This window comes from Felis catus, chromosome A1 (assembly GCF_018350175.1).
Source record: "Felis catus isolate Fca126 chromosome A1, F.catus_Fca126_mat1.0, whole genome shotgun sequence".
NCBI classification, from domain to species: Eukaryota; Metazoa; Chordata; class Mammalia; order Carnivora; family Felidae; genus Felis; species Felis catus.
In genome coordinates, this window is record NC_058368.1 from 117,736,445 (window position 1) to 117,880,623 (window position 144,179).

The 144,179-nt window shown below is 41.9% G+C and overlaps 2 protein-coding genes and 1 long non-coding RNA gene across 4 annotated transcripts; all 3 read left to right on the forward strand.

Annotated features, from left to right (window-relative positions):
* The first annotated feature begins 40,253 nt into the window (after window positions 1-40,253).
* On the forward strand, window positions 40,254-40,802 carry LOC123379064 (putative uncharacterized protein encoded by MAPKAPK5-AS1). The gene is made up of 2 exons (XM_045033540.1): window positions 40,254-40,390; window positions 40,475-40,802. Exons 1-2 carry the CDS (start codon window positions 40,254-40,256, stop codon window positions 40,800-40,802), a joined length of 465 nt encoding a protein of 154 aa, XP_044889475.1.
* On the forward strand, window positions 40,645-97,520 carry NDFIP1 (Nedd4 family interacting protein 1). Of its 2 annotated transcripts, none has more exons than XM_023256242.2 (8): window positions 40,645-40,905; window positions 72,826-72,913; window positions 77,926-78,056; window positions 82,467-82,554; window positions 83,692-83,816; window positions 85,752-85,818; window positions 88,717-88,822; window positions 96,354-97,520. In XM_023256242.2, the coding sequence occupies exons 1-7, from the start codon at window positions 40,843-40,845 to the stop codon at window positions 88,818-88,820; spliced, it is 666 nt and encodes a 221-aa protein (XP_023112010.1). In that variant the 5' UTR covers window positions 40,645-40,842; the 3' UTR covers window positions 88,821-88,822; window positions 96,354-97,520. The 2 variants fall into 2 exon arrangements, with proteins under 2 accessions (XP_023112010.1, XP_044916340.1); XM_045060405.1 differs by lacking the exon at window positions 40,645-40,905 and adding an exon at window positions 63,054-63,140.
* Window positions 97,521-113,614: 16,094 nt separating this feature from the next.
* LOC123384721 lies at window positions 113,615-121,865 on the forward strand. Its single transcript, XR_006596197.1, has 3 exons — window positions 113,615-113,805; window positions 114,990-115,152; window positions 121,413-121,865. It is a non-coding gene; the product is annotated as an uncharacterized LOC123384721 (long non-coding RNA).
* The last annotated feature ends 22,314 nt before the right edge of the window (window positions 121,866-144,179 follow it).

The window sequence follows — 144,179 nt, forward strand, 5'->3', positions numbered from 1 at the left end:
TTTATGCAGAAGCAATGCTTTTCCAACGGGATTCCTAAGCCACAGTCAGGAAGCAGTGGTGCTAAAGAGAAAAAAAAAAAAAGGCAAGAAGCTGCCTGGTGACTACAGAGATAGGCTGGTTTGTGTGCTTTTGTGAGGCTCTTCTCAGCACCTCCCCGACAGACCTGGGGCGCTCTGAGGGAGCAGAGGTTCCCTGTTGCACTTGTGGGGGCTGTGGAATCTGGTAGCTGCCCTGCTCTAGGGTGGATGATCTAAGAAAGAGCAAGAAGAAAGCTTCATGTCGCTTATGACCTAGCCTCATGACTCACACACCAGCACTTACACCATCCATTATACTTTGTTATGTTTCTTTCTTTCTTTTTTTTTTAATGTTTATTTATTCTTGACAGAAGAGACAGAGACAGAGCATGAGTGGGTGAGGGTCAGAGAGAGAGAGAGACAGACACAGAATCCGAAGCAGGCTCCAGGCTCTGAGCTGTCAGCACAGAGCCCAGTGTGGGGTTCGAACTCACAAACCGTGAGATCATGATCCGAGCCAAAGTCGGACACTTAGCCGACTGAGCCACCCAGGCGCCCCTACTTTATTATGTTTCTAAGACCAGCTGACACTCAAGGGGAGGGGAGTTAAATTCCATCCTTTGAAGAGAAAAGTGGCATGGATTTATGCACATATTTTAAAACAACAGCAACCAAGCATGCATCCTCACAGTCTGCACCGCTAGAAAACATTACTGGAAGTGAAGAGAATTACTAGTTAGTAAGTGTTATTATGATAAGCGATCAGCCATTTGGAAAAAAACAACAAGAAAACAAAAACTTAGATCCCTATCTCACATTTTGCACCAAATTGAATCCCAGATAATTGAAATAGTTAAGTGTACAAAAGTACCGGAAGAGGGACACCTGGGCGGTTAAGTGCCTGACATCGGCTTAGGTCATGATCTCATGGTTCATGGGTTTGAGTTCCGTGTCGGGCTCTGTGCTGACAGCTCAGAGCCTGGAGTCTGCTTCAGATTCTGTGTCTCCCTCTCTCTCTCTAACCCCTCCTCTGCTCATGCTGTGTCTCTCTGTCTCTCCAAAATAAGTAAACATTAAAAACGAAACAAAACAAATCAAAAGTACTGGAAGAAAATTTGGATACATTTAAGTAGAATGCATATGGGAGTCTGTCTTGTTCAAATTATTGCAAACTCGGGCTTTTAAGGGAAGTTTCAATGGGTTTATAAGAAATGACTTTCTTCGGTTAAAAAAAAATGAAGTAGAGGGGCGCCTGGGTGGCGCAGTCGGTTAAGCGTCCGACTTCAGCCAGGTCACGATCTCGCGGTCCGGGAGTTCGAGCCCCGCGTCAGGCTCTGGGCTGATGGCTCGGAGCCTGGAGCCTGTTTCCGATTCTGTGTCTCCCTCTCTCTCTGCCCCTCCCCCATTCATGCTCTGTCTCTCTCTGTCCCAAAAATAAATAAACGTTGAAAAAAAAATTTAAAAAAAAATGAAGTAGAGAAGGATATTGAATTATGACATCAAAGCTTAGCCAGCACAAAAGAAATAATTAATTGATAAGATCACATATGACAATTAAACACTGCAGAAGATAAGAACAAGTAAAAGAGAAATGAAAGCTGGGCAGAAATATTTGACACTTACAAGATATACAAGAATGAAACTCTTCGCATAAAGAGCTCTTACACATTCATGTGAGGGGGGGAAAAAGATTCTAAAATGTGTCCAGAAGTATGTCTTTTCTCTGAATAGCATGTGTGCAAGGAGAAGCTTGTGTCCACGGCGTCCGCACTGCCCACAGAGCGTTACACAGGGGTGGGACTCATGTTGGGTGAGTCTGTTGATTGCAGCTCTTCATTTCAGTTCCCAAAATGCCTGCATATATTTCTTTTCCTCACCCTTCACTTCTCTCTCACTTAAAGAAATCTCATTCAGATACTTCCTGTGCAGTTTGTGACTCACAGCAAGATTATGGCCCAGGCAGTGCTGATTTCAGCAAGAAATCCTCCCCACAGCATAAATTGGGTCCCTGCGATGCCCAGAGTAAATTGCAACTAGGAAGTCTGTACGTACATTCAGCACGTCCTTCTTATGCCCTTACTATGAATCTGGAGTACCCCCCACCCCTGCTTTTTTTTATCTGAGTGTGCGCCTAAGGGAGGGTGCAGACAAGAAGCCTGGTCAAGAAGAAAGGGCATGGCCTGGACATCAGGGTTTGGGGCTAGCTCTCCTGCTTTTCATCTGTGTGACCAGACAGAGCCCTCCCAATCCTGGGCCTCAGTTGCTCCCAGTGTAAAATGAGTCGGGGGACTAGGTGGTCGCCAGAGTCTTCCAGCTCTAACATTCAAGGATTCAGCTCGTTTTCTTTTTTTTTTTTTTAACACGTGGGCTCTAATAGGTGTTTAACCTAACTTGAGAAGTTTTGGAAGTCCCTTGAGAGTCCTTTTCAGATTTGGGAATCCACTGAGAGTAAAATAGAAAGTGCTTTCAATTACTGAAGTTGTTCCTCCATTTTCTAAAAAAAGATTCCATTCCACTCATTTGGAAAAAGTAAAATTGCAACAGAGTGAAATGACTAAGGAGGCGGTAGTTAGTTTAGGTGGTGAGTCTCGGAGAAGGTCTCCTTCTTCTGATCCGGCCCCAGATGTGGGTGTGGGAGCCAGTGGGGGCCACACATTTTAGACTTCATTTTCCTGGACATGCTATTGATACAAGGATGGCATGACTTACATGATGGTGGGCGAGAAGGTCTCCGTCCCTAAGACTAAACTATCCCCACTGCTGCTAAACTGGGAGGATGTAGGTCTGAGCAGCGGGCAGCCGTCTTTCTCGTACATGGAAAGAACCTGATATGGAATGAGGCCAAGTGGAGGCGACAGAGATGAGAGGTGGAGAGAGTGTCATGGAAAGAAGACACCAAAGAAACAAGAAACAAGAGGGAGATTCAGGGGGGAGGGGCAAGAGAGAAAGTGAGGCAACTTCTTCCTGAAGCTGAAACCTTGGTTCCTAGAATTTCCCCTTAAGATTCTGTAGGCTACCTGATTATCTTCCCGGCTACGTGAGTAAATAAATCCTCTCTTTGCTTCAGATAATTTGAATTTGGAAGTGTCCTGAATAATGTACTAGTGTATCTCCATGAAGCTCTTTTTTTTCTTTTTACATAATATTTATTGTCAAGTTGGCTAACATACAGTGTATACAGTGTGCTCTTGGTTTTGGGGGTAGATTCCCATGTTTCATTGCTAACATACAACACCCAGTGCTCATCCCAACAAGTGGCCTCCTCAATGCCCATCACCCATTTTCCCCTCTTCCCTGCTCCCCCCATCAACCCTCAGTTTGTTTTCTGTGTTTAAGAGTTTCTTATGGTTTGCCTCCCTCCCTCTCTGTTTGTAACTATTTCCCCCCTTCCCCTCCCCCATGGTCTTCTGTTAAGTTTCTCAAGTTCCACATATGAGTGAAAACATATGATATGTGTCTTTCTCTGACTGACTTATTTCATTTAGCATAATACCCTCCAGTTCCATCCACGTTGCTGCAAACAGCAGGATTTCATTCTTTGTCATTGCCAAGTAGTATTCCATTATATATATAGACCACATCTTCTTTATCCATTCATCAGTTGATGGACATTTAGGCTCTTTCCAGGAAGCTCTCTTAAATTGTAAAGGTGTTATCCAGAGGGATGGCACATGAGACCAGTAATGTAAGTTAGGTTTTCAGATAAGCTATGACTACTACATAGAACAAAAATTTTGATAAAGAAGATAAAGCAAGAGTATTGCTAGAGGTTATTGCTAGAAAAGGGGGAATCCTCATACACTGTTGGGAGGATGTAAAATGGTGCAGCCACTATGGAAAACAGTTGGATACTTCCCCCCCAAAATTGAACTTCTGTTGTGGAATTAAGAAACAAAACAAACAAGCAAAGGGAAAAAGAGAGAGAGAACCAAGAAACAGACTCCAGAGAACAAACTGATAGCTACCAGAGGGGAGGTGAGAGGTGGGATGGGTGAAGTAGGTGATGGGGATTAAGGAAGGCACTTCTCCGGAGGAGCACCCGGTGATGTATGGAAGTGTTGAATCACTATATTGTACGCCTGAAACTAATATGACACTGTATGTTAACTATACTGGAATTAAAATAATTTTTGTTTTAAGTTAACATGTGGGGCATCTGGGTGGCTCAGTCAGTTAAGCGGCCAACTCTTGATTTCGGCTCAGGTCATGATCTCATAGTTTGTGAGTTTGATCCCCTCGTTGGTCTCTGCACTCACAGCCTGGAGCCTATTTTGATTCCTCCAGCTTCTTCTCTCTGTCCGCCCCCCCCCCCCCAAAATAAATACATGTTAAAAAAATTGAACACGTTGGGGTGCCTGGGCGGCTCAATAGGGTAAGCGTTTGACTATTGATTTTGACTCAGGTCATGATCTCATGGTTTGTGGGATCGGAGCTCTGTGCCAGGTTCTGCGCTGACAGCATAGAGCATGCTTGGGATTCTCTCTCTCTCTCTCTCTCTCTCATTCTCATTCTCTCCCCCCTCTCCCCCCCGCCACTGCTCCCCTCCCACTTGCTCTCTCCCTATCTCTCAAAATAAATAAATTTTCTTAAAAAGTTAAAAATTGGGGCGCCTGAGTGGCTCAGTCGGTTAAGGGTCTGACTTCAGCTCAAGTCATGATCTCACAGTTCGTGGGTTCGAGCCCCGTGTCGGGCTCTGTGCTGACAGTGAGAGCCTGGAGCCTGTGTCTCCCTCTCTCTCTGCCCCACCCCTGTTCACACTCTGTCTATGTCTCAAGAATAAATAAACATTGAAAAAAATTTTTTTAAAAAGTTAAAAATTGAACAGGTATTATCTTATGACCCAGCAATTCCACTCCTAGCTATATACCCAAAAGAATTGAACACATGTATTCACACAAAAACCTATACACGAATGTTCATGGTAGGATTATTCATAATAGCCCAAACTTCTTCCATTAATTGATGAATGGATAAACAAAGTATAGTATATCCATACAATAGAATATGACTCAGCAATAAAAGTGAATGGAGTTCTTTCTGATGTGTGAGACAACGTGAATGAAATTTGAAAATATGCTAAGTGAAAGGAGCCAGTCACAAAGACAGAAAGTAGATCAATGGTTGCCAGGGGGTGGGATATAGTGACTTGTACACTTTAAAAGGTGAATTTTTGGTATGTGAATTACATCTCAATTTAAAAAAAAAATGTTTATTTATTTTTGAGAGAGCACAAGTGGGGGAGGGGCAAAGAGAGGGGGACAGAACCACGAGATCATGACCTGAGCCAAAGTCAGACACTCAATGGACTGAGCCATCCAGGTGCCCCATCTCAATTTTTAAAGAAGGATTACTCTTCTCCTGGTCAGTCCCATCTTTATACTACCCAGAGTCCTTTTTCTGGTTTGACTCTAATTCTCTCCTAGCCATCCCTCTTCTAGTCCCCCATCCTGCCCCAAATCCTCCAGCGTGTTTAGAACCCTCGGAACATTTCCTGGTATGAATAGGAACTGGGGCCTCGCTTCTCTTTCAAAAGAGCTATACTCTTTTGCTTGCACGGTTATTTTGTTCAGTAAAGGACCTGTCTTATCGACTCAAAGGGGATAGGCAGCAGGGGACTGAAACTAATTCACAATTTTGTTTAAATTTACTTGTCAAAGGCAGAAATATTCAATTTCATGCATAGTCCCAATTCCCTGCCCTGGGAGCAGATTCCCAGGAAGCAATTATGTAGAACAAAATGTAATGGGTAATAGGGGGTGCCTGTGAATTATTCATAATCCCGTAATGATTTTAGCCCATTTTTTTAACATTACCTGATATTGGTGTTAGCTCTGGAAAGTTCCCAAAGTAAGCAGCACAGAGGCTTCCTTTAGTTATGCTTATATAACCATAAACCCTAGGACTTTCCCTAAACCATCTGAATAATGAAAATTAAAAGAGGACTTGGATCCCTTTTCCTCCCCAAGTCTATAAAGCAAAGGTAAATGCTGCCTTATAGACTTCATCTTACTCACCCATCAGTCCTCCTTACTATCTTCTCAGAGAGGTTGACATGGCATAATGCCCGGCCGAGTGCTTGGCTCCAAGAAAGCACACAATACTTACTTGGCTTGGATTATTGGAATAAATGAATGAATGGTGGAAAGAATGAGGTATCTGTAGTAAAGAGGACTTAGGCTAGGTAGTTTTGCTCTTTACCAGCTGTGTGATTTGGGCAAGTGCCTTGCTCTCGGTTTTGTTTTGTTTTGTTTAATCTGTAAGATGGAGAAAATGATACCTGCTTTGTGGGGTTATTACATAAGTGTTCAATAAGCAGTAGCTGTTATTTTAGTCTTTCTTTCTAGTAGCAGATTACCCCAAATCTGGTAACTGAGAGTCAGTCAAAGCTTTCTTAGGATCCAAAAGTTCCCAAACCTGATTAATCACTTTTTTAAATATAAATTTCCAGATTCTACCTCTGGAGATGCTGACTTACTAGGAATTGGATGGGGGCCAAAGGAGGGATATATATATATATATATATATATATATATATATATATATATATATATAAAATATATAATATAAAATCTAATACATATAATTATTTTATATATATTATGTTATACAATATATAATCTATAAAATCTATAATATATCTCTATATATTATCTATAATCTATATCTATATCCACATATATATTTTTTAATCTATATATATGTTAAATTAAGGTAAAATTTACCTATGAGGAAATGCACAGATCTTCAGAGTGTAATTGGGTGAATTTTGGCAAATGTGTAGGTACAGAGCATTTCCACAGCCCCAGAAAGTTAAATCAATCCCCATCCTGCCTAGATCGCCGCTGTTCTGATTTCTATCACCATAGATGAGTCATTCCTGTTCTTGAACGTCATATCCGTAGAATCATAATCATGCAGTATTCACTTTCTGTGTCTGTTTTTTTTCCACTTCTCATAAAGTTTTTGGGATTTATCCTTTTTTCTTGCTGAGTAGTATTCTACCCTATGGCTATACCTCAGTTTGTTTCTCTCTTTACCTACTGACGGGCCTTTTAGTGTTGTTTTCGGCTATTATGACTAAAGGTGCCACAAATATGTTTCATTTCTCATGGGTAAATACTAAGGAGTGGAGTTGCTGTATAATAGCATAGGGATAGTTGAATTTTATTTATAAAAGCCCTTCAAGTGATTCTGATGATCAGCCAGATTTGGGAATCCCTGAGGTAGTGGGGAAGGTCACCCCTGACGACTGATGATTTGTTCACTTTTTCTTTCATTGTGCAAGTATCCTTTTTCACCAGAGAAGTGTTATCTCTTCTCCCTCTCTCACCTGAGGAGCCCAGCCCTCTTCTCTCTTGCTTGCCAGTGCCTTACCAGAGAAGAGAGTTCCAGCCGAGGATCCCCGTGAGTCTCTTGCATTATGTCATCCAAATAGTTCCAGGAAGCAGTGCCGGTGAAGGGAACTGGAGGAGGCTGCCGGCCAACAAGACTTGCTCTGACCTTGGGATTGCGTGCTTAGGATCAAAGGCCAACCTTCCCGTCATTTGAGTTAGCCGTTTCCACTTGGCCACAGCAGTCCCACCACCTAGCACAGGGGCAGGCCTGGGCTACTTGGGGACTGTGGCCTTCAGTAGGCCCTGTGGAAATCCAAGGGGAGAGCAATGGGCGGGGCTCTATAGATTCCTCAGCCTCCAGAAACTAAAATCACAGTTGGGTCCTGTTACCTGTGATGGGAAAGAAAAAGTTGTCAAAACATGACCATTTTGTTCCAAGGGTCATGCTGGCTGTTGGCTTAGGAATGACAAATTTTTTCCTTTCTGAAATTCCTTTTCCTTTTGAGGATTATTAGCATTTCACAATAAGGGTAAAGAGCATTCTCAAAGTTATGCTCCAATTCAGTGTTTCTCAAAGGTGGTTTATGTGTATGGTACTCAGGAAGGTTTCAGGGATTATACAGATGAGTATAATTAAAAATAAGTATTTGTCTTAGCACATGGTAAAAAAAATTAAAATAGCACATTAAATATGTGATATCGTGGATATATTGCTTATCATGAAGCCAAGTTAAAAAGGTAATTCAACATATTAATGTTGAATTCAGTGTATAATAGTATAGGTGATACACGGGTGTAGCAAAAAGGACAAAGGTACAGAGGAGAGGCCAAGATTTAGAAAACTGCCTCTGTCGAGCCATGCATTTGATGGATGAGAAACCAAAGGCCCCAAGATGCAAGCGACTTGAGCAAAGTCACACCTTATCAGAACTAGGACCAGATCCCCAAACTTACCTGGTTTGTGGCCCAGTGCTCGTTCTATGAACTTAGTACTTCCCTTTTGTAAGAAGGGGAAAGGATCTCAGTGACTATGTAGCCTAGCCCCTATATTCAAAGTCAAATGCATTTGCAGAAACAGCCTGCAGTTTGATGAGACCACAAAGTCAGAAGGAGTCCACTAATAGGTCAGGCTCCAAGAAGTCTGAGATAATGAGAAGAACCTAGACTTATAAGGAATGAACATCAAGATATTTGTAACTCTCCTCGTGTGAAATCTTTGGGGGAGAATAGGACAGAAGCAGAATGGACAGTTGTTTTCCCTGTCTCTGGCTTCCATCCCTCCAGAACATTCAAACTGGTCTCTAAGACAAGGCTTGCTACATGAGTGCCCTACGTGGGCAGACTACCCCTGCGTAGGTTTTTTGAGGCCATAGAGAAAGAAAGCTCTGATTGTTCACAGAAATAGCTTCAGGCAGCGGGAAACATGTAAGGGCACGGCTTCCCAGATGACTGTCATCTTTGAATCTTCACAAATCCAGTAGGGAGATTCAGAGGCGGCAACTCTGTCAGAATTCTAGCATTTGCGGATCCCCACCCCAGTGAGAGTGAAAAAGGCAGGTACTGGGAATGCAAGCATGGAACTGCACTTTCTCAGCTGGAAAATATAGCTGACATTGGGTGAGAGGGTCTGTGTTACCCTTTCTTTTCTCTGAATGGGATCTTGTGTCCCTTGCTGAGGCATCACTAACCTCTACAGTCTGGGAGCCATTCATTCTTCCTCTGTGTCACCCTCAGGATGTTGAGCCAGTGTATGACCTGCTGAGCCCATCCCTCAAAAGATATCTGAGGGATAAGCATGCAACCCCATCTAACATGAGAGGAGACGTGGTAAGATATACCACATGTAAGTTTTCCTAACCTTACACAAGCTCAGCACTGAGGGGGATAGCACATTATCCTGAGGCCAAACTAGGCTCTGTGAATGAACCCCTCCACCTTGACCTCCTGCCCTTGCTCTGGCCATTGGGAATAGGATCCCTAAGAATTTGCTGGTAGATAAGCCAAGCAAATAATGACTGTTGAAAACCTCTCCTGACTTCTGTAGGCTCAGAATGAAGGCTCCTCCTCTTCTTCGTCTTCTTCTTCTTCTTCTTCTTCTTCTTCTTCTTCTTCTTCTTCATTAGAGAGAGAGTGTGTAAACAGGGGGCGGGACAGAGAGAGAAGAGAGAACCTCAAGCAGGCTCCATGTCTAGCACAGAGCCTGACTCAGGACTCGACCTCATGAACCCTGAGATCATGACCTGAGCCAACAAGAGTCAGACACTTAACCATCTGAGCCACCCAGGCACCTTAGAATGAAGGTTCTTTTATTTAGCAAAGCACCTTCATGTGTTTCTAGGAGACACCAGGGTCAGTTCAGGAATCTGACTTGAGTGGAGGTAGATAGCTGAATACCTCTGTGTTAGAAAGTAATAAGGAATTTCACGGTTCCTGCTGGGAGTTCCAAGAGAAAGGTCAAAGAGGAAGGGAAATCATGTGATTTCCTCATAGTAAGCACTAAGGATAGAAGGCACTGAGAATTGTTTCAATGTGTGGTGCATATGTTGGTCTTCTTCTGAGCTATGGAGTGTTTCCCATCTGTTACCCCCTAGGCCTTCAGTCAAACCTGCTGTACACAACAACCAGAGTTAGTGGTGACTTTGGGTCCTGCATGGGTTTGGTGGGACTACACATGAGGGTAACAAAGATAAGATGGGCAGAGAAGTCCCCGGAGCAGAGTGTGACCTTGAGTTGAGACTGAACCAGGTCATAGGGGCAAAGTTACCTCTCAGGAACAGAACTGAGACCATACAAATAAGAAACCAGGAGTGTGGGGAGGGGGTGGAGGGGCACACACTTTGATGGGTCTCCCTCTGTGAGGGTGGTCTGGACCCTGGTACTGTCTGCCTTTCCCAACTACAAAGAACTCAGGAGCCTCCTTGTTAGTACTCTGATCCCATCCCTGGCCTTGGTTAGTCAGGCTGGGAACTTCTGATCCAGGCCAACAAGTGGCCTGGAGTTACAGTCTTATGGTCTTGAAATGGGAGAATGCTTAAGTTCAGGCTGTCTTCCATGACTGCGGCTGGGAAAAGTAAAGCTCACAGGATCTGTCAGCAGCCATGCTGCCTGTCTTGTGGGAAAAGCCACTGCAAAGAGAAGGAAGGAAGCTGACTGCCGGAGAGAGGGAAAAGATGGTGATAGAGTCCTGATGACTTTGGGGCCTCAGACTCCCAGTTGCATCATTGCCTAAATAAAAATCCTTTTCCCTAAGTTTAGTCTCTGCCACTTGCATCCAGAAATGCCCCCTGGGCACCAAGCACCACTTCCTCCCCCCTGCTTCCTCAGGTGCGCCCCTCCCTCTGGAAGTGAGAAGCTTAGATGAGGACAGAGGAAAATGTCCATCCCGGGATCAGAGCTCCTCAGCCCCTTTCTATTTTCACTACATTTCCCACTCCCCAAGTCATGTTTGTTTACCTCTTTACTTTTATCACCCCTTTCCCCTAGGAAGACGTGAAGTTCCATGCTGAGTTGTTTAACATGGTATCCCCAGTGCCTGAAACATAGTAGGTGCTCGTGAGTCATTGAACAAAGAAATCTGGGCTTAAAATCAGGCCACCATAGACCTCCTACCAGGTCACAATTGCAGCAGAGCTTGGTGCTAGACACTGAGTCCCGGATGTTTGAAATTTGTGTGTCCAAGTTATCTGCCCATCAGGTGCACAAGTATGCTGGAGGCAAGGCTGGGCACACAATTGGTGCTTCATAAACCACAGATAAAGAGCCAGCAGCCGAGCATGACAAAGGGCTGCGGGGAGGAGAAGTTCAATGCAGATTACAAAGGTTTCATCAGGAGCAGGGAATTGAAAGGCAGCTGTAATTAGAAAGCGTAGGCATTCAAAACTGCCTGGAGGTCAGAAGGGCTGGACTGGCAGGCTGGGAGCCTGGGCAGGAAATGGACACGGAGGCACCGCAGTTCTGGACTGACATAATTGGACAGAGACCAGCAGCCAGTTGCCATGGTAGCAGCCAATCCACGGAGCGCTTCCGTGGCAAGGAGTCAAGGTTTCTAAAGAAGGGGCTGAAAAAGCTGCCTTTGTTCCCACTCTGAGCTACTTGCTGTCAGATCCCTGCGGGGGTGATGTGGCGTGGGGCCAGAGCCAACAACTGCTGGCCATGGTGGCCGGGAGGGGGCCACGTGAGGACTAACGGGGCTGGCTGGAGTTGGGGACGCAAAATGTGTCACTCCATGTTGCTGATTTTGCCTCCCGATGCAGAGCGGTGGCCAATGGCTTGGGTTTCAGAGTCTGAGAGTGCAGTGTGCAGATGGTGGCTTGGCCTCTCGGCCACTGTGTGACTCCAGGACAGATCAGGCCTCAGTTTCCTTGCATGTAAACAGGGACTATAATGCCTTTCTTTCAGGGTGGATGTAAGGATTGAGAGAGGTAGGCACGCCCCATACTCACTCAGAGAGTGGTCATTATTTTGACGAATGTTACAAACTGCTTCATGGCAGCTTGCTCAAAGGGCTGGTAGCTTCTGGGGATTAAAAAGCCAGTTTGCCTTCTTCAGGGGGACCGAAAAGACAGCCAACAGAGACTCGAAAACTCCAGGAGATGACCGTTCAGACTAACAAAGTTGTATTTAAAAAGAAAACATACTTGAGACTGTTTTGAGAGTTATGTGCCATCAGAGAATCCTTCTTCTTTGTTCTTCTGGCCAATTTGTGGGCCTGGACAGGATACAGAGATGAGGCCTTCCTTCCACAGCGGGAGAGAGAAAACAGAGGAGAGGACTGTGAAGGGAGAGCTTCCTCTGATGTTCCCATGAGGTAGGGCTGGAGGGGCCAAGGAGAGTGCTTTGCTTAGACCAGGTCAGGCCAGAGGCAGACAGAGCAAGGGCACAACTCTGGACTGAGCCCCCCTTTTCCTCGCCCTCACAGAAGTGCTGGGAGATGCACACATCCCTGTTGGACTCTGGTGCAGTCCTTTGTTGCTATGGCAACTCAGTGGGCTCTCTGGTGGGTGGAAGAAGGGCCGCGCTGCATGGAAATCAGCAGTGGAGGCAGCAACCCTGCCCTTTGGCTGTGCCAATCAAGGCACTGGTGAGTGGTGGGGAGACATTCCCTCTCCCGTCTCAGGAGGCCATGGGAGGCCCTGGGACTTCGGGACCTCACTCCTGGCTCCAACCTACGCCTGTCTCACTGTGAGGCTCCAGGCTCCAGTATGGAGAGATAGCTCCCACGGGACCCTCCTTTGGCGTGTGTCTTCCAATGACACATTCCTCTGGAGATTTCCTCTTCATTTTCTTTGTAAATGTAGTCGTTTGTCTGTTCACCCATTAGATACCGTGTGGTTACCGTGCACCCCACGGGGTGCAGGGCAGTGAACAAGACAACGTGCCTGCCTCCGCGGAGCCCCCTGTTTTGTGGGGAGCAGACAGTAAACACATCCACAAGAAGAGACCTGGAAGGTGATACACAGGGTGGTTTGAGCCAGAGAAATTGGAGGGGTGGGCTGATTAGAGTGGGTGGTCAGGGGAGGCCTCTCTGCCCTGCCGTTGGCAAGCTGAGTGGGTCCCACCACGGCAGCTGTGGCCGTGAGGTGTGCTCCAGGAAGGAGATGGTGCAAAGGCCCAGAGCGGGTGGCATGGTGGTTAGAGGAGGAGAAGGGGGGTGAGTTGTAAGGGCTCCAGAAGACGGAGCTGGAGAAGCAGTAGGAGGGGATTGGCCAGAGTCTTGCCAGCTTTGCCGTGGAGTTGGATTTCACTCTGAAGGCCACAGGAAGCACTGATGGGTTTTAATCAGGACAGGGAAATGGTCTGGTTTATGTTTTCGAATGCCTCTGCTAGCCTGGCGGACGATGGACTGCCGCAGTGGTGGGAGTGGGGGTGGGGGAGCCCACGGTGTCCTGGCTCAGAGTACTGGAGCTGTAGAATCTGCATGTAACCCCCGCTGGGTTTGGTGGGAGCATAAGGGTGGGGGTAAGGGAAGAGTGAACTCAAGGGTGACTCCCAGATGTCTGCCTTGAACCTCTGGGTGGAGGAGGGATGATGGCAGAGAGTGAAGGGGAGGGACTGCATTGAATCTCGGTTCTGTGGCCTGGATAAAGCACACTTAAGTTGCCCAAGACCTCTTTTCATGCTGGCCATGAACCTCCAAGAACTCATGCATTGCATAAGCAATAGTTGTAAGGAGTAAAGCTGAAAGGGAGCTTTTCTACAACCCACTAATGGAGAAGAAAACACTTCTTTTCAAAACCTCCTGCTGGTAAAAATAAAATCTTAAAAAAAAAAAAAAAAGCAGAGGGGGGTGGCTCCTGGCTGGCTCAGTCGGTAGAGTGTGCAACTTTTGATCTCAGGGTTATAAGTTTGAGCCCCACGTTGGCTGTAGAGATTACTTAAAAATAAAATATTAAAAAGAAAAAACAGCCACACAACACCTGCTGGATGTCATAGTTTGGTGGTAGAACTCACTTAGGCCAGTAACTACTCTTTCAAGAGGGAAACACCTTGATGGGTCATTTCCCAGTGTGAGAGGTGATAGCCTCATGGATATGATATGAGCTAATGTACCAGATGCTGTGCTGATGGCTTTAAATACATTCTAATATAGCTTCTGTTACATAATAAGCAACTGGAGCTGAGAGAGGCTATGTAACTTATGGAAGGTCACACTGGAAGCAAGTAGCAGAGTTACGGTTAACCATGCTGTAAAATTTCCATGCCAGGTAAGAATAAAGCAATAGGAATTGAGCAGCTATTCCTTGGCCAATGAAATTTAAAAGATGGCAGAGGGCCCTTGTGAGAGAGGAGATAACCTGGCAAGTTGTAGGGGCCTGAGAAGTTCAGCCAGTGGCTCCTCCCCAAGGTACAGTGGTCAAGGAGTTTTCCAGAAGAACGATGCCTGGTATTTGTTGTAATGTGTTTCCTGTTCACTATTGTGTTGTGACCCCTCTCCTTTACCAGCAAACCTTAGTGAAATTGTTGGTGTTGGGATGATAAAGAAGGAAGAGTTGCAATAATGAGCATGGGGGGAGAGGCAAGAATAGAGAAGCCCCTAGTGGATTCAAGAGTAGGACAGGGACAGAAAGTGACCAGGAAAACATAAGTGACCTTGGAATCTTCAGAAATCCTGGGAAGGGAGCTGCCTTCCCATATGCTGTGAAAGAAGCCAGTTGATGTGGATATTGAAAAATTAGTAACAACCTAAATGCTCATCAAAGGGAAGATCCTTACATCAACTACGATACATCCATACAATAGAATCGTAATGTGGTGGTTACAAAGGACAAAGTACACACTCCATACTCCGAAGTAGAAATAGGGCCAAGACAAAATGTTAAATGAGAAAAGCAACTTGTACGGTGTAAAGAATATGATTCCCACGTAGGAAAACACACCAAAACAATCTTCCCCACAGAGCAAAAGTCTTAAAACACCCAAGCTACGGTAGACCCTTCTGTGTAGACAGTGAACATGTGTTTGGGGAGTCAAAGGGGCTGGCTTTTTTACTTCAACTGAATTGTTCAAACGTTTTTTTCCACAGAAATATATTTGTGCATTTCCTGTGTATTAAAAATTATTTAAAATCTCTAAAAATAAGCCAGTGTCGGGGTGCCTGGGTGGCTCAGTCGGTTAAGCGGCTGACTTCGGCTCAGGTCATGATCTCACGGTCCATGGGTTCGAGGCCCGCATCGGGCTCTGTGCTGACAGCTCAGAACCTGGAGCCTGCTTCGGATTCTGTGTCTCCCTCTCTCTGACCCTCCCCTGTTCATGCTCTGTCTCTCCCTGTCTCAAAAATAAATAAAATGTTAAAAAAAAATTAAAAAAAAAAAAAAAAAGAAAAAAAATAAGCCAGTGTCCCTGAGTGATGTGCAGAGGAGGGCTGGTGCTGATTGTCTGACCCCAAGTACTGCCCTGCTGGTCCCGGACAGCAACTGCCTTTCTCTAGATGATGAGCTCCAGGGTCAGTGAATATGAGTAAATATGGGCCCAACTCCCCAGCCCCAAGTCAGACAGTTTTGTTTTAGTGGGAACAAAATCCCTCAGGCCCAAGAAGAATCCCAAGGACACAGCCCAGTCACTGTTCATGACAGTCACATGTAATGAAACTGGGTCTCAGGATAAATGGTTGAGTGAAAAAGCAAGGTAGGGGGAAAAAAGCAAGGCAAAGGACACTGGGAATATAATTCTACTATTTGAATGAAAATAAAAACTGTGAATATGCAGGCTAATGTATGCATGGACTATTATGCTTCTGAAGAGGGCTTCTGAAGAGGGCAACAGGGCAGCTGAAAGACAGGGATGAGAAGGAGGCTTTATTACAGGCATGTTTGTACCTTTGGAATTTTGAAATATTATGTATTGCCTAATTTATAGTAAGTGCTTTTTTTCTGAAAGTCTGTATCTTTTGACCCCCTTCACCCATTTTGCCCAGCTTCCCACCTCCCACCTCTAGCAACCATCATTCTGTTTTGTCTATGAACTTACTGTTTTGTTTTGTCTAGATTCCATACATAAGTAAGAGCATATGGTATTTGTCTTTCTTTGACTAATTTATTTCCCTTAGCCTAATGCCCTCAAGCTCCATCCATGCTGTTGCAAATGGCAAGATCTCATTCTTTCTTATGGCTGAATACTATTCCATTGTGTGTACATATACAAACACATACGCACCCATTCTCTTTCTCTATCCATTCATCCATCCATAGATATAGGTTGTTTCCATGTCTTGGCTATTGCAAATAATACTACAATGAAGAGGAGTCAGTGTTTTCATTTTCTTTTGATAAATACCCAGAACTGGAATTGCTGGATCATATAGTGGTTATTTTTCATTTTTTGAGGAACTCCCATACTGTTTTCTGTAGTGGCTGCACCAATTTTCATTTCTACCAACAGTGCCAAAGGTTCACTTTTTCTCACCTCCTTGCCAACACACTTTCTTTTTCTCATCTTTTTGATAGTAGCCATTCTGACAGGTGTGAGGTGATATCCCATTGTGGTTTTGATTTGTATTTCCCTGCTGATGAGTGATGTTGAGCACCTCTCTTCATGGACCTGTTGGCCATCTGCATGTATTGTTTGGAAAATGTCTCTTCAGATCCTCTGCGCATTTCTTAATTCAACTGCTTTTTTGCAGCCCTCTTGACTTAGGACCTAGGGGCCAGCCAGTGCTAGGAAAATACTGACACACAGGCTACTGTGTTAGGTATTGACTCCGTTTCTCCTAATGCACCTCAGAATGCCCATTCAGTGATCCAGAAATCATCTTGATGCTGTGATAGAGCACCTCTGCAGATATATGCCCTTTCCTTTCCTTTCAGGGCTTTTAAGATAATAAGACGCTAATTTATTTTTATTTTACACTGTAGTTGGTTCATACCACAGAATTGACGTTTCCAAAACATAGCTGAGAAAGCATCCTGTTTTTGCTTGCCCAGGAGACATATTATATACCCAGCTGCTCCAGTTCCTTTGTGGAATGAGTCAGGACCTAAATAAATATACTTTGCTGTGTATCCTAGGGAGCCTATAGTACTTTCGTGTCCCAGTTTAAATATCGTAAACCACCCTCCTTTTTGAGAGTGCATGTGCACACTGCAACACATGCACACACACACGCTTTGTCATAATGAAATGGTCTTTCCATGAGGAACTAAGGACAATGGGAAGCTGCTGGAGGGTTTTAGACAGAGGCATGACCGGATCTGCATTATTCAAAGATGGCTTCCTGCGGTGTGGGAAGTTGAAGGGAACATGGTGAGGCCAGAGCCCAAGAGGGGAGAAGAGGTGGGGAGGGAGGCTGCCACAGTAGTCCAGGCTACAAGTGATGAGGTGGTGGGGTGAGCTTGGGGAGATGAGAAAAGCGCTGTATAATTTGTAAAGTGGCTTACATGGGGGACCCACTGTGACCACCCTACGTCAGCCCTTTGTGGCCTGAGGAGAGGGGTGCCGGGGTGGCTAAGTCAGTGAAGCGTCTGACTTTGGCTCAAGTCATGATCTCAAGGTCCATGAGTTTGAGCCCCCCCTGGGGCTTCTGTGCTGACAGTACTGAGCCTGCTTGGCATTCTCTCTATGCCTCGCTCTCTGCCCCTCCCCTACTTGTGCATGCACGCATGCGCACTCTCTCTCAAAATAAATAAGTAAACTTAAAAAAAAGAAAAGAAATAGCTGAGGAGAGAGGAGGAGGGGTCATGCTCAGGTTGTTACCTCTCCTGCAAGTCTCAGGAAGTGAGAAGGAAACTTGAGCCCCCGGGGGCCCTGAGCTGCTCAGGGATACAGACCTCTAAAGTGTCACTGACAACAGGGCTGGTGGAAAAGATATGTAGGGGAGGGCAGAGCGAGGCAGAATTTCAGACAGAGAGGCAGGACCATCTTCTTTTTCTCATGTTTATTTCAACTCAACCCAGCTCTTTTCCTCAGAGGTCTCTGGTATTCAGCCCATGGCAAGCTCTGGTAGAGCTGCCGAGTCACAGACGGTGACACCACGGTCCTGTAAGAGGGAGGAGGCCTGGCTTCTGGTTCTTGACTTCATTAGTAACCTTCTTTTGTCAGCCTCGGGTTTATCAGTTAACTTTGTTGGGCCTCAGTTTTTGCATCTGTAAAATAGGATGATCTTCCTTCTGGTGGAATTGAATATGAGCCAAAAAGATTAAATGCTGTTCGTCTTGTAACCCAGAAAGCAACAGTCTCATAAAGTGGTGGTTTTTCAGGCTGTGCTCCTGGTGCCACTGTGAATGAGGAGGGGGAGGTTGGGACTCTAGACATCCGACTTTCCTGTTCAATGAGGACTGCTCTCCTCTTCAAACTATTGGAATTTGAGTAAGATTTCATTTGAACAAAGGGTTCTGCTGCTAAAACAGTTTAAAAACCACTATGACACAGCATTCCTCCCTAAGCAAATCAGATGTCTGACCTTAACCCAGGGACGGCAAATAAATCACCCACCACATCTGAAGTCTGTGCCTGCAGCAGACATCAGTAATCAATCACAGGTCCTTTCCTGCTGACCCTTAATGAAGCCTCAGAATTACTTGCCACACAATACTTCTAGCTGCCAGTTCCATAGTGAACATGTGAGATGAAACCCATTTTCAGGGCGCCTGGGTGGCTCAGTCAGTTCCACGTCTGACTCTTGGTTTCCGCTCAGGTCACGATGTCAACAGTTCATGAATTCGAGCCCAGCATCGGGCTCTGTGCTAGCATTGTGGAGCCTGCTTGGGCTTTTCTGTCTCCTTCTCTCTCTACTCCTCCCCTGCTTGCTCTCTATCTCTCTCTCAAAATAAATAAATAAACTGAAGAGAAAGAAAGAAAGAAAGAAAGAAAGAAAGAAAGAAAGAAAGAAAGAAACCCATTTTCCACCCTTAACTTTTCATTGTAGGTTGACCCTGAGCATTCAGTTGAGTTGAAGACAACAACTGCTCTAAACTTGATTTGGATAAAAAAGTTTGAAAGCAAGGTTGAAGTGTTTGCTTTTGTGTCAGTCCCTTTGGGCTGCTGTAGCAAGATATACTAGGTGGCTTAAGTAACAGATATTTATTCCTCAGGGTTCTGGAAGTTGCAAGTACAAGATCAAGGTGCAGGCATGGTAGGGTTCCGGTGAGAGCCCTCTTCCTGGTTTATAGATGACACCTTCTTGCTGTATCCTCACCAGGAAGAGAGAGAGAGAGAGATCGTCTCTCTCCTGTGACTCTTTTTGTAAGGGCACTAATCCTATCAGGAGGGCTCCACTTATATGACCTGATTTCTCAAAGACCCCACTTCCAGGACCACTGGGGAGTAGAGCTTCAACATATGAATTCTGGGGAGACCCAACCATTCAATCCATAGCAGCTTTCAGAGATTTGTTTCACCATCACATATTTAAGAAAATGTTACTTTTTAAATGCTGTTTATTTTTGAGAGACAGAACAGGAGAGGGGGAGGGACAGAGAGAGAGGGAGACACAGTATCTGAAACAGGCTCCAGGCTCTGAGCTGTCAGCACAGAGCCCCACGCGGGGCTCGAACCCACGACCTGTGGGATCATGACCTGAGCTGAAGTTGGACATTTAACCAACTGAGCTCCCCCCTCCCCAGCCCCACAGATGTTATTTTAAAAAGAAAAATTGTTTATTTATTTATTTTGGAAGAGAGAGAGAGAGAGGGAATGCACACAGGAACACGTGCCTGCAAGCAGGGGAGGGGCAGAGAGAGAGAGGGAGAGAGAGAATCCCAACGTGAAGAGCCCTACTCTGGATTCGGTCCCATGAACCATGAGATCATGACAGGAGGTGAAATCAAGAGTCAGACACAACCGACTGAGCCACCCAGGCGCCTCAAGAAAATAAGATGTTACTTTTGATCATTTACAGACAATCCTTTATCCTAGTGTGTCCCACCCTCCTCTCATTTTGCCTGTGCTTATCATACTCATCCTTTAAATCCTAATTCAGATGCCTCCTAGTTACCTTCTCCATGAAGATGAATTTTCTTCTCTGAAATTTCCCAGTGTTCTACTCGCTTTGCTCATGGCATTTAATGCCCTGTAGTGTTGGGTTGTGTTTTCTTTGTTTTTGTTGTTGTTGTTGTTGTTGTTGTTGTAAATGTCTTGTGTTTCCATTTAGACAGTGAGCTCCCTTGAAATCATGATTGCCATCTCATTAGATATTTGTATTGTTTCGGGATAGCCCAGTAGTTAGTATTTGCCAAGAGAATGAATCAACATAAGGAAATCTGAGTACTAGCCCAAAAGGCTATTTCACTTTGTTAAAACTACCAGTTGAAGCACACTTAAGTTCTATTGGGAATTGAAAACATTTGCTAAAATGTACGTTCTAGGAAGACAGGTGACCTTTGGTTTGTTCATGTTTCATTCATGTCTAGAACAATGTCTGGCATACAGGTGGCCCTCAATTTATTTTCGTTGAATGAATAAAAGCATGAACAAATTAGGGTTTGAGAAAATACAGTAGCCTGACAGTGACTTCTCATGTGTTTATCTCACAGGAGGTAAGGCATTAACTGATTGACAAGGTCTAGCCAGTTTGGAAACCAGCTGGACAAATGCCTGGTTATTTCTATGGAAACGTGCACATTTCACATACTTTTCCGAACAGGTAAGTATTGACAAGAGAGTGTTATGTAATTGAGATGTGACCTTCACCTCCAACTGGGAACTTATTTATTCTTGCCTTGTGGAAATCTGGATAGATATAGTCCTTTAAAGGATGAAAATACTCTGCATATTTTAAATTTTATAGTTGTTATCAAAATAGCTCCTGAAAATTCTGTGATTTTTCCTGTGTTTGGCAAATGTAGATTTCTGTCTTCCAGGGCCATTCTGCCAAGAGACCTGCTGTCAAATTTTCAATTTCTCTTTGCTTTGAGAAATTTTTTGATAATTTTCTTTACTTTGATAGTTTGCTTTATACTGCTGATTGTGCAAGAACTCGTTGATTGAGAAATCCACATTTGGAGTGATATGGTGTCACTCCCAATCTCCAGGCAAAATATTGACATCAGAAAGGTGGCTTTTTATTTATTATTATTTTTTTAATGTTTATTTTATTTTTGAGGGAAGGAATGTGCACGCATGGGGAAGGGAGGGGGGCGGACAGAGGATCCAAAGCAGGCTCCTTGCTGACAGCAGACAGGCTGATGGGGGGCTCAAATTCATAAACCATGAGATCTTGACCTGGGCCGAAGTTACATGCCTAACTGACTGAGCCATGCAGGTGCCCCAGAAAGGTAGCTTTTTAAAACCTCATCTTTGTAATCCACTGTTTGGCACGTAGTAGGTGCTTGGCTAAACATTGAATCTGTGCATTTAGTCCTTCGATAAATATTTATCCAATGCCTGCCCTCCACTTGAGGTTACCAAAATTAATTCAGGTTTTAAGAACATTACTAGTGTTGTCTTTCAGAGTCAATTTGTCTAATTAACATGGGCATGCTGTTATTTTCTTGACTGGCCTAGGACTGCCAAAGGGTTCAATTAAAGCAGTAAAACTGAAGAGAACTTGATCTTCCTTTAACATTTTTTTATCATCAACAGGGGCTCAGTTCTATATTAAAAAGGCTTGGGTAGGGATTTTATTGGGCCCTTTGCCTACTCTAACTAGTATATAACCATTAACTGGTTAATCCAAATAGGCCCTCAGGGAGGCCTGGCAGAGCCATTATCTTTATATTACTGAAAGCCAGGTGGCTTGTTCAAGGCTGCTGTTCGAGGTCAGAGCTTGTGGCAGAGTAGAGTCCAATCCTTCTTTGCCAGGATTGGTCACTTGCTTCCTCCTCAGGCATTTGCACATCTGTCTTTATTTTTCCCATGAAAGAGGAGCTCCATTGTGCCACCTTTTAGCCTTGCCCACCGGTGACCTCATTCCACTATCCTCTCTTTTGGTGAAAAGTCTGGCCCCTGGAAGTGAGACTTGGATGGCCTTCTATTTCAGAAATCACCCTTAATTGTTCTGCAGGCCTTAGTAACTAAAGCTTTGGCGTCAAGCAACTTGAGTTCAAATCTTGGTTTCATTGCTTAGCAACCCTGTGACTTCAGGCAAGTCACTTAATATTTCTGAAACCTCAGTTTCCTCCTCTAGAAGTTGGGGCCGTTGATGATAGTACTAACCCATGGCACTGCTGCAAAATTAAATGGCATAATGTCTGTAAGGGCTTAGCACCCCTGCCTGGCACGTAAGAAATGCTTCATGTATAGTAGCTATCAGTTTACGAGGCAGCCATCACAAACTGCCTCTGGGCAGAAAAGTTAGAGACTTCTAAACTCATCACATCTTGTCTTTTCATCCAAACCCTTCTGAAAAATCAATAGACAGAATAGAAACTAGCCTCTCCAAGTGAGGTGGAGCAGATCTAACCTGTATATACATCTGTGTTGGCTAGAACTTGGGGGAATAATACATGTAATGAAAAAGAAATATGTCCTTGCACTGCTTACTTACCTGGATGCAGCGAACTGAAAACAGATACACTTTGGAGAGGTGCATTTATTACCTTTGGGAGGCTGAGCTGAAGTGCAACCAAGCAACTAGGATTTTGACATTTATCTGTTTTCCCGGTGCTTTATGGACTCTGTATAAAACCAGTCTAATGACCTTCCTACCAAGGCTGAACAATTTGCTGATGGAGCTGTAGGTTTCTGTGGGCCTTTTGTGTGTGTGTGGCTTTAATTTCATTTCTGGAATAAAGGAAGTGCAAAGACATTAACTCTGGATCCATCAAAGAAAGAACTCTGTAATTGCATTTTGGCAGCAAATGTGCTTGAGCTATGTGCACTTTGAAAGCCAGCGATGATTAATCCTGCATATTTAGCTGAGTCCAAGAGCAGACACACTGTAATGATAACTGCATCAACCAAGAGAATGTTGTTTGATCATTACAGACTTGGGTCTGCTGTGATGTACGTGAGTAGCTGCATCAACCTGATCTCAGCCAAGAAATCTAGATCTGCGTGTCCACCATGATAGCCTCTAGCCACATGTGGCTATTGAGCGCTTGAAATATGGCTGGGCCGAGTTGAGATGTGCTGTAAATGTAAAACACACGCTGGAGTTCAAAGATTGAGTATGTGAAAGAGAATGTAAAATATTTATATATTGCATATGTTAAAGTAATCATATTTTGGATATGTTGAGTTAAATAAAATATATTAAAATCAATCTCATCTGTTTCTTTGTATTTGTGTAATGCATCTACTAGAAAATGTCAAATGATGTATGCGGCTCACATTTGTGTGTGGTGTTATATTTCTGTTGGACAGTCCTGCTCTGCAGTCAGAGTCTGCATCTCAGGGTTGAGTGGTCCCTTTGTTGCCATCATGCTGGTTTTTTTGACCTGAGGATGTACACCTGACTCAAGTCTGTCAATCAGACTGCTTCCCTGGGAAGCTGGACTGGGAACTGGTGGTTGGAGGCGTGGCAGGTAACGTGGGTGGCCATGGTTTTCTGCTCCATGGGTCAGAAAGGTACATGGAGTTGATCTGCAAAGAGAAAAACAAGAATAAAGCACCTGTGTAGGTTTACAAAGCGATAAAATAGGGGGAGTCCTGCTTGTGTCTGAGACTTTGGTTGCAACATATATATTTGACCCAGCTGGGTTCTCATCCTTGGGTCCAGTGAGCTATCCTGGATCCTTATCTTAAAGGCCAGCTTTTTCACTCCATCTGCTTCAAATCGGTCTCTGAGTACCAAAAGAGACTGAATAATTTGTATGTTAAGTCTACTTTTCTCTATCACCTCAGGTCCAGCCTGAAATAGATTTTCTCTGAAGTTCATGTAGCTTAAGCTCCAGAGCCACTCACTTTGCTTGCAAAGCTCCCTTCCAAAGCCCCATTTCATATTTGTACTTTAATGTTCTTTTCCTTAAAGAGGGTCTCCCAAGCTGTGTAAGTTTCAGGCAGTGTAAAATGTGGATTTACTCTCTGTATGGAATACCCTATGTATTCCTCTCTCTGCTTGCAAATGCAAACCTTTGGTGATTTCAGGAAGACTATTCCCTCATCATAACAAACTCACCTATCTTAGAGCCTTGGACAGGCCTCCCTTTGGCTGCAGTGTCCTTCTCCAGACCTTTGCATAGTTGCATAGTTGGCCCCTTCTTATGGATCAGGTCCTACCTTCATTATCACCTCCTCCAAGAGCCTTTCCCTGTGTACCCCCCAGAAGGGGCTCTGTGTCTCTATCACTGCGACATCTTTTATTTTCATGACAATTCCTTATGTATTCATTTATTTGTTTATTGTTCATTTCATTATTTATTTATCAAATACTTATAAAGCCCTTCTTGTCTGCTGAGCATGATTCTAAGAACTTTCCAAATGACAGAATAAAGTTCCCAACTCTCTATTACAGTGTGACGTATTTTTCAATTCCTAATTCCCTCTTACGAGGAAGGAAAACTGGAACTCATCAGCAAATATGTATTTAACTTATGCCTTTGCTCTAGGCACTAAGCTAAGTGCTCAAGAAACATCTTATTTGAATCCTCACAGTAAGCATATAATTAGTATATTCACTTGGGATTGCATTTGGCTGCATGTAACAGAATCCTGACAACAGTGGGTTAACACAGTAAAGATTTATTTTTCTCATGAAACAGGGGGTTGGGGGATGTGGTCTAGGAGTTGTATAGCCTCTCCCTGAAGTCATCAAAGACCTGACTTCTTTTGCTCTCTTGTTCTGTCATTCTTAGTGGGTGGCTCTTACAGTTGTAAAAATGGCTACTGACCCTTTAAGTGTCATTGTCTTGCTTTAGGCGGGAACAGGGGGAAGAGTTAAGGGCAAAGAATATATGAAAGTTGAACACATCCTTTCTGATCAGGAATACCGTGCACATTGCTGCCTTGCATAAAATTAAAGATCTATTGGTAAAGAGAGAGGGAAGAATAGATATTGTGTAAGGAGTTAGCTCTGTTGGCTATGACCACGTTCCATTGTTATATCCAGGGCCCTCAAGAATGACAAAGTCTGCAAGTACTTCAGGAATTCCTTGTTTTCAGGGCAGCTGGAAACACTGAAAGGTCTGAAGGTTGTGTAGGATTTGGGTGATTGGATGAGAGAAAAGCATTTTATTTCACAGATGGAGGAATCGCAACTATAAGTGGTGAAGGGTTTTGACAAGGGGAAAAAAAGATACAAAACTGCAATTTAAACCAGAACTGTCTGATTCCAAAGACCATGTTCTTAAAGATTGAGCTTTGTGGGTCTTAAAGATAGTTAAATGATGATTTTCTGGGATTGAAGGACCCATATTTTCATGATAAATTTTCGCAGTAATAACATCTACCATTGATTGAGCACTTACTGTGTGATTTTCTTTATTTGCATTATCTCATTTTGAAAATGGCTTTATGTGTTTTGTAAAAGTATTTCCTGATCATTGTAAAAAATTTTTTTAAATCCCCCAAACAAGCAAACCAAGCAGTATGGGAAAAAAAAAAAAAAAAAAACCTCCAGAAATCCCACCCCAAGAGGAAAACAGGGTTAACATTTTGGGGAACATCTTTTCAGACATCTCTCTTTTCAGATTAACGTATTAGATGTGTGTTTAAGTATACAAGTGGGGGCATGACATATGTTTCCTGTGGACGTATATTGTCCAGTTAATCATTCCAATAACCCCATGGGGTAGGCATCATTAACTCCATTTTATAGGCTTAGAATGGTTAGGTGACATGCCTAGGACACCAAGTTGGCAAGTGGCCAAAAGAGGCTAGTTTCGATTTTACCCGAAATGATCACCCCAATTCCCTGGTAGAATTAAAGTTGGACAATGCGAAGGTCTCTTTCTCTGGAGAATTAAAAAAAATGCACACCCACCCACACACACACATATAAATAAAAGATGGTTCTACTATCAAGGCAGCTTGGTGATAGGAAAACAGGGCTAGCTCTGTGGACTCAGCAGCTCTAGAGAATACACCCGTTCTGAATAAAATAAGGCATTTCAGTGTGGCAAGGCTTCTGAGACATTGTAAATCTGAACTCTGGGTAAAGCATTGCTGCATCGATGTCACCCAGGGCAATACCACCTGGCCCGGTCACATGACTGAGTCTTCTGGAACTGACGGTGTTTACATCATTACAAGTGATCTTCATTCTGATGCATTGCAAATGACTTTTTATACCACATGTCCACCCCCAGCTTTGCTGATGCTTTGCTCTGTGGTTGTATTTGCCAGATGTTGTGGACCAAGCTGAATGATCTTTGGAGCTGTAGGATTTTGAGTAAACAAATGAAATAGGGGTCTCTACTCTCTTACTGGTGAATAGCGTGTTAACTGCCCAGGGGCCCAATGAAGTCTTTAAAAAGTGCTTTGCCATTGATAGCGCACCGATTAAGTAAATCATGGGACATCCCTATGTTGAAAAACCGTGTGCTGATAAAATGAGGTGGATCAGGAAAGAATGCCAAGGCGTATTATTTGGTAAGAAAGAAAAAAAGCAAGGTACAGAACATAATGTAGAGCATTTTTTAGCAAATTTAGAAGAATGTATATACACATAGATAGAGGGTCCTTCTGGAAGGACCCATAAAAAACTCTTAATAAATAATAGCTGTTACCATTCGAAAGGGTGGGAACAGATGTTCTCACTTGTTACTTTATAGGTTTCAATCATTAAAGTCTCAAATTTTATGTATGACTACTAGTCCAGTGTTACAATTATTACCAGCAGAAGTGACCTAGGCAGTGAAAACATGGGTCACTAAATGTTTTCTTCTTTGTACTTCCCATGCCTGAACAACGTTAAAATTTATTTTTAAAAAGATGCCTTTGGAGAGATGCCCTTCCTCCTTAAAAGAACGAGGGGTCCTCTCAGACTTTTGGTGGTGGGAAAATTCATGAAATAGCTCTATGTGTACGGGGAACACGATCTGAACAAGAGTGTAAGTGAATCCGGAGGCTTCCAGAGGACGGATTTATTTTTTCTTTTTCCATTATTGTAATAAATCAAGCAGGACTGCCAAACAGTGCCAATTAAGTTCAATTGGTGGTGGCCACCTGGTGTGGGGTTGAGAAGAGCCTCGGAGGCCATTTCCGGGCTTAGCTCGGAGGCCGTTTCCGAGCCATGGCTGCCCTGGTGTGAGGGTGGGAAGTCTGGAGAACAAGCTTCCCGTGGGTGGGTATCACCAAGGGACAGGTGCTCCCCAAGTTAGTTCCAGCCTCCCTGCAACCCCCAGCATGCCAGCACAAGACAACGTGCTACCCACAGTGTTCCAGCATCCCAGAGGGGGAAACAGGTTTAATGGAGACATGAAACACAAAACCTGATGGTGCATGAAATTAGCAACGAACAGTGGGAAACATAAGCCGCAGCTCTGTTTGTTCTGGAACAGAGGGACAATCACCGTCATTTCATCAGAATAGAAGATAAAACCGGAGGAAAGACCAACTCATCAGAAGCACCACCACCTCCTCCTTTCAGATGGTGGCTCTGCCCCGCTTCATCCTCAGTGAGTTTCTGCGGCTAAGGAGCGAGAGAGAACTAGAGCGCTGTGTGGGCTGAGACCGACGGCAGTTTCAGCTGTAGGGTCTTGAGGTCTTTGCGAAGCACCAGGGCAGCCCCCTCTGAAGAGGTAGGTGACGTCTGAACTGATTACCAAGTAATACAGAGGAGCCAGTCATAGGCACATCCACAAGCAGCTGCTTTTAGTCGGGCCTGAGTGTCTGGGAGCCCCGTGGCAGGTTTCAGGCACTTACAGGTCAAACCTATCACCTCAGGTGTGGCCTGTCTGTCAAGGTTTTTTTTTTTTTTTTAATGTTTTATTTATTTTTGAGAGAGACAGAGAGACAGAGTACGAGCAGGGGAGGGGCAGAGAGAGAGAGGGAGACACAGAATCCGAGACAGGCTCTGAGCAGTCAGCACAGAGCCCAACTCGGGGCTCGAACCTACAGACCATGAGATCATGACCTGAGCTGAAGTCGGAGGCTCCACCCACTCAGCCACCCAGGCTCCCCCTGTATGCCAAGGTTTAAGCAACGAGGAGCAAAGAGGTCTTTTCCTGAAAGGGACTTTTTGGACGTCCCTGCAGTTTGCTTTCCATGTGTCTGGTGGAGTATCTGGCTGTCAGGTCCACGAAGGTGCTTCCTGGGCCGAGTGGGTGTGGGCCACCAGAATTGACCAACTGGACTTGGTGCTTAAAATTCCAGCTTTGAAAGGTCTGCTCATTCTGTTTCTCCCAGAGCTGCAATTGAACGGAGGGTTAGAGACTTTTTCCAAGGCAAGGTCTGTTCACTTCCACAGCCACCTTTGGGATTTGGCCAAGTCAGTGTGATTTAGTATTTAAACTCTTTACTGTTTGTGTTTGTTGTTCAGTAAGACTCCAAGGTATGGAGAAATTTCTCTTCTTTCAAAACTGGCAGATAAAGGACTGACCAAACAGGATCCGTTTGGTTTTCTAGTTGATGCCAACCCCACCCTTCCTCAAAATGCTAAAAACAGTCTTCCAACTATGTCTGCTTTAGATAAATCCTGATCTGTCCCTTGTCCCTTAGAATTGGGTGAGGCTGGGATCTCCAGGGAGAGCATAAACAACAGAGTGGGAGCAGGTGGGCGGGGCAAAAGCTAGAAATCTGCTTCAGGACACAACTTCCCTCATTCTTATAATTAACAAATACAGTATATTTACGTTGGGCCTACCACAAACAAAGATTCGGTCCTTGGGGCACCTGGGTAACTCAGTGGGTTAAGCATCCGACTTCGGCTCAGGTCACGATCTCGTGGTTCCTGATTTCGAGCCTCGAGTTGGGCTCTGTGCTGACAGCTCAGAGCCTGGAATTGCTTCAGATTCTGTGTCTCCCTCTCTCTCTGCCCCTTCCCCGCTCATTCTCATTCTCTCTTTCTCTCTTTTTCTCTCAAAAATAAATAAGCATTAAAAAAAAAAAGAAAATAAATTTAAAAGTGATATCAGTGATCTGTACATTCCACCTTTATCACTGGATTCTTTGCAGCACCCGCCAGTCATGTTCTTTACCAGATTGCAGTTTTCTTAATTAATTTCTTTATTTATTTTATTTAATGGTGGTTCAAACAGCATAGACTGACAGGATTAAGGCCTCCACAAATCAAGTTACACTTGGCTTTAAAGAAACAAGAGTATAAGGAAATAAACGTTTTAATCATCCTGAAAAGATAGCTCACAGGACTAGTCTTGCAAAGAAGTGTATGATTTTATGCAAAAGACAATGCTCTTTTTTAAAAAAAAGTGAGTAATTTGAGGCACCTGGGCAGTTCACTCGATTGCGCATCTGACTTCGGCTCAGGTGACTGAGCCTCCGACTTGGGTTCAGGTCATGATCTCATGGTTCATGGGTTCGAGTCCCACATCAGGCTCTGTGCTGACAGCTCAGAGCCTGGAGCCTGCTTTGGATTCTGTGTCTCCCTCTCTCTTTGCCCCCTTCCCTGCTCACACTCTGTCTCTGTCTCTCTCTCTCAAAAATAAGCATCAGGGGCGCCTGGGTGGCTCAGTCGGTTGAGCGTCCGACTTCGGCTCAGGTCATGATCTCACGGTCCGTGGGTTCGAGCCCCGCGTCGGGCTCTGTGCTGACTGCTCAGAGCCTGGAGCCTGTTTCAGATTCTGTGTCTCCCTCTCTCTCTACCCCTCCCCCACTTGCACTCTGTCTCTCTCTGTCTCAAAAATAAATAAACATTTAAAAAAAAATAATAAGCATCAAAAAAAAAGTATGTAATTTACACAAGAACTTGTGCACAAATGTTCACAGTGACGTTATCTGTAAAAGCCAAAACGTGGAAATGACCAACATGTCCATCAACTGGTGAACGGATAAACAAAGTGTGGTATATCCATACCATCGATTATTCAAAAATACAAAGAATGAAGTCTGGATACACGTGCAGTAATACAGATGAACTTTGAAAACATTCTGCTAAGGGAAAGAAGCCAACACAAAAGGTCATACATTGTATGATTCTATTTCCATGAAATGACTGAATGAGGCAAATACATAGAGGCAGAAAGTTGATTAGTGGTTGACAGGGGCTGGCAGGAGGAGCAGTTGGGAGGAAATGGGGAATGAGTCCTAATGGATGCAGGGTACCTTTTTGTTCTAAGATTGATTGTGGCACACTGCAAATATACAGAAAACCACTGAATTGTACATTTTATTTTGTTATTTTTAAAAAAAATTTAAAAAATTTAAAAGCCCAACGTGGGGCTTGAACTCGCGACCTTGAGATTAAACGTCCTGTGTTCAACCAACTGAGCCAGTCAGCCACCCCTGAATTGTACATTTTATTTTATTTTATTTTTAATATTTATTTTGGGGGGAGGAGAGCACAAGTGGGGGAGGGGCAGAGAGAGATGGGGAGAGAGGATCCCAAGCAGGCTCTTCGCTGACAAGCTGACAACAGTGAGCCCAATGTGGGGCTCGAACTCACAAACTGGGAGATCATGACCTGAGCTGAAGTTGGACACTCAACCAACTGAGCCACCCAGGTGCCCCTGAATTGTACATTTTAAATGGATGAATTGTATGTTAGTAAAGCTGAAAGTATATGTTAGTAAAGCTGCTATATTTTTTAAAAAGGAGTATATATTTAAGATTTTGAAAAATTAAGCCATTTCAGGACAGTTAGGTCAGCTTGCTGGCTGCAGTCTGAAGAATTCTATTTGCTTAGATACCTAATTTCTATGTAAGCATTTTCTGAATTGAGTTTTCTTTTTTTTTTTTTAATTTTTTTTTCAACGTTTATTTATTTTTGGGACAGAGAGAGACAGAGCATGAACGGGGGAGGGGCAGAGAGAGAGGGAGACACAGAATCCGAAACAGGCTCCAGGCTCTGAGCCATCAGCCCAGAGCCCGACGCGGGGCTCGAACTCACGGACCGCGAGATCGTGACCTGGCTGAAGTCGGACGCTTAACCGACTGCGCCACCCAGGTGCCCCTGAATTGAGTTTTCTAAAAAGCAGGACTCACAATATACATATGAACAGATGAATGAAAAAGGAATCAGGGTTCCAGAAATAAGCACATGTATGTAAGGAGATTCTGTATATGATGGACACTTTTTAAATGCTTACTCAACAAATGGTATGAAATCTAGCTAACCTTCAGAAAAAAATGGATTCCTACTGTATTCCTTACCCCAAAATAAACTGAACTTGATCAAATATGTCTATGTAAGAAAGAAAAGTACTAGGAGAAAATACAGGTGAGTGTTTTCATGATCTTAGGGGTGAAGGAAGAGTTTCCTAAATTAAAGCCAGAAGTCATTAAAAAAAAAAAAAAAAGGAGACACAGATTTGATTATGTTTTTTGAAAGTACAAAAAACTTCAGCACAGCAAAAATTCTTCCTCTCCCCTCTTCCCTATTTACCCACTCTACCCAAATTTGATGAATTCTTCAGAATGAAGCTAAAATTGCCTTCCCATGTGGCATGTTTCCCGACCACTCATGCACCTATGACTGCGCCTTCCTTTCCTGAACTTCTCTTGAATTTGGTCAAAAACACACGGATGGAAAGAGGAGGTGGATTTGCATCCTACCTACAACTCCAGACAAACAGCAATGACCCCTCAGAGCCCTGTGTTAAGAATTCTTACCTGCACCTGACCTCAGTGGGAGCATTGTGGGCAATTGTGGCTCTCTGTCGTGCACACAGGAAAGGTGACGTGAGTCACATGCATCTCCCTTGCCTTTGGGCATCCCAGTATAAGCACCCAAAGCCTGGGCACCACTTCTTACACTTCTTGTTCTTCTTACTGATATGTGTTTGTGTTGTTACTACTGTTACTGATTTTCTGTCCCTTCAGAGTCTTCCATGGAGTTATGCACAAGGGTACCCAGTAAGTGATATAATAATAAGGCAAACAACCCTATTCAAAGGATATGATAACATTCTGAAAGTCATGCTTTCCAGGAGCATAATGGTTCCCAGGAACAGAAAGTATCCCAGGGCGCCTGTGTGGCTCAGTCGTTAAGCATCTGACTTTAGCTCAGGTCATGATCTCACAGTTTGTGAGTCTGAGTCCCACATTGGGTGAGCTCCAGCCCGGCTTTGGGTGAGCCCTGCTTCTCTCTCTCTCTCTCTCTTTGCCCCTCCTGGGGATTCTCTCTCTGCCCCTCACTCACTCATGCCCTCTCTCTTTCTGAAAGAAAGAAAGAAAGAAAGAAAGAAAGAAAGAAAGAATCCCAAACCTGACCTCTCGTTTCTGGTGTGGGCCAAGGAGGGTAGCAGGGAGTGGACGCAATAGAAATAGGCCCCTCTTTACTTTTATTTAAACAAAACCTATTTATCTCCAAGCTATACTCACTGTACGTGGGCTTTATATGTGGGCAGAAAATGGAGGAATTTTTTTAAGCAGAGAAAGCTGCCCATGGAGTAAGAATTAAATATGTGCTCACTGAATGAGTGATTGCATGAATAAAATAAGAGAACTGGAAACACCTCTACTGTGACAAGATGCTTCATGGAGCTCAAGCATCGCAGGAGCCTGGCGAGAAGCTAGTAAACATGTCTTTGTATTAAGACAAGCTCCGGGTCAACGCAGGGGCAGAGACTCAACTGGGCAATCCTCCCACAGCCAGACGACGCTGTCTCCCTGCCCCCTCAATTCTGCTGGCTGATGGAAACTCTTTCTGACTCTTTCACGCACCCCGTGCCCCATTGCAGCCGTCATGCGCCCGGGCTTGCCACTGCTTTCGTAGCCATCCTGATCTCATCTCGGCACACAAGGAGTTATCCGCAGAAAGCCGAGGCCAGGAAAACTCCCTGGGTCTCTGTGGCTGGAAAATCTGTGTCACCAGAGGTATCACTAGAGAATTCATCCCTTCCGCTCCCTGGATTTTGAAGATTCAGGGAACACATGCAAAGCCTCGTGATAGTTCCCGGTATTTGCAATTTACAAAGTACTTTTACGTACATTGTCCCATTTAGTTGGTCTTCAGAAGGTAAAAGACTAGACCACACCTGTTAGCTTGAAATCAGGCTGCCTCAGATCAATTGTTGCCAAAGATTGCATGAAAGGTCTTTTTTTTTTTTTTTTTTTTTTTTCCTGCTGGCAACAGGCACTTCTCTCCCCTCCCCAAGAAGGAAGTCTAATATCCAGATGGGAGGAAAGCTCATCTTCAGGCCACCAGGTTGGGCAGGAAGGGCTACGCCCCAGGCAGTGGTGTCTGTTTTGGAAGGGAGACGGAGTGACATTTTTAGGCTGCAAGTCTCTTCTGGGGGAGCTGGGGACAGATCTATTTTTGGATACATTCTGTGCCACCCACGAAACACTCGAAAGGTAACCAAGAACCTGGTGGGTTTCTTGTGGGGAAAGGTGTGAAGGGCGGGGAGCTTCAGCGTGTTGTGAGTCATGAAGTTTGACTTCATCATCAATCAGATGCAGCAAGAGCACGATGCCCCCCTCCCCCTTCTTCTGAGTCACAGTTTGGTTGCATGACGACAGCACATCGGGGATGGCACAAATCCTCAAATCACAAAAGATCGGGCCACAGGCTCTCAGAGTACAGGAGGCCAGGGTGATGTGTGTTAACCCAAGGTGGTAGATTGTATGGTTCGAGGAAGGAAGGAAGCTTATGTTAAGGATCAGCTCTGCCACTTCCTGGCTGTGTGATCACAGGCATGTGACTTAACCTCTCTGAGCTCAGCTTCCACATCTGTAAAATGAAGGATCAAATCAAATGATTTCAAAAGCCCTTTCCCCTCTCATCTTCTGTGGTACACACATAGGCAAGATAACTACCTCCAGCAACTTGTTCCCTCCTCAAGAGAATAGAGATAAAATAGGTTCCAACTTGTGTTTGTTTGCTTTTTTTATGAAACATAGAAAATGTAAATTGTTTGGCACAGTCTCCAGCATAAAGGACGTGTTCAGTGTGTATGAGTTATTAAAGTAGTGTTCTTGGGGGCAGTGACATTGGAGGTAACCTTTTCAGGGAAGTGAACAAAAAAAAGTGTGTCTTTAAATTTTTATGGTAAGAAACATCAATGGCAATTTAGGCCGATATTCTGGATGACCTGTAGACTAGTATATTGGCCATGTTTGCTTAGAGTGACACTGGCTCAACAGGTAAAGGAACGACAAGGCAAGAGGATGTTTGGTGTTTCAAGAACGAAAACCACAACTTCCATTCAGCCGCCAAGTTGGTGGACAATTGTACTATTTGAAATTGAAATTGGTGGTTTTGTGACCTGTCTGGTCACGATCAGCTCTGGAAAGTCTGAGTTCCAGGGGGCCGTCCCACCTTGCACTATTACTCTCCCATGGTACAGCTGACTCTAGGGGAGTAATCTGGCATAGAGCAAAGGCTCTATCTACGGGCTTTGTTACTGAAGATGTCGTGAATGAAGGAGAGCCCCACACAGACATAATGTTAGAGGAGTTCCTGAATCATTTGGCCAGGATTTCAACACCGCTTTAAAACTAAGGTATGATTTCCTGGTCCTCATGCAATCTTATTTAGAACAAGAGAGTCTCCCTTGTTCTTTGCCTGAGGCCTGCTCTAAGTCACCCAGACAGAGTTCCCTGAAGACCCGTGGCAACCAGTATGCATGCCCACGAGCTGTGGCTGAGCTTAAGCCAACATCGGCTTCTTGCAGTGGGGGTCCCTGCGGGCAGCTTGTCTTTGGTGTCATAATTAGCACAAGCTGTTTCTCCCCTGCCATACCACGGGCAGTGCAAATCTCCTAGCTTCAGTATTTCCCTTGTGTAATCCTGTTTCTTATGATACTCCCTAAACACAGTGAGAAAACTACCCACTTGGGAAATGTGAGAAACCCTTTTCTTACCTTAGGAATCAGCCTGAGGGTTGGAGAATTAAGGGCTTTCCCTAGTCACCTTGTTCTTGTGTTCAAGGCACTTAGTTCAAGCATTTGGTTGGTACGTTGTGTCCAAAGATGAGAATCACACACTTGGTTTCCCTGTGGACACTTCACTGTTCTTCATTCCTCATTTCTTGGCCACCCACAACACCCCTAAATGTATGGTGAGCCACTTGTCAGGGGTGGGATCACTTAAAGATTTTATGGGAATGCATAAAATGTATATTGCCCAAATGCAGGGTGGGGGGTGTTGTTTGCATAGACTATAGTGGCCTGGCTACATCTGGAGTGGGTCAGTGCACAATTTACACAATCAAATGTGGCAGTCAATACATGGAGGACCAGTTGTAGCATCTCCCCTGGCAGGAGGGATTCCCCAAAACTTAAAGCATGTGCGTATTCTGTTGAGGACAGAGGGGTCAGGTCAGCATCTTTATAACTAAATGTTAGTGAGGTTCCTTCTCTATCAGATGTATAACCAATCAGGTCTCCACTTATTGGGTGGCAAATTTATGGTGAGCTTGTAACGTGTATAACTTCATTTTTGTGTTAAACTCATTCCTGATGTTATTTCAATCCTACAAGGGCCTATTATATGCCAGGCTCTGTTCCTATGGAGATAACAGTGAACAAGAAGGCAAGGTCTATTTCATGTTGCTATTCTTGTTTTGCTTTTCCTTTCTTATCTACTTCTAATATACGATTTTTTTACTTGTATTGCAATCACTTAAATCCTCTTTGGATCAAGACAGTGTATAAAATAAGTAAACACTATAAACATATGTGTACCTAACACTAAAGCACTAAACTATATGAAGCAAAACTGACATCAGTGAAAGGAGAAATAGACAATTCTACAATAGTTGGGAGACTTCAACAATCCACTTTCAATAATGGCTAGAACAACTAGGCAGAAGATCAACAAGGAAACAGAAGACTTGAACTTCACCATAAGGCAACTAGGCCTAATAGACACACCTATAAACACATCTACCCAACAATAGCAGAGTAGATGTTCTTTTCACATGAACATGGACCATTCTCCAGGACAGACCAAGGGCATACCACAAACTTCAGTGAACTGAAAAGGATTGAAATAATACAAAGTATGTTCTCCAATCACAATGGAATGAAGTTAGCAATCAATGACAAAAACAAACGTGGGGAATGCACAGATAAGTCAAAATTAGACCACATACCAAGTAACCAGTGGGTCTAAGAAATCACAAGTGAAATTAGAAAATACTTGGAAATGAGGGGGGCTCATTTGACTGGGGGGCTCAGTCAGTTAAGTGTCCAACTCTTGGTTTTGGCTCAGGTCATGATCTCATGGTTTGTGAGTTCGAGCCCCGCATCAGGCTCTGTACTGACAGTGCAGAGCCTGCTTGAGATTCTCTCTCTCCTTTTTTCTCTGCCTCTTCCATGCTCTCTTTCTCTCTCTCTCTCAAAATAAATAAATAAACTTTAAAAAATTTAGAAAATACATGGAAATGAATAAAAGACATAACATGCCAAATCTTATGATATGTTAAATAACCACCCTTAGCATTTCTTAATTTCATTTTGGAGAATAAATGAGAAACCACAGTATTCTTTTTATAGTTTCCGGTCTTAGGCAGAAAGCCACAACAATTGCCCATATTGGTGCTCAACTAATATTTGTTGAATGAATAAATAAATCAATTGCATTCCAGGTGCAAGAAGGTAAGCTAAGGAATCAGAAATCTCACGGCGGATCCCTAACTGACCTACATTGTTCCTCTGGCTTATTTTTTTTGCAGAAGCCATTTATATTTTAAGATCTTTTATAAGTTCCCATCCTCTTCTCTCTCCTTTGCCTCTCCATTAGGCCTTCTGCCTTACTCTGTGGTTTAAATTTCCCACTCAAGCTCTTAGTGGATAAACTTTTTTTGTCCTGCTAGGAAGCTAGGGTTTGGCAGACTACTGCCTGGGGCCAAATCCAGCCTACTACCTGTTTTTGTATGATCTGAGAGTTAAAAAAATAATTTTTTACATTTTTTACATAGTTGAAAAAAATCAAAAGAAGCATATTTCATGACACGTGAAAATAAGAAATTCAAATTTCAGTGTCCATAAATAAAATGTTATTAGAACACAGCCATGCCAGTTTGCTTGGTGTTGTCTAGGGCTGTGTTCACAACACAGTGGCAAAGTAGAATAGTTATGACAGAAAGCTTGTGGCCCACAAAGCCCCAAATATTTACAGTACTGTGTATCTCTTTACGTAAAAGTTTGCTGACCCCTCTTCTAAGTTTTTGTACAAGCGTACTCATGACCTGGTGTGCCTTTCCCCCCATCATGGGAAAGCCTTTTCCTCATTCAAAACCCTCTCTCTTCCATCCTTACCGGATTATCACAACTGATCCCATAATTCTTTTCACCATCTTTAGTTAATATAGCCCAAGACAGCTGTAATTAAGTTGCAAATGTTATATTTAAAATTTTTTTTTCAACGTTTATTTATTTTTGGGACAGAGAGAGACAGAGCATGAACAGAATCGGGAACAGGCTCCAGGCTCCGAGCCATCAGCCCAGAGCCTGACACGGGGCTCGAACTCACAGACCGCGAGATTGTGACCTGGCTGAAGTCGGACGCTTACCCGACTGCGCCACCCAGGCGCCCCACAAATGTTATATTTTTAAAACAGGTCTTGAACATGTGTTTACTGTCTTCTCTATTTCATTGTGAAGACTCCAAGGATGAGGCTGGTCCCTCTATGTCTTATATTCTCCTCTACATATGGAGAAGTGTTCAAGTTTTGTTATCGGACAGATCTAAGTTTGCATTGTGGTTCCACCATTGCTAGCTGAGCAAGTGATGTACGTCTCCTGAATCTCTCTACCTGCATTGGGCTGTTATGAGGATTAAGGAGGTGATGTAGGGAAGGGTCCAAGACCCAGGAGGTGCTCCACAAACCATGGTAATTATCAGTAGATAATGTCTTTATTTATAATATGAAGGTACTACCTTTGCCTTTAATGAAACTCAGTAATGTAATGAGAATTGAAAGAAGTAGTAAGTAAGTGGAAATGGAAATGCATGGTTCGGTTGGAGCCCTGTAAAGATTAGCTGGAGACATTCAAGGCCTGAAATGAGATATTAGACCAATGAGGCTTTGTTTAAAATTTAACAAACCCTTCTTGGTTACTTACTGAGCTCTAGGACAGGCCTCAGGTGGATGGATGTGAGAGACAGAAGACCACATCTATTCTGGAAGAGATTCTTATCTAAATTGGGGAGGGGGAGGGAAACAGATGCTTTTACTCGTCCATAATATTTCTCTTCTCTCAGGATGGATGACTCAGAGTCAGCAATTCACATAAAAAGTATTGCACATGGAAAGTATTACTGCTATTCTGTGGGGAAATAAGTCTCTAAGTGCAGTAATCTGAAATTAATAACTTTCTCTGTGGAAACTCTCTTTGACAACATCTCAAGATGAAGCCAAAGAGTGCAATTTTTATAGCCTTGGATTATCTTCTCTGTCTGCTTGGCTTGCAGCACGCATGGATCTGTGAGTCAGAAACTCAGAGTTTTCCCCTTCACTGTACAGTTTGCTTGCCAACTGGAGACCTTATACGGTGGTGACTCAGTTTCTCAATTTCCCAATTTACCCCTCCATTGAATCAACACAAATCATCTCCGTTTACTTCTTAAAAGCTCTTGGGGGAACTCGGAGGCAAAAAAAAAAAAAAAAAAAAAAAGACCAAGTCTTTACTGTTAACACAAAACACTTCGGTTCAGGATATCAGAAAAGGAGTGGGAAAGGGAGATTGGAGGCTGCAGATGAACTTTTTTTTCTTTCAAAAGAAAATATTCCAGTGAGAAAGCCCAGTATTTATATTATGTTCATATGCAGGGAGTGTACAGCTATTGAGGGAGAAAGTAATTTAGGAAGGAGGTAGACTGGAAGGGTAGCAACATCTTTTTCCACAAACGTCACAGCGCTGTAGACCTGCGTAAAGATGGCAGCTGTTGCTCCGAAAGCCATATGCGGCAGCACAGACATCTTTTTTATTCCCTCTTACACGTAAATTGAGATAATCTGGGCAAAGAAATCTGGATTTCTACTTTCTCTTGGTGAGATTTCAATTCATTTGAAATTAGACATTTTTTTTCCTTATATAAGACCACAAGATAGGGCATTATGTGTGGAATGATTCATGGTACCTTATTACATTTAAAGGTTGTTTTTCTGGATTAAAAACAAGGGACAGAATAAGGAGCGTACCACTTTGAGACTCTCAGATTGGCAGGTTGCTGGATTTGTTCGCTCCCCCCCAGGGTGTAAATATGTGAGCCTGACACTTGGGTATTGGGACAGACGTGTAGGAGTTTGGAAACTGGTAGAGAACTCAAAGTGAGGAAGATAAAAATCTAGAATTTTTATTAATTACAATCGGCTTGTATATGCAGAACCCTCAGGGTAGGTTCAAACGCAGCTCTGTTTAAAAATATGTAGTTAACTAAACTTGAAAATCAGAAGCTAAAACAATGATCATCTTAATGCCAACCCTAGACTACTGACTTGGGAAGGCAATCAAGGAGAAATGGGAATTGCAACAAGCTTCAAAGATGCGGTTTTTTCTGTGTTGGACTCATGGGTAGAAGCAATTCCAGATGGCTGGGTGTGACAGAAACAGCAGACCTCAAATGCCTGGTATATAGCTATACTGTGGTAGGTGCTATAGGAGATAGAAAAATATTTAAAAGATACATACTTTCATCTTCACAGAGTTCATAATTTGGTTGCATGATAATGGTTAAGAACGCTGGTTTTGGGGCGCCTGGGTGGCGCAGTCGGTTAAGCGTCCGACTTCAGCCAGGTCACGATCTCGCGGTCCGTGAGTTCGAGCCCCGCGTCAGGCTCTGGGCTGATGGCTCGGAGCCTGGAGCCTGTTTCCGATTCTGTGTCTCCCTCTCTCTCTGCCCCTCCCCCGTTCATGCTCTGTCTCTCTCTGTCCCAAAAAAATAAATAAACGTTGAAAAAAAAATTAAAAAAAAAAAAAGAACGCTGGTTTTACATTCCGGCTTTACCTCTCACTGGCTCTGTGTTCTTGGTTAAGATTTTTAAGCTCTTCAAGCATAATTTCCTCACCTGGAAAACACTGATAATTGTAGCTCCTATATGGCAGTTCTGCCTGCTTCCTTTCAGTTCTTCCGCTAGGCAAGCTCTCGTTCCCCTCACTGCCTTTGCAAATATACCTGTTACCTGGAAAGCTCTCTGCATGGCTGAATCTTTAGAGTTTGGCCATTCGTGTCACCTCCTCAGAGCGCTCTGGTTCAGAAAAATAGCATGTCTACGTCCACAGATGAGGCTGTCAAAATACTAAAGGACTGAATAAAGATGAGTATGCTATTATCATCTACCCTAACTAGGCTTTGTTTGAAATCTAAAGCGTTCTGGAGGATGTTGGGTCAGAAAACTTTTCTGTAACGGGCTAGATGGCACGTAATTTAGGGTTTGCAAGGCAGTACTCAACAAATGGGAGTGGCTGTGTTCCAATAAAACTTAATTGATGGACAATGAAATTTGAATTTCTTATACTTTCTACCGACACTGGACCGGATTTGGCCTCTGCCCCGCGGTTGACAGACCCCTGATCTACGAAAATGGCAGACAAGAAGGGAGTTGGAAAAGAACGGAGATTGCACAGCAGGCATCAGGGATCAGACCGCTGCTGTGCCAGACTCTCAGCCTCCCCGAGCGCCAATGACTTCTTAAACGGGGCTGTGGCCCCCATGTCGGGGTGTGAGATGAGGGTTAGATGAGAACACACAGGCGAATCTCAGAGCTCACACGGGGTGCTCCTCGGTGAATAATTCCTTTTCAGCGGCTACGCCTCGGACGCTTCAGCCCCCGGGGCTCGGGAGGAGGGGCGGCCCCCACCCCGAGCGGCTGCTCGGCGGGACCAGGGCGGCGGCGCGGGGCGAGGCCGGGCCGGGCCGAGGCGCGCGGCGCGAGTCGGGGGCGGGGCGGCGGCGCCGCCGCGTCGTCGTCGTCCCCGCCTCCTCCCCAGGGGCCGCGTCGGAGCCTCAGCGGCGGCGCTCACAACCCGAGGAGAGCGGCTTGCCTGGAAGCGGCGGCGGCCATCGAGACCCACCCGAGGCGCGACCCTCTCGGCCTCCGCGCTCCCAGGCCGCTGTGCCCGCGTCCCTTGAGCTCGCTTGCTCACCTTTCTTCTCTGCGGCCAGCTGCGCCATGGCGTTGGCGTTGGCGGCGCTGGCGGCGGTGGAGCCGGCCTGCGGCAGCCGGTACCAGCAGGTGAGCGGCGCCGAATCCCTCCCCGGACCCCGGACCCAGGGCCCTGCCCGCCGGCCGCTTCAGGCCTCTCCGGCCCAGCCTGTGGCCGACGCGACGCCGCGGCTTGACAGGCCGCGCCGGGCCTGGGCGGGCCGGGCGCGCCCCGGGCTCGGATTCGAGGCTCTGGCCCATCCCTCGGCGACCTGGGGCGGCACTCGGGCTGTGGAAAACCTCTGCCCCGCAGCGTTTTCCGCAGTTTCCGCAGCGGTCGGGTCCCCGAGGACCCCGAGGGTCGGAGCCCGAGACCCTCGGGAGGCATCGGCCCGGGGGCATTCAGTGTGCCTTTTTCCACCTTTGGTTTGATGTCACTGGAAAGAAAAGAAAAGGAAAAAAAAAAAAAAAAAAAAGCACGCCTGAGATGGAAAAGGAAACTAGGTGGAGAGAAAAGATTAAAATCGCTGCTACTGCGGCCGATAGCTCCCCGCAGCGAGATGCGATTGCTCAGGGTTTCAGAGCCTAGTCTGTTTGTGGAAACCCATCCCCCTCGTCTCTGTTTTAAGACAAAAGTCAAAAATGAGACGAGAGGCAAGTCCACAGTTTGCAGTAGATTTGGAAAAAGGCGATGTTTTTTTAGCTGGGGCCAGCCCCAAAATGTCGAGCTTCGTTGAATGCTGCAGGGCGTGTGCCTGGGTGTGTGTTTTAAAAGCTTGGAAATGACGTTTAAAGAGATTTAATAGCATGGCTGGGGAGGAAATGTATAGGGGATGATTGGAGTATTATCTGGGTCATAATTTATAAATTGAGGCCCTGGGGAAAAGAGCTGCTTGTTTTACTCGCCTGTGTATGTAGCTGGGTTCCCCTCGGAAATTCACAGTCTGCAGGGTTTTTAGTGGTATTTGACCTAATACTTCGTAGTTGTGGAAATTAAGCCGGGTAGTAACTGGTGTTGATTGGAACCTCAGATAACTGCTTGCATCTTGTCCTTTCAGATGTTTTTGGTGTAATTTGCATACAGATGTCAGTCGTGCTTTTATGAAATTAAGTGTCCTATCATTGATGATCTACAGTTTTGTATTTTAGAAATAAGGAGAACCGGTATGATTAAAACATCTAGATTAACCCAGTGCGGCCAGTTACCAGTTTGTTTTGCTGTCATCAGCCCTGTGTTGTAATTTCCTCCCTCCTCCAGCCGGACTCCTGAAATGACTGGTTAAGAATTTAGCTTCTTGGTTTCATAAACACGCCCAAACTGGCAGTGCAGTCTGGTCCTTACATCTCTCACTGTCTGGGGTCTGGTACATGCTTTTTTGTATGACCTTGGGCATGGCAGGGTTCCTCCCTGTTTAATCAAATACAAGTGACAGTTGTCACTTAACTGTCACCACAGTGTTCAAAAAGCTCATGTACCCCACAGTGTGTTCTAATTCTTTTCATCCTGCCTTGGGTAAGGCAAACAAGCAAAAAGCTGTGGCTTTTCTTTGTACTGCCATCTTCTTGAGCTATTAGGTAATGCTGACATATTGCTGGAATACAAAAATTTTGCTGCTGGAGTATTAAAACTATGTATATATTTCTTGGTGTAGTACTTAATAGCTTTAAGTAGGCAGAATTGAAGTATGCCAGGGACAGGCTGTCCTTATTTTATTTTTTAAAAATCATTATTTTGGAGAAATAACTTCCAAAAACAGCATGGAAAAAGAAATAATCTTCCTAGAAAAATTGCAAAATATGAAAGTCAGCCTCGTCTAAGAAACCCCACAATGAAACCTATCCCCCATGGGTAACCAGAGTTAGTATTTTGATGTGTATCTTTGTGGACTTATAGGTATGTAAATATACACAAATATAAATCAGTATGCATTTGTACAGATAAGGAAAGCTAATATTGATTGAACATTTACTTTGTGGCAATCACAGGACTAAGTGCTTTACATCCATTATTTCACTAATCCTCATAAAACCCCCATGAGGCAGTGTTTGGTATGATTGTATAGATGACAAAGTCAAGACTCCAAGAGGCTACTTAACTTGCTCAAGGTCACAGCTTCTAAGTAGTGATTACAAGGATAAATACACACTCACCTGCTTAAAACACAGGCTCACGTTCCAAATATAGGCATGTGCATTAGCAGATATATATGTGCCTATGTATTTTCTTATGTACCCATACGTGTATATACAGAGGTACATCTTTGCACACATGTACTGTTCTATGGGCCCCTGATTATACTTACACACATTTTGTGCATAGGTGCACATGTGTATGTTTACATACCGACTGTGCCCTGTGTATCTTGTTCTGAGACACAAGTGCATTCACAGAGTTGCATATATGTGTCTATGTTCGCATTTATGTACAGAGGCACACAATACAGGTAATATAAGGTGGGTATTTTAATGCCTGCAAAGCATGTAATTATGGCTGTGCTATAGTTCAAGTCAGTTGCCTGTTGGTCACTAAGTATGTTCATAATTTTTTTCATTCACTGAAGTTTCTTTTATATACATCATCTGTTTTCCTTAGTATAAATTTTATTTGTGTTTTAATTTTTTTCTTAGTATAAGTTTTTAGAGGTGGAAATGCTTCGTCAGAGAATATACATATTTAAAAGGGTTTTGCATTATAGAATGTTGGTGAATTGTCCAGGCAACTTGATAGGAGCATGATACTCTGGTTGTCACAAAAGGCCGTTCTGACTTCTACTTGATCTGGTTAATCAAATTGAGCTGGTCCTCTAGTAAAGTAAATGCAGTTGAAGACTGTAAAATTCATTACTAAATACAAACACAGTTTTGCCTTTATGGTCTTTTTATCAGTAGGACACCATATGCATAACTTGAACTTAGCATCACGATGCACAGAAAGTCTGAGCTCATAGTTTCCCTGTGACTTTATTTTTTTTTTCCCCTTTTTGCGTTTTGAAACAGATTGTATATCCAAACATTCAGAAGCACTGTTTCAGAGGGTCTAGGTAAGCCTGAGAAACTTGTTATGTGTTGCTCTCTCTGCAGACTTTTATTCCTGTTCATCCATTCTAAGACCTCTTGGCCTCACTAGAATGGATCTTTGCCTGTATCATGAATTTTGCCAGATACTTTCCTAAATGTTTTGAGATCTTTGAATTTGAATCTAATCTCAGGGCGCAACAATGACACTGCCATATAGGCCTAAAAATAGACTGTAGAATGTTTAGCTTTCGACTTCACTCATTGCCTGCTGAAGAAGTTGACTGCTTATAAGCATCACTAATAAGTTTGTATCGTCTGATGACACTGTAGAGCAGCTTTGGGAATGATACCTTTTTGGATAAATTCTTTCAGGATTGCGGAGGAAGGTTTTGAAAGATCACAGAAAGAATTTCATCTCTTCCAAGCCAAACCATATTTATGCTAAAGTGTTAGATGAAGTCACGATCCTGGAGGAAGGGTGAAAAGTGCCCATGTGGTTTTATTTTTTTATTTTCAAAAGTCACAATTATATCTTGGAATGCCTGTTAGGATGTTATGTCCAGATTTTAAGGTTATTTTGCTGTCTTGGTGTCCTATATGGCCAATGATCAAAGAAAACTTTTCCAAAACTTTTGAGAAGATGGGTAGAGTTGTTTCCACAGTACCTACACCATTTTACATTCCCACCAGCAGTGTGTGAGAGTTCCAATGATTTTTTTGGGGGGTGGCACAGTGTTCCAATTTTTAACATCTTCCTCAATACTTGTTATTTTATTTTTTTGATAAAACTATCTTAATGGGCATAAAGTTTTATTTTTTGATTTACATTTCCCTAATGATTAGTGATATTGAGGATTTTGTGCTTATTGGCCATTTGTATGCCTTTGGAGAAATGTATATTCCATTTTTGAATTGGGTTGTTTGCTTTTTGTTGAGTTGTAGGAGTAGAGTCATTTTTTAATAATATTTACATTTTCAACTTTTTACCATGAAAATTCCAAACATACTAAAATATGGTGTAATAAATCTAATGTACTCATCACTCCGCTTCAGCATTGATCAGCAAATGGGTAATATTGTTTCATTTATACTCCCCACCATTATTTTGAAGCAAATCCTAGAATGGATGTCATTACATCCATAAATTTTTTTTTGTAACCCTAAAAGATGTAAGCAGATAGTATCCCATGAGAAATATATCATGAGGGCACTTTTGCAATTTATTATGAATATGGAAACAGGATTTGTGAGTGTCAGGAGCTGTAGATTACAACTGTGATTGGTATTTGATTCCCTCTTGGTAAGCAGTGAGTGTTTTTTGTGTAGCAGCGATGATTCTTGCTGATCCATTGTTATTTTCTTGTCTGGTCCTACTGGTGACCACTTCTTAGGGGAGATTTAACCAAGGCAGGTTTAACCAGATTTAACCAGATTTAACCAAGGCAGAACTCCTTGGTTTGGGTAGGGACTAAGGCCCAATTGAGGAAATCCTGGCATCATCTCAGCTGATGCCACCGGCTGGTTTGCCTGAACATAACTTCACATTACTTTATGCTAGACACCCATGTATCATGTTACCTGACATAACATTGTATTATGAAATAAATCCTATGAGAGTGACTTTGTATTCTTACTAATTAAAAAAAAAAAAAAAAAAAGAAGGCCTGAAGAGGTTCAGGTGCCATCTTCTGATTTATTTGTTCTTAGGGCTTTAAAATAATTGCTTTGGTTTCTTAATAATTTATTCTTACATTGTCTTTGAACAAGTACAACTGTTTAGTGGAACCATATACTTGTAGTAGTCGATGGTGCCTGTTTAGATAAAGCAGCTTCTAACACTTTAATTAGAGATTGATGTTGATAACCAGGCTGATGATCTTATCTTTATTCTCAGATCATTTTTGCCACTATAGGCAATTGCTAAATATCACGTATTAAATTTGTTGAGATTTACATACTCCAGTTGCTACTGTTTCTAGTAGCTATCTAGATAGAAATGCAGTTATGGGTTGTTGCCTTCATCAAGTGTAGTAATAAAGTGAGTGTTATTAGACATCATGTAGCACATCCTGCTATGAAAATTAGGATGACTCATTTTTTTTTTGAATAACACAATTTACATTAAAAGTTATAAGTACTGGGTCTAAATACTGATCAATTTCAGAATGTTTCAGGTGAAATATTTTCTTAGTGATTAAAGCAATTTCTTTCACATGTGTAAATATATATATATATATATATATATACACACACATATATATATGTTTTGTGTGTGTGTAGATGTATTTTTTTATCCCCCTTAGCAATATGGACAGTTTTTCTTTTAAATTCATATATTATACTAATATCAGTTACTAGTTAATGAGCTGCTTGAATAGGATTTGGAGGTTTTTCTGGAAATTGGATGGTTTATGAACAGAAATATAAGAGCTTAGGGAATGGCTTCTGTTTAATAACACTTTGATTTTATTTATTATTCCGTGCTTAAGTGTGTCATTTAAAATTAAACTTGTTGGGGTGTCTGGGTGGCTCAGTCAGTTAAGTGTCTGACTTCAGCTCAGGTCATGATCTCATGGCTGATGATCTCAAGCCCTGCATCGGATTCTGTGCTAACAGGTCAGAGCCTGGAGCCTGCTTCAGATTCTGTGTCTCCCTGTCTCTCTGCCCCTCCCTTGCTCATGCTGTCTCTTTCTCTCAAAAATAAGCATTAAAGAAAAAAAAAATTAAACATTTGTTGTTATACAATGGTACACAGATACTCTTTGTATACTAGAGCCAGACAGAACACTTGTAAAGGAAAGCTTGATTTCCCTCCCAATCTCTTCTCAGAGGTGTAACCGCCCCTCAAGTTTGTTTGCATTCTTCAGGCTTTACAGATTTTTTTCCCCAGGGCACCTGGGTGGCTCGGTTGGTTAAGTGTCCAACTTTAGCTTAGGTCGAGATCTTACACTTTGTGGGTTTGAGCCCTGCATTGGGCTCTGCACAAACAGCTCAGAGCCTGGAGCCTGCTTGGGATTCTGTGTCTCCTTCTCTCTCCCTGTCCCTCTCGTGCTTGTGTGTGCTCTCTTTCTCAAAAATAAATAAATATTAAAAAAAATTTTTTTCCCTTTCCCTTTTTTTATTATTTTTTAAAGTAGGCTCCATGTGAAACGTGGGGCTTGAACTCACGACCCTGAGATGAAGACCTGAGCTGAAATCAAGAGTCAGACACTTAACTGACTGAACCACCCAGATGCCCCTTCCCTTTACTTTTTAAAATAAGTCTTTAAAACATTTTTTAAATAAACTTTAATTTTTGAAACATTTTTAGATTTTTCAAAAACATTGAGAAGATAACAGTTTTCATGTACCCCAGAACCAGTTTTCCCTATTAACATTTATTAGCATAGTATGTTTATGACATTAACGAGCCAATACGGAAACATTATTATTAATTAAAATCCATTCTTTATTCAGATTTTCATTTTTTAATCTTTTTATGTTCCACAGTACCATACAGGTTACCACTTTACATTTGGTCGTCATGTTACCTAAGGATCCTCTTGGTTGTGATGGTTTCTCAAATTTGCCTTGTTTTTGATGACCTTGACAGTTTTGAGGAGTTTGAATCAGGTGTTTGTAGACTGTCCCTCAAATGATTTTTTTTTTTTTTGCAGTTTTATTGATAAATAATTGACATACATCACTGTATAAGATTAAGGTGTACAGCACGGTGGTTTTATTTATATACATTTTGAAGCAGTTACAATAGGTTTACCTAACGTCCATCTGCTTATGTAGTCAATTGCATTTGTCTAAATCTTTTTCCATGATTAAATTGGGGTTGTGGGTTTTGGTGAGGAAGACCACAGATGTAAAGTGCCATTTCCATCATATCATATCAAGAATGCATACAACCAACATAACATTGTCGATGTTGACCTTGATCACCTGGCTGACGTGTTGTTTGTCAGATTTCTCTACTGTAAAATTACTCCCCCACTCCCTGCCTTTCATGCTGTGCTCTTTGTAAGGAAGTCGCAGTCTATGTACCATATGCACTTAAGGATTGAAGAGTTATGCTCCACCTTGTGGAGGGCAGAGTATTTGCATAAATTATTCATAATTTTTCTGCGTGCAACATTTATCTCTTTGTATCTATTTATTCATTGATATCAGTGTGGACTCGTTTATTTTATTCTTTGAGTTATAATCCAGTACTATTTTATGCCTCAAATTGTTGCACTTTTGGCCATTGGAACTCTTTCAGTTGGCACTTGTGTCCCTCTGACCTGGCTCCATCTTTTGGTTTTTTTAAGCACTTCCTTGCATTTGGCACCAGGATCATCATGTGTATTTCCTGTGCCACCCTAGAATCAGCCATTTCTCCAGGGAGCCCTGGCTCCTTTAATTGGAGAATGGTGTTAGAAACCAAGATCTGTGCTCATTGCTACTAGGCCCTTTCGGTTGACAGAGGAGAGAAATATATGTGTGTATACCTATCTGTATGCATTTCTATATGTAATCACCTGTATCTATGTTAAGCTAACCAAGTCTAACCCATTACTATGTGGATCACTCTAGCCTCCTGCCCTGGCCCCTCTGTAAATTCCCATTCAGTAGTGAGAAACCTTGCTCCCACTACCCACCATCCATTTACTTAATTCTTTAATTCTAACATACGTGTGGAGTGGTGTCACAAATGTTAACCTATTCCTCTGTGGGAAACAGCTTTCTCAACTAGAGGACAGGGCTAATGTACAGTTTCTTTGCTTTTAGGTTTTCGGTTGACAGAGGAGAGAAATATATGTGTGTATACCTATCTGTATGCATTTCTATATGTAATCACCTGTATCTATGTTAAGCTAACCAAGTCTAACCCATTACTATGTGGATCACTCTAGCCTCCTGCCCTGGCCCCTCTGTAAATTCCCATTCAGTAGTGAGAAACCTTGCTCCCACTACCCACCATCCATTTACTTAATTCTTTAATTCTAACATACGTGTGGAGTGGTGTCACAAATGTTAACCTATTCCTCTGTGGGAAACAGCTTTCTCAACTAGAGGACAGGGCTAATGTACAGTTTCTTTGCTTTTAGGTTTTCAGACTACTCATTTCCAAAGTTGCTTAGGTCGTACCTTTCCCCTCATCTTTAGTGGGGTTGTTTCATACATTTATAATTGTTAAGAAAAATGATAGGAGGGATTTCTTTTTTTCCCAAATTTTTGTTAATAATCATGTGCTTTTTATATTAAATTTTTTATAAGATTTGTTTTTGTTTTTTATTTTTTGTAATGTTTACCCATTTTTTTTTGAGAGAGAGAGAGACAGAGCACAGGCAGGGGAGGGGCAGAGAAAGAGGGAGACACAGAATCCAAAGCAGGCTCCAGGCTCTGAGCTGTCAGCACAGAGCGCAACACGGGGCTAGAACTCATGAAGCATGAGATCATGACCTAGGCCAAAGTTGGCCACTTAACAGACTGAGCCACCCAGGCACCCCAGTTTTATTTGTTTTTTTAAAGGTTTTCTTTTTAAGGACTCTCTCCACCAACGTGGAGCTCGAACTCATAAGCCCGAGATCAAGAGTCACATGCTCCACCGATTGAGCCAGGCGGTGCCCCAGTCATGTTTTGCTTGTAAAAAAATTGCTTTACAAACTAATTTGGAAATAGTTTCAACTTACAAGTTGCAAGAATAGTATAAAATAAATCCGTATATTTATTACTCACATTCATCTTAAGCATTAAGGTCTGGTTAACAATGAATACAGTGCTGTAAAAACTGAAAGCACTGTAGGTAAAACCCAAGTCCCTTTAACCTCTACGGTCTTTTTTCTATAGAATTCTCTGCTTATTTTGCTATTTTCTTTGTTACTAAATTGTTCTTAATTTATTTTGCCCTTGTTAAATTTAGATGAAATTTTGTGAACTAGGGAATCGGGAATACAGTGTTAGTATTTTGAAGCTTTCATTTTAGGAGCTTTATGTTGTAGCATCCAAACTCTTCACATACCTCTGCGTTAATAAGCAGGTTTGGTGTTGTTGTTTTTCAGTAATCTTTACATCCAACATAGGGCTCGAACTCATGATCCTCAAGTCAAGAGCTCTACCAACTCAGCCAGCCAGGCACTCCAATAAGCAGTTTTTGAAGCTGGTCATGTAGACTTTATATCTGGAGGGTTCACTTTGGGCACTAAGTAGAGACTGGGTTAGGAGAACATAAAAGAACTTTATTAAAACATCTAATCAGTAATACTCCAGCTTCTATCATGAAGTAAGAGGTTGTGTGACTGTGGGTGAGAATTTTAACCTCTTATTCTGGCCTTATTTTGTATTGTGTAAAATGAAGTAGTTGGACTATTATTATCACTTTGATTCCTTCCAGCTTTATAATTGATTGCTTTTGCATATAGGAGCTGGTGGCTTTGATCCAAAGAGACAGCATTCTACTGATGATTTAGCAAACGTCTTTTGTAATAATTATTAAAATTTTTTTAAATGTTTATTTATTTATTTTTGAGAGAGAGAGAGAGGGGGATGGAGGATCTGAAGCAGGCTCTGCACTGAGAGCAGAGAGCCCAATGTGGGGCTCGAACCCACGAAACGTGAGATCACGAGCTGAGCCAAAGTTGGACGCTTAACCGACCACGCCACCCAGGCGCCTCATGAATAAGTATTTTTAAAAGTGATGTCAGTAAATATAGATGGTGAGTTTATGCTAAAAGATAAAAGAAATTATACATTGTTTAAAAATATAGAAAATGTTATCTTAATAGTATATTTTAGAAACAGATGGGTCATTGAGTATAGAATACCATTTTGTAATTTTACAGTACTAGTCAAAGCATTCTGTTTGTAAATCTTTCCCTTCTGGTCAGCTTCAAATATTGTATGTTCCAGAAAATAATTAATAATGCTTTTAGAAATCGTAACTAAAATTTTTTCAAATAAACTTTGTTTTTTAGAGCAATTTTAAGTTCACAGTAAAATCATCACTTGCTGTCACACAATTTTATTCCTTTGTGATAGAAGCTGGACTATTACTGATTAGATGGTTTTATTTTAAAGCTTTTATTTTATTTATTAAAACAATTTTTTAATGTTTATTTTTGAGAGAGAGAGAGAGGGAGGGAGAGAGAGAGAGAGAAGCGCAGAGAGAGAGGGAGACACAGAATCTGAAGCATACTCCAGGCTTTGAATTGTCAGCACAGAGCCCGCCATGGTGCCTGAACCCATCAATGGCAAGATCATGACCTGAGCCAAAGTCGGATGCTTAACTGACTGAGCCCCTCAGGGGCCCCTAAAGATTTTATTTTTAAGTAATCTCTGTACCTGATGTGGGACATGACCTCATAACCCTGAGATCCCGGGTCATGTGCTCCACCAACTAAGCCAGCCAGGCACCCCTGATGAGATGTTTTAATAAAGTCTTTGTAAAAGTGAAAAGCTACTAATTTTAAAAGTTCTAGAGCTTTTTTTTTTTTTAAAGAAGTTGGCTCTTTGAGTTATAGTATTCTTTTTTTTTTAACTTATTTTAATATTTATTTATTTTTGAGAAAGATAGAGTGCACAAGGAGGGGAGGGCAAGAGAGAGGGAGACACGGAATCCAAAACAGGCTCCAGCTCTGAGCTGTCAGCCAAGAGTCCAACGCGGAGCTTGAACTCACAAACTGTGAGATCATGACCTGAGCTGAAGTCAGACACTTAACCGTCTGAGCCACCCAGGTGCCCTGAGTTATAGTATTCTTATTCACTGCATTTAGTAGTAGCATTTTCAGAAATTTTGAAATTGTCATGTTACTCTTGAAATAGGATAAAAAGAATGATTTGGGGGTAATCTGTAGCCTTGAGGATCTTACACGTGATTGATGGTTGATACTAGGTTGTTTTCAGCAGTTTTGTCCTTCTGTGACTGAATTGTCGCAGATAGAGTATTTTAAGGTGTGGTTAAAATCAGTTCTACTCAGTCATGTATGTAGCAGCATTAATTGTCTTCAGCGTGTTGGCCAAGTTTTATTTCAGGTGGCTGAGTTAAGTGAGGCGATCACAGTTACTTGATATTGTGAGTTTCACAGCCGTCTTGCCACCTTTCAGCTGTGACCAAAATGATCAGCTGAGTAGAAGGGGAGAAAGTTATGGGAGGTGTGAAAGGTAATCGTTGGCTTATTATGTTAGCATCTACTATTATTTGGAAGGTTAAAATATCTTCATGTGTCAGGTTTAATGTAATACAAATGCCATTTTAAGTTTGACTTCACATTTCAGTGAAAATATTTAAAGTAAGAATCTGTAATTGTGTTGAAAAGGATCTCCACAATTACCAGGCCATACCTTCTAACCCTGATTTTGTATTTCTCTTAGCAGATTACTTTAATTATTATTTAATTGTCCCTGGTTAATGCTGTAGTTGCTTCGAGAAATGAACTTTTTTCCCTTTAAAAAAATGTACACTGGGTTTCAGATACTATAGTGATATTATAAAAGGTTATTTAATGATGAAGAAAAATTCCACCATGCAGTGAATGAAAAGCTTATTCGATTATTTATATTCACCCAAATGGCTAGAAGGATATTTGAAAGATGGGATTATTGTGGTTTTTATTTTCTTCTCTATATATTTGCCTATTGAGTGACTAAAGAGAACGTATTACGGTATTGGTGTAATACTAATTAATTCAGAGAATGAGATAGCAGATAAAAGACATCATTTTAAGGTGGAAGAGTAGTACCTAGTACCTGGTTCTAGGTAGGAAGCTTCTGAGAAGGTGAAACTTGAGCCTGGCCTTGAAGGATGAGTAAGATGTAGATGGGGGAGACAAGTATTTGGGGGAAGGATGGAGTCTCATGACTTGTTTCCCATGGGGAACATGTTTCAGGTCTAGAGTGCATCACCCTCTGGTCTGGAGGCCTCCTCTTACCTAGCCCCCAGCTTAGTTTAGGTAGTCTGTCCAAAAGGGGGTTTGAGTACTCCCCCCAATAGGTTAGTTTCTCCTGAGCACAGTGAGAATCCCCTTTTGTGACACATTTTGTAATTATGTCTTATGTTTTAAACTTTTTTTTTTTTTAGTTTTTATATCAAAGTTATATATAGGCGTATAGGTTAGAGTAAAATAGATCTCATATGCTTATTACTAAAAACAGTAGTCTCCTGTTTAGTTGCCTATGTCTTAACTCTTTTAACTGTTTCTTTTGCTGTTTTGCTATTATCCTTGTAGCTACATAGCATTTTATAGTGTGCTACTTCTTGATTTTTCAGTTTTCAGTGTTTAAAAAAAATTTGACTTAACTGCAATGGGAGGTAAGGATTTATCTCTATTTTACCACCCTCCCACAGCTGCATGTACTCCTGCTTCCTTTCTTCTCACTTTTCTGAGATAGTTGTGTCCATTATGTGGTTAGATCAATATTCAGCATTTACAGTAATTGAAAAAAATAAACACTGTTCAGGGCTGAAATATGTACTGTACTGTGGTTACTTGTCCTTGCCTGAATAGTACTTTATTTTCCCTGAAGTTAGTAATTATTTTGGGAGTGGGGGGATGGGTGAAATTGGTGATGGGGATTAAGGAGCATACTTGCTGGGATGAACACCCCAGGTCATGCATGGAAGTGCCGAATCACTACATTGTACCCCTGAAACTAATATAACACTGTATGTTAACTATACTAGAATTGAAATAAATTTTATAAAGTAATTACTTTTTTGTTTGCTCATTTTCTATGTACATATCAGAAATTGCTAATAGCACTAATTAATCCTCAGACTTTGACCTAATATTCTCCATAGGTTTTTTTGTTTGTTTGTTTTTGTTTTTTGATATGTTCAAACATAACAGATGTTTTATTGCTGTTGTTGAGGGTGGGAGGTATCTTTTCTGGCCATTTGACCCATTCTGGAAGGTTGCTCCCAAGGTCCGCTGTTTCCTTGTTATCCCGGGGGTTTCCTTTCCCAGGCTTTTTGATTGAAGCCCCTTTCCTTGATTCACTTCTTTCTTTCTCTCCATTTACTGCCTTATTTTCCTAGAACACAGCCTACAGTGTCTTTCTGAGGAAGAATGCATGGGAAGTTAAGCACCCCCTTCCTTTTTTTTTTTTTTTTTTTTTTTTTTTTTTTGACACTTTGCACATCTAAGGCTGTTTTATGTTGTTGTCACACTTAGACTTCTGGTCCAGAAAGATTTTCCTTTAGAATTTTGAAGGCATTTACTCTAGTGCCTTCTAAGTTCTGTTGCCGTTAGGAAGCCTGAAGCCACTTTTGATGTCTGATTCTTCAGATGTTGCCTACTTTCTCCAGCTCTCTGTCTCTTTCACCCTGGAACCTTTTAAGAGCTTCTTTTTGTCCCCACTGCTCTTAAATTCCACTGTGTTGTACCTTGAGATCTACTTTTGTCCACTGTACCAGGCATTCAGAAGGCCCTTTTGGTCTGGAAGCTCATGTTTATCAGTTCTGGTAAATTTAAACAAGTTTTTTAGATTCTAACTCATTGCAGTATTTTTAGTATCTGTTTTTTAAAATGATGTTTATTTATTTTGAGGGAGAAAGAGAGTCCCAAGTAGGCTCTGCACTGTCGGTGCAGAGCCTAATGCGAGGCCCAAACTTAGAAAGAACCGTGAGATCGTGACCTGAGCCGAGATCAAGAGTCAGACGCTCAACTGACTGAGCCACCCAGGCACCTCAAAAAGCTCAGGATGTTTGATGGAGCTTCTTGTTGAATCTGACTAGACTGTTTCTTTGAGTGGATGTCTTTAGGTCTCTTCTTCTGGGCTGCTTAGTTTCCCCCAGAGAATAGGCCTGACTGCTAGTAAAAAGGGAACTGAGGGACACCTGGGTGGCTCAGTTGGTTAAGCTTCAGTCTTCAAGCTCGGGTCATGATCACAAGGTTCGTGTTGGGCTCTGTGCTGACAGCTCAGAGCCTGGAGCCTGCTTTGGATTCTGTGTCTCCCTCTCTCTCTGCCCCTGCCCTGCTCATGCTCGCTCACTCTCTCTCTCTCTCTCTCTCTCTCTCTCTCTCTCTCTCTCTCTTTCTCTCTCAAAAATAAATAAACATTAAAAAAAAAAAAGAAGGGAGCTAAGTGGGGAGAAAGCTAGGATATCTCAACACTTGGTACATAAATCTCTCAATCACTCTTTCCTGATTTGCTACCCTTTCTCCTAAACTGTGTCTCTCCAGCCCAAAACTCTGTGCTTTTACACTGGTCAGAAAAAAAAAAAATCTCTAGTCTTCTAGTGGGGATCCTGGAACTGGATTCTGGGCTGAGTCTGTCACCTTTCTTTCTGCTTTTAAATCTCATTTTCATTCCTACTTCTACCAGTAACTGCTGCCACCAGTTTTTGAGCCTTTTGAGGATATAGTGCAAGACATGTCGCTCTTCTGCTTTCTGGTTTAGGATTCACTTCTCTTGGGTCCGCTGTGGTAGTTGTCACCTTTCCTCTTGCTTCTGGCTTTTGGGATTTTATTGCTGCTTCCTCTCCTGGTACTTGTCTCTATATTTTTTTTGACTTAAAATTAACAAAACTTTACTGACATTACATTAACATTTACATTTCCTAAAGAATTATTTATGGAGTAAATGTGTGTGTTTAATCATTAAGTAGAATATTAAAATTGCAGTTACTTCTTTTGATGGTCTTTAATGAACTACATACTTAGGTTAAAAACAGCAGTCACATTCGCTGTTGTGTCCTCTACCCCACACCAATCATGGCCAGACTTGTTAACACATTGAGTGGTGTTACATTATTCTAGCAGTTAAAACACTTGCATGATGGAACTTTCTGGGATTATGAGGTGGAGGGAAAGATAGGAGATGCTTAATGCATCTCTCTATCTTGACTCTCATTGTTCTTGGAGGAAAAGGGGACCTCATGACCAAGCCTAAGTTTAGGCAGACTCTGTTGAGCACCTTTTGCCATCCCTAATCTGTGCCCTAGCATGCTCTAGTCTAGGCATAATAATAATAATAATATAGTAAAAAGCAAGCATAGCTTTGGAACTCAGCCTGAGAGCTCTCGTTGCTCCTGGGGCCAGCAGGGCCAGGCAGGCTGTAGTCAGAGCTAGTGCCTGAGTTGTAGGCATGTCTGTCACTTTTAGTGTGTGGACATTTGACTTTACTGTCTTCTTAATGTACAATATTCCATTTCTTGCTATGCCAGTTGTTTTCAGAAGAAAAAAACAGTCTAGGAAATTAGTGTGATTAAACTACTAATTTTCCTTCACTTGTACCACAAACATTTATTGAATACCTGTTTGTACCTAGTACAGTATGTTAAGTGTTATAGGTGGAATACTAAATGTTACACATTTCTTATTTCTCAGGAGTTGAAGGTTGAAGATGCCAGTTTCTCCTTTGTGTTTCTTGCACTTTTGTTCCTATTTCTTTTTAAAATTGGTAATTATAGAATCACAATTTTCTTTTAATTTTTATTATGAAACACGGTACATACAAAAGGAATACATGTAATGCATAAGGTTATAAAGCCTGCAAATAAATCAAATACCTGTGAGTTTGCAGTCCTTTTTGGAAGGTTTTTGTGTGTGTGTGTGTCATACCTCCTTGCTTTTAGACTAGCCAGTAAGAGAGAATAACTTTTGTCTTTGTTGCTTTAGAAAGCCTGGTTTCTTATCAGTTTTCTCCGTGTTTTATGTGCTCCTGGTGCTAAGTAGTGATAGGGATGCTACCTGCTGCTGGTTACTCACGGACCTGTGATCACTGTCCCTTCCACAGTTCAGCACTCATCTGCATGTGGCTCCATGCCTCATCTGTACATTTATTTGGTGATTGTAAAGTAATGTGAATATTTTAGGTACATGTGAACTGGTCGGTTAAGAGGGCATTAAGATAAGCTGCCATTTCTTTAGGTAGATTTATGTTAAAACTACACCTCCATCCTGCTTTAGGTAACATGTGCTGATAAGGTACCTATGATGTGCCACTCGGTGTTAAATGCTACGGTGAATATAGAGATAAACCATGCAGAGGTCCCCATCTATGTCATGGATACTTTGCTAGTCTCCTTTTCTCCCCTTCCTGAATTGTTATTGAAGTATAATTTACATGCAGAAAAATGCACAGATCATAAATGCACAGCTTAGTGAATTTTCACAAGTGGAACGTGCACTTTTAACTAGAACCCAGATCAAGAAATGACATTATCAGCACTCGAAAAGCCCCCTTCACGTACCCTTCCATTTACCTCCTCTGCATTGACTGGCATGTTAGATTTGCTTGGTTTTGATCTTTATTTAATATAATATAATACAGTAATACAGTAAATATAATATAATACAGTAAATGCTATTGTTTCTGGCTTCCTTTGCTCAACATTATTTTTGTGAGATTCACCCATGCATTGTATGTTGTCATAGTTTATTCACATGGCTGTGTAGTATTCCACTGTATGGAGATCCCACAATTTAGTTATCTATTCTGCTGTTGATGGGCATTTAATTTAGATAGTTATATTCAACGTTTTTTATTTATTTTTGGGACAGAGAGAGACAGAGCATGAACGGGGCAGGGGCAGAGAGAGAGGGAGACACAGAATCCGAAACAGGCTCCAGGCTCTGAGCCATCAGCCCAGAGCCTGACGCGGGGCTCGAACTCCCGGACCGCGAGATCGTGACCTGGCTGAAGTCGGACGCTTAACCGACTGCGCCACCCAGGCGCCCCTAGATAGTTATATTAAACAACAATAATGTTGTTTTAAACGTCCTGGTATGTCTTTTGGTGAACATATGTGTTTCTGTTAGATATATACCTAGAGTGGAATTGCTGGGTTGTAGAGTATGTACAGATTCATCTTTAGTAGGTAATTGCCTTGGTCACGGGTGACTTCAGCTCACGTCATGATCTCATGGTTTGTGGCTTGGAGCCCTGCGTCGGGCTGTGTGCTGACAGCTCAGAGCCTGGAGCCTGCTTTGGATTCTGTGTCTCCCTCTCTCTGCCCCTCCCCCACTCGCGCGCGGGCGCTCTCTCTCAAAAAATGAATAAACATTAAAAAAAAAAATAAGATAATTGCTGAACAGTCTCCTAAAGTGGTTGTACAGGTTTACAGTCCCATTTTGAGAGTTTGGTTGTCATATGTCTTCATCAGCATTTGGTGTTTTCTGCTTTTGTATTTTAACTATCCGCTATGGTTTTAATTTGCATTTCTGTATGACTAATACAATGGAGCACTTCTTAATAAGTTTAGTGGCCATTTGGATAACTTCTTTTGGAACTGTCTCTTCAAGTTTTTAAACCATGTTTCAGTTGGGTGATTTCCTTTTTCTTTGTTTTTCCTTTTTCTTGTTTTTTAGAAACTCTGTATGTATGCTGGTTATGAGTCTTTTGTCTGAAAAATACATCTTCTGCCACTCTGGGTTGTCTTCATTTTCTTAATCGTGTCTTTTGAGTGAATAAAAGTTAATATGAGAAGCAAATGTGGGTGAACTTCTTTATGTCTTTGGACACAAAAAAGCTAACGATAAAGGAAGAAATTGGTAGTCTGCTTTTGAAGAACAGCAGTAGGATCGATCTGTACCACTTCTATAGGAAATTGCTGATAAAAATATGCCATCCCCTGTGATGCCCCAAACACTAAGCTATCCATCGGTTAGAGAATATTGACATACACACAAAAAGGTAGAGCCCAGAAGAAACCAGTTGCTAGACCTAAAAAACTACTTCCTTTGGTATTTTATTTTAATATAATGGTATATAGGAATAGTGCTTCTTTAGGTAGATTTATTGAAAAAGTTTTTTCATCCTTGCTGACAGATCTTGGTCTTCGTAGTTATACATAAAGCATCCTTAAACACATCTCATCAAATTAACTTTTTAACCTCCAAAGTTATTATTACAACTTAAACTAATAGTCTTCCTAGTAAATGGAAAAAATGGAAATGTTCTTTCAGGAACATTAAGGGGACAATAATCAAAAATTGATGTGATCCTGGCATGTATTAGTGCTTGATAAAATTTTATTGAGTGAGATATTTAAATTTCTGACTCTCTATGAGGAAGGTTGTTGTGGGCTATGGCAGAAGAAAAGGTAATAGAACAGAAAGCTTGAATCACAATATATTTATATTTGATTATACTCTAGGTTTTATGTCTACATTAATAGTGTTTGCATTTTATTTTTTATTTTTTTAAAGTTTATTTATTTAAGTAATGTCTACACCCAACATGGGGCTTGAACTCACGGTCCCGAGCCCAGGAGCCTCATGCTCTTGCTGACCGAGATGGTCAGGTGCCATAATAGTGTTTACAGTTTCAGTACTCCTGTGTGGTTGAGCTGTTTTACAGAAAGTTATACAAATCAAACTAATTAAATATATTGTTAGATTTCGTGAGTTTGAGCCCCCTCTTGGGCTCTGCACTGACAACATGGAGCCTGCTTGGGAGTCTCTGTCTCTCTCTGCCCCTCCTGTGCTCATGATCCATCTCTCTCTCTGAAAAATAAATAAACATTTTTTTTTTTAAAAGCATACTTGAATAGATGTCAGTTGTATTCCATGTTCTGTTGGGACAACTTTTTTTTTTAAGGCATTGCTTAATGTACAATTTTAAGTGGTGAATAATTAGGAGTTCAATTTTGCTTCCATGTTGGTATTTTAGAGCTGTCACATATCTTAAATACAGCATACGGGTTTAAAAATAAAAGCATGAGCAGTATTCACCACTTTTGCATTGAAATTATGGACTAGATTTGATATAAATTATTTAAAAGTGAGTCTGGTCTAGCTACTATTTTTACGTTGATTATTCTGTAAACAAAAGATGAATGGTTTCTATCATCCTGTCAAAAGCAAGGGGACTAAGCCAAGTGCTTACTGTCCATTTCAACTTATCTTTGCCAGGAATTTTAATTACTTTTCCAAGTAGGCCCTAGAGCTCTGAAGCCTGAGTTTTCTAAGGAAGTAAGAAATGGAGAAGAGGTAGGACTCAGGATGTTATGGAGGACACATTGTTAGTAAATAGTTTGGTTGCTACTTCTTAAAAGAGGCACAGAGACCTATTTGAAAATGTTGCATGGTTGTCCCTCCTTGTTTCCCCAGTCTTTATAAAATCATGAAGCGTGGGGAGGGTGGGGCTTATCATTAACTTGGAAGGCTCTTGGCTACAGATTTTGTTGAAGTTAAGTGCCAGAAAACACCAGGCACCATTTACTAGATGCTGTCTTGGTGATGCTATCAGTGGTGGAAATACTTGAGCATAAGACATGGATCCCAGAGGTTGGCAGGTTGATCACAATTTTCTAGTCCCACCCAAAAATCTCACAGTGCTACGATCATAGCCATAGTTGGCTAATTTAGTATCTCTGTGGATGAGGAGTGATTTCTTTTTTTTAAGTTTATTATTATTATTATTATTTTTGAGAGAGAGAGAGGGAGGGAGGGAGAGAGCTTGAGCAGGGGAGGGGCGGAGGGAGAGGGAGAGAGAGAATCCTAAGCAGGCTCTGTGCTGTCAGCATAGAGCCGAAAGTGGGGCAGAACTCAGTTCAAGAACCATGAGTCAGACACTTAACCAGCTGAGCCCCCCAGATGTCCTGAAGAGTGATTTCTCCTAGCACCTTGGCTTCTTAGGAAGGTTGAAGTTGGAGGTGAGTGGCTACTATCTTGCCTTCCTCTTATCTCTCTGGATGGTATTCCTTGTTACCTGCATATCAGGTGAAGAAAGAAGAAAGCACAAGTTGTTATATTCTAGTTCATAATATTTGCTCTCATTTCTAAGGGCTAGCATAAATACAGAAAGTATTTTCTCTCCTTCCAATCCAAATTTTATTCATCAGTTGTATTTATATATGTAATAGTGATCATCACAGAAATCTTTATTTTTTTAATGTTTATTTATTTTTAAATTTTCTAAATGTTTTTATTATTTTTGAGAGAGAGAGAGAGAGAGAGAGAGAGAGAGAGAGAGAGAGAGACAGAATCTGAAGCAGGCTCCAGGCTCTGAGCTACCAGCACAGAGCCCAATGTGAGACTCCAATTCATGAACCACGAGATCAGGACTTGAGCTGAAGCCAGATGCTTAATGACTGAGCTACCCATGCGCCCTATTTATTTATTTTTGAGAGACAGAGAGAGAGAGAGAGAGAGAGAGAGAGAGAGAGAGAGAGAGGGAGGGAGGGAGAGATCATGAACGGGGAAGGAGTAAAGAGAGAGGGGAGAAAGAATCTCAGCAGTCTCCACACTGTCAGCACAGAGCCTGATGTGGGGCTTGAACTCATGAACTCTGAGATTGTGACCTGAGCTGAAACCAAAATTTGTATGCTTAAATGACTGAGCCACCCAGGCATCCCCATCACAACAATCTTTAAGTGAAAAGCTTTATGAACTGATGGCCTTTCTAAGGGGATTTACTGTGGTATTAGTTTTCTTTTCCTCTGTTATTGCATTGACTTTTTAAGGCATTATTCTGATTACTCTTCTTTTGCTTTGGTGAATTTTGACTTTTAATTGTGTTTTTATTATGGTATTAAGAAGATTTGCATTTATTTTTTCCTTCTGACATGAGACATAGTATTGGGGATAATCTAATTCTGGTGGTTTATTTTTAAAATTATCTTTGGGGAAACTTTTGAAGTAGAAAAAAATAAATTAATGGTATCCATTCTCAGCTCTTAAAATAGGTTGTTAGCCAGACTGTTTTGGGTTTTTTTTAAAGATTTTATTTTTAAGTAATCTCTACACGCGATGTGGGGCTTGAACTCATGACCCTGAGGTCAAGAATTGCAGCCTCTACTGACTGAGCCAGCCAGCCATCCCAAACCGATGTGATTTCTTGATCCTAATATTTTTCTTATCAGGAGGGGAGAACATTAAGAATTTTTTTTTTTTTCTACAATTAGTTTGTAATTTACTGTGTTACTTTTCTTTATTTTTGTCTGTTCGCAAGTAAATGTTCCATGTTGAGATCTGAGGATACTGATGGGACCAGGACCATTCTCTCCCATTTATGAGCATAGACATTGATTTAGTAAGAGAATGATGATTTGGAGCAGTTAATTTTCAGCCCCCCCCACTATGAAAATGCTTTAATGGTGGTGTCTGTACAGCATATGAGATCACAGCAGGAAAAAGAGCAAGAGACATGGCTACACACAGAGACGTAGCTTTCAGAGAACTGGTTACGAGTGAATACAGAGTTCACACAGCGTCCATGTTTTATTGGGTATCAGCTCTGGGCCACCTCTTCCTCTGCCTCCTCTTCAAACTCACCTTCCTCCTTGACTGTGCTGTCCTGGTACTCAGACACCAGGTCACTCATGGTGCTCTCTGCTTGGTAAAGTCCATCTCATCCAAACCTTTACCTGTTTACCAGTACGGGAAGGGCTTATGCCAGAACAAGGCTGTGAACTGCTCTGAGATACATGTGAACAGCTCCTCAGTGGACGTGCTATTGCTGATGAAGGTGGCAGACATTTTTAGCACCCCCCCCCCCCAGGGTGGGGTGGCACAGCTGATTTTATATTATTGGAGATCCCACTCCACAAAGTAGTTGCTGTTCTTGTTTTGGATGTTAAGTGTATGTTCATCCACCTTCCTTTATGGACATGTGGCCCTTCAACACTAGGGTCACAGTCAGGTAGTGGCTGTGGAGGAGGTCCCAGGTGGTCATCATGTTCTTGGCATCGAACGGCTGCCGAGTGAGGTCTGGCACCATCAGGGCCCAGTACCGTGGCTGCCTTGGATGGTCAGTGAGGCAAAGTCCCACTGCACTGAAGAAGCACAGGTGGGGGAAGGGCACCATGTTGACAGCCAGTGTGTGGAGTCAGCACTGAGCTGGCCAGGAAAGTGCAGGCAGGTGGTGACCCCCCCCTACCCATGGTGGTTGACACCAGGTGGTTGAGGTCCCTGTAGGTGGGTGTGGTCAGTTTTAGGGTTCTGAAGCAGATGTCACAGAAGCAGAAGCAAGGGCTCGTTATCGGTGCAGTAAGTTTCATCTGTGTTTTCTACCAGCCGGGTGGACCCAGAGGGTGGCATTGTAGGGTTCTGCCATCTGTCCAACACCTTGACTGAGGGCACCACGCTGAATGTGTTCGTGATCCTTTCGGGACACTCCTCCCGTATCTTGCTGATGAGGAGGGTACCCATCCCAGACCCGGTTCCCCCCTCCCCCACCCAGGGAGTGGGTCAGCTGGAAGCACTGCAGGCAATCACAGCTCTCAGCTCCTTCCTTACAACATCCAGCACCCAGTCGGCCAGCTCTGCACAGTGCATGTAGGGCCCTGGACCCAGTTGTTCTCAGCACCACTCTGACCTAAGATGGAGTTATCTGGCCTAAAGATTTGCCGGGAGGGCCTGGAGCACACGCAGTCCATGGTACCGGGCTCCCAGGTCAGTGAGCGTAGTGCGGGGCATGTACTTGCCACCTGTGGCCTCTTTGTAATACATGTAAATTTGCTCCAGCTGCAGGTCGAGGTGGCTGTGGTAAGTGCCGGTAAGGTCCATGCCAGGCTCGTTGCTGATCACCTTCCAGAACTTGGTGCAGATGTGGTTGCTGCCCTGGCCTGTCTGCAAAGTGCAAGATCTCCCTCTTGGCGGGAGTATTGGTGGCAGTGTGGGCAGAAGGACCGGCGCAAGAGCAGACCAGTGGGTGTACAGAGTGCTCTTCAGTTTTGTTTCATTTTTTTAAAGAGTTTTTTTTTTTTAATGTTTATTTATTTTTGAGAGAGCACAAGCAGGCGAGGTACAGAGAGAGAGGGGGACATAGAATCCAAAGCCGGCTCTGTGCTGACAACAGAGCCCCATGTGGGGATCCAACTCACAAACTGTGAGATCACAAGCGAAGCCAAAGTCATATGCCCAACCGACTGAGCCACCCAGGTGCCCCTTCAGTTTTGTTTTAAACAAAATTTACATTATATAAGTTTGCCTTTTCAAAATTAGAGAATACTTTATTTTGAGATGCAATTCACATACCACAAAATTCACCTTTTTAAAGTATACAGTTCATGGATGTTGACTATATTCACAAGGTTTGAAACCATTATCACTATCTAACTGCAGAACATTTTTATCACCCAAAAAGAAACCTGGCAGTTTCCGTTAGCAGTCACTTACTCCCCCTTCTTCCCTTCCCTAGCCCCTGGCAACTACTAATCTTTGTCTCTCTTGGATTTGCTGTTTCTGGACATTTTATATAAAGGGAATCATAAAATATGTGGTCTTTTGTGAGTGGTTTCTTTCACTTAGCATATTGTTTTCAAGATTCCTCAGCATTCTGGCATGTATCAATGATGAAATTATGAAGTGGGGTTTGTGAGCAAACGGCTAAGAAAGAATTCTTGAGACCTTTCTCTTTTTTTGGTGCAAAAAGGTGATTTTATTACAGTAGGGGGACAGGACCTGGGGGCAGAAAGAGCTGCCCTGGAATTGTGAGGAGTGAGTGATTATATATATTTTTAAGTTTGTGGAGGAAGATGGGTAGAGATAAAGTAGGTTTCTAAGGAATTTTGGAAGCAGGACTTTTAAGAACTTGAGGGGCTAGCTGCTGTTAAGATAAAATTACTTTTAGGGGCGCCTGGGTGGCTCAGTCGGTAAGCGTCCGACTTCAGCTCAGGTCACGATCTTGCGGTCCGTGAGTTCGAGCCCCGCATCGGGCTCTGGGCTGATGGCTCAGAGCCTGGAGCCTGCTTCTGATTCTGTGTCTCACTCTCTCTCTGCCCCTCCCCCGTTCATGCTCTGTCTCTCTCTGTCTCAAAAATAAAAATAAACATTAAAAAAAATAAAGATAGAATTACTTTTAGTTTTTAATAAAAAACATTAAGGCACTAAGGGAGCCATGAGTTCCTTGAGGAAGGTCACGCTCTGCACGTTTCAGGTGTCTGTCAGTGGGCTGCAAGCTGTAAGGAGATTTAATTTAAGCTACATCTCTCTTGCTTTTGTTTCCCTCATCATCAGTACTTTTTTGGAAGGGGGATATACCCTGTTTTGTTTATCCGTTCATCAGTTGATGAGCATTTTGGCTATTGTAAGTAATCCTGCGATGAATATTCATGTACAGGTTTTTCTGTGAAACTGTGCTCTTGGTTCTCTTGGGCATATACTTAGGAGTGGAATTGCTGGATCTTTTTATAACTCTGTTTAACCTTTTTTGGAGGAACTGCCAAACTTTTCCACAGTTGCACCGTTTTACATTCCTATTGGCAGTGTATGAGGGTTCCAATTTCTCTGCGTACTCAACAACACTTGTTACTTTCCTTTTTTATTTTTTTATGGCCATACTAGTGGGTTAGAAGTAGTATCTCTTGGTATGATTTTGCATTTCTGTGATGACTAATGATGTTCAGCATCTTGTGTACACTGCTCATTTGTGTATCTTATTTGGAGAAATGTGTATTACAAGTCTTTGCCTGGGGCGCCTGGGTGGCTCAGTTCGTTAAGTGTCCTGTTCATCTCAGGTCATGATCTCATGGTTCAGGAGTTCAAGTCCTGCGTTGGCCTTTGCACTAGTGGTACATAGCCTGCTTGGGATTCTCTCTCTCTCTCTCTCTCTCTCTCTCTCTCTCTCCCCCCTCTGCCCCTCCCTCACTCGCATGCACTTTCTGTCTCTCTCAAAATCAATAAATAAACTTAAAAATAAATTTTAAAGTCTTTGCCTATTTGTTTATTATTTTAAAGTAATCTCTACACCCAACATGAGACTCAAATTCATGACCCCAAGATCAAGAGTTGCATGTTCTAACAAGTGAGCCACCCAGGTGCCTCTGTGCTAGTTTTTAAATTGGATTTTTTTATTGGCAGGTTTCTCCTTATCAGAAGTATTTACCTTAAATGTCATCCCCAATTACTAGCAATATAATAGGGAATTGTTCTTGAATATAAAGAGTTTGTTGATGTTAGAACAATAAAGTTTATAGTCAGTATACAATTAAAAATCTAAGACTATGTACAGTAGAAAATTCCTAGTCCTCACAAACTTTGGCTATTTATTTTTTTTTAAGTTTATTTATTTATTTTTGAGACAGAGAAAGAGAGAAAGAATGAGAGAAAGAACCAATAGGGGAGGGGCAGAAAGAGTGGGGGACAGAGCCTCTGAAGCTGGCTCTGTGCTGACAGCAGACAGCCCAACACAGGGCCTGAACCCACGAACCTCGAGATCATGACCTGAGCTGAAGTTGGGCACTCAACCGACTGAGGAACCCAGGCACCCCACAAACTTTGGCTATTTCTGAATAACAGAGTAAAATGCATACTCAGTTGTTTACCTAAAGAAATGTGCTTATTTATTTTCTGTTAATTATACTGTCTCATCTGGTAGGATTTAGAGTATGCAGAAGTAGTGGGCTGGTAATGAGAGGTTTAAAAATTGCATTATAAGGTAAAAGATTTCGGATTTAGCTCTAAAATTAGAAATAGTAAGTAACATTTAAAGCTAGAGTTTAGGCATTGATCCAGGGTTTTCTGAGACTTACTGTTAATAACTAAAAAAGGGATTTAAAACATAAAGGAATTTTCATGCTGTTTAAATAGGACCCAACCAAGAGAAAAAAAATGAGTGGTGTGAATACTTGTAACATTATGGGTTTCTTGGCTAGTTCAGCATTATTTTCCACATGCTTGTTGTGTTTGTGTGAATTATGACGTGTATTTTGGTACATTTTGTCATGTTTAAGGCTTTTTGGGTCTTTTGTAGGGTTTTTTGTTTTTCCATCCATAGTAAATAGAAACCAAGAATGACTTTTTAAAAAAGTTTTTTTTTTTTAATGTTTATTTTTGAGAGAGAGAGAGAGAGAGACAGAGCATGAGTGGGAAATGGGCAGAGAGAGAGGGAGATACAGAATTCAAAGCAGGCTCCAGGCTCTGAGCTGTCAGCACAAAGCCCGATGTGGGTCCTGAACTCACAAGCGTGAGATCATGACTTGATCTGAAGTCGGATGCTTAACCAACTGACCCACCAAGGCACCCCCCCCTCCGAAGAATGATGTTTAAGTGCCTTTAGGTACTGCCATCCAGTACATTTGTGAATGTTGCCCCTTACTTAGGCCTAATCATAGCTCTGACTCTGCTGTTGCTTAAAAACAGCTCATTTCAGGTTGTTTGGGTGGCTCAGTCAGTTAAGCATCAGACTCTTGATTTCAGCTCAGGTCGTGATCTCACTGTTCGTGAGATCAAGCCCCGTCTTGGGCTCCACTGCTTTGGATTCTCTCTCTCTCTCTCTCTCTCTTTCTCTCTCTCTCTGTCTACCTCTCCCCCCCCCCCCCCCCCCCCCGCAATAAATAAATAACCCCAGCTCATTTTTCAATGGAAGACCATCTTTAGAACAACTCAGGGGAGACGAGTGATGAGGCCTTTTTGCTGGGGTGTGAACTCAATAAGAATTTAAACCTGCAGGGTGTAAGTGTCTTTAAAGTATCTTCTTTTCCCTACTCATTAGGAATATAAATTCCACTTCCAGGAAGTCTTCCTGTCTCTTAGGCCCCAGAGGTCCCTATCATCTAACTCCCATGGTACCCTGGACTTCACTGCAACACTCACTTCACTGGAGTCCCTTTTATGCTGGGTTTCCTCACTAGAATGTGAGCTCGAGGAGGTCCTCATTGCATCTGCCTTGTTTCCCACTATATTCCTCATGTCTGGCACACAGTGGAACTCATCAGGTGAATAAATGAGTGCCCCAATCTGTGAACTGTTGGAACAACTCTACCCATTAAAATAAGAGAGGGGCACCTTAGTGGCTCAGTTGGTTAAGCGTCCGACTTCAACTCAGGTCATGATCTCACAGCTCATGAGTTCCAGCTGCGTGTCCAGCTGTGCTGACAGGTTGGCGCCTGGAGCCTCTTTTCAGATTCTGTGTCTCCTCCTCTCTCTGTCCCTCCCCTGCTAGCACTGTGTCTGTCTCTCTCTCAAAAATAAACAAACATTGGAACGCCTGGGTGGCTCAGTTGGTTGAGCATCCAAGTTTGGCTCAGGTCATGATCTCACAGTTTGTGGGTTTGAGCCCCACATAGGGCTCTGTGCTGACAGCTCGGAGCCTGGAGCCTGCTTCAGATTCTGTGTCTGCCTGTCTCTCTGCCCCTTCCCCACTCGTGTGTGCTATCTGTCTCTCTCTCTCAAAAGTAAAAATAAACATTAAAAAATTTTCTTTTAAAAAACATTAATAAAAAAAACTTGTTAAATTCAAGTTTGCTTCTCCTAGAACTACAGCTGTGTATGATTTCTGTATGGGAGATTCCTTAAACTGTTGTTTAGGTAAAATACCATGTATTTCTTTCTCATAGCAACAGTATAGATAGGACACAGTGGAATGTAGTAAGGAGTCATCACAGCCTTTATGTTAGATGTGCTGTATTTCACTGGCTGAATCTGGAGGACAAAACATTATTAGCATCTATTTGTAGGTACATATTAAAAAAATAGAAAGTGATCAAGGCCAAGAGGTACCACAGCAAATTGTGATATGCAAAGTGGGAATGTAGAAGAGTTTTAGGGTCCTTTTAGGGACCCATGACAGAGTCTGCTTAGAGTATGCAGTGGAACATGGGTAATAAGGAAAGTGGGAGCCAGGGCACAATGGAGCGGATGAGGGGCGGTGGAAAGAGAAAGGCCACGGGATTTTCAGATGATTGGATTATTCCTCTCTCAGGGCTGGAGACCTGGGTGGTTTTAGGTAGTTTTGTACTAAACTCAGTACTTTATATGGCATGCATAGGTAATTGTATAATTCTATTTGGAAAAAAAAAAAATGCCATTTAAATCTTATTTAGAGATAAGTGAAATTGATCAGAATTGTCAAGAAAAGAATCAGTCCCAACAGGTATTTATTATCTGTCATAGACACACAATCGGAGGATCCCCCTACCCACCACACGGAATAGCATAGTAGGGAGAGAGCCAAAGGTGCCACTGCTTTCCAAACCTGCGTGCCTGTCCGTATCCCCTACAACCAGGATTCTGTGACAGGTTGGGCTTAGGTTCCCACTGACCTTGTTCATAAAAGAGACTGGGCATCTTTCCAACACTAGGCCCAAAGTGACTATGACCCTTATTCTCTCAGAGGGTCTCAGGAGAGAGCCTGAAGATCCCTGAGCCTCAGGGATGTTGCAGGGATGGCTGCGCAGGAAAGATTCCCAGGGACAGAAAAGAGGAACATTGAAAACACATTTTGGAACCAAGTAACCAACTTGATAGCCTTATAGATATGCCCCGCTTACAGTTCTGGTGTGCATCCCAGCCCCGATTTGTTTGTTGGCAGAGCCACATTGATGGCCATAGATATCCCCCAAAGTGTAAAAACATATATACTTAGGGATTCTGTTGTTTACCAAGTTATTCTTCACACAGATGGTGGTCACTAAATACTTCTTGCAGGTGGTTACCTCTCTTTTTTTCCACCCAGTAGTATTTTATTTTAAACACATTTCTTGATGGAGCCTAAACTTAAGACCAGCACATAGAAAATAAGCCAGGGTTGGGAAGCCTAAACAGTGAGGTCCTGGGTTCATCCCAGAGTGTGGAGCCTCCATAGTCATAGTGGGTGTTTTTTGTCATTTTTGTTTTTGGTTGGAAATAGTATTAGTACATGATTCTAAAGTGATGAATTTTTTTAATTAAAAATATTTTCTAATGTTTATTTTTGAGAGAGAGAGAGAGAGAGAGAGAGAGAGAGAGACAACCCTAATGGAGGAGGGGCAGAGAGAGACCGAAGAGACACAGAATCTGAGGCAGGCTCCATCCAGGCTCTGAGCTGTCAGCACAGAGCCCAATGCAGGGCTCAAACTCATGGACCGTGAGATCATGACCTGAGTTGAAATTGGATGCCCAACCAACTGAGCCACCCAGGAGCCCCGAAAGTGGTGAATTTTAATGGAGCAAAAAACTTTACTTGGAAATGTTTGGTTTTTTTATCCTCACCAAAGAGAAAATGGGGGTTTCTGAGACCGTTGGAATTTCTTTGCTCTGTTATCTCTTCCCCTGGTGTGGGATGATCAAATTCCACATTTCCAGGTTGCTAGGAGACAGGCAGCCTATCTTGTAGATATTGGCACGTAAGATCTCTTTATTCTTTGGACTTCTGTATTTCTCAGAATTGTCATGCTTCTTTTCTAAACCCTAAATTATGCAGAGACAACATGATTATATGACCCAGCTCAGGAAATATAAAGCGGGTCAAAAATACCAAGCTAAGTTTAAATAAAGAACATTACTGGCTGCAGTATATTAAGGCATCATTCTTGCAAAGTCCATATTTGCCTCTCTTTGCTGCTGACTCTTTTGTGACATTTTCAGGGCACAAAAGTGGTTATGCAGGAGTAGGCTGAGAATACCCTATCTAGAGATTCATATAATGTTAAAAGTATTGCAAATGGGGGCACCTGTGTGGCTTAGTGGGTTGAGCCTCTGACTTCGGCTCAGATCATGATCTTGCAGTTCATGAGTTTGAGCCCCGTGTCGGGCTCGCTGCTGTCAGCGTGGAGCCTGGTTTGGATCTTCTGTCCCCCTCTCCCTCTGCCCTTTCCCCACTTGTGTGCATGATTTCTCTCTCTCTCTCTCTCAAAAACATAAATCATTAAAAAAAAAAAAGTATTGCAAGTGAACCTTGGCCCCAGGAACTCAATTTATGTGTTCTTAAAAAATAGTGTCTCAGTGTCATTTTTTTTTTCTTTTTCTTTTTTTTTTTTTTTTTAATTTGTGTGTGAGAGAGAGAGCTTGAGCAGGGGAGGAGCAGAAGGAGAGGGAGAGAGAATTCCAGGGGTGCCTGGGTGGCTCAGACTGACTTTGGCTCAGGTCATGATCTCAAGATTAATGGGTTCCAGTCCCACATCAGGCTCTGCACTGACATCATGCAGCCTGCTTCAGATTCTCTGTCTCTCTCTCTCTCCCTCTCTCTCTCTGCTCCTTCCCTGGTCTCTCTCTCTCTCAAGTAAATAAATAAGCTTAACAAAAAAGTGAGAGAGAGAGGGAGAGAGAGAGAATCCCAAGCAGGCTCTGTGCTGTCACCAGGGAGCCTGATGCAGGACTGCATTCCACAAACCTTGAGATCATGACCTGAGCTGAAATTAAGAGTCAGACACTTAACTGCCTGAGCCACCCAGGTGCTCCCAGTAACTCTATTTAAATAATTTACTGATGGGGGGTGGGGAGGTCCTAGGATTATGTGGCTTTACTATAGCTATTTTGCCCTATATGCTTTCCTTAAAAGGAAAATTCATCTTACATTACCATACAGTTTTTTGGGGACGGCCTTAAGTTTAACGTTAGAGTACTAGGGTTCAAAAAAAATGTGCCTAGATGGTAGATGTTGATAATTTGGCACCAGAATTCTGAAATTGAATACATTGCAATATGTTTAAAAAAGTTTTTATTTATTTATTTTGAGAGAGACAGAGCAAGTGGAGAGGGACAGAGAGAGACAGAGAGAGAGAGAGAGAGAGAGAGAGAGAGAGAGAGAGAGAATCCCAAGCAGGCTCCTCACTGTCAGCTTGGAGCCTGATGTGGGGCTCGACCCCATGAAACTCAAGATTGTGACCTGAGTTGAAACAAACAGTTGGACGCTTAACCAACTGAGCCACCCAGGCACTCCTGAATACATTGCAGTATTAATCAGAAGTTTTTTGTTGGCTTCTGATTTTGAATGGCATAGGGATTGGAGACTGAGATGGTTAGTTAAAATTTAAGGAATTCGGGAGCTCTGCTTCATGTTACCACCGGTCAGGCTCTCTGTTTTCCTGTCTGAATTCAACGTAGAGTTTTTTGTAGCAGTTGGTTTAGAAGGGTGTGTGTTTTGGGAGTGGCTCAGTTGGTTCCCTGTATCATGATGGCCCACAACAGGACCCAGACCCCTGAGTCAGTTACATCGATAAATACGGTTATTACTTTACAGATGGACTCCCATTCTCAGGCAGTTCATCTTTTTTAAATGAGCTGTAGTTTATTGTCACACTCTAAGAATTAAATCTAATGTCTTTGTTCTATGAAGATGAGTTTGAGTAGATCGTCCAGACTGGCAATGACAGGAAGACACCCTTTTCATTGTGAGTTATTTGGAGTAACTGGGGTTGTAGATTTGACCGAGAAAGTCTCTGAGATAGGGAAGAGGGAGATTGACTGACAGAGGTTATTTGTAGAATTATGTAGAATTTAATGTTTTCGTAAAGGTCTTAATTACTTAAGATTTAATTTCTATGTGCAGACTGAATATAATGGTAAACCTTGGTTTGGTATGATTTAGCTTTGTTTCAACAGATGATTATTGGATTGTTTTTCTAACTTAAAAAATTACATGAGTGGTAAATGTTCATTACCAAAAATTCAGTATACATATAAACAAGAAAAAGGAAAATTTCCCTTATGATTGTATCAGTTAGAGGTAAACATTGTAAACTGTAGATGTCTATCATTCTAACTTTCTTGTCTTCACTTAACTGTCTTTCAAAAGCAAATTATGTTTTGCCTGCTATTTGGTAAATTTTGCTTTTTTTCATGTACAGCATAAATATCCATTCAAGCCATCACATTTTATTTTTATGGGTGCTTAGTAATCCTTTGTGAGATGACCTATAATTTATTTAAAAGTCCCTCATGATTGGAATTTAGGTTGTTTCTATATTTTGCCGCAGTAACATTAATATCTACCCTTTTGCCCCTTTATTTCCTTAGGATAAATTCCTGAGAGTAGAGTACTTTGTTTCTTGCTTTAAAAAATATATATATTTTTTAAATTTTTTTCAGTGAGAGAGCAAGAAAGAGCACGAGTGGGGGAGGGGCAGAGAGAGAGAGGGAGACAAAGAATCCAAAGCAGGCTCCAGGCTCTGAGCTGACAACACAGAGCTTGATGCGCGGCTCGAACTCACAAGCCGTGAGTGAGATCATGACCTGAACTGAAGTGGGAGGCTCAACTGACTGAGCCACCCAGGCTCCTGAGAGTAGAATACTTTGTAAAGGATTCGTACGTTTTAAGATTTTTGAAACACATTGCCAGATAGCTTTCCAGAAAGCTATTCCAGAAAGGCCATTCCAGTTTTCAGTTTCTTCTCTAATTGGCTTTATACTTGGATTAAAATGTGGAATTTTTATTTAGTTGCAGAATGAGGAAGAGCCTGGAGAGCCAGAACAGGCTGTAGGTGACGCTCCTCCACCTTACAGCAGCATCTCTGCAGAGAGTGCAGGTAGGTAACCCGCAAGGTGACTCTTGAACTCATGAAATGCACTTAGCCAGAGACTTGTCCAGTGTGTGTTTGTCTTTGCTTTTGCTTCAGCTTTCCTTAAGAAGTCTTTGACGTTGTTTGTAGTTTGTAGCCGGAAGTGGAAAAAACTCATGTTACTTTTCTGAAAAACACTTAAAACCCCATCTCAGTATGTCTTTTTTATGGAACTCCATTTCATTCCAATAGGCCCTTCATAAAAAGGAAGTAGAAATTCAGGAACTAGGTGATCACCTGATTTTTTGTTCTTTTTGTAGTTTCCTCATTAATTGTTTTGCTCTTTGTGATTTTAGTGCCTGCGACCTGGAACATAGTACATTTGATTGATTTGTGCTAGTAAATTCTTAATTTAAAAGAAAAAAACCTAAAAGTCTCTCAGTTCTTTCATAATATTCCTCATAGTTCAAGCCCTCCTTGAATAATCTTTTGTCTTCACATTTTACGCCGAATTATCTATTTAATTTTCACATATATACATAGAAGGGATGGGGAAAAAGAAAGAAAATCTCAACAGTTGAGGACTTTTGGTAGTTTAAAGCTTCCTGATAAGCAGTTCTGCTTTAATTGCTGAAAATGGACCAGTTTTGATGGAACCTCTTCATTTTCTCTAAGAGAGAAATGTGGCATGAAATCGTGCATGGTGCCACCATTGAACCCATCCTACTGCCAGGGTAGATAGGCAAGTTGAAGACAGCATTTATCCCAAAGAGCCTCATAGTCCTTTTCAATACAGTATTTGGGCACTATTGTCAGTTGATGAGGGCTTACTTTGGTTGGTAGTCTCTGGGGCCCTGAGGCTGCCGTTTAATTAAGAAGAACACAGGTCAGAAAGTTTTTTCCCTCTACTCTGGCTTCAAATTTTGAACTCTGTATCCTTGTATTAAGATTCTTTTATTTATAAGCATCTAAAACTAACAATGCTAACTTCCGGTTTTTGAGGAATTGCAGGGTGTCTCCTTGAATCAAATTAAGATGAAAACACCAAGACTTGGGAAAGAATTGCAAAGCCATGCCGTAGTTACTCATTTCTACCCAGACTATAAGTACTAGTTATCCATTAAATACATCCACTGAAAATTTAACTCATTAATAAGAAATTTGGTTCCTGTTTTTTTAATGATAAAAGTCTTTTATATTTAGCTACCCAGAATTATTAAGAGGTAATTTTTTTCCTGAATATCTGAGTTTGTACTTTCTGTAATTGTAAAAAGTTAGAACCATTTTTGAGACAAATCTTTTTCAAACACTTCCCTCCCTTATTCACTTATATCTCATATTCTTTGTTTACATTTTTTCTTATGATTTAGGGATTGCAACCAGACACATTATCTGGAAGATATTCTGTTCCATACTATAGTGATGCCTTTATTCATTGACATTTGTAGAACTTTGATTCAAGAATCAGATTCTCCCTTAGCTGTCAGATGGTATTTCCCATAGCTGTCCTTACAGAAATCCCTTTAATCTTTCTCTTTTGTTGTTGTTAATCTTGCTGTGGCCCGCAACAGCAAAAAACAAAGCTTCTTGAGATTGGGTATAAAGTAGAGGTAAACTACTTTTAGAATAGAGCCTGAAGAATACTCTTGTGAATAAAGTCTTTGGATTTTATAGCATTTCGTCTAACTACACAGAAGCCTTTAAAACAAACAAACAAATAAAATACATAAGTAATACATAAAAATAAAATAAAATAAACACCCAAACTTTTAACTTCCTGAGTCTCTACTGAGCTCTTTGAGTTTCAGATGAGTGAAGTTTCAGGGAAATCTTTTTTAGGGATCATAAGTTACTCAAGAACATTAATTTTTTGTGTATGAACTGGGGTTTTCCATTTTGACTTTTTTTTTTAAAAAGGAAACCTCTAAAATGGTATAAATGGCCTTTTCCCCCTTTGTTGTTAAATTAACATTGCTTATTTTTTTTTCAGATAAATGCTATGTGTACCTGTTACTCCATTTATGAGGAAAATGATTAGAAACAATATGACACATGCATGTTGGTAGGGAAAAAAAAGAGCACAAGTCATTATTTCGCACACTCTACGTATTTTAATTTGTGATATATAAATTGAACAGTCTAACAAATATTGGTTGTTGTTGTTCTGAATGTATTAAATAAACTTGAAAGATTGTCACTAAACTTTTCTTGGTAACTTAAAATGATGTGAGTATGTATATTGATGGATCCCATTACAAAATATTTTGAAATAGGGAAATACACATGTTAATTTTCTTCAACTTAAGGTGGTAGGTATCAGTTTTATTCATGTATTCAGAATTACTATGGCAGTAGGCTAATTTAAATTGTACATTTCTGTTTGTAATAACTTAGACTTGAGAAATAAAAAGAAATTTGATAGAAGATTATGCAGTGTTTTATAATGTATGTATCACATTAATTATATATGTATGTATTACATTAATGTATATATTATAATGTATGTGTGTGCATGTATCTTAAATAGTAATTTTGACATGGAAAAAAACAAGTTCTTTAAATTGGGTTAGGTGGCAGCTTTAGTTTCAATAACACATTTTCCTATATTTTCTTCTAAAAGCTTTAATATTTTATTTTCATATGTAGATTTATATTCCATCTGATATTGTTTTTTTCTGTATAGTGTAAGATAGTGGTCAAGATGAATTTGTTTTTCTGTATGGATCAGCAGTTGGTACAGCAGCATTTATTAAAAAGACCATTCTTTCTTCCCTGCCCTACAGTGTCACCTTTGTTGTAAATCAGATGACCATATATGTGTGGATCTCTTTCTGGACTCAGTATTCTAATGTTTATTTATTTTTGAGAGAGAGCGACATAGAGTGAGCAGGGGAGGGGCAGAGAGAGGGAGACACAGAATCCGAAGTGGGGTCCAGGTTCCAAGCTGTCAGCATGGAGCCTGACACAGAGCTTGAACCCACGCATGAACCGTGAGATCGTGACCTGAACCAAAGTTGAATGCTTAACCGACTGAACCACCCAGGCACCCCTGGACTCATTTTTTTGTTCTTTGGTCTGTTTATTTATCCTTGTGCCCATCCCCTACTATTTTAATTGTAGAGCTTTATAATCTTGATATCTGGTAATGTAGGTCCTTCACACTTAACTGCGCTTCAAGATTGCTTTGGTTTTTCTTGGCCTTTTGCATATATATACATTTTACAATTGAATAGGCTTGTCAGTTTCCATAATCTGTAACAAAAGAAAACAGTAATTCTGCTAGAATTCTAGTTAGAATTGCACTGAATCTGGGATCAGTTTGAAGAGCATTAACATCTTTATAATACTGCTTCCAGTCTGTAAACATGATATATCTCTCCATGTAATTAAGATCTTATTTAATTTCTCTCAGTAGTATTTTATAGGTTTCAACATTGAGTACTTATATATTTATTACTAGATTTACTTCTCATGTTGTTGTAAAAAATGGTCCATATATAATTTTACTTTCTGTTTGTTGCTGGTATATGGAAATACAATTGATGATTTATATCTATCCAGAAACTTTGCTAAATTCATATATTAATTCTAATAGGCTGTCTGTAGGTTCTCTTGAATTTTCTGGGTCTATAATCATGTCATCCATGATTAAGGACAGTTATTTCTTCTCTTCTAATACTTCTGTCTTGTATTTCCTTTTCTTGCCATATTATATGAACCAGTAGGATCTTTAAGGTAATGTTTGATAGGAAGTAGTGACAGTAGGCATTTTTGTCTAATTCTAATCTTAGGGGAGAAAGCTTTTAAAAATTTGCAATTAATTATGATATTCACTCTAGGTATTTTGTAGAGACTTATGATCAAATTAAGGAAGTTTTATTCCTAATTTGCTAAGTGTTTTTATTATCAGTAGGTGTTGAATTGTGTAAAATGCTTTTTGTGTCCATGTGAATACAATAGAATTTTTCTTTTTTCTGTTAATGAGGTGAATTGTATTGATTGATGATTTCAGTAATATATTACAGTAAAATTGGAAGTTAATTACAATTAACCAGAAGAAAAAGAAGAGAGAAAAATGTTAACCTTGATGAACTATAGGACTTTTTTCAAAATGTTTGTTTTTTAAAAAAAATGGTGTAGAAATTTAATAGATTTTTAAATATATCTTTTCTAATAAATATTGAGTTCCTTATCATAGATGTTAATGAGAATGAAGATACATTAAAAAGAGGAAATGGGGGCGCCTGGGTGGCTCAGTCTGTAAGCGTCCGACTTCAGCTCAGGTCACGATCTCGCGGTCCGTGAGTTCGAGCCCCGCATCGGGCTCTGGGCTGATGGCTCAGAGCCTGGAGCCTGTTTCCGATTCTGTGTCTCCCTCTCTCTCTGCCCCTCCCCCGTTCATGCTCTGTCTCTCTCTGTCACAAAAATAAATAAAACGTTAAAAAATTAAAAAATAAATAAATAAATAAATAAATAAATAAAAAGAGGAAATGAAAGATTTAATTCAGATAAATGATGGCTCTGTAACTGAATTAGTTACCTGAACCGATTAGGCACATCATAGAAAACAGTACCTGGTAAAACTAATGGGTAAGAATCAAAGTGCCAGAATAAACTCGTGAGAAATGAATTTTAACTTTTTTATTAAGTTGGTTTTCCTCTTTATAATTGGGAGGAAACTATGGTACAGCTTACAGACACACAGGTGATGTATTTTTGGCTTAAATGTTGTCTTTATGCCACTGTTAATACTGAGTGCCTTTGGTGAACATATCAAGTGACAGTTGAAAAAAGTGTTCCAAGGCATTTGGGAGGGAAGGCAAAGTGATTTGAATGAATCTGCTTAAATAATTAAAAGGTGGATGAATTTAAAAATCATTCTCAATCTCTTATATTCTTATATGAACAGTTTGGTTCAATTATTCTGTATGTACCCTTAGAAGTATGGCTGGTTTTTGTTTTCCAGAGTTAGTAGAAATCATCTTTTTCCTGCGTTTAGCTAATGGTCAGTTAATTATGACTTCCTTTTTATTCTGCAGCATATTTTGACTACAAAGATGAGTCTGGATTTCCAAAGCCTCCGTCTTACAATGTGGCAACAACACTGCCCAGTTATGATGAAGCTGAGAGAACAAAGGCTGAGGCTACTATCCCCTTGGTTCCTGGAAGAGTAAGTCCAAATTACCATGTTACTTGCTGGCTGCTTTAAGGGAATTAGGGTCTCTTCATTACCCACTTTTTTTTTTTTCATTACCCACTTTTGATGTATTGCTTATGATTGTACTAATTCATAAACGTACAGTTAATTTTTTATTGTTTAAATTTTAGTTAAGATAGAATGCAGTATTGGTTTCACGAGTACAAGTCAGTGATTCATCACTAACATACAACACCCTGTGCTCATCGCACCAAGTGCCGTCCTTAGTACCCATCACCTGTCTAGCCCATCCCTCCGTCAACCCATAGTTTGGTCTCTATCATTAAGAGTCTCTTGTAGTTTGTTTCCCTCTTTTCTCCCCCTTCCATATGTTCATCTCTTTCGTTTCTTAACTTCCACATACGAGTGAAATCATAAGGTATTTGTCTTTCTCTCATTGACTTATTTTGCTTAGCATAATGCATTCTAGCTCCATCTATGTCACTGCAAATGGCAAGGTTTCATTCTTTTTTATGGCTGAGTAATATTCCATTGTGTGTATATGTGTGTATACACACACGTGCACACATACCACATCTTTAGCCATTCATCAGTCAGTGGACATTTGGGGTCTGTCCATAGGTTGGCTATTGTTGATAATGCTGCTACAAACATTGGGGTGCATGTGCTCCTTTGAATTTGTATTTTTGTATCCTTTGGGTAAATACCTAGGAGTGCAGTTGCTGGATCATAGGGTAGGTCTATTTTTAGTTTCTTGAGAAAGTACAACTATTTTTTTAAAAAACAAGTACATTTTCTTTTGGGATAACCAACTCCTACCTCTTCCTGAAAGTGATGTGGTAAAAGTTACAAATCAGCAAAAAAAAAAATCATTAGGCCAGTATAAATTTTCCCTGTATCTCTACTTCCACCACCATTTTCTCAACTTTCCTGCCCTAACTGAAACGTCTTAGAGCAGGGGCTGATTTAGGAAATACACTGACTTTGCCTTGATCTACACATTTCATATTTTGGTGTTAGGTAGATAGGGAGATTTATGGAGAGAATAAGTTCATCTTTATAGAATTAAACTTATGAAACTTATAACAGGGCCCCAGCAATTGTCTAGGTGAATCTCATGTCACCAGCAGTCCAGACCACTCCTGTGTCTGTGAGGACATAGTGAATTCGGATCCTGTAGGTTGGGTGTGATGAAAGCCAGTGGGAGATTTTAAGGCACTCTTTGTTCTTGATGTCAGATCTGCAAGTGACTAGATGTGATTTCATAAATACTCATCCAGGTTAAAGCTGATGGCAGGTAGGGCCTTGGGCCAGTATTGGGAAAATGTAGAGTAGGGGCAGTCAGGGTTCCAGACTCATCCCGAGAGGAAACTAGAGTGAACAATAAGAACAAAAACAGAGGTTTAGCCGGGACAGTGCAGTGGCATAGGCCCCAGAAGTTCAGGCCTTAGGGTAGAGGACTGTTGACAGACCATACCTACTATGAGGAGTCAGGCTCCTAAAACCACTACTTGATAGAAATAATAGTTCATAAGCCTAGACTAGGCTGATTCCATATGGTAGTGTGTGCTCAGTTCTTGTAGTTTCCAGGGAGAAACTACCAACCTTCAAGGAGCTTATTGTCTAAGGACAAAACAGTCTTCATATAATACTGGAAGCCAGCGACATGCTTGGCATGTACTCAGTTTCTAGTATATTGTTTCCAGTCCTCACAACAACCTTGCAAGATGGAGATTATATTATCTCCATTTTACAGAATTGAGCCCAGAGAAATTAAGTAATTTGCACAGTCATAATAGCTAATAAGTAGCACAGGTGAGAGTCACACCCAGGTATTCTAGACTCTAAAGTCCTATGTGTATTCTGTAGTTCCCTTAGATTATATGGTAACTGTCCCATGGAAATAGACCAGGAGATTAGCTCTGATTAGTAACAGAACTCCTTAGAATACTTTTATTTGACAAGGATACATATTTAGGAGCCTGTTAAACGTTATTTAGCGAACATGTATAGACCACTTTTTTTTTTTTTTTTTTTACAATGTGCTATGTATTTTGTAATGGATAGGTAGAAAGTTTTGAATAAGGCAGTACTCCTGCTATACAAGAACTTAAAGACAGCTGGGGAAAAGGCCCCCAAATACCAATATCTAAGCAGCACAGGTGCCGTGAACATGAAGAACTGTGACTTTTTACTATGTGATTGTGGGGGAAATGGGATTTGAAGTGGATCCTGAGTTTTGATGGATAAGAACATTCCGAAAGGAAAAGTCCAGAAAGCAGACATGAATTTAGCCGGTGTGGGAAAGGGTCTATGAATGTAGTACTTGATTTTGCTTGAGCAAAGAGTTGTGACCAGACTATAGGCTGTAGAATGTTTTGAATGCTAGGTTGAGGCATGTAGGCTTATGTGTGGGTCACAAGAATCTTTGTGAAAGTTTTTGAGCAGGGATATGATAAGACAAGTATGGTGTTTTAGAAACATTAACCCAGCAGCAATTTGTAGGAGGAATGATAGTACAGATACCAAGGACAGGAAGAACAGTTAGAAGGCACCTACAAGGAGCACCTGGGTGGCTCAGTTGGCTAAGCATCAAACTCTTGATTTAGGCTCAGGTCATGTTCTCACAATGAGTTCAAGCCCTGAGTCAGGTTCTGCACGTACAGTGCAGATTCTCTTTCCCTCTCCATCTGCCCCTCTGCGGCTTGCGCATGTGCTCTGTCTCAAAAGTAAATAAATAAACTTTTTTTTTTTTAAAAGAAGGCACCTGCATCATTACTAGAAATTACTTCCCTGTCTTTCTGTAGTATGTCTTTGAGTATTTATGCAAAAAAAAAAAAAAAACAAAACCCAATTAGTTTCTAATTAGGCAAGGCCTTATTTTTCCTAATATGAAGTCAGAAACTGGGTACTTAGTATTTTAAAAAAAACAAAACAAACACAGTCTTGTAAAAATTTCTTCCTCCCTCCCTCCCTCCCTCCCTCCCTTCCTTCCTTCCTTCCTTCCTTCCTTCCTTCCTTCCTTCCTTCCTTCCTTCCTTCCTTCCTTCCTTCCTCTTTTGAGAGAGAGAGAGGGTGCAAGTGAGCGAGAGGCAGAGAGAGAGAAGCAGGGTTTACTTGAAGCAAGGCTTGAGCTCACCCAAAGCAGGGCTCACGCTCACCTGATGCAGAACTCGAACTCACAAACAGCAAGATCATGACCTGAGCCAAAGTCAGATGCTTAACCGGCTGAGCCACACAGGTGCCCCTCCTTTTTTTTTTTTTTAAACAGTTTGTTTATTTTGAGAGAGAAAGCACTAGTGGGGGAGGGGCAGAGAGAGGGAGAGGGAGAATTCCAAGCATGTTTCAGTGCTGTCAGCACAGGGCCCAATTCAGGGCTCAAACCCATGAATTGTGAGATCATGACCTGAGCCAAAGTTAGACACTTAACCGACCGAGCATCCACGTGCCCCTCTTGTAAAAATTTGTGACAGGAGACGAAGTGTGTTAAGTTTGAAATGGAAGCTGCCCCTTACATTTCCATTTCTCCAGTACACCCTCCCCAGGTGAACCCTAGCTTGTTATGGATTTCCCAGCCTCCTTTCTGTCTGTGTAGGGTGAGTTTGGATTGTCCCTAAAGGTTTTTTTTTCCCTTTTTTTCCTTTTGTGCATTTGAGGAACCTTCATTGGACTGTGTACAAATCTGGCTTTTACTTTTAAGTGTATATTCATATGTGTTTCAGTATTTCAACACATAACGTACATCAGTTGAAAAGGTGGGCCACATGGTTAATGGTGGTCAGGGTCCTGTTCCTCCTAGACTTGGAGTAATATGTTTTCAAGTTAGGATGGAAAGGATCCTCTCCGCCAATAAGCTTGGAAGTGAGGTTGTTTCAGACCTTTATGCTAATGTGAACAAAATGGTTGTAAAATTGAGCACTGGGCAGCCCCACAGCCTCTTCATGTGTGATCTTGCTATTCTTTTTCTCCCATGTCTTATAAAAATTTGAACTTCTTAATTAGGTCCTGGATTACTAGTATCTGGGCCCTCAGCAGGCCCTGGGTTACTGATTCTAGAATGTAAGGCAAATTTAAGCCAAATATTTATTTTTTCTTTACATATATTTGAGTGAATACTTCTCTTTGAACTTTATAATTTTTGAAGTGTATTCTTAAAGAACTTGGGTTATAAAATAAACAGTTCATTTAGAAAACTATAGAGGTAGAAGAAAGATTTGCTTGTTCTCTAATTGTATCTTTTACTTAAAAGACAAAATGAAATTTTTAACACATACTGAACCTTAATGCTCATCATTTTGAATTGAGCCAAAGCGGTAAATTTTCTCCTTGGTACTCACTTTTATTCCTTTCCTTATTTTTCTTGATGCTTTTCATTTGCCTACAAATAATTCATTTTGATCTTACCTTTCTCTTTTCATTTAGGATGAAGACTTTGTGGGTCGGGATGACTTTGATGATGCTGACCAGCTGAGGATAGGAAATGATGGGATTTTCATGTTAACTTTTTTCAGTAAGTAAATACACATAGTAGGACCACCTCTCACCAACCAGAGTGCTTTGAAGTATGGCCGTATCTGACTGAATTAAAATGACTAGTTGAACTAATATTTTAATACATTGTATGCATTTGATGCCTCTTATTGAGATGTTCAGAACTTAGTATACATTTTTCTTAATATTCCTTCTGTTTGTCTTCTCTTATGTCTATAGAAAATATAACTGAAGTAGTTATGGAGATGCTGTATTTTTACATGAGCTAATAAGTAAGCCTCATCTTTTTTTTTTTTTTTTTAAATTTTTTTTTTTGAACGTTTATTTATTTTTGGGACAGAGACAGAGCATGAACGGGGGAGGGGCAGAGAGAGAGAGGGAGACACAGAATCAGAAACAGGCTCCAGGCTCTGAGCCATCAGCCCAGAGCCCGACGCGGGGCTCGAACTCACGGACCGCGAGATCGTGACCTGGCTGAAGTCGGACGCTTAACCGACTGCGCCACCCAGGCGCCCCAGTAAGCCTCATCTTTTAGGTCTGCCAGGATCCTTGGCATTGCTCCTACTCAGACCTGACCTGTAGAGTAGGAATTGAAGACCTTAGTCTGATTGATTTTGCCTTTTTTTTTTTTTTTTTTTTTTGCAAGCTTCTATTTTCTGACAGATCAAAGTCAGCCGAATTTTTTTTCCCCTCCTTGATGTTATTTTGCATTTATCTGTTCCTGAGTGTCACTTAGAAGTGAGCAACCATTTTTTTAATTTGCGGTATTAAAAAGATTAGATATAAAGGAAATGCAGTGCTTTTAGAGGCGATGCTATGTAGCTGTCAAGATTCATAGAAGTAGGACGATGAATAACTTGAATCAGATTATTTTATTTACTGAAGTGTAATACATAAAAGGGCACAAGTCATAAGTATACAGTTAGGTGAATGTTAAGGCATTTTTGAAAGTGAATAGCAATAGATATATTTTCTTGTTTGCTTTTGGGAGGAAGACAGAATGGATGTAGGAGGTAAGGGAAGTGTTATGGTGGATGGGCTGGGCTTTTATCCTTGGAAAAACCATTTAAGCAAAAGCAAGTGTAGAAGGCACTCTTACCATAATAACAGGACATGTTTGACATGTTTTGTTTTTTTTTCTTCTCTGCCTTTACAGTGGCATTCCTCTTTAACTGGATTGGATTTTTCCTGTCTTTTTGTCTGACCACCTCAGCTGCAGGAAGGTATGGGGCCATTTCAGGATTTGGTCTCTCTCTAATTAAGTGGATCCTGATTGTCAGGGTAAGTTGTATACCAGAAAAGATAGACCCTTTGAGAAACAAGAAGTGGAATAAGTTTGAATATTTGATTTTTTTTTTCATGTGTTGTTGCTTAGCATTATCTCTACATTTAAAATGATTTTAGGTTTGTCTTTATTCTGGCTTCATGAAGTTGAACCTAAATCATTTGCAGTTGGTTCGTGCATGCAAGTCTTATACTTAAATCTAGTGAATATTGGTGGCCCCAAGGTATCTATCTTACAGGTTGTTCACAAGTTGCTTTCTCTGCTTTTAATGTTTATAATAGGATAATATGTGTGTTTGTTCTGAAATTAGTTGTTTTTATGACAAAAAGAAAGATAACACTTCTTTGGTGTCTCATTAAAAATAGGCATTCCTCTCACCCTCTCAATAATTCTACTAAAGTTTTAGTTTATCTTTCTTCTTCCCTCTTTCTTTCACTTTGTTTCTCCCCCCTTCTTCCCTCTCTTCAGAGCTCTCTTCCTCCCCTCCAGGGTTGTTTATCAGTAGCATCAGTGGTTATACCAAAATGTCTGGGAGCTGAAACTGTTTAACAAGTGCTACTCCATTAGGGGACTTTATCTCTACAGTATATTAGAGAGAAATCATCAGTGATCTGGGAGTTATCAGGTAGTCACAATTGTTGAAGTAATTTATACTTAAAAAAAAATCTAGTCTCTTAAAGTGTACTGCGATTTCATATAAGTTTATTGCTTTTATAGATAAAAATCAATGTATCCATCACAAATTGGCATTATAAACTAATTAATGGGTGTTGACTGACAAGTGGAGTTTTTCAGATTTATTTATTTTAACCAGTTGTTAACATTTTTAGGATTGCAAGTTCCTTTGAGAGTCTGGTAAAAGTTAAGGACTTTTCCCCCAGATGGCTAATATATATTCATCTGAGACAAGCCTTCAGGTTAAGAGCCTGAGTCCTAAAGAGGTTTCTCGTTCCTTCTGTCTTAAATTGTTATTCTATTAGGAGATAAAATGCTATATTTTAACACTGAGACTGTGTTAAATTCTTGGACACTGAAGCCCCCGGTAGAAAACAGAGATAAAATTAGTTACCAATCTTTTTTTTAACTAAAATTTTCAGAGCTGACTAAATTTTAAAACTGAATTGAGTGAATCAACTTGTATCAGGATGGCCTGGTCTGTAACAGAAAACGGGTTCAACATGGCTTAGAAAACCGTGGAGCACATTTATTTCCCATGAAAACAAGCCCTGACGTGGAGGATAGTTAAATCAGCGTGTCATTGACATCATTAGGGACAGTTGCCGCTTCTGCTCAGCATGTTAGTACAGCTGCTCCTCCCTCAGGGTGAAAACGGCCATAGCAGTTTCAACGCATCACAGCAGAAGCACAGCAGTGCTCAGCAGAAGAAAGACAACTGTTTCTTCTCTTGCTTTTCTCTCCACATGCAAGAAGACCTTAGCAGCCCTCAATTCCCATTGGCCAGAATGTGCCATTATTTGGCAAAGGAATCGAATTATTGTGTTGTACATGATAAAGCTTGCAAAGTGAAGGCATACCTGGAAGAATAGGAACAAAATAATTGGTTCTGTCACTGGGTAAGCAAAGTCAAAGGGTCATCGAAACGTATTTCTAGAAGGATGAATATTACGTGGGCAAAAAAACCAAAAAAACAAAAAAAACCTTTTAAAAAATAAACAGATTTGAGCACTGCAAAACAAGGAGTCTATAAGACAAAATCATATCTCAAGATTGCCTTTCCATGAAAGGAAATGTCTCTGCATATGTCCTAACCATTTCATGTCAGTAATACATAAAATATTTTCATTTAAAAAAATTGCAGGAGCTAAATGATAGCATTAGTATGCAAAAGTCTTGTGTTTTGTGTGCCCTTAAGTTGAAACGTGAAATTGTATTTGCTAAGCTGCTATAAAATTGTTTGCTTTATTTTTCAGTTTTCCACCTATTTCCCTGGATATTTTGATGGTCAGTACTGGCTCTGGTGGGTGTTCCTGGTTTTAGGTAAGTGCTTTTAACGTAGACAAAGGAGAGAAAAGATATTTTTAATTTTAGAAGTAAAATTGCTTTTAGTAAACTCTTATCTTGCTTATGATACAGTAATATATTACCAATAGTAAGTATAATTTTTAAAACATTTCTTAAAGGCTAGGTTGTTGTCACCATTAGAGTAACAAGCAGGTTAATAAAAGGTCTCTCAGTGGTAGGTTTTTCCTAACCCATTCGTATATACTTCTCAGGTTTCCCATGTGACCAGTGGGGCATGGTAATATGACTTTATAGTTTGTGAGTATTTTTCCCCTTGAGAGTATTCATGACAAAAGGGTTCACAAACTTAACCCCAAATTATTTATAGGTATATTATAACAAATTGAACTAACTACTCAGGCATGTATGTGGCCAATCTTCAGTCAGATCTGTCAGCAAGAAACAAAATGTATAGTCTTACTAGACATAACTTCTGGAAGAATCATTATTGGGTTTCTAGAACTCTTTAGTTCAGTACTGGTGAGAATAAGAATGATTTTGCAATTAAAAGAATATAATATGCTAGGCATTTCAGGTTGTTCATCTTAAGATTATCTTTTTTTGCTCTGTATTTAAAAATTTTTTCTTCTAAGACATTTTAAAGCAAAGAAATGAACAGTGGGGTGAATAGTTTTGGCTTCTTTCTTTGTGAAGAAAATATTTATGATACAATAACTGACCACCATCACTGTTGTCATTTCTATAGAACCATAGCAGGGTCATCCTGTTGAAGATAGTATAATTGCCTCGCCCACTTCTATGATATCGCTTTCTCCTGTCTCCTGTTTTGGGCCGCCTTGTTACCTCCTTAATCAAGATCCTTGGTGGCAACGCTACTAATGGGTCTAGTTAGCACAGTGTAGCACCCATGCCCAACAGGTGCTTAATATATTCAGGACCTACCTGCTTTGCCCAAGGTGATAGACCATGCATTGGTGAACCTAAATTTTACTTAGAAAATACAAACCTTATATCACACCATCCCCCACTTCCCCAGTAGCATCATCTATTCTACTAATAGTCTTTGGAATTCTAAGGAAAGATAAATCATAGCCCCCCCGCCCCTTAATCTTAAGGCACTTAATAATAAAAATGACCCATAGAAGAGTTACTTTGGAGGAATAGTTTCTTGGCTTGCTTATTCTTGAAAATGTATCTTTACGAAAAAGGGTGACTTTCCTTTATCCCCCAAGCCTAAATTCAGACAAGTCCTGAATGGACCAAAGGAGAGGCATTAAATACGTATTTTTAGGTTGATTGTTGACAACATAGATAATTTATAGAAACTTAATGAACTGATTTCCTTCCTTTATTAAAGTTTCTTGGGAGAAGAATTTACCATACTTGCAATTAGTCATTCTGTTTATCTTACTGCTTACTAGTAAGCGAAAAAACAGTGACACTTAGGATATAACTTGTGCATTTGGATCCAATGTTTAGATCATTTTGGGAATTTCTCTTGCAGAGAGAACCAATTCTTGGGTGTTTTGTAAATATTTTGTTTGTTGTTTTGCTAGGAACAAGTCTACACAGAGCTCTCAAGCTGGCACTCCATGAGCTACATCTAGCCTGTAGTTATAATTTGTTCTACAGTTATTTTCAGAGGTTTTTTAAAAATTACTTGCCATCACTTATAAATCAAGAGTTTCCATATAAAACGTCTCAATTTTTTTACTTTTCTTAAAAATTGGAATATCTAGCAAAACAGGCCTATATTTCCACCTGGCCCCCACCCTTTGACTGGAGCTGAGTTGTAGGCATCCACTCCATATTAACCACTCATTTCACCAGGATTCCACAACCCAGCACGTGATGGGGTAACCCCTGCTCTCTAGTCACTTACTACTTTTGCTGCCAAACAGAATGGGAATGAGGAGTGCTTGCTGAATGGGTACAGATTTTTTAGGGGTCATAAAAATGTTCTCAAGTTAAAATAATAGTTTTGGTTGTACAGCTTTATATTTCTACTAAAATTAAATAAAGCCAGTGAATGGTATACATTAAATGAGTGAAGCTTATGGTATGTGAATTATATCACCATAAAGGTGTTTTTAAAATGTCTCTTAAGACTCAGGGAAGAGCTCTGGAGGAAGGTCAGAAGAGAGTGAGCTGTCATTAGAGGGGGCATACCCCCTTCCCGGGGGGAGGAGGGGGTTGGTTGTTACAAGAGGTGAAAACTGAATGTAAATAGCTTTTGGTGTAGACTTACAAAATCAGCCTCACTCCTTCAGTGCCTGGTAAATAAAGGGCAGAGTGAACCCTACTTGTATATATATTTTTAAGAATAGAGAAATTAAATTTAGAGTTGAGAATGTAAGAATTGCTGTAAAAACAAAAACAAAACGAAACAAAATATAAAAAGAATTGCTGTAATAGGTTAAGGGGATCCTGACACCTAGTGGACAGCATATGTACAGTTGACAGGAAAAAAAAAAAAAAACAAACTTTGACAAGAGGGATGGGTTTTTTTGTTTTTGTTTTTTTTCTTGAGAAAAATATTTTATAACCTGTCTTTTTTGGGGGGCTTAATTATCTTGAAATACTGTTTTGGAACCCAGAAGGTAGGTTTTCATAATGCCTTTCAGTGAGGTTATCAAATAATAGAGGTTTAGCTCTATCTTTTTTTTTAATTTGCCTTTTAGACCAATTAGATTCTGAATGTGCAAAAAGACTTTCATTTGGGCTCTCAAGATTATGTCTTCTCAATGAGAAATGGAAAATTTTGTATGAAAATCCTTTGGAAATTGCTCATGTTTTGATAACTTTTAGCAGAAAAATGATGAAATAGTGCTATCAATAGGGATATTTCTGTGGGGAGGGTGTACTTAATACAGAAATTATAAATTCATTCTTGATTTTTCTTTTTTAAATCAGGTTTTCTCCTGTTTCTCAGAGGATTTATCAATTATGCAAAAGTTCGGAAGATGCCAGAAACGTTCTCAAATCTCCCTAGGACCAGAGTTCTCTTTATTTATTAAAGGTATTACACAAAACGTTATTCTAGTCCCAGTATAATCATGTGATACATTGCCAATTTTTCTCCACGATCAGAGTAGAGTATGCCCCCTGTAGTTGGAAATATAGAGAAGGTAAGGAAGCCATAGTCCTTGCCTTTTTGGCAGTTTCTAGTTTAGTTAAGGCGTGTTTTCATTAAAAGCTGTTGAAATGGGCAAGTTGGAAAAACTACCATAGGAGAAAACATTATCTCATGTTCTGACAGTATAGAAGAGGCAGGGGTCTTCATAGTCTTTGGGAAGCTAGGATATTTGGCTGTAACTACGGGGTCCAGGATCTTTGAATCCTGAATCCTGAAGCCACTGCTTATTGTACCAGCTCCAGAGGATAGCATTGAGAGGGAGCCTTTTAGGCCTAATCACTTGGCTGTAATTACATAGGTCCCCCAAACCCCAGAGCTCCAATGGGAAGAAACCATTGTCTGCATGAGGAACTCCTTTTGCCTAGGCTACTTACAAGCCCAGTAAGGCTTCCATCTCTTAAAATTAGTCAGGAGACTTTCCTGGTGCCCTTCTTCACGTTCACACCCTGACATTACCACTCTGGTGGTAAGGAGGGTCAAACCCAAGGAAAGGAAGGGGAATGGACCTTTATCTCTGCCTAGAAGAAGAGGACTAAGCCCTGCTAAGGCTCCTCTTTGATTCCTATGTGGTTTTCTCCAGAGCTTAGCTCCATCTTCCATCTTTAGCTGCAAAAAGGAAGAGCTATGGAATCTTGGGAAAGAGTATACCAGAGAGAGTCCTCTCTGGTAACAAGATCTAATAGGACTTCTTAGACTTCACTTTGGGTGGGTTGTGGAGAGGAATCTCGAACCACCCTAGGGGCTAGGTTAGTTGAAGATCAGACAAGGCTTTGGGGCTTTTTTGTGTGTTTTTTGTTTTTGAAGATTTTATTTTAAAGTAATCTCTACACCCAACATAGGGCTTGAACTCACAACCCTGAGATCAAGAGTCACATGCTGTTCCGACGGGGCTAGCCAGGCACCCCCTGAAGATCAGACAAGGCTTTGTTTTAAAGGGTGTACCAGTTGACATCCATCTTAAGTGATACGCAGAAATTGGATAGGGTGGGGTAGATTTCAGAATCACCTAAAGCAGAGTGAAGAGTGTAATAGAGGCAAGAAAGTATGAAGCTTGCTCAAGGGACAGCAGTTTGATTATAGCATAAAGGAGTGTTGAAGGTCAAGGCTGGCAAAGCCAGCTTGAGACAATGGTTTCAAATATCTTGAGCACTAAGCCCATTTGTAGTGGAACAGTAGAATGCATAGAGCAGCCCTTAAAGTCCAGGGACATGTTGGTTCAATGCAAGCTAACCCTTTGTGAACATTAATTTGTTCTCTATTTGCTGTGGGTAGTCATAGTTAACAAAAGTAATCAGATGCTAAGAGTGGAGTTCTCCGTGTTGAAGATTCATGATGGTATCAGGATGTGTGCGTCTAGAAAAGAAACGACCCACCATAATTAATTTGCCAGGTGATGTGAGACAGCGTTAAAACTTTTTTTTTTTTAATGGTTATTTATTTTTGACAGAGACAGAGACAGAATGCGAGTGGGTTAGGGGCAGAGAGAGAGGGAGACACAGAAGCAGAAGTAGGCTCCAGGCTCTGAGCTGCAGCACAGAGCCTGACGTGGGGCTCGAACTCACGAGCTGAGATCATGACCTGAGCCGAAGTCGGATGCTCAACTGACTGAGCCACCCAGGCGCCCCAGCATTAAAACTTTTTAAGCAAGAGGGATGCCTGGTTGACTCAGTCAGGAGAGCATGCCCCTCCTGATCTTGGGGTCGTGGTTTTGAGCCCCGTGTTGGGTGTAGAGATTACTTCAAAACAAAATCTTCTAAAAGATAGGTGAAAGTTTTTAAGAAACAGAATAATATGAGAATTTCTTGAATATGACAAATTGCATTAAGCATTTCATATGTATAATTAAATGTATTTATGTAAATAACAGAAAGTTACAGTGATAGATGAGGTCAGATACCTGCATGGTAGACTATATTCCTAAGGCATTTCTTACAAAAGTTAAAGCATGCAAAGAACTTAGGCTTGTATTGGTTAAAGTAAATTTCTTCAAGGCAGTATGTACTTTGATTTGAAAGAAAACTTTGTTCCTTAAGAGTGCCACATGTGCTGATTTTTTTTCTTTTTTTTTTTTTTAAAGAAATAAAACATTTGAAGTAGGTTTTATTGCATGTTTAAAAGTATGTGGCATATCCTGAATTTGAATTAGGTTACAAAGTCTGGACTCGGATGGACGTTGACACTGCTGGCCTAATGCCCTAATGTGTTTTTGTGTCTAGGACATCCTAACTTTAAGAGACTTATCAGATGTTCTGTGTAGTTTTATGAAGTTACTATTGTCCTCTTTTTTCTTTCCTCTCCATATTCATATTCATATCCATGTCCATATCCATATCCATATCCATATCCATATCCATATCCATATCCATATAATTGGTAACTATTTCTAAGCCTCACATTTAACTCTTACCTGCCAAAGATTCAAAAGTTAATTCTTTTGGGTTGCCATGGTTCTCCTTACAAAGGGTGCCCAAATCACCCATAGATTTCCCCTAATCCATTGATGCCCATATATCCTGAGGGGACAGACTTCTTTCTCTCTCTCTGTCTCTCTGTCTCTTCCCCTTTTAATTCTTTTAAAGTGATCTCTGTTTCCAGTGTGGGGTTCAGATTTATAACCCTGAAGTCAAGAGTTGCATGTTCAACTGACTGAGCCAGACAGGTACCCCCTTATTTCTCTTTTTTAAAAAATAATAGATTCTATAGGTCTAGGCAAATGGTAGCTTTGAATTTCTGAATGGACCAAGATCACACTTCTATTCTCTTCATTCTTCAGTTAGAAGGAAATTTCAATGTTTATTAGGGGATTGCACACCTTCCTCATCTTGTTTCTAACACATAACCAGTAACAGCCGGGTTCGGAAGAAAGCCTGAACTTCTCAGTTTTCCTGTATTGTTAGAGACTGTGTTGAGTGGCTTTTGTTCATAAAAATTGGTATTGTTTTGTTTGGATTTTTAAAACTGTCTGAAGTGTTTTATAGGAGTATTCTAAATGTAAAACAAAGTATGGGATTATGATTTGCAGTAGGCAGTCCTTAGTACTAATGCTGATGGAATTGTGAAGGGACATTCTAGGCCCCTGCGATTCTCTGTATTTTGGGGTCAGAAGCCTTATTGTGCTTTAGGAGTTGTCAGAAACTTAGAGCATCTCCCGGTGAAGGGCATCTTAAGTTTCTTTTCTTTTCTATCTGACTTTGCTAGTCTAGTTGATTTGAAATCATTTCTGACATGCCCAGAGGATTCAGAGCTCTAAATTAGGGGTTTGGAGGCTTAGAGCCGCATTTAGAATTCTAATGACTTCCTTACTAATTGTCAGTATCCCCAGAGTGAATCTGAAAAGCCATAATATCCCATGGGACTGAATTTCCTTTGTCCATTGACAGGGATAAGAACTGTTCATCTAGATCCAAATGTAGAATGTTTCTCTAGTTGAGAGGAAATTTAATTTAGTTTGAAGTTGTGCTAGCAAACCATCATGTAAGATGTGAAGATTTTATTTTCTTTCACTGAGACTTCTTAACTTTCTTTGATATATATATGTCACTAGTTAAAAGCTAGCTGTAGGCTTACTTTTTGCCAGAAAGACACAGGTAGGTACTTTTTAAAATAGCTTTGCCGTAACAGAAAAATAACTTAATTCCCATGCTGTTCTAAGGTCTGCCATTTTACTGGAAAAGGGTACAAGAATAGTGACTTTTCTGTTCAGGTGACCCAAAATACAGGACACACAAACAAACAAACCTTGAAATGACCCAGAAGGCCTCTTTCTAATCAGCCAAAGTAGATGTTACAAAAGCCGAACAGTGAGGCTCATGTACTGCTATCATAGGGCAGCTCTCAGGTTCCCTTTTGGAGCTCGTTTAAGCTTAAAAAGGAAATCTGGTCTCCTGCCCCACAGCAAGAAAAGCCAGAAGGAACTGCTAAATGTAGGCCCGGTGGCCTCAAGAAGTGAGTGACTGTGAGGAAGCAGAAAAACAGAACATTCCTTCTGTATTGTTTCCAAAGAAACAGATACCTTTCAGAAACCTCTTTATCTGAAATGGTCAAAAATGTCGTGTTCATACTTTTTCTTATTTACCATTTTACTGGAAAATAAATTTTTATGGAGTACCACTTCCTCTGATGCTGCCAAGGAACTGAGGGTTTAGCTGCAGTAGTTGGAATGTGGTAGCACAGTGAACTGGTATCAGATGCTGCTCCAGAAGCACTTGTGCCTGTGAAGCCCAAAAGATTTTAAATTGTTATTTTAACCACATAGAAAATAGGAGGGAGGGGCACCTGGGTGGCTCCGTCGGTGAAACATCCGACTTCGGCTCAGGTCATGATCTCGCGGTCCGTGAGTTCGAGCCCTGCGTCGGGCTCTGTGCTGTCAGTTCAGAGCCTGGAGCCCGTTTCGGATTCTGTGTCTCCGTCTCTCTCTGACCCTCCCCCCGTTCATACTCTGTCTCTCTCTGTCAAAAAATGAATAAACGTTAAAAAAAAATTAAAATAGGAGGGAAAAGTTTGTAAGCCCTGGCATTAATGAGATAGGATGCTTTACAATTAGATAATGATTCCTGTGACCTGTACCTATTAGTTACCAGATATGTAAAATTCCCCCCATATGATGCTATTTTTCCTTTTCTCTGATGTTTCCCTTTCTATAATCTTCTCCCTCCTCCTTAATGCTTCTTTTAATTTATTAAAGGAAGTTCACCCCAAGTTAAAGTTAGATTTGTTGGACTATGTCGTCAAGTAGCAAGACAGTAGAACTGTTTTCAGTGGAATTAAAAAAAAATTTTATTTTAATATTTTTATTTTATCTTTGAGAGAGAGAGAGACAGTGCGTGAGCAGGGGAGGGCCAGAGAGACAGGGAGACACAGAATCCGAAGCAGGCTCCCGGCTCTGAGCTGTCGGCGCAGAGCCCGATGCGGGGCCTGAACCCAGGAACCGTGAGATCATGACCTGAGCCAAAGTCAGACACTTAACCGACTGAGCCACCCAGGCACCCCAGTGGAATTTTTGCTAAAAAAAGTTCACATAACATTCAAGAAGAAATGGTGGTTTTCCTCTTGACACTAAATGATCTGTAGGCTGATGGTTCCTTTTGTTTCTGAAGTGATCCGATCTACAGTTTAGTAATGATGTCCAGAGTCCCTAACAGCCTTCTGTCTTCCAGTTGTGTTCCACCATTGTTTTTGTGACACCTTGTGAGTCAAGTCTGTCTGGACAGGCCTCCAGGTTTAAGGGAGCAGTAATAATTTTCATTTGGAGCCTGTATAGTGATTGGGATCACCCACTATTAACCTATCTAGACTCTTTTAGTGGAATTTTATTGTTTGCTGGGTGGTTCTGACTTTGAGGGATCTAATCGACCTCTGTGGAAGCAGCATGATCTAAGGCAAGTGGTCAGATCGTTATTCTAGTGTTTTAATGAATAAGAACTCTTACATCATTTTTCATCTGTTAATGGAAATTAATAAAGCTGAAGTTACGTAAAATTGTAGTAAGTCTAGCCTCATTGCAAAAACCTCCACTTGACATAGGCCTCCTGATACACTTTTTGCTTCTGCTTGGTTTTTAGAGTTCCTTATGTTCTCATGTCTTTGTCACTGTACATTCTGAGGTCTCTCATTCTAAAGAAAAGTTGTTCTTGTGTCACTATTACTGGTTTACTTGAATACCAACTGAATTTGGAATTTGGAAAAATATGAACAGTTTAAAAAACCATATATTGGGGCGCCTGGGTGGCGCAGTCGGTTAAGCGTCCGACTTCAGCCAGGTCACGATCTCGCGGTCCGTGAGTTCGAGCCCCGCGTCGGGCTCTGGGCTGATGGCTCAGAACCTGGAGCCTGTTTCTGATTCTGTGTCTCCCTCTCTCTCTGACCCTCCCCCGTTCATGCTCTGTCTGTCTCTGTCCCAAAAATAAGTAAACGTTGAAAAAAAATTTTTTTTTAAAAACCATATATTGATTTCCTCTGTTGTAGCTTCTCTGCATTTTGTCAGCCTTTTAAAGATTTATGCAGTAGTCTAATCAGAAAAGATAGAAAAGAAAGGGCTAGTTCTAGCTTTTACAGTAACCTGGACAGATAGAAAAGTAAGCTAAGGGTCTCCATATGAGCCCATCCAACTCTCTCTTGGTGCATGATACCACACAGTTGTTTCTCAAATATTTATGAAGTAGTGTGTGTGTCTTCAGTGTTGTTGTGTGTTTTTTTTGCATTAATATAGGGAGTCACTTGTACGTTTTCCTGTTAATTCCATGAAAACTAAAATGATTAATTATGCCAAAACAGAAATGCCTCAAAGTATTGTATGAAAACTGCATTTAAAATACAGAATATATGGGGCACATGGGTGGCTCAGTCAGTTAAACATCTGACTCTTGATTTCGGCTCAGGTCAAGAGCCCTGAGTCAGGCTCTGTGTTAACAGCCCAGAGCCTACTTGGGATTCTCTCTCTCCCTCCCTCTCTGTCCTTCCCCCAATGCTCTCCCTCTTGTTCTCTCTCTCAAAATAAATAAATAAACTTAAAAATAATATGCAGTATATGGGCATTGTTTTGAGAGTGTTTATTTCAGTCATGTATATTCCTTTTTAAAAATCAGTTTTTTGGGGTCCCTGGGTGGTTCTGTCCATTAAGTGTCTGACTTCATTCAGCTCAGGTCATGATCTTGTGTTCATGAGTTCGAGCCCGTCTCGGGCTCTGTGCTGACAGCTTAGAGCCTGGAGCCTGCTTCGGATTCTGTATCTCCCTCTCTCTTTGCCCCTCCCCGGCTCGCACTATGTCTCTCTCTCTCTCTCAAAAATAAATAAACATTTAAAAAATTAGTTTCTTTATCAAATTTTTTCAGAAATATATGCCCCACAATACATTGACTTTTTTGTCTGATTGATTGAAAGAAGTATCTGTGATACCTGTGAGTTTACAGTTACTCTTTAACTTTGCGGTGCTCTAAGTACAGCATGACATCATTGGTGTCCTTTGTGGAAATCTTCCTTGTGTGAGATCTGGCAGAATTGGCAGGGTAAACAGGAGCTTCAGGTGTATTAGGAAAATTACCTGTGCACTTGGATTCTACCGTCTCTTAGTCCCCAAGTTTCAGTCATTGCTGTGGAGGTTAAGTGCAGGATGAAGGAAGTGTTACTTGCATTTCATTATGTTGTTAGGACGTTTGGAGAGACAGATCGATCCCTGGCTTCGTGGGCTTTAGAGAAAGCATTCAAGTTCTTCCTAGTTCTAGAGTCCTTGGTAACTTTAAGAACTGAAATGTTAATGTTTATTGAATAGTATGATGTCAGTGTATAGTAATCTTAAAGCTATGTTAAAATCTACTTGTGTCTGCAAACATCCTGCCTTCTTTTGTGACTACATCCTTCTCTTGGCCAAAATAACAAGCTAACTAGAGTTTCAATATTCAATATCCTTCTCTGGCAGATGTTTTCTGGCAAAGGCCTTCCTGCGTTTATGAATTCTCTCTCAAGAAGCAAGAGAACACCTGCAGGAAGTGAATCAAGATGCAGAACACAGAGGAATAATCACCTGCTTTAAAAAAATAAAGTACTGTTGAAAAAGATCATTTCTCTTTATTTGTTCCTAGGTGTAAAATTTTAATAGTTAATGCAAAATTCCATAAACTTTGAATCATTAGTGGTTAATGTTTGAAAAAGCTCTCGCAATCAAGTATGTGATGTATTAATAATGCCTTATCTATTGTTTGTAGTTATTTTAAATAGCATGAGCCTTGTCCCTGTAGTCAGTAGGGGGCAATCTTGCTTTATTCATCCTCCATCTCAAAATGAACTTGGAATTAAGTATTTTAGTGTAAGATATGTATAATGCTGGCCATTTTAAAAGGGATTTTCTCAAAAGTTCAGATTTTTGTTATGACTGCATTTCTACGCATAATCCATACTTGCTGTTAAAATTAATCTAGAAATTTATTCAGTTGTACTGTGAACACCTGGAAGCAAAATCATAGTGCAAAATGCATTTAAGGTGTCGTCAGGATTAAGTTAAGTTCTTAATTGGTGAATAATAAGCATTAATTTTTTATAGTCTGTATTCTAAATTTTGCAGTACCTTATTGTTCTGTGTTATGTACCTAAGAAATTGTAAAGGTGTTGTCACTATAAAATAAAAAGGACAATTGCAGCTTAATTACTAAAATACAGTTGATACTTTATTATTAAGAGTCCTACTCTTTCTTTCTTTCTTTCTTTCTTTCTTTCTTTCTTTCTTTCTTTCTTTCTTTCTTTCTTTCTTTCTTTCTTTCTTTCTTTCTTTCTTTCTTTCTTTCTTTCTTTCTTTCTTTCTTTCTTTCTTTCTTTCTTTCTTTCTTTCTTTTTTGTCTCCTGATGATTAGGCCAGGGGCTGGAGTAGGGAGGGTATTAGATACTAAGGAGCAAAGAAAGAATTAGTTTGGAACTTTTGAGATGATCCCTAACATACTGTAGTACTACTTGCTTTTATAATGTGTTAGCAGAAACCGATGAGTTATAAATGTAGAATGATGTGCTTTCTGCCAAGTGGTAATTCACCTTGGTTTGCTATGTTAAAACTGTAAATACAACAGAACATTAATAAACGTCTCTTGTGTAGCAACTTCTGCTGTAGATTAGTGTTTAATTTCTTGGTTTGCATTTGTTCATTGCCAAGGCAATTTTTTTCTAATCTTTATTCATACAGATTCATGCAGAATCATTCATTAAATTAAAAAAAAAATTGGTTTGGAGCCAATTTTTTTCTTTTTCTTTTTTTTTCAGCACAAAAAGTTCCCTTCTGTTATTCTCAGTACATTCCTAAAGATGTATGTGAAAATTGGTTCTGCAAAAGATAATGGACTAAATACAGAAGAGTTGTAGAGATCTTAAATCACTCCAGAACTCCCAATTATGCTTCATTTTTTAGACCTAATCCTAGATAGTTTATTTCCAATATTTTCTGCATGTTTCTTGCCTTTGCTCTTTTTCTCATTTGAGCACTATCCACTAGTTTAAGCCCTATGAGAACCCAGCTGAGGCGAAAGACTCCTCATTCCTCCGTTTCTATTCTTGTCCCAGTTGTGTTAAATTTAAAGTCCCATGGTTCTTACAATGTCAGCCATTTGATGTGTCCCCCCCTTCTTCCACTTACTAAATAAAATATAAAGAACAAATGCAGCATGCAGCAAGATGGTCATGTAACTCACAGATCACCAGCGTGTATGGCAGCTGCAAATGTTCTTTTATCTCCTGCATGCAAATATCTGGGATCAGCCTCAGAAGTCTGTTTAGGGGTGTCAATATGTAATGCATAGAAGTGTAGGTTGTTTGAGAGCTAAATAGGAGAATTGAGGGCCTCCTGGATGGACATTTCAATGATCATTCCAACTTGTTTGTTATTTGTAATAGTTATATATTCTTGTTCAAAAGTTATATTTTGCAGTAGATAAGCAGGGGGTTTTAATGAAAGTCTCTTTGACTCTCTTTGAAGATTTTTACATTTTGAATTAGATTATGCCAACAATATAATTTGGAAAATTTTATAGCCTATATCGTGTTCTAAGTTTAAGAATGAATATATCTCCAACAATCATAATAAATCGGGACACATGCAAGAGAGAACTATTGAAATTATCTTACAGGACAAAATAGAAGGTCTCTAAACCACATAAACTGGAACATTATAAACTCGCTTTGTGTTTAATCTTTAGGTCCTTGTGCCTTATTTGGTTTTGTATATTCAAAGGACTAAAATATTTGGAATTTCTATTTCTACATATTTGGTGGTCCTTAAGACTTTGTCACATGTAAATCTATAGTTTGACATGCTTTCAAAGTACTTAGAAGGATGATTTCTCCTTTTTCTTTTAAATGTTCTAAATATTAAGGTCTTTTCAGACTTGTCAAGTTGGTACCATTTGATACCTAGAGTCCTTAACTATTAGGATGGAAATATTTATCCTGTACTATTTTCGTTTTTCTCTCTCGTTCTTTTCTGTCTCCCTTCGGTAGTTTCATTATTAAGAATAACCCTTTCATATAAACTATTTGAAAGGGGATACTGAGGAACCATTTATTTGGCTAAGGTGATGGAGTAAACTGCCCTTGATCCCGAACTAAGGGACAACTAGGGCTTACCTATGACCACAGAGGTCCCTCATGCCTCTTACTTCTGTTCATTTGGAATTATACAAACTATGTTTAAAGGATTCTGTGTAGCAGTTTCTTTTTTCAGAAAATTAGATTGCTTTGTGTGGGAATAAAAAGTTATTAAAATCTACTTGTTAAAAAATTATGAGTGAATATCTTTACTATTGGGGTCAATTTTGTTTACAGTTTTAAAGAAAACAAGATTTTTAAGGAAGTAAATGATAATACTTAAAATTTTTTGTTTGTTCGTTTTCTCGTTAAGTATGACTTGGGCTCTGGCCCACCACGAGTCATTCGTGGTACATAGGAAACTTCTTTTGACCTTCACTATATTCTTCTACTAGAATATACTTTACTTAGCCATAAATTGTTTATATTTAAAGGAAGAAATAACTACTGAAAGGGAGTTTCAGGGCCAGGAGAAGTGAAAATTCAGTTTAAGTGGTTGCTGAGGTGGCAAGATTCTGAGGTCAGAATCAACAGAAAGGTACCCCACAAATGGAGTGTTCTTTAGTTTTGAATCCAACCCTACCACCTCTTCTCTGTGTCCGACCTTGAAGGTTAATGTGGTAGATACTGGAAAAGCACTTGGCCCTGATTCCATTATATCCCAATAATCAAATTTTAACTTCAGACATGCCAAGGCTGGACGTAGAGACGTACGTTCTTGTAAAATGTGCGGGAATATCTTATGAACAGGAAGCTGTGGCCCCTGTGCCCTACCTGAATCTGGTTCTTGGTGAAATCTCAGTGATGGATACAGGTAAGTTGTAAGATGCAGTTTAATAATTTTCAGAATCTGCTATTGTTTTCAGCTATTTAGATTTTCACATTTTTAGGCTTTGATTTAAGAAATGATGAGAGGCGTAACAAAATGCAGATAAGCTCCTATGGATGGTTGGTGCATTCTTAAAATTGTGTTTTGCATATTTTTAATGCCTAAATACTACTTGTAGTCTATAAGGTACATGAGGCAAATTGAGCGAGAGTGTTTGTTAAACCAATATTGAAGTACTCTTGCTTTTGCGTATACCTGTATACCTTTGTATATGTGTATGGTTGTAGTCATTTAGAGTGCCCACAAAGAGAGAAAAAGTGTTCTTTGAGAGATAGCCTCGTAGTAATCATGGTTTTCTGTAGGCTCTGCTACTAAAGTGGAGAATATCTCAAAGAAATACACCAGGAATTCCTGGAGGGCAAAATAGGTTTAGGTTGAGAGTAAAAGGTTTTCAGGAAGAAAAGAGTTAGAGAAACTGATTTTGTATCATCTCTAATCTGAAAAGAGGCTATTTTATAACTCAGTTCATTGTATCACCTACAGCTTGATGGCCTTATAGAAAGACCTGTTCTTATGGGAAATCTGTGAATGGAGAGTTGATCTCCTGAGGACAGTGTCCCTGTCTCTAAATTCAAAGTAATCCAACTAATGCATGGCATTTTGATCCTTCCAGTCCTCCTGTTATTTTTAGAATTTGAAACTTGTAGAATATATCACTCAAGTTTTGGTTTAAACCCTGTTTTTACTTAAAAGTCTTTCGTCACCAAAAAGCATTGTTTTCTGATGGTGAGAGTTTTAACTCTTAAGTTCAGTTGGTGAATTACTAAGATGTAAACTGAAAGGCAAATCTCTTAAACCTGAATAGAGAATATATGAAATATAGGGAATTCTCTTGCATTTTGCCAGTTTCATCCAAGTCAGAAACTGAGATGCATTTGTGTGAAACAGACCTCTCCCAATCCTGCTTTGTATGTTGTTCTTCCTGTTCTAAAAGTGATTAGTTTTTACCATTTATATGGGAAATGAAATGTTTTACAAACTTCCCCATCCATGTGTGATTGCAGGTTTATAGACACCAAAGTGGTGTCCTTTAAGTCTTACAAAGATTAATGCTGAGGCTCTGAGAAGACAGTAGTCCTTGTTCATTAGTTGTCTGGGAGTTTCAAGAGTGGTAGAGAAAGCCTGGGAAACAAGAAAATGGGTCAGAAACCTAAGACAAATCTCAAATAGAAAAGGTGATTTCTTGACACAAAGCATTATCAGCTAAACTGTACAACTAAGCACGGGCTGCCCTCTGACTATGAAACAGCCTGATTCTTCTCTGAAATTCATCCAGAGCTGCAGTGATTTTCCACCTTGCAGAGTTAGGGTTTGCATTCATGTCCCCTACTGAGAGCTGCTTCCCCCATTTAAGCCACTTACTTCCTGAGCCAAGTAGAGGATTGAAGCAACCTATTATCATAACTTGGCTAGAGTTACACTTGATGAAACCTCCTTCTTCTCTTTTGCACAACAGTTAGAAATGCCTTAAATGTCCCCTTATGTGAGGTTTTAGAAAGAATTTTGCCATCTGCTTACTGATTTCACATCTTTATTTTGATGGGACATTTCACAGGCTGTATTTGGCAGTCACTGAGTTCAGATGTCATTCTGGTTATTTGGGCATGTTCATTTCTTCTCTGATGATCAACTTGAGCGATTTTTACATTGATGATTTCTTTCCAGTTCATATTTTAATTGGAATTTCAGATTATTAGTAAGTGAGCCACTTGATTTCTTGGATCAGTATTTTTACCAACCCTTTTATTACGAGCATCATTTGGTAGCATGTAGTTTTTAAAAAAGTGGATATTGGTGGCCGAAAGAAGCAAAATTAGCAGTCCATGTTTTTCTAGGTTTGACTCAGTGACTCTCAAACTCTGGATCTGTGTACATATCGTCATGTATATGAGAAAAACCTTTTTTGGGGTTGTTCTGTATGTTTTCCCTGAGGCTATATGTGTGAAATGGGGTTTAATCTGTAGGTAGGTCTCCCACCCATTTTTGGCGCAAGCCCATCTGTGATTTAGCAGTTTCCTAGCTTTAGTATTGAAACAAAACTTTGTTTCTCTAACATCGATCTTGTAGAATTATAGTCAGACTTGGTTCCTGCAGCAAGCAGTGCCATAGAGCTTCCAAATAAGGATCATGGTGGGTAAGTACTCATCTGGAGCCTTCACTTTCCATAGAAGGTTGAATAGAAGAAATTTGTAGAGCTGTGGACCTACCTACACTTAAAAGTAAGAGTTAATTTTTCATCAGAATATTTTCAGGGCATTGTTTGCTGGGTAAGATCAGAATTATTTTGTCTTCAAAATAGGTCTGTAGGTCTTCTCAAAGCTCATGGCTACAGTACTTTCCTCTGTTTTATAGCAGGACTGTGGGGAGGAGTATGTTTGCAGAACAACTGGGAAAGCCATAGAGAAATTAATTGCTAAAATTAATTTGGCTAAGAATGATTGTGGACTCTTCCTCGGATGTCCTTAAAATAGAGTAGATTGTTGTCTGTTTGAAATGGTTTAAGGGTAAAGGAAAAGGAATGGATTAGCGGGCCCCTTAAAATCCCCAAGAGCTCTAGAGGTTTGTATGTGGCCTATGTCAGTGACAGATGGAGTAGTAAGTTGGACAGATGTCACATCTGCTGTTCTCAAGGCCATGCTTATTTTTAATGTGGTGACCTTATGGGAGCATTGTCCTAGATAGTCTGCAAGAGGGAGAAGAGTGTGTCTAAACTTCTGGTAAACCTAACTTGGGAGGCATATTACCTACTACTACATAGGTTTTAGGATCAAATAAGTTACACTTTGCTCAGAATTCCAAAATGAGAAAACAAAAAGCAACCTCAAGTTTCTGAAGCCATTTTTCAAACCTTTGTATATTCTGAGGGAATTTTGTTTAGGTGGCATTAGCAAATGTTACCTTTACGAATCCTTCCCCCAAGGGACTATGGGAGGAAGAAAGAAAGCAGATTAGGTGGGTAAGGAGGGCCCTAGAGGAAATGAAGTCTGACTTGTTAAGAAAGGACTGATAGAAGAGGGTAGCAAATCGGTTCCTTTTGTTCTTTGCTCTTGCTTTAATCCTTTAGACTCACAGGATAAAATTGCCAGCTAATTGCTAGGAGCCTCCTATAAAAGAGGATTGGCCTAAATTGAAGAATAAACTTAGAGAGTGACTAAGGATTTTTTTTTTTTAATTCCTCCTTTATTCGGGTCACTTTTCTTTACATATGATTATGTCTCCAAGAAGTGGTTGGATACCCTCTTGAGAGGTTTTCTTTTCAAAAAAGAAAGAAAAAAGTCCCTGAAATTCCATAGACTCTCTTCCCCCTCACTGCAGCCTTTTTGTAAGAGTATGATGAACTGAATTCACTAGACAGTAGTTTAAATTAAAAAAAAAAAAAAGACAACTGTGTTGCATAGTGGCATTTTTATACAAGTGACTCATTGGTAGAAGTATATTGACCATTTTTAAGTGCAATCTGATCTTTCAGCAGGAGATATAATTGAAGTGTCAGAGAATTTAATCTGCGTACAGACACTGAGGACAAATGATTGTGTTTTTATCTTGGTGCCAGTCTCCAATCATTTCCTCATTGGGTACTTATTTTCAAATAATACCTGATCCATCCAAAAACAGTATACTAAAAATTGTCATGAAAACATATCAAGTTTTAATGGCAAGTCATGGATACTTTTACTGCCCTTGATTTATTGCCAGGTGTATTTTCTTAGAAGGAAAGATAAATAAATGTGTTCTGCAGAAAATACGTAGTGTAAGTCAGTCCCAGTAGCGGTTAGGCTATTATTTTTTAACTAGATGGTGAAGCATTTACACACTTAGTTTATTAGTGACCTTCCCATAAAATTTTTAGGAACACAGGGCCAAGCAGAGGTCATAAGTTTATCCAAGCTGGCCTTGTGGAGCACTGCTTTGGGTGACATCACACAGCTGAAGAGAAGCCAAGACACCTGCCCCACATCTTCACATTCCAAGTGGCCTCGGCTTTACCTCCATCTACAGGGCTTTATTCCCTTCAGAAAGACTTATGGGTGAAGTTTAGATGATCACCTGTGTCCAAACTGATAAAACTACTTTGGAAAACAAAGTTCTACTTTTATGTATTATAAATCCTTGTGCCTTGGCTTTTTTGTTTTAAATCACTTAACTGAGATATGACTGACATACAAAAAGCTATATATATTTATTTAATGTAGACAATGTGAGTTTGGAGATAAGTCAATCTATGCCATAAACATCCAACACCTTCAAAAGTTTCTTCTTGCTTTCTTTATCACCATCTATTTTCTTTCTTTTTTAATTTTTTGGTGATTACAAAAAAGATCTCCCTTTTAAAAAAAATTTTTTTTTTAAGTTTACTTATTTATTTTGAGAGAGAGCACGAGTTGGGGAGGAAGAGAGAGAGAATCCCAAGCAGGCTCTGCACTGCCAGCGCAGAGCCTGATGTGGGGCTCAAACCCACGAAGCCACAAGATCATGACGTGGGCCAAACCCAAGCATCAGACTCAACTGACTGAGCTACCCAGGCACCCCAAGATATGCCTTCTTAGCAAAATTTTAAATGCACAATACAGGGCTGTTAACTCTGGGCACTACGCTATATAGTAGATGGCTAGGACTTAGTCATCTTGCATAGCTGAAGTCCTCTGACTTCTTGGATACAGATGTTTTAGGCCTTTATTTGATAAATATTTACGAGCTGATTATGATGTGTATGACCTTGCACTGGCTATAGCACATGCAAGCTTTGTAGAAGAGAGCCCCTGGTTGCAAGGAGGTTCTGGCCAACGGTGAGGGCTGGGCAGGACACAAGACAGTGGCTCCTGTCCAGGAATCTTAATAACACCATAATTTTCTCTGCCTTACTCGCATAGCAGTGGGAGAATCTGTTTATACGTTACCTGCCTCAAATTTCGTTTTCACCAGAAGGGCACTAAAGATCTTCATAAAACCAAATACCCTTCAAGGAAAGAGAGATTATTGCCACCTGGGGAAGCCACAGCTGCCCGAAGAGCCAACAAGGTTGGAGGAGGGTGCATCTCAGGGTGCTGTGAGTCTGGGACCTGGAAAACCAGCTGTAAAGGGAGGTGCAGGCCTGAGTGCACTGAGCTGGGACTTGAGCCCTCACTCCCCATTTCCTCGCTGTGCAACCTAGGTCATTCGCTTGCCTTAGCCAAGCTTTGTTTTCCTAACCTGTGTTCCAGAATATTTTCTCACAGGCCTGTTTTTAGTTCTAAATAGGATAATGTAGGTAAAGTGCCCAGCACATAGAAGATAGCTCTTTGCAGCTCTCCAGCCAGCTACAGCACTGGGTCCAAGGACGGAACGTTAAAAACCCAAACCTATAATTCAAACCAAGGGCATTCATTTCCTTCTCAGGACCACGTGGCTTCCATAAGTTCTGCCTTTCCTCATTCTTTCTTTCCTAAAGGCTGTCATTAGCCCATCTCTGATAAATCAGACCACTCTTTTCCTCCTAAATTCCTGCTGCCCAAATGAGACTATGACTTACCCTTGCTTTTCTGGTAATACCATCTTGTGTTTATGGAGGACCTTATGTTTGTGTACATGTTCATTTGATCCTCACAGATTACCATAAAAGGGATTATTGAGCGTTCTTTACCACCAAGCAACAAAAACCTCCCTCCTCCTGGCAAATAATCTTTCAACACTCAGTCACATCAAAACACTCTATAAATCCAATAAACTCTGATTCTCATTTCCTTTCCTGAGTTCTACAGGCTGAGATTCTGGCCTCCTTTTTTCTTTGGCCATTTGTATTTCAAGATTTCCCATACACTATCTTTGTGTAGATTTCGGTCTTCAAAGCGTCCTTTGAACCTCTTATCCTCCTTGTTTCTTTCTGCACTTGCCTTAAATTCTTTGCTACTTTCCCCACTCTTCACATATCTTCTTTGCTTGCTTCCCTGCACCTCCCCCAACAAGCTTTCCAGTACTTCTTAGATGACTACTTCTCTTGGCCTTTTCCGGTCCTAAATTCCTACACATCTCTTTTGTATGACCATAGACAGGGCCATTTGCTCCATAGCCACCTTTCCCCTCCTTTTCTCTGCATCTTGCCTCGGCCACGTCAGCCTCGTTACTCCCTGCCTTCCTGACCATCGCACTGCTCCACCCAACAACAAAGTCATATGCTTTGTTTTCCTTCCTGAGCACCCCCTCCCAGGGTGGTTGCTTCTGGCCTGTGTGTGTGTGCCTCCCTCACTCCGCCCTGTAAACCCAGGCCTGCCCACGTATAACCTGTCTGTCTGCTCCTTTTATTTGGGATCTGGGGAGCTTCTCACAGATATGGCCCTGGTCACAGGATCCATGTGCTCACCTCTCCATGTCCCTTCTGTGTGAGTTTGGTTTGTCTTTAGGTAGAAGACATCGAGGTGTCCTCTGCGCCATGTTCTTCCTTGCTTTACGGGAACAGAAGTGACTTCCACAGGAATGTGTGGTGAGCTTGAGGTCCCTATGGAAAGCACCTGACAGTTGGCTAGCCCCAATCTGCAGAATCCTGTTGATGTTTCTGAACTACCTTCCAGGAAACGCTGGGATCCTGCAAGCTTCTAATTGGGATTTTATCTTCTAAAAATATCTTTAATCCTTAAGAAATAGAATAAAATGCCTTTACTCAAATGTGTATTCAACCGGTGTAGATACCTGTGTTCTTATTTACAGTCTTCAGTGGAGGGAGAATTAAAATTGAACATATAAATGAGTTGAATAAAAGCACTATTTTATCTGCTTCATAGTTGGGGTATCAATAAGATTTTGTTTATGAAAGATTCTCCAGCTGAAAGAAAAGGCTGGAAAACCACTGTCTTCCATGAACACCCCAACTCCTCTCTCACTTGGCCTGAAACTGTTGGACCATCATAGTTTTTTTTTTCTCTCTTGATCTTACAGGGGTCTCCAAAAATACCCTGATTTGGGGGCACCTGGGCCGCTCAGTCAGTTAAGTGTTCGACTCTTGATCTTGGCTCAGGTCATGATCTCACGGTTCATGAGATCGAGCCCTGCTTCAGGCTCTGCGCTGACGGTGTGAGCTTGGTTGAAATTCTGTCTCTGCCCCTGCCCTGTTCACGTATACTTGCGCTCTTTCTCTCTCTCAAAATAGACTTTAAAAAAAAAGTTTTGCAAAAATTAGCCAACAAGTCTAAAAGTCACCTCTACTCCTCTACCCCCCCCCCCCAAATTAACTGTTTGTTCTTTTTCAGCCTGCTTTTTGTAAGTTTATCACTTTAACATAGTGTAGTCCTAGCCTAGTACAGTCTACTGAGATGAGGTCGCTTATTACACCATTCTGCGTATGTCAGGCATTAAAATTTTTTAGTCTTTTTGCTGTCCTGGAGATTCTCTTGCCTTTTCCTACTTTTCAGCGAGTTCTAATGAATCCTAAATGATAGTGTTTTATCGTGTGTGTGTTTTTTAAGTCTATTTATTTTGAGAGAGAGAGCTCACATGTGTATATGAGCAGGGGAGGGGCAAAAAGAGAGGGAGAGAGAGAATTCCAAGCAGGCTCCACTCTGTTAGTGCAGAGACTGACCTGGGGCTTGATCCCATGAACCAGGAGATCATAACCTGAGATGAAATCAAGAGTCGATGCTCAACTGACTGAGCCACCCAGGTGCCCCAAGGATAGTGGTTTTTAAGCCAACCTCTAATTCTTCTTTCTACTATTTCATTGATAAGGACAATAACTAGGCTTTTGCAGCAACTATAGTAAAGGCTTCCTATATGCTTTTTGTCTTTCATTGACAGGGTGTCTAAAAGAGATCAAGTTCTCCATACATCTGAAATTCACTTCAAATTCTTTGTCTCTAGGGATTAAACTTACAGTAAATATGTACATTATTGTGCTGCAGATGCCTATCATAGACAGACAGTAACGGGTACCATGTATTGAGCATGTCAAATATGCTGCTTCATTCTTTATGCATATTAACCTCATTTAATTGCCTTTGAGGTAGATAGTACTATTATCCTTATTTTATACTTTATTTATTTTTTAGTGTTTGTTTATTTTTGAGAGAAAGAGAGCATGAGAGGGAGGGTCACAGAGGGAGACACAGAATTCGAAGCAGGCTCCAGGCTGCTGTCAACACAGAGCCCGACACGGGGCTCGAACCCATGTACTGTGAGATCATGACCTGAGCCGAAGTTGGACAGTTAACCGACTAAGCCACCCCAGATGTCCCCTTATTTTATACTTTAAAAAAGGGAGGCTCAGAGAGGTTAGCTGACTTGCACCCTAGGGCTCTTAAGTGGGAAGCCCAAGACTAATTTGGTTTATGCTGTCAGAGCATGAACTCCATATGGTGATATGATACCTGCCCCTCCTATGAGTGCATCTGCTTCTATCCACTTTTTATCCTCCTTCTTGATCCACTCTTTAACACTATTCCTTTCTCTTCCCCCAGAGCTCCTAGCCTGCCAACTTGGCTTCATTGGAGGTGGCAGTGGGGGGCTTCTGGCCTGGAGACATGGAACATCTACCCTTCCACACCTGCCTGAGATGTCCTCTGGTCTTTGAATGTTGACCTCAGACTCCCCAGCTTGGACCAGAGAGTTATTTATTCTCCTTCTAAGCCAATGAGGCAAGCCTGGATGATGATATGAATCTTTCTAGCCATGGCTCAAATGAAACGATTTTTTCAGGTTCTTAGAGCTAGTGTTGGACAGAGATAGGACAAGATCCAGGGGTCTTCATTCTCTCCAACTAAGCAAATTACCTCTTGAGACAATATTTCAATACTAATTTCCTATTAACAGTTTACTTTTATTCAGCACTTTAGTGCCCAAATGCTGTTATAGTGCTTTTCATACATTATATCTTTTTTTTTCGTGTTTATTTATTTTTGAGGGGGGTGGTGGGCAGAGAGAGAGGGAGACACAGAATCTAAGCAGGCTCCAGTCTTTGAGTTGTCATCACGGAGCCCGATGCAAGGCTTGAACTCACAGACCATGAGATTATGAGCTGAAGTTGGATGCTCAACCGACTGAGCCACCTGGGCACCCCTGTATCTTTTTTTTTTTTTAATGTTTATTTATTTGGAGAGGGAGGGAGGGGCAGAGAGAAAGAGGGGGACAGAGGTTCCAAAGCAGGCTCTGCACTGTCAGTGTAGAGCCTGATGCAAGGCTCCAACCTATGAACCATAAGATCATGATCTGAGCTGAAGTCGGACCCTTAACTGACGGAACCACCCAGGCGCCCTGCATTTTATCTTTTTAATACTATAAAAATTCAACAAAAATATCCCCATTTTATTATCCTCATTTTGCACTAAGGGAGCTGGCTCAGGGAGCCAGTAACTTGGGTAATATCACACAGCAGATAGAACAAGACACTCTTGACCACTAACTGATACTTCTTCCCCCTTCTCCCTTTTTTTCTCACCAAAGGTAATCCATGTTCATTATGGAACTATTTCAGTGCTGATTTTTAAAAATCTTCCTTCTGTCAATAAGGCTAAATCTGGAGTACTTTAACCTCTTAAAATGGCACTGATTCTCATGTGTACATCTGTGAACCTTCATGGGAAGAGTGTTTTTCCCATTAATTTTTTAAATAAAGTTAAAAAAAAGTGAACTTTATTCTTTTTTAGACTCGATATTTAGGTTAAGATCCACTGCAAACGTGAAGGTAAACAACCTTGATCTTTGGCTATCCTCTAATAGAGCTTTATGGTAAATACTTTGTCCAGTGCCTCTCAAAATTATAACATGCATGTGAATTCCTAGGAATCTTGTTAAAATGTGGATTCTGTTTTCAGAAGTCTAGTCTGGGGCTCAAGATTCTGCATTTGTAACCAGCTTCCAGGTGATGCTCAAACTGCTGGGCCAGGAGAACCAAACTTTGAGAAGCAGGAGCAGTGTTCTAATCCTACTTAATTTTCAAGAAAGATATTCAAATTCAACTATTACTTTCCAAACTGCTAAATAACCCAAGCCTCAAATGATTGTTAGAAACAATCCCTGTCCTCAGGGTCCATAGCATTCTGATTTTCATGGAATTTTTTGGGCTTGACCTTGACTCCCTTTTTGGTTTATATTAGTACATGCAGGTAAACTCTCCAGTTTCCATATCATTGCTTCTTTGTAAGCTGAGTCATTCCTCTCTCACGAGTAGGATGTTATTTGGGTCATGGCTTGAGCCAGCCCATGTGTCCTGCTTGAAGGTTCTGCAGTAAATTTTCTAAGAAAAAATTGTCAATATCACTTTTTTGAGACGTCTCTGTGAGTTGGGGCAGGGGGCAGGGAGAAAGATTTGGGAGCTCGGGATTGAAGATCAGTGTGGTCTTGCCTGTGTGCCATTATTTGATAAAGTGCAGCAAAAGTCTGCCTCTTTCCTACCCCCATTCTGCCTACTCTGAGCCTTGGCCATGTGCAGAATGGACTCTGGATGGCAGTTGTGGATGCTCAGCACAAAAGGTTTCTTGTTTGCTAAAGGGTCTATCAGTGTTTAAATAGAACAGGCGGAAGCACAGGCACACCGTATCAGCAGCTTATCGGGGCCCATGGCTTTCCCTGTACATTTGCTAGTCACTTGAGTTTACCCAGCTCCATCAGCACTGAGTTAAAAATTGCAAGGCCAGGCTGTACAACAAGGGGAACAAGAATAGGTCAGTTACTGAATACAGGGGTTTGTGTGGGTCCTTGGACCTTACTTGCATTCTGCCCATGGAGAGAATGAAGCGTGGTGGTCTGTGTATTAAGAGGCATCAGAGGGTCACCTGGGTGGGTCAGTTGGTTAAGCATCCAGCTCTTGATTTCGACTCAGGTCATGATCTCATGGTTCGTGGGTTCAAACCCTGCATTGGGTTCTGCACTGACAGTGTGGAGCCTGCTTGGGATTCTCTCTTCCCACCCCACTGTCAAAAAAAAAAAAAAAAAAAAAAAAAAGTGGCACCACAGGGAACTGAAGTTCGCTTTAGAGAACTGGGAGGACTCCAGAAGCTAGGATAACTCCCTGGGGCAGAAATAGTGGAGATACATCTTGTGACCCTGGCTCTCCATTTGAGCTTCCCAGGTTTGTAGTCAGCCGAGGGAGTGGTTATAGAAGGTGTCTATGAATACCTACAATTGTATGTACTTTTGGCATTTGCAAGCATGCGTGCACATTTATCCGGGAGTGGATCCATGACCCAAAGGGCCAAATGTTCCTGTACTAGTTGGGCTGCGTTTTCTTGGAAGGCAATCTTCAGGAGAGAGAGATGGGCAGCCTGCTTTACAAACGAGTCCTTTCCATTTATAATCATTCCTCCCAGGAACTTGTTCTATGCCAAGTGCTTTGCAAGCTGCTTTAGAAGTATTACCTCATTTAATTCTCAGAACAATCTCCTGAAATAAGAATTGTTATTTTTATTTTACAGATGAAGAAACTGAGGCTTAAAGGGTTGTGATGTGTCCAAGGTCACAGAGCTAACTTAAAGATATAGCTACCATCTGAACCTGGGCTTCCCGGTTCCAGAGCTCTTAGCACTGTGGACAGCTATCTCTAGTGTTTTAATACACATGTCTGAGCTTCACACATTCATTGGTTAACTCTAACTGGCAAGAATCATCCCAAACTTCAGCCATCTTCATGCTGTTTGCATGCTTCATGTATTTTGTCGTATTTATATCATCTATATCGTTAAATTACTATTTAATTAAACATGTATTAAATGTTATTAAATTTGTCATCACTTAGCCTCATCCTGAACAATATCCACAAAACAACCATCCATTGTGCCAACCTCATTTTTCTTTGAGTTCACACTAAAATAAGTACATAACCATTACAATGAAAGATTTTACGTCCCACCTTGCATTATCTACGGCACCGTGAGTGTTTTGGTACTGTATGTTGAACAACCCCTGTAAGATGTAAAGGTGCATGTGTCTATGCCATAGAATTGTGGGCAAACTAAAATCACTCCTACAACCCCACCCCAGGCAGCCTTCCCATCCAGGCCCCGGCCCCCCTCATGGGGAGTGGTGCAGGGAACCTCAGGAGGGGGCTGGGCAACCCCAGGGAAGGCACTCTTCTGGTGGAGACCACACTCTGTCTTTCAGGGCTCTAATGAGACAGCAACAGGGCCAAGAAAAAGACTACTACTTAGCTAGCCTTGAGGGGGCTGAAGGATTCCAGGGACTGGGGCAAGAATCTGGACCCCATCACTGTGTGCTCCTGCTGAAGGGATGTGCAGGGATACTGGGGGTTATGGAAGACACGGCCTTGCCATGAGCAGAGTTTGGGTGGTAAAGGGTTCCAGTCGAGGATGAAAGAGGCCTCTAACTAAACTCCAGTTGTTCCTATTTCCAGCCTAACCCAATGTTCCTTCCTAAATTCTACTGCCTCTGGGGCATAAATTAAAGAGAGATTTGGAGTCTTATTGTCTGAAATTGTATGCATTTGACCTACATTGCTGTGTCTTTAATACAAGCAGCTAAAGAGTAATTCCTAACTTCCTGACTTCACTGTTTATACCCAAAATGTGCTAAGACCCTAAGTAACCTAGCACCCACACTTTTTTTGCCCCAGTAAAGTTGCACTTTATGTGCTAAACTTCCCAGTCTTGGACTTTCAGGAATTTTGTAATTTGGCAATCTCTCTAACCATCAAGCAAGACAAAGGATGGCAGCCTACTCATGCTTTGAAGGGGAAGGATTCCGGGAGTCTGCTCTCTTTCACTGGCCTGGAGACATCAGTGGGAAAGGACCAGCTGCTCCACAGATCTCTGTGACTAGACCCACCTGTAGCAGTAAAGTGACACTGGTCTACCCCACAGCTGATCTGCTATCTTGATCATTCCAGACACAGTGATTGCCTGCCTGTGGTGATTCCAGCTGTTAATATTTCAGTACCAATATGTGGGGAAAAGACATCTGCAAGCAAGAAAGAAAAGTCTGCTCTTGGATTGGGCTGGGCATTTAGCACTGTGACTGTCCTCATCCTTGTGGTTCAGCAGTAGCTGACCCTGGACACTTCTGTGGGAGCTGCAGTAGTTCTGGTCCCCCAAACAAAATTCCAGCTCCCTGGGGGTGCAATAGTCATCCTTTCCTGTCTGCCCCCCAAAATGGCAGGGCCTGACCAAGAACTCCCAGGTAGAGTACTTTTTAAAATGTCCCTCGCCAGCTTTCAACTTCATATTCCATTTTCCACCCCCACCCCTCCTCCCACCAGGAGCTTGTGGCTTGAGTTTACAGCAACACCAGGCACAAATGGAATGCTGCCAGTCGCAGGAGATTCCAAGGGAGATAAAAAGCACATCTTTGACCACTTCTTTACCAAACAGACCCGAGATGTGTAATTAAAGGCCCCGGGACTCTGCTGGAAATAGGTTTAAACTTGAGGTAATCCCTTCTGGCACTTCCTCTTCCTAATAACCATCAACAAAAATCAAACAAATCCACCTGGCTCCAGCCAGTAAGCCTGTAAACCAGCAAAGGTCACTGGAGGAGCGATAAGAGAAAAAAGCGGCCACAAACAGCGTTACTGGAAACACATGTCGGGACGTGTTAGAAAGTGACTCCTGCCAGGACCATCCTGGCCCCGAGACGAGCCTGTTCTGCTGTCGAGAAACACATTCCGCCCCCGAAAAGGAGCGCTGGTGGCACGCACACGCGCACGTCCACCCCCCGTGCACGCCCACCCCCCGTGCACGCCCACCCCCACGCGCGCACGCACGCACACACCCCCCGCGCACACACCCACACATCCCCCACGCACGCACGCACGCACGCAAGCGTGGGGAAAGACGAGCAGGGGAAGCCTAGTAGTGCCGCCTGCCTTCATTTCTACTAAGATGTGTGACTCAGCCAGAGAGAGACGAGAGAGGAGGCCGTTCTTAACGTTTACTTTCCTCCTCTTTCCAAATGTAATGCATGGCCGTTATTGAGGATACTGTTGATAAGAAAAACCGAGAACAAGGTACTGTATTTCCCCCTAATTCCACCACGCAGGGATTGCTCCTGCGAACATCTTGGTGCATCTTCTCCCAGTCTGTTTTTGGTGCATGCATGTGTATGTGGGTGTCAGATATAGAAACACATATGCATGGGAAAGGATTTTTTTTAAACTTTCAAACCGCATTTCACGGTGCAAACTATTTTTAGCCTGGTTTTTGTTTCAGTCTATCTTGAGCGTCTTTTTCATCGTCTCGTGTTACATCATTTTAAGTGGCTGAATCGTATTCCATCACCTGACAGCACCACACGTTAATCATCTCCTATTATTCGATGTTTGGGCTGTGTCCCAGTTCACGTCTCTCCCCTCCCCTCATAAAGCTGTGTTGTGGAAACATCCTGACTGTTGGTTCTGGAGTTGAAAGGGCGGGTGTGTCCGCTGGCTTGAGCGTGACTAGGTGAGCTCAGCAGCACCTACCTCCGCTTTGGGGTAGGGGGTTTGGGGGGAGGTGGAGAGGGCAAGTCCTGGTAGCATCCTTGTCAGCATGATTTTATATGAATTTGTCACAACAGGAAGTAGGACGAAGGGGCTTGCCTTGAGTATCTTGGGGTAGTGTGCAGTTTCAGATGTGTGCTATTTTGAATATCTTGAGTGAGTGTAAATACGGAACCTTCAATCAAAAACTTGAGTACACGTTCTAAGAAGTTGGAGTACAGCTTGAAAAACACCCCAGGATAGGATTCCAGTTTTGTGCTTTTCAAAAAATTTTCAGCCTTCGAATTCCGCCTGTGATGCTAGTCATTTTGTTCCGATTGACCAACATGAAAAAAAAAGGCTTTGGAAGGCATAATGTACTTGGCAGTATGTGCATGTTGTAGGATATAAAAACTGTGTCAATGAATAGCACACAGTGAAGAAAACTGTGGAGTCATTACAGTCACGTTGAAGCCTGGAAATCACGCATTTTCAGTGCCATCTTTGGGAAAGAGGGAGGAAAACGTGGCACTGAGCAGCCTGCCCATATTGAAAAAAAATTCCAGCCCACGGAGACACAGCCATTGGGGTGGATATTTCCTTGGGAGCAGCTGCTATTGCTATGGCTCCATTTGGCCCACCCACCTACCAGGGACACTTAGGGAAACCCATGTCCTTGGGACCTGAATACCAAGAAAGTGACCCAACTTTGTGTCACACTCTTGTCTTTCCAGAGCCCAGAGGACTTGCTGAGGGAGCAGGCTTGACCCAGGAGGTAGTCTTAGAAGCACCGTTATGCGCACAAAGCTTTATCCTGATTTGGGGAGCCGCCTAGTGCTATCGTCCCCTTGCTCAGGTCTAAGGGCTGGACTGTAAGTAGTGGATCCCTTCTGCCTGGTGAGTCCCCATCACCTAAGAGGAAAATTGGTTGGCTAGAAGCCAGGGGCCGGGGTAAATAGCGACTGGCCTTGATAAGGTACCCACCTGCCTAAGGATAGAGCAGCTAGGCAGGCCACGAGCTGGAGGTGGCCTTCGGTTAGAGCAGGTTCCAGCGAGCCCTAGCGTCTGTGTGCATGGCTCTGTCAGGGGTAATAGTATCCCCTCCCACAGCTGGGCAGAATTTGGAGGGAACCCAGGCCACCTGGAGGGATTCCACAATGATTGGGGTACAGGGAGGAAAGGGTAGGTCTGTGCAGATAAGGTGGCGATTGGGGTGATTCCCTCTGCATACCTAGTCACTCTCTTTCCCATCTGCTTTTCGTATCGCCCACACCCTCTGTGTGCTGGGCAGCACGGTAGGTGTTTAGTGTATAAAAACAAGATGTTGAGCTTCAGGAGCCTGTAGTCACTAAACTGCAGAGGTAGAGAACCCTCTTTAAATTTTTTTTTTAAATGTTTATTTTTGAGAGAGAGAGCACAAGCGGGGGAGGGACAGAGAGAGAGGGAGACAGAGGATCTGGAGAGGGCTTTTTGCTGACAGCAGAGAGCCCATTGTGGGGCTTGAAGTCACAAACCGTGAGTTCATGACCCGAGCTGGTGGGACGCTTAACTGACTGAGTCACCCAGGTACCCCTATAGAGAACCCTCTTAAAATATGTTATCACAGTGCAGTGTGAATACAGTAGCAGGAGGAAGCTCATGCAAAACATAGTGTCGGTGCAGGTGCCATACTGTGTAATATGTTATTTCTTCTACTTATGATTCTTAGTGTTGCCTTCACAAATGGATTGTAAGTGCTTTTAGGCTAGAGACCAGGTTTCTTCCTGTGACCCTTGCGTGAGCCTCGCTCAGTTCAGAGTTCATGGTTAAGTAGTGGTCAGTGCCTTTAAATTGATCAACCAGTCTTGAACCCTGTGACAAGAATGCGGGTGGGGCTGAGAGGTTTGGATATTATAGCTCCACCCTCTTCTGGGGGGAGGAGGCAGAAAAGCTTGGGGCTGGGGGAGAGAGTTGTTAACTCAGGCTCTGATTTCTGAAATGCCTGTTAAGGGGCGCTTGGGTGGCTCAGTCAGTTAAATGTCTGATTTTGGCTCAGGTCATAATCTCACGGTCTGTGGGTTCGAGCCCCGTATCGGGTTCTGTGCTGACAGCTCAGAGCCTGGAGTCTGCTTTGGATTCTGTGTCTCCCTCTCTCTATGCCCTCCCTGCTCATGCTCTGTTTCTCTCTCTCTGAAAAATAAATAAACATTAAAAAAAAAAAAATAAAATGAGCAAGTTACTTAACCTCTGTGAGGTTGTTTCCCCTCCCTGTAAGAGTTAATGATGATGCTGACCTCACAATATCTGGGGAGCTGCTTTAGAATCCTGCCTGCCCTTCTTAGGACTCCAGCTTTTCTGATTCCCTTTGTCTTCTTTCATCAGGCACAGCTCTTTCTAGAACCAGTCTTCTCCATTCTGTTCTGAACCGGACTCTGTGGAGGTCCAGAAAGGCATTAGTCTTTCAGGTTCACTTTTTTTTTTTTAATTTTTTTATCGTTTATTCATTTTTGAAAGACAGAGACAGAGTGTGAGTGGGTGAGGGGCAGAGAGAGAGGGAGACACAGACTTTGAAGGAGTCTCCAGACTCTGAGCCGTCAGCACAGACAGAACCTGATGCGGGGCTCGAACTCACAAATTGTGAGATCGTGACCTGAGCCGAAGTTGGATGCTTAACCGACTGAGCCACCCAGGTGCCCCCTTCAGGTTCGCTTTTAAGGAAAAAAGGAGGAGTTTTTAAAAAGTGCTTTGGTCTCCTACAGGCTTTTTGAAAGACTTAGTGTATAACTAAGAATAAAGGAAAGACCAAGTGACTTTGTGCCACAGAGGGCTATGTAGTCTTTTTAAAAAAGTATTTATTATGAAAAGTTTGTTATGAAAAGGTGGAAAGAATAGAAGTAGTAGAATGAACACCCAGCATCAAAACTTTTTGATTGTGATAGAGTACATAGGACATAAAATTGGTAAAATTTGACCATTTCTTTTAATGTTTGTTTATTTTTGTGAGAGAGAGCATGAGCGGGAGAGGGGCAGAGAGAGAGGGAGACACAGAATCCGAAACAGGCTCCAGGCTCTGAGCTGTCAGCACAGAGCCTGACGTGGGGCTCATACCCACGAATGATGAGATCATGACCTGAGCCCAAGTCAGATGCTTAACCGACTGAGCCACCCAGGCGCCCCTTAACCATTTTAAGTATACAGTTCAGTGGCATCAGGTACATTCCCAGTGTTGTGTAACCATCAGCACCCTCCACCCCCAGAGCATATTCTTCATCCCATACCGTAACCCAGTGTTCATTATACACTAACTCCCCATTTTCCCCTCCCCCCAGCCCTGGTAACCACCCTTCTAGGTTCTGTCATTATGAACTCAGATGTTCTATGTACCTTATATAAGTTTACCACCTAAATTACCAGTCATTAATACTTGGTTATATTTGCCAGATTTTTTTTTTTAACTGGTACATCTTAAAGTATATTAAGGGGTGCCTGGGTGGCTCAGTTGGTTAAGCGTCCAACTTCGGCTCAGGTCATGATCTTGCGGTTTGTGAGTTCGAGCCCCGCGTCCGGCTCTGTGCTGACAGCTCAGAGCCTGGAGCTTGCTTCGGATTCTGTGTCTCCTATCTCTGCCCCTCCCCCACTTGTGCTCTCTGTCAAAAATAAATAAACATAAAATAAAAAAAATTTTAAAGTATATTAAAAACATCATGACATTTCCCTAAATGTTTCCATATACATCTCTAAGAATTCAGAATATATTCCTAAATAACCTCAACACTGTATATCACAGCTATAAAATTTGCATTAATTCCTTAATATCATCTAATACCAATCCATATTCAAATGTCCCTAGTTGTCCTAACAATATCTCTCACAGCTGGCTTATTCACAGCAGCACCACATACTGTATCTGTTTGTTAAGGCTTTTAAGACATTTTTATTCTAGAACTTTCCTTCTCACTTCTTCTCACCCTTATAACATGGGCTTGTTGAAGAAACCAGGCAGCTTGTCTGTAAACCCACCTTCTGGGCTGGTCTGATTGTTGACTTGTGTTGTTTCAAGTCGCTCCCCATCAGCTACATTTCCCATCAGTGGAGGTTAAACTTAGGAATTGATTAGATTCTCCTGTGGCCACACTGCACCCCTTTTATTGCCCCAAACCAAGGGGTTCATCTTGTCTGGTAGTCCCACTTTGGGTCCCTCTAATGCTTGGGGCAGAGCTTGATCTGGGGGTAACAGGCTCCTACCTGATCCTGCCAGTGTCAAGTAACACTTTCCTTTTCTATGCTCTTGCAAGGGAACAATTCATGGGGTAGTATTTTGGTGCCATGTTGAATATCCAGTTCCCCTCAAACCAGTGCATCCACTGATGTTCCCTGCAAAGAGATGATTTTCTAATTTTTGTTCCTTCTACATTTATTATCTAGAATTTGTAAAGAGTTCTCCCTCCTTGCCTGGGACTGATTCCCTGAAACTCAGTTCCTCCTGGAAAGGTGGGATAATGCAAAATTCTGTGCTTTTCTTTACTCATTTCAGAGTGAGGAATTGAAATTGTTTCATCTTCAGGAGACTGAAGCATGAATGTGACTGATGGTTGGGGGTTTCTTTTCCTTTGTTTCCTGTGCTTTTTCTTGTGATCCCTCAAGATCACAAGATTTTCTTATTTCCTATTTTCTTCAGAAATAGGCCGGAAGCACCATGTGTGGGGCCGTGAGGTCTTCCTCAGCAGTGGAGCCCTCTACTTGGAATTTTTCTCATTCCAGGAGAGTTCCCTGGGTGAGGTGGAGGGAGGGGGAGCTGTGGAGAGAGCAGTAAGCCTTATTTCCAGATCCTGTGTTTGTTCCATTTTTGGAATGAGCTGGGAGGGCCTTTGGAGGGAAGAGTGTCATTATTTCTCATGAGTTCTTCCTCCTGGCTCTGTGCTTGGGGGAGATCATAGATTTCACCAGCCTCTTCCTGAATGTTTGAGTATTTCTACTACTTATTTTTGCCCTGCTCCATATGGTTAACAATGGGCTAAATGGTAAATGTCATTTACCTAATATTTATGGAGCATCGTCCGTGGGTTTCATCCTTGGGCTAACTCCAGAGGAGATGCCCCTTAAGAAACTCGCTGTTTAGTTTGGGAGGGGGAGAAGCGTTCACACATAGGAAGTGGAGTAGAGAACAGTGATAGCCCAAATAGACTTATAAACTCTAGTAGATTGTCTGGCCTGGTAGGAATCATTTACTGACCACTTATTCTGTATTAGGTACTTGGCTTTAAAATCTCTGGAAAATAGATATTATCATTCTGTATTTCAGACAAGGAAATTAGAGCCCAGAGAGTTCACATGACTTAGCCAGGACTGCACAGCTCTTTAATCCAGGGGCTCAGCTCCGTGTGTCTCAAAGCTTGTACTCCATTCACCACACCGTGGTGTTCTGTTACCAGTTGTTAAGAGACACAGGAATTTAGAGAAGATAGGAGACTGACTATAGTCATTATTCACAAGGTATTTGTTACTTTGGAATTTTTAATTCTTCCCCTTTACATATAATTGTCAATAATGTACTAGCAACGTATTAAATATATTATGGTGGTAACAAAAGTCTTCATAGGAAAAAATATGCCCATAATCTCTTTAACCACTTTAAAGTATTTTCAGTTTCAAAAATGTCTTCCTATCTAGTCTTTGCTTATGGGTGTTGGTAGTCCTACATACTGTTAATCACAAAGCACATTTTTCATGTTTTCTTGCTTGGCTTTATGCATGTTATAAACACCTTTATGAAGTCTTTACACTTACAATTTTAAAGACTAGATAATATTCCATTGCGGAAATAAGAAGAAAGCATAATTTAACTAATATCTTTGGGTTTCATCTGGGCAGTTTCTAATTTTTGTTATCTAAAAAAGCTTAAGTGAGATTTTCAGTGCCATTTTCTTTGTATCCTCTTGTGACTTCCTCCTTAGGAAAATTCCCAGCAGTTGCTTACCTCGTTCAAAGATTTGAACTTTTTTTTTTTTTTTTTTTTTTTTTGTGCATTTGACACAGTTTACTTAACAGCTCTCTGGAAGGTCCATACACCATTCATTGCTACCAATGGTGGAAGAGGTGGCAATTTTTCCAAACCTTGCCAGCATTGGGTGGTCTCTCGGCTTGTGTTTTACTCTCTGCTGACCTACAAGGCATAACATGGTTCTGTAGAGTTGTTAATGTCTATACCTTAGATTGTTGGGTAGCTTGAATATTTCTCCACCCTTTGTCTACTTTTTGTGCTTATTCTATATGAATTGTCTATTCTTAAGCTTTGCTTGTGACTTCTTGGAGTCTTTGTAATAGTTTTATGTTTTATAGGAGATATTTTATATATATGAGTCAGGACTTGACAGAAAATAGATGGCACACTCGGCTGGATCGTTCGCAGAGAGTTTAATACAAGGAATTTCTTAACGGTGCAGGCAGGGTTGGGGAACTCACAAGGATAGAGCAGCCCTCTGGCTGAGCATCAGCCTGCCCTGACCACTCTCATGACTCAAGAAGCAAAGAAGGAGGGGCACCTGGGCGGCTCAGTCAGTTGAGCATCCAACTTTGACTCAGTCCATGATCTCAGTTTGTGAGTTCAAGACCCGCCTCAGATTCGCTGCTGTCAGCACAGAGCCTGCTTTGGATCCTTTGACCCCCTTCTCTCTTTCCCTCCCCCACTCATGTTCTCTCTCTCTCTCTCTCTCAAAAGTAAATAAACATTAAAAAAAAAAAAAGGGCAAAGAAGGAGCAGGTACCAAGATCTGATAAGGGATGGTATATGGGGGAGCTCCCTGACAGGAGCAGTGGCTTTGAGGGAAGGGCCTGGCCAGCCCAAGATGACTCTTCAGGGAAGGGGTCAGGAGAAAAAATACTTCCCACCCACCACTCTATCCCTCCTCTCGCTTGCTGGGGCTCTGGGGTCAGATCACTGGCTCCCTTACAACTGTGTTTCCCAAATGGTGAAGTGATTTTAGGAGATAGAGTAAAACCTTGGATTGCGAGTAACTTGTTCTGCGAGTGTTCTGCAAGATGAGCAAACATTTCTAATAAATTTTAACTTGATAAACGAGTGACGTCTTGCAATATGAGTAGTATGTGATGCTTAACATCCCATGATCACAACTGAGCCAGTGGTTCTTCTGTCTCTCTGTCTCTCTCTCTCTCTGCAGGATTGTGGGTGATTGTCTCCTATGCTCAGATGTTTGGTCTCAGGCCGTGGCTTTTGGCAGAAATCAGTGATTTTTCAGAACGTTGGAAGGTGCCCACAATTGGCACTAGTGTATCCTTTCTTACTTCAGAGTACCTATGGACAGTCCTTTGCTTTTCCATACAAGAGGAAGCTTAGGAATGCTTCGCTTCATTCCAGGTCAGGCTGCCTGCAGATATAGACCCTTTCTTCTGCCTTATTGCCAGTTACATTACATACAGCATATGACGAGAGTTTATCGATACTGGACGGCGGTCAACATCCGTGAGAGCGAATACAGTGGTCCCCATGCAGAAAAAGCCTCTACTGAGTCAATAGACAGCAGTGATTCCGTTAGTGATAGTGAAAGTTGTCCTACACAATAACCCTCCAATTTCGTCTCTGTCACACCAGCCACGAAAGTTTTCAAAGGTAAATGCAGTTTGATTTATTTTTCTTTATATTTTGTATTTTCTTTATTATTTTGTATTATACTACAGTATTGTTATCATTTTTATATGAATATTTTGGGGTTGTGGAATGAATCATCTGAGTTTCCGTTATTTCTTATGGGGAAATGCGCTTTGATACACAAGTGCTTTGGATTACAAGAAGTTTCCAGAACAAATTATGCTTGCAAACCAAGGTTTTACTTATATAGATAAAGGTTTTTTAAAGTTTAAAAGTCATGTATTAAAACACACACAGGTTAAATGTTTTTATCTTATTTATGTAATAACATATTGGTAAAATCCATTATTTTATAGTGTTTGTTTTTAGTAAAGGCTAAACTATATATTTAAGTTTAAAAATGGACTTAATTTGGTGGAGTATGTGGGATAAAGGAGTACAGGTGGTGTGTGTGCAAGGCAAAGCTGACTGAAGTTTGGAGAAACCTGCTTGCCTACAGGGACTCCCCACAGCATCTGATCCTTTGATCTCTGATCTCTCCCTCTGTCTGTCACACACACACACACACACACACACACACACACACACACACACACACTTATCTGAAATAACTGTCCTGGGAGATCAAGGGTTCTTGATCACCAAGAATCTCTTGTCCCTCATGTCCCACGGTTACAGAGGGGTTGCAGAAATACGACAGAAGTTTGTTGTGAGGCCCCATCCCAGATTCCCCCTCACCTAACTAATGGGAGAGCCAGAAGGGGAGCCTTGCATCTGCTTAGGCTCATCAAGTAATGGAGCAAGTGCTGGTGGGCAGCCCCTGTGTCCCCATGCCTGGAAGCCGAACCCTGGGCTGAAGTGTGCTCCCACAGCAGGACCAGTGCGAAGGAAGAAAGGGGATCCCAGAGTCTGGGTTCACATTCTGGGCTGGGGGAAGGACATTAAGCACCACCTCCTTACTACAATGGCTCCACCTTCCTGGGGCATGGAGGGGCACCCTAATGGGGCTCTAGCTGGTGTTCATTAGCTAGACTCCTTCCCCTTCCCACCTGGGAAAGTTCATTAAAAGCCCTGCCTGCCCCCAGCCCTTCCCCTCCCCCTCAGAAGGGGTGTACTTCTGGCAGCCATTCAGTAGAACAGTGCATTTGGTGTTATCTCATCCTGTCCTCTGGGAGCGTCTGCTGTACGCCGAGGAGGCCCCAGGCATGTCCCTCTGTGCCTAGCATCTACAGGAGAAACCAGAAGACATTAGGCAAAAGATAGATTACATTATGATTTATTATGTATCTTACTATGTACTCAGAGAAGTGGTTTGCTAAAATCTCTTTGAGAAGTGACTGTTGCTTTTGGAAAAGTTTGAACAGTGATTTCAGGTTTGAAGTTTTGCAAACTTGAACTCTGGAAAGTGTTCCCCGTCCTCAGCCCTGTAGGTTGAAAGATGAAGCACCCCTGCTTGCCTGGGGTAGACCCAGTTTATGTCTGTTTGACCCTTTTTCATTTTAAAAAGCGTCCAGTTGGCTTGGACAATAAATTTAGGGCCCCCTGAACCACAGGTGTATATAACAGTCTCTAGAAAGAGCATCTAATTAGGGGTCTGAAAGAGCTTTCAGAAGTCTCTTAATTCATTCTCCTGCTGGAAAGCAATAAGCAGAGCTCCCCACCTTTCCCCCTGCCCCTCCAGGAAGATCCCCTTGCCTCCCTCACAGGTCCTGTGTCCAGCTATTTACAGGTGTTTCAATGGGAAGATGTTCTTCACCTTCCTCCCCTTCTCTCTGCTCAGAATTACCTGATAAGAGATCAGAAAATCCAGGATTCTTAAGGGAATGGCCTTTTGTTCAGACTGGGAGAAAGCCCTTGGGCTTGAAGACAAGCCCAGTAGGTAACTTGTTCCCTTGGTTTCCTTGTGAAAAAAGGAATGGGATCTGGAGAACCTACAGAGAGAAGGAAGCCCACAGAAGTGGCAGAGCTGGGTGGTGACCACCCAGGGTCCAGATGACGTTTAACCATCTGAGCTTGACTGGCACCTTACACACCACAAGGCCCGCTGGCTCATGCTGTGCCTGGACCCTGCCCGGGCTGTTTGGGGAGTCTCAGTCTAACTCTTGTCTTCTTTCTGCCTCATCCCCACCCTGTTGGTCAGCTGCTTCCTACTGAGCAGACAGGGGACCAGAATGGACATGTCCCTGGGTTGAGGGTTTACTTCTCTGTTTTGTTAGTTGGGGAACGATGGGCTTAATTTTACCTAATTATGGGACATTTGTTGTGTTCTTGCTGTGTGGCAGGCAGGTGTCCATGCTTGGTGCTGGAGGTACCGTGGCCCTGCATCCTGACCTGCCCCAAACGTGCAGTGGGTTTGTAGCATGGTGTTCTGTCTGATCTGAGGGCGCAGAGAAAGGAGCCATTGTTCTGCCTTGGCTGTGGGATCTGGTGGGGGAGGCTTCAGAAAGGAAGAGCATTTGAGCATAGTCTTAGAGGATGAGAAGGGCCTCTACATGGTGGGTGAAACAGGAAGGGCTTTCTAGGCCAAGGAAAATGCTTGAACAGATGTCAGAGTGTTTGAGGAATGGGCAGAATTGGGTGGGATAGAGAGCTGGTGGACTTTGTAGAGTCAGTGCAGAGGTGGGCAAAGAAAGCCTTCTAGAGTCTCATAGACTGGCTGTGTGGCTGTGGGCAAGTGAGTGCACTTCCCTCAGCCATAGTTTCTTTATCTGGAGAGTGGGAATAATATAACCCACTTCATAGGCTTGTTGTGAGAATTGAAGGGTATATTGAATATAAACCATTCACCACGGAGTCTGGCACATAAATGCTCACATAATGTAAAGTATTGGCACTGCTCTACTACTAATAAAAGTGGATTGTTCTTTTCTAAAACATATGGCATGAATCGCTGGAGTGAGTCAGCAATGCTGCAATCCCAAAGCAGGTCTGAACCTGTGATCTCATTTAGGAGGAAACTGTCTGGAACAGGATGCTAAGAGAAGAAAATTCACGTGGCTGCCTTGCTCAAGACTCTGTTGCCATCTTTCTCTGACAGTTGCATTGGGCCAGCAGTGTGGCTCTTGACATCGGCTAATGCATTGAATTACTTTTTATTTCGCAAATGTGTATTGTGAACCTGCCATGCGTCAGGTCTTGGATCCAAAGTCTTAGTAAGAATAGTGGCTAATGGTGATGGGGAGGTAGAGAGTGGGGAGAAAACAAGTCAGTTCTTTCCAAAACTAACTTTATAAATTCACAAAAGTATTTGGAGGCCATAATTTAACTGCTTGTTGTTACCCTCTATTTGGAAACTTGGTAAGGTATGGGGGACGATTTCTTTCTTTTTATCTCTTTCATTAGAGTGTGAGTGACTCAAGAGTAGCCACTGTAGGGACCAGGTCACATTTATCCATTTGGCCACTCAACAGATAGTTATTGAGCACCTACTATGCACCTAGCACTGTTCTCCGAGCTAGCATTAGCTGTTTAAGTGGTCTTGGAGATCTGAAGAGCTCTTTCCTGATTATGATTACCTTCAAGTGATATTTTTTTGCGTTAGAAAGAACCAGCCTCGAATTTTCCTGCTCACAAAGACTTGGAAAGAGAAAGTAGAAAACCGTGGACCTGTATTGTCCTTGCTGAAATCAAATGCTCCTTAGGGCAGTGATGGGAAGGGATATCCCCTCACTACCCCATGCTGTTCCCTTAAGGACAGCCTCCTGGACTCTCCCATTCAGTGCGTCAGTGCAGGTGATGGGTTGGGGGTGGGGGGTTTCAAACTGTTTATGAAATGAGTAACTCCTTACTCCCCGCTGCTGCCACCTCCACACTTTAAAATTAGCCTCTGCAGAATGAAGCTTATCCCCTTGTATGTTATTGGAGGAAATGGCTGCCTCAGACAGGTTACGGAGACTAAAGAATGATAAAACTAATTGAACAGTAGCAGTCACCATCATTTTTGAGTACTTATAATGTTCCAGGCAAAGTAGCGCTTTTCATACATTATCTCATTTTTTTTTTTTTTACATTTATTTATTTTTGAGACAGAGAGAGACAGAGCATGAACGGGGGAGGGGCAGAGAGAGAGGGAGACACAGAATCGGAAACAGGCTCCAGGCTCTGAGCCATCAGCCCAGAGCCTGACGCGGGGCTCGAACTCACGGACCTCGAGATCATGACCTGAGCTGAAGTCGGACGCTCAACCGACTGAGCCACCCAGGCGCCCCCATACATTATCTCATTTAATCCTCGCTACCACTCTGTCAAGTTCATACTATCTTCTGCATTTCTCAGACAAGGAAAATTAAAACCAAGGGAACCGGTGAGACCAGTCCATGGTCACACAGCTGATAAATAGAAGAGCTAGGAGTTGACTCCTTTCTCTCAGGCTTCAAGTGCCTTCACCCATACACTGGTGGAGGGGTCGACTGGCTTTTCCCCTTGACCTCCATCCACCTCTTCCTTTTCCTGCCCCTCTTCTCTCCTTCCTTCCCTCTCCCCTCCCCTTCCTCCCTGTCTTTCTTAAAGATTCTTCACTTAACCAAGCCAGGCTTAGAAAACCCTGATGAGCTATCATTGGGGCCATTTCTAGCAAGGGACTCCACCTTGGAGCTGCAATGGTTAACTCTGGCCTGGTCCTTCAGAGATGAATGACTTGGCCTTGGGAGGCGGCTATTAGTCCTCCTTTCTAATTAACAATCACCACCACTGGCTTTCATCCCCGTGCTAACTAGAAGAGTGTGTGTATGTGTGTTTGTGTGCACAGCTCTTTATCTCCATTTCCTGTTTCATATTTAATTCGACATTTTTTCCAGTTTGTGGATGTGGAACATGTGTAAGGTTGGGACATGGTCTGTTAGTAATCATTCCTGCATTTTGGGGTTGGCTTCCTCCCATTGAGCCCAACCAAAGGCTCTTGGATCCTAATCTTCTTGCCTCACATAAGTTACTTTGTCCTGATCACCTTGGTTTCTGAAGGAGCTGCCTTCTGAAGGGCAGTGGTTTTGCCTTGCGTGCTGCTTTCTAGCAGGTCTGGGATGGGTTTCGTGGAGCAGGGAGAGAGCAGGTAGCATGGACTGGTGATTTGATAAAGACTGAAGGCTCTGGGAAAGACCACCTCCCCATCATGGTTGTGATCGGTTTGGGCTGAAATGCAGCTCCAGACCTTTGGTCTTTGTCAAGACTGGATGAGAGTCATGGTGGATGTTATATGTTCACTTTCTGCCATTTCTCTGAGTCCTTGGGGACCAAACCACATTGGACCAAACCAGCCCTCTGAGGCGGGGCTGCCTCTGTTTAGCAGCACCAGTTTGTAGACTTGCATCATGGAGTGTGGGAGTCCAAGCCACTGGAGAGGATGGGGGCAGTGGGGACTGGGGAAGCTCTGCCTCTTCATTGGTTCCTCCTGAGCCTAGCAGTGGGTCTCTGAGGCACATGGAAATCCTTTTGGGCCCCCAGGAAATCCCAGGGACCCCTCCCCATCTCATAGCTGGCAGTTGGGGTTCAGAGCGGCTGTCAAGGGGCCTGCTGAATGCCCTCATCTTCCTAGTGGTAACATCTCTTATCCTGCTAACCTGAGCTTTGGCACTCTCCTGGTCGTCTCTGAGACACTGAGGGTTTTTTGTTGTTAGTAGCCTCTGATTGCTAAGGATTATCTCAGGTATAGAATGGAATCAAAGCACTTGTAGAAAGGGACCTAATAAGATGCTTACCAGTCTGCCTGATCTGGGAAGGACAGAACCTGATCCTGACCTGATCCTTGGAACCTTAGAATATGCTTGTGGTAGGGGGGTTGGGGAGTCTTGGGACCTCTGAAGCTGCACAATTCTCCGTGTTTGGGCACATGCATTTTTCTAGGGCAAGGGTCCGAGGCCTTCTTGAGCTTCCCAAGGTATCAGGATTTTTCAAAAAAGTTAATCACTGATCTAATCCCTTCCTCATTTCACTGAAGAGTGCTGTAGAAAAAGTTCCAGTAGAATATGGTGGGGGGAGTAAGGTTCAGAGGGTGCAGAGGGGCTTTGCTAAAAACACTTCTAGATCTCATACTTGAGTGTAAATTTTGATGATAGGTGGGGAGACACTCTTAGAAGAGTAGATGTGGTAGAAATAAAATAGGTTGGGGTGCCAGGATGGCTCAGTCGGTTGAGTGTCCAATTCTTGATTTTGGCTCAGGTCATGATTTCATGGTTCGTGGGTTCGAGCCCCATGTCGGGCTCTATGGAGCCTGCTTGGAATTCTCTCTCTGCACCTCCCCCCCGCCCCCCCCAATAAATAAGCTTAAAAAAATAGTTTGTATTTCTTTGCAGACAGAAGTAATCCATTTTTATTATTCACTCTTTGCTTTGAGGATGTACAGGGAGTAGTCTTAAGTATAAAGAATTATAACCGGCCCAGACTCCCTGACTTTGAATAATCCATTATAAAAGTACAGTTCCTTTTATCATAATGTTCTTATCTTCTGTTTGTTTCTGAGCTGAACAGAAATGCCCTAAGCTACACCCCAGCTGTAGAGTTTCTAGACCAAAGGCTACTGTTTTCTTCCTGCAGGAACCCTGGGGTGTTTGGGGGTTAAAAGGCCTGGCCCAGCCATGTGTGTTTAAAAAACAAGGCTGATTCCGCAGCCGGCGGCTCCAGCCTGACTCCATCCTGCTGTTAATGGAGGACAGAGGACCACTTATAGCTTCCTCTTCACCCCATAACAAATAATACGGTGCTCCCCCAGGCCTTCCTGCGCCCCCACCCCCCCACTGCCCTCACAGTGGCGGCAGCAGCAGGCTTAGTCCCAGCCTGGTTTCTCTGCAGGTCCTGTGGTCAGCCCCCACCAAGTGTCTGAGGCCCAGCTCCTCTCCGTGAGAAGGCTCTAACAAGCCACATTAATAGAGTGGCAGGCAGATCACCTTGCCTCTGTCTTCTTGGCCACTCCAGAGCCTCCAGGGCAGGGTGGAGGCATTTGTTCTGCAAACAAAGCTTGGTCCACTTTTGAGCACAATCTTCTAAGACGCCTCCTCTGGGAAGGCCTCCCTGACTGCTCTAGCCCAGTTGGTTGCATCTTTGTTACATTCATTTAACACATATTTGTCATGTGGCCTTTATCACAACCTGTGCATACATGATTAAGCATATAATATTAAATAATAATAAGTAATTCCCATTTACTGCAAATCACTATGCATTCAGCTTGGCAGTAAGCATCTTAAATGAAATGTTTTATTGATTGAACACAAGAGTCCTGTGAAGTTGGTACCTTTGGTATCCCATTTTATAGACCTGGATATTGAGGCGTTTCTTGATTTCCTTTTCTTAGCTTTTATCACTCTCTGTGGTCACATTATGTATTTATTAGTAACTTGTTTTATATCTGGCTCCCTTATTATACCGCAAGCTCCATGAGGGCAGGGGTTTCCCTTCTGAAGTGCTGGAGGCCTGGACTGAGCAGTACCTCGTACCCAGGAGGTACTCAGTAGATGCTTGTTTGAAGGTTGAATGAGACACAGGAGGCTGTCACTTGTCCATGGCCTCACAGCTGGTCAGCAGTGAAGCTGGAATTTGAACTTGGGTCCATGAGTGCTTCTTAAATGTGTGAGTTCTTTTCCTCAGTGAGACCCTTCAACTCCTTGGGGTAGAACCCAGTCTTCCCTGAAAAGGTACACAGGCTTTAGAGTGGAATCCACCTAGGTCCAAACACCGGTTCTGCCATTCACTTGAGTGACACTTGGAAAGCTGCCTGTCATTTCTGAACCTGTGTGTCCACATTTCTGAAATATGCCTGGGTTGTTTGGAAATTTAGAGATAATATAATACATGGGTTGCCTGGTTTATCATAGGTACCCAGTGAAATGACAGCTAGCATGAACCTGGGCTCCTTCTAAATTCTCAGGACGTCAATGGACTGGGTTGAAAAAGCTTAAAAGTACGTTTTTCATCTTTTATTAGGTTATGAAATGAGTACATGAATACATGCTCATTCCAAAAAAATTAATGCAGAAATCAAAAAGTGGAAGTTTTACATCCTCCTTTGCCGTCAAACCCATGGTTCTCCCCAGAAGTAACTACTATTGATATTTTGGTGTATATGCATTTACCTAAATAATACATGTTTTATATAAAATTATACAAGGCATATTATTGTGAAATTTGCTTTTTTTTTTCCATTAAGCTTTTTTCCCCCCCATTTGGGGTTTTTTTTCTGTGTTACATTCAGAATTGTCTCAGTTTTCTTCTTGATGGCTGCACAGCATTCCTGGAGTGGCTGGACTATAACTTTTGTGACCATTCTCCTATTGATAGCCTTTGAAGTTATTTCCACTTGGTCTCTATTTCGTACAAGGTGGCAGTGAATATTATTTCTCTTATTGCTGAGGAACAAAGCCCTTAAAACTTAGTGGCTTAAAACAACAATTTATTATTTCTCATTTTTCCCTGGATCGAGTGGTTCTTCTGCCTTGTGTAGCATTGACAAAGCTAGAGGGTTTGGCAGTTGAGTGGCTGGCCTTTGGTGCTGGCTGGCTGTCACCAGGAACACATTGGCTCTCCTCTGACTCATCTTTCCACCTGGCTTGGGTTTCTCACAGCATGGGGCTAGGTTCCAGAATGTCACTTCTGCCATATTCTATTGATCAAATCCAGTCACAGGGCAAGTGCAGATTCAAGGTGGTGGGAGACCAGCTCTACCTTTTGAAGTGGGAGCAGCCTGTGTGCCTCTACAGGGAGGGTAGGAATTGCTGGAGGCCATTTTTGGAGATTGGCTACCACACGTGTGTACATGTGTGTGTGTCCTTGTTCTTCATACAGCTTTGTAAACAGGTGGAAGTGTTTTTGTAGGTTAATTCCTAGAAGGACGGTGCACATTTATGATCTGGGTGGCTACTGCAAAATTGCCTTCATTTTTCAAAGTTCCCCTCCTCAGTGGGGAACAAGAGTGATCATTTCTCCATATACTCACTGGTGTTGGGTTATCATCAGCTATTTTCATCTTTGTTAATCTGATGAGTGAAAAATCACACCTTGTTTTTTACTGTGAGTGGTGCTGAGCATCTTTTTATTTTTTGTTCTCCTTTATACTTGACAGTTCAGTTTGGGACTGCGCTTACAGCACCATCAAAGAAACAGGGTGATGGTTGGGAGATCAGGAGGGGGCCAATACCGTACACGAGAACTCTGATTCAGGGCCTCATTCAGCAGCTCTGCTGCTTGCCACCTCCCTGTGAAAGGCTTTTGCAGCGCTGGTGAGCAAATTATTAACCCTCTATGATCTTCAGGCTCATTACTTACTTAGATAGGTTTTCAGAGGGCTCTGTAATTCCCAGTAAGAGGATGTTCTGCACTTTACTGCAATTAGAAGACCAGCTCTGAACTCTGAGCCCATTTGCTGGGCTGGAAAAGCCCATGTAGGAATGAGGAGGGAGTGGACTGTGGGTAGTGAGGTCAGGGAATAAAATCTCTGTTTAATGTCCACCTGTTAACATACTTTTCAGGCTTTTCCCTCTTGTATTCCCGCTTTCCCACAAAAGGAAGATAGGAGGATATAGGAAATGATGGCTCTGACGGAACAGTCCAGGGTTTAATTCAAAGACACTCACTGGTCAAGGTTGGTCCCATTGTTTTTCCAGCTTTGGATCCAAGCTTCGGTCTCCTAGACTTCTCACACGAGCGTGGCACATAGAACTGTTTTGGTTATAAGAGACAGAAAAGCCAAACCACGCTTCGGCTTAAGCAGGAAAATAACAGGTATTTACTGGATCACATACTAAGATACCTAGGAGTGGAGATAGGAATTGGTTGGGTTCAGGCTCAAAGGTGACACTCTTCAATCCTAGACCTGTCTCTCAGATATCCTTCCATACCTTATGCTCTTTGTGAGGCAAGACAGTGGTGGCCTGTGGCCCCTTATCCTTTCAGGTGTAAGTCCAGCTAGACAGAATGCCTGCCTCTGGCTCTGCATTCACAGCAAAACCTCTGTGGCCCATTGGCGCTGGCTCCCTCATGGCCATTTTCCCGCCTCTGATGTAAGCCCCACGGCCCAGGGAATCTGGCACAGTGACTGGCTCAAGCTGTGACATGGGTTCCACCTGGAGGTCAATGTTTTGGAACCTCATCTTGACCATGGGGGAGGGGAGGACCCCAAACAAGCCCTGGGAGCTGTTTCCTGAAGGCAGAGGAAAGAACATTGGGGATGTCAAGGACAGAAGTCATTGTCCCTGGCTTCTCCATGGTGCACGTATATAACACGGTCATTCATTTAGGATATAAACTCTACAGTGTGTATGGGGGGATTTGGGAATTCCACCTATCCTCAGGAAAAAGCTAATTCACCTCTTCCCAGGACCAGCGGTAGCAAACAAAAAACTTAAGAAAGTCCAAGAACAATTACAAATGATTCCAAAGCCTGGCTTTAGTCACGATTCCAAAGCCTGGCTTTAGTCACGGGTTATATGGTCCGCTTATCTCCCTTCACGGAGTAGAGAGGAAGAAGCCAGATGTGACCCCATCTCCGGCCTTCTTGCCCTAAGGGAAGATGTCTGAGTGGTGAAAAGGCCAAGAAGGGAGGGAGAGCCGGAGCTAGTGGGGAGTGAGTGCTTCCTTGCTTCCTTTCACAATCCAGTTACAGAATTGGTCTTTGTAAAGTTGATTATCTTTATTGCAAGTTTTATCTGTGTGGGTTTCGGTGAAGGGTGCCTATTTTCTTCAACCACAAACCTAGACTTTGGAGAAGTAAAACGTCCTTCTTTGCCCGGCTTGGCGAACAACCCTGGGATGTGCTAACAGGCCCGATGAGATCATTAGCCTCCTATTAATCCTTTCATGGTTTACTGTTTTGTTTTTGTTTTTTAGAGAACACTCAGGTAAACTATTTATTGTAGAGAAGAGGGATGCTGCTCCCTCCCCCTGCTTCTCTTGCTTCATTGCTGTTGCTTATTTAATGGGCAATAGGTGCAAATAGTGTAAAACCTGAAAGTTGCAAGATGCTGTGTGGGAAAGTCTGTCGTCTCTGGAACCTCTGCCCTGGCCTCACTCAACACCCCAGAGGCAGTCCCTGTTACCAGTTGCCACTGCATCCTTCCTGAGAGAGCCCACACACCATCTTTCTCTCTCTCTGTCTCTCTTTCTCTCTCTCTCTTTTTCTCTCTCTCTGTCTTAAATAGGCTCCATGTCCAATATGGGGCTTGAACTCATGTTCCTGAGATCAAGAGTCACACACTCTACCAGGTGAGCCAGCCAGGTGCCCCTGCCGTCTCTTTTGTTTTTTAATGGAAAAATGTACCACATCCATATTACTGAATGACAATTTATTCACTGGTTTTTAAAAATAAAGGAATTAGAATGTTCCACTACAGTAACCTTAAAACCCCCAAGGGCAGGCCACACAGTGAAACAATTCTGGCCTCACCTCCTGTCAGTGAACCTGTTGACTGCTCATGAATGCTCACTGGTTCTGGTGGTTTACACACATCTACGTGTCCTCCTCCCTTGGGGCTCCCTCATTCACAGGGCCTGCGCGTTGAATTGCTTCCTAGCTCGTTTGACCAAAAATGGCTTCAAAGCATTATTTCACCATCTTCCCTTTACCTTACTGGCCATCCAGGCTGCAAATGCCCCACAGTTTCTAAAGATAGAGCCCCTCCTCAGTGTTGAAGACTTGTCATCACTAACGCTTACACCAAAGCTGAAGACATTTCTGAAGAAGTGGCCCAAAACATCACAAACAAGGGCAAGCCTCTGCTGGGGGTGCTTTAATGTAACCCCTACTGTATTCCAGGCCTTGTGTTGGGCCCTGAGGATAAAGATGAATAATGCACAGTTCCCTTCCTGGCATAGCTTAGTGCAGTCCCCAGGGAATGGGTGAGGGCGCTGTTGGAACATAATTATTTAATGTGCCTTAAGTGGGTCTGAGTCCCATGGAGATGACTATCAATGACATTCATTTTAGACATACAAGTTCTGTTGTACTTGTTTTAAAAAAGAAAAATCAATCACTCAGTAGTGTCTTGCCTTAAAATGCCAGGGAGAGATGTGGAAATAATAATAGTATAATCCTGACTGACTGACGCGCAGAGATGATAACTGTGGTGCACAGGGGTCAGGCCCTGTCCCAAGTACTTCTCAGCTTTACCTCACCGATGGCTCAAAAGGGCCCTGTGAGGTAGCGCTGTCATGCTCATTTTACAGGTGAGCGTTTGGCCCCAGACAGAGGAACTTAGCAGCTTGAGGTCACAGAGTCGGGGCTCAGCGTTCATACCTGGGTCCTCTGCCGAACCACTGCCCACCTGGCACCGTGAAGTCACTCACCCATCCTGTGGCGATTTGTTACAAAATAAAAGTATTTTTTAAAGTGAGCAGTTGACTATTTCCAGAGAAAATCTTGATTCTTCGTAGGCAGATTCCTGCTACTGACTTGATCTGGGTTAGCTTGTTGTGTTCCATCAAGAGGTAGCATCATTAATAATACTAATACTAATACTAATACTACTAATAATAAAGCACCTCCATTAGTTGGTAGCTGGACCATAATCTGTGTTCCCACTGATCTCAGATGTGTGGAGAAAGCATAGCACCTTCAATGGAGGGTAGAACTGGTAGAAGCTCCACTCCACCCCTATGGACTGAGTGGCAGGAAAAAAGTCACTGCAGTCCAGTGCAGCTTATGACAGAATCTGATCTTTTCAGCATCTCTTGAGGTTTCATTTGGTCTCTTTTCTCTGGTTTGAGAGGGTGTTGGGGGAGGAGCGTGGGAGAATTCACGGTCTGGAAGAAGGGTCCTTCCGTCCTTGCACGGGCCGTTGGTGTGCGAGCTGGCTGGTATCTCAGAGGAATGTTGGCCCAGCCATATCTCCAGGCCATCCTAGTGACTGCTGTGCATCTGAGTCCATTTTTACTTCAGCTCGGATGGCGTCTGGCAGGACATCCCTACTGACTTGTTTCCCCTCCGTGGATCCCCTTGTGTCTCTGCCTGCTCTTCCCTCTGGTCCCTGGGCAGGAGTTGCACCCACAGTCTGTAGCTGTTGCTGGCATCACAGATCCTTTCCTCCCGGCCATACCGCTCGGCCTTTTGTCCTCCTCAGCTCTGTGCTGTGTTGGAGGCCACATCAGCAGTGCGGCAAGAATCTCCTCTGCTCTTGCTCTCCTCCTCCTCTGGCTTGCCCCTGCCACCTTTCTGAGGGAAAACTGGGACTTACATGCCTATATGTGTACCTCTCAGTTCTGCTCGCTGTCCTTTCCCCATACTCCTTTGGCTAAGAAGTAGTAGGCCTCTCTTCTCCACATTCCATTTGTTTTCTCAACTCCAAGCTCATAGCTACATCTTAATGGTCAGCAGCAGTCAGAGATGCCTCAGGACACCAATAATTCTCTCCAGAAAAATGGTCCTTTCTAACTTCTTTAGTCTTTCCCTTTTATGCCCTTAAAGCGGATGTTTGCCAAGGGTTGTGAAATCATTTTTGACAACTTTTCTTTTCAAATCTCACATTGGTGGGTCAGTGCCCTACTTTGGCATTTAGGAATACTTGACATCAGTGGCTGTGTTCTCAGCCACTGGACCTGTAGAGGAAACCAAGACGGAATAGTCGTCTTTAACCTCTGGTGTCTCGAACATTCAGTATACTATAAGTTTACATATATGTACTCGATTCTGAGCATCTCAACAACCCTGTAGGTGAACAGGTAAACTGGAGCTTTGAGACCTTAAGTTATTGAGTATGTCAAAGTGAGCTGGGCTAATAAAAGAAGGTCATGGTCAATATTACTGACTTTGAGATAATTTTTCCCATTGTAGATTTTTTTTCTTCTACAGATTTACCACATGTTTCTTTGATGCTGTCTGGCCTGTCATGTTCAATTTTCAATTTAGACAGGTTGGCTTATGCTGATTTAAAAAAATGTTTTTTTTACAGGTTTTCAAGTATTCATGTCTTCATCTTTTTTTGAGATTCAGAGGCCATGTTCATTAAGGGACCCATGTTTTTCAGGACCACAGTGTTCCTGGTTCATGGATAGAAGTAAATAGGTCAGTATTTTATGGTGACCCAAATTCCATCCTATCTGGACAGGTTTGTCAGAAGTGCCATTTCCTGAAATGTGTCCTTAGAGCAGATGTTACTAAAGAAAGAACAGTGGCAGGAGGTATGTGTTCCATGGTCAAGTAGGTTTGGGAAGCAGTTTAAACAGAACTCACTAGACTTCTTAACTACTGGGCTTTTCACACCTTCCACAGTGCACACCATTGTATTAATCCCAGGATGGGACTTTTATAGACAGTATTGTCCAAACTTATGTGTCAGTGAGCATTTCATGGAACTGATGTTGCATGGAACCCTCTCTGCAAGGTGCTGATTTAGACTGAACCATGTAGAGGGAAACAAGGAACTCCTATTATCTTAGTGTTTCCTTGTGAGTGAAATCTGTGGTCTCTGAGTCAAAAAGGGAGCCTGCAGGGCAGACCAAGTTCTATGGTGCGCAGAGAGCCTGCCTAGCAGTGTTTTATTTTTCTGCTGCAACAAGTCCTCTCTCACAAATGAACCAGTGCAAACTTCCTTCTGCCTGTGATGGAAGTAAGTTGCTCCCGGGGAAGGTAGTTGGGTTGTGCTTGTTGGCTCAGATGTGAGAGAGGGTCTGTTCAGCCACAAGAAGTAAATATCCTTCAACACTGCCCCACCCACCCATCCCTACATCAAATATTTTCACTCTCCTCCAACCAAAGCAGTGGTCCAAAAAGAAAGGGTAGGGGAAAATGAACAGCATGATCAAGAATTTGCATGACATTTCCTTTTTTTGCCCTAGCACCATGTTGCTTTAGACTGCAAATATGATTCCAGCCTTGTAAGATTTGAACAGCAACTGGAATTAGTTGTAACAGGATTTCAGCTCTGTTTTGTTGTCAGGTAGCCCCTTTAGCCAGGGTCCTGGAGATGATAGAACTAACTAGAGCAGGTGGATATTAGCAAAATTAGCAAATTGGATTGACTCTCCAAGTCTGTGGGCTAACAACAATTGGGTGGCTCTGTGAACATTTCAGGGCTTCTGGAGGGAACTAGGCCTCATCTCCCAGTGACCCTGGAAGTGTAGATTGGGTTGGCTTTTTCAGAGAATAAAGACAGGCTGCATGGGGGTGGGGGTGTCAGATTGAGAGGGCTCTGAAAGAATCTATAGACGAGAACAAAATTTCACCCACCTGGGAAAGACCTCTTGGGCTATATACCACCCTCTAACAGATTTATATGTCTGAGGTATGAAGGTAGCTCTTCAAGAAGCCGTGCTATAAAAACAAAGCCACAGAGGGTATAAATTTGCTGACTGCACAAGCTATAAATCAGTGGTGAGGGGATCCAAGGTCTTTTAAAGGCCCACTCCCTACAGAATCTGAGGACAGCCTGGCTCACAGGGCCTCTGTCAGGCTTGTCACATCCAGTGCAAAATAACCAAAGATTTTCCTCTTCACTCTCTTCCCCCACCAGCCTCTGTTCCAGTAACTAAGATACTGCTGAATGGAGCCTGTGATGGGTGGGAGTTTTTCCATTTCTGAAGGCCATCAGCACTTCTCAGAGCTCCTGCCACATGACCTGGCTGTCTTGAATCATTTTCTTATGGTTTCATATCTTAGTTCTTTTTGGAGATTGTTGGCTTGAAGATATGGGTTGTGTCTTACCTGTTTTTGTGTATTTCAAAGCAGCTACTCCGTCCTTCCCATTGGATAGATTAATAGGTGATACTTTTGGGGTGTGTTGGACCTACCCATTGACCCCTAGTCCCTAAGAAGTTACCCCTTCCCCATCGAGAATGGGCCCAGGAGTCATATTTGTACTCTGGAACACTGCTCCCCTGGCCATAAGAGGTAGATTGCTGACCCACAGTGAACCACTCAGATTCTCTCCCTAAGAATTTGGGACTGGGAACCGGACACTAGGTGGTTTCCACTAGTCTTTTGAATGGGACATGTGAAAACAGGAGCTCCGGGTCATCATCAGTGTCCTCTGCTGCATGCATGGACAACAGAGGAAGGAGGTTTGCCAAGAGAGGAGAATGGAATGGATGTGCACAGAACAGCATGGACAGTTGACCATGTGGCTAAAGAGAGAGGAAGGGTGCCTGGCCTGCTTCTGAGTGGCTCTCCAGGTCATGGTTCCTGCCACTCCTCCTGCTTTTGGGTTCTGAAAGATATAGCTGAATCCTCATCAGTTCATCCTCTTTGCGTAAGTTATTTTGAGTGAGTTTCGACTTCTTGCAACTAGAGAACCTTGATTAAGCAGTATGAAAAATAAATGATACTTGTTTGAATTCCCAAGTATTTCATCAGCATATCTTACTGCATTTGCCTTTAAATCTATCTAGAATATGATCCTTTCTGACCATCCCTATTGCTATAGAATCTCCATTATCTCACTTGGATTGTGGTAACAGCCTCCTAGCTGGTCTCCCTCCTTCTACTCATGCATCCCTACAGTCTGTTCCTCACCCAGCAGCCAGATGGGCAGAGTCCCTTCTCCTTCCCTTCCCTTCCCTTCCCTCACCCCCCCCCCCTCGCCTCTCCTCCCCTCGCCTCTCCTCCCCTCGCCTCCCCTCCCTCCTTTTGTTTTCCCATCCCTTCCTGAACAGATTGGTCCTAAAGCCATTAGGTGGGACAAAGAAAAGTAGACACTTGGGAGAGATCTGCTGTGGTATACAGGAAAGTTGGAGTTTGAATGGGGGTAAGGAGTGTGTCTATGTAGAAAGACTGGCGTGGGGGAGTCGAAACCCAAAGGGATGAGACGTCATCCAAGGAGGAGGATATCAGAGCCTTGGAAGGCTAAAGAAGGTTTCCAAATGGTACAGGAATCACCCAGATGTGAGAAGATGGGAAGACAGAACTTGGGGGAGAGGGAAGGATGCCATGGGGCGGAGAGGCCTATAGGGGATATTAGAGTCCAAATATAGGCACACCTCATTTTATTGTGCTTCACTATATTGTGCTTCATGGCCACTGCATTTTTTTACACATTGAAGGTTTGTGGCAATCCTGTGTTGAACAAATCTATTGGTACCATTTTTCTAATAGCATTTGCTCACTTTGTGTCTCTGGGTCACATTTTGGTAATTCTCTCAATATTTCAAACTTTTTTGTTATCATTATATTTGTTATGGTGGCCCATGGTCATTGGTGTATTACTACTACTATCGTAATTGTTTTGGGGTGCCAGGAGCCACTCCCATATAAAATGGCAAACATAATCAATCAGTGTGGTTTTAACTGCTGCACCAGCCAGCCATTTACCCATGTATTGCCCTCTCCTCAGTCTTCCCTATTCCCTGAGACATAACAATACTGAAATTAGGCTAGTTAATAATCCTACAATGACCTCTAAATATTCTAATTATGAAAAGAATAATAGCACGTCTCTCCCTTAAAAGTTCAAAGTGAGTAAGCTTCATGCAGAAGGCATGACGAAAGCCAAGATAGGTCGAAAGCTAGGCGTCTTGAACCGCATGGTTAGTCACGTTGTGAACGCAAAGAAGAGTTCTTAAAGGAAGTTGAAAGTGCTACTCCAGTGAACATATACATGATAAGAAAACGAAACAGTCTTACTGCTAGTACAGAGTAAGTTTTAGTGGTCCGGAGAGAAAATTAAACCATTCACAACATGCCATTAAACCAGTGCCTAACTTCCGTCAAAGCCCTAACTCTTTTCAATTCTGTGGAGGCTGAGAGAGCTGAGGAAGGTGCAGAAGAAAAGTTTGATGTTGGTTTGTGAAGTTTAAGGAAGTTAAGGAAGAAAGCCATCTCCATAACATACAAAGTCCATGTGAGGCAGCAAGTCCTGATGGAGAAGCTGTAGAAGATCTAACTAAGTCATGAAGGTGGTTATACCAAACAACAGGTTTTACTGTAGACCAAACAGCCCTCTACTGGAAGAAGATGCTGTCTAGGACTTTCACAGCTAGAGAGAAGTCCATGCCTGGCTTCAAAGCTCCAAAGCACAGGCTGACTCCCCTGACAGGGGCTAATGAAGTTGGTGACTTTAAGGTGAAACTAGTGCTCATTGACCATTCTAAAATTCCCAAGGCCCTTAAGAATGATGCTAAATATACTCTACCTGTGCTGTATAAATGGAAGAACAAAGCCTGGGCGACAGCACATCTGTTTACAACATGGTTTACTGAATATTTTAAGCTTAATGTAGTTTATTGAGAGTTTAATGGTCTCTTATTGTTGAGACCTACTGCTCAGAAAAAAAGATTCCTTTCAAAGTATTATTGCTCATTGACAATGCATCTGGTCACCCAAGAGCTCTGATGGGAATGTACAGTGAGATTAATGTTGTTTTCATGCCTGCTAACATAACATCCACCCTGCAGCCCATGGATCAAGGAGTCATTTTGACTTTCGGGTCTTATTGTTGAAGAAATACATTTCATAAGGCTATAGATGCCATAGATAGTGATTCCTCTGATGGGTCTGGGCAAAGCAAATGGAAAACCTTCTGGAAAGGATTCACCGTTCTGGATTGCCATTTAGGACATTTGTGATTCATGGGAACAGGTCAGAATATTCACAGGAATTCAGAAGTTGATTCCAACCCTCATGGATGACTTTGAGAGATTCCTGCCCTCAATGGAGGAAATAACTGCAGATGTGATGGAAATAGCAAGAGAATTAGAAGTGGAGCCTGAAGATGTGACTGCATTGCATGTGTGATCTCCTAATAAAACTTTAACAGATGAGGAACTGCTTTTTATGGATGAGCAGAGAAAGTGGTTTCTTGAGATGGAATCTCCTGATGAAAACACTCTGGAGATTGTTGAGTTAACAACAAAAGATTTAGAATATTGCATAAAGTTACTTGATAAAGCGGCAGCAAGGTTTGAGAGGATTGACTTCAATTTTGAAAGAAGTTCTGTGGGTAAAATGCTGTCAAACAGCGTCACGTGCTACAGAGGAATCCTTTGTGAAAAAGAGTCCAGTGATGCAGCAGACTTCATTATTGTCTTATTTTAAGAAATTTCCATGGCCACCCCTAGCCTTTGGCAAAGATTACCCTGATCAATCAACAGACACCAACATGGCAAGACCCTCCACTAGCAAAAAGATTGTAAGTTGCTGATAGCTCAGATGATGGTTAATATTTTTTAGCAATAAGTTTTTTCAATTAAGGTATATTCATTGCTCTTTTAGACATAATGCTTTTGCATACTTAATAGACTACAGTAGAGTATAAACATAACCTCTGTCTATTAGGAAACCAAAAACTTCATTTGACTTGCCTTAGTGTGATACTTTATTGAAGTGGTCTGCATCCACACCCTCAGTATCTCCAAGCTATGCTTATAGAGTGGGGAAGGTATCAATGCAGGGCCTGGTATGAGGGGTTAGGGTCCAAGCAGAGTGAGGAACATGCTCATGTGGGTGGGAGTTGTCCAGCACGAGATTCAGAGGGTGAGAAGGGTATCCAGGAGAAAGGATGGTGATGACAGATTGGTGATATCAGGGAGAGTGATCAAATAAGTAAATATGTTAGGACTAATGAGAGCCAGGTTTCCTACTGTGAGAGAAGAGAGAATTATGGAGAGGGAGGAAACTTAAAAGAACCCCATCGTGTTGGATTGGAATTGGAGATATCTATCAGAACTCATGGCTTTCAATACCTAGGTAGATTATAGATACAACTGTCCACGACAACTCACTAGCAATGAACACAACTAGCACCCACATCTTGGCTTCTAAATATCATTTTCCACCAGCAGGAACTACGCATCCTTAGAGAAATGGTAATTCCTGGATTAGGGCATGGAAAGTACGAGAAGACCCTGGAACATCTTGTGCCAGAAAGCTAGGATGTGTTCAAAAAATAATTGGGAAATGTCAAGTGGACACAGAAACCAGCTTGAAAGAGCTCCTGCTGGCCAAGTCTGGGACAATATGAACATCGGAGTAAATAATGATAGTGAGAGATTATAACCTGCTGACTGAATTAGGAAACTGTGACTCCATACTAATATAATTTAATAAGTGCATGTTTACATAGTTTTAAACATTCTCTCCACAAGATATTTTTAAGTATAAAGGAGGAAAAGAGTAACTTTATAGTGATGTCAGGTAGACATCACATCAGTCAAATGATCAAAGTGAGTACCATCAGCAATGGGACAAAATGAAATGCTCTGTTGATAGAATGCAATAAGAACATAGCCTCACTTCTCCGATACTCTCTTTAAATATATTTTTAATGTTTATTTATTTTTGACAGAAAGAGAGAGAGAGTGAACAGGGTAGGGGCAGAGAGCGGGGGTGGACAGAGGATCTAAAGCAGAGCCCAATGTGGGGCTCGAACTCAGGACCTGGAGATCATGACCTGAGCCAAAGTCAGATGCTCAACCAAGCACCCCTACTTCTCTGATATTCTTTACAAAGATGCATAAGAAGACCTTTATCGTTAGGACCAAATTATCATTCTGCAAAATAATGGACCTGTAATCTTCAAAAGTGTTGAGGTTGTGAAGGCTGAAGACCTGTTCTAAATTGAGGAGACTAAAAAGACGTGACACTGTGTGTGATTCTGAATGGTCTCTGAGCCATCAGGTTTCGGCTGATCTGTTGGTCTTGGCTCCAGGCTGTGTGTTGAATCCAGGTCTGCACCATGTGTCTCTTTTCCTCCTCAAATCGGGAGATACTGCATGCCCATTCTTTTCATGATGAAAAAGCAAGTCACGCCCAACTGCACAATCGTATTTCGAGTTTTGCTCACTTCACGTATGAAAACTAATTCAAGTCACAGGGCTGAGCCCAGGGTCAAGGGTGAAAAGGCACATTCTGCTCTCCATGAAAGCATAACAAAGATATGGATGTATGCTACTGCTACTATAGGCAGATTAAGAACTGAGACTAGTAATCGAACTTGCTACACTTACTGTGTGCCTGAACCATTTCTAGGGACACTCTATGACCTGGGAATTCCCATATGTTAGTGCCAATCACGCTGCTGAACTCCAGGAAGATGTTTATCTTGATAGATTAATTGCTGCCAAGGGTGTTTCTATCCACGTTGGGGAGGAGACCAAAATTACCATGTCATTGTTCCCTACCTGTGTTGGTTCCAGGCACAGATAGGCTCCCTGTTAAAATGTAAAATGTGTCAACTTTTGGACTCATTAGTTTATTTTTCTGTCCTGGAGAATAATTGCAGATGTAGTTAAAAAAAAAAAAAAAAGGCTATGAATGAGGGCGCTTATAGCATATAGTTTATAAGAGTGACAAAGTATAACTTGCCAAAGGTCTTTCAATAGAAGAGTTAAGTAAACTGGTATTTCCATGGTAGTTAAAAAGAATGAAGAATGAAGTATAGTTATGTGTTCTTATCGGTAGAAGACAGACCACTAGGAGGTACAACGTACACGTACGTGTGTGTGTGTGATGGGTATTTGACTTTACACATTTGGCAGAGCTGGTTGAACAGCCTTTGTAAGGCTGTTTTTTCTCATCTGATGCTGGAATATCCACAGGGCAAGTAGGCAGAGAAGAGCAATGTAAGTAAATTGGGAGCAGCAAGGACCAGCTGGAGCCCACTAAAATCCATGTCAGCCTCATTGCCTCCAACTACGGACCTTTAGGAGAAGCTGGCCAGGTCCCGGAGGTGGAGGGGCTGGTAGAGGATGTGGGGAAGAGGTGGAGCAGCTCCAGGCAGCGTGCACGCCTTGCAAAAGCACCCCATGACCCTGCTCTCACCTTCCAAGAGTTAGAAGGAACATGGTTGCTGCATCACATCGGCCCTTCACATCGCAGCAAAGAAATATCTCCTAGCCCATTCTAAGTGGAAACATACAGGGAAGGGAAATCCGGAGACTACTTCAGCCTTGCCAGATTGCTGCATCACAAAGCTACCATGTTGCTGTTAGGGGAAGATTTCCAAAACCTATTGATGTGTGAAAAATGCAAGTTTTGGGTATTGTGGACATATGTTTTAAAAAATACTTCCACAAAAATTATTTCCATCTGTACACATCTAGGTGTGTGCATGCCTAGAGACAGATTTGGAAAGAACACTGACCATGGTCACCTCTGAAAGGAGATTGTAGCTGGGGAAGGGGGTGTCAAGGGGACTGGGTTTATCCAGCTTCAACTGTAATTGGAAGTAAGCAAAAAGAAAAAGAAAATCCCCTTCTGTATAAATCATTTCTTACATTAAGGGTGGGAGGGCTTTACTTCTTTATAAGGGCCCTAGTTTTTAGTACTTTAAAACTAAAGTACTAATAATAAAGTAGATCTTGCAGGACACTCCAAGGGATATATAGATAGTCAAACGCTTATTCTAGTATCCCTCTATTCCCTATGTCCTAATCAGCACGGTGAGGCTTTACCACCCCACTTAGCTTCTGAGAGGTGGGGAGACCCCCAGGG

Bases quoted from the DNA above. Each gene is read 5' to 3' on its own strand.
- LOC123379064 (XM_045033540.1), top strand. From the start codon at position 40,254: ATGGCAGACAAGAAGGGAGTTGGAAAAGAACGGAGATTGCACAGCAGG. The intron at 40,391-40,474 runs GTGTGAGATGAG...ATTCCTTTTCAG, and splicing joins GCTGTGGCCCCCATGTCGGG to CGGCTACGCCTCGGACGCTT.
- NDFIP1 (XM_045060405.1), top strand. From the start codon at position 63,069: ATGGAGTTATCTGGCCTAAAGATTTGCCGGGAGGGCCTGGAGCACACG. The intron at 78,057-82,466 runs GTAAGTCCAAAT...CTTTTCATTTAG, and splicing joins TCCCCTTGGTTCCTGGAAGA to GATGAAGACTTTGTGGGTCG. The intron at 82,555-83,691 runs GTAAGTAAATAC...CTGCCTTTACAG, and splicing joins TTTCATGTTAACTTTTTTCA to TGGCATTCCTCTTTAACTGG.